General features: G+C 37.8%; 4 protein-coding genes, 1 long non-coding RNA gene, 1 other non-coding gene and 1 pseudogene across 9 annotated transcripts; 2 read left to right on the top strand and 5 right to left on the bottom strand.

Moving 5' to 3' along the window:
• Positions 1-13,269: 13,269 nt before the first annotated feature.
• On the bottom strand, positions 13,270-15,473 carry LOC115970030. Its single transcript, XR_004087105.1, has 3 exons — positions 15,453-15,473; positions 15,124-15,160; positions 13,270-13,384 (listed from the first exon to the last, which is right to left on the bottom strand). It is a non-coding gene; the product is annotated as an uncharacterized LOC115970030 (long non-coding RNA).
• Positions 15,474-30,119: 14,646 nt separating this feature from the next.
• Positions 30,120-31,702, top strand: LOC115969932. Its single transcript, XM_031089573.1, has 5 exons — positions 30,120-30,314; positions 30,400-30,576; positions 30,671-30,745; positions 30,837-30,977; positions 31,075-31,702. The coding sequence occupies exons 1-5, from the start codon at positions 30,312-30,314 to the stop codon at positions 31,453-31,455; spliced, it is 777 nt and encodes a 258-aa protein (XP_030945433.1). The 5' UTR covers positions 30,120-30,311; the 3' UTR covers positions 31,456-31,702.
• A 9,213-nt stretch (positions 31,703-40,915) lies between these two features.
• TRNAG-GCC lies at positions 40,916-40,986 on the top strand. The gene has a single exon. It is a non-coding gene; the product is annotated as a tRNA-Gly (tRNA).
• Positions 40,987-41,058: 72 nt separating this feature from the next.
• Positions 41,059-45,015, bottom strand: LOC115972371 (flavin-containing monooxygenase FMO GS-OX-like 4). 3 transcript variants are annotated; one of them, XM_031092642.1, is made up of 7 exons: positions 44,343-45,013; positions 44,169-44,239; positions 42,949-43,101; positions 42,748-42,830; positions 42,462-42,597; positions 42,188-42,361; positions 41,059-41,484 (listed from the first exon to the last, which is right to left on the bottom strand). In XM_031092642.1, exons 1-7 carry the CDS (start codon positions 44,935-44,937, stop codon positions 41,341-41,343), a joined length of 1,356 nt encoding a protein of 451 aa, XP_030948502.1. In that variant the 5' UTR covers positions 44,938-45,013; the 3' UTR covers positions 41,059-41,340. The 3 variants fall into 3 exon arrangements, with proteins under 3 accessions (XP_030948502.1, XP_030948501.1, XP_030948503.1); XM_031092641.1 differs by having other exon boundaries at positions 41,059-41,509; positions 44,343-45,009; XM_031092643.1 differs by lacking the exon at positions 41,059-41,484 and having other exon boundaries at positions 42,274-42,361; positions 42,442-42,597; positions 44,343-45,015.
• An 8,743-nt stretch (positions 45,016-53,758) lies between these two features.
• On the bottom strand, positions 53,759-98,867 carry LOC115970254 (annotated as a pseudogene).
• Positions 98,868-107,665: 8,798 nt separating this feature from the next.
• On the bottom strand, positions 107,666-115,545 carry LOC115972038 (flavin-containing monooxygenase FMO GS-OX-like 3). Its single transcript, XM_031092175.1, has 7 exons — positions 114,879-115,545; positions 114,262-114,332; positions 109,315-109,467; positions 108,907-108,989; positions 108,618-108,753; positions 108,343-108,516; positions 107,666-108,033 (listed from the first exon to the last, which is right to left on the bottom strand). Exons 1-7 carry the CDS (start codon positions 115,462-115,464, stop codon positions 107,821-107,823), a joined length of 1,416 nt encoding a protein of 471 aa, XP_030948035.1. The 5' UTR covers positions 115,465-115,545; the 3' UTR covers positions 107,666-107,820.
• A 1,872-nt stretch (positions 115,546-117,417) lies between these two features.
• On the bottom strand, positions 117,418-138,555 carry LOC115971997 (flavin-containing monooxygenase FMO GS-OX-like 4). 2 transcript variants are annotated; one of them, XM_031092129.1, is made up of 7 exons: positions 137,853-138,555; positions 137,382-137,452; positions 135,852-136,004; positions 135,455-135,537; positions 135,206-135,341; positions 134,925-135,098; positions 117,418-117,785 (listed from the first exon to the last, which is right to left on the bottom strand). In XM_031092129.1, the coding sequence occupies exons 1-7, from the start codon at positions 138,421-138,423 to the stop codon at positions 117,630-117,632; spliced, it is 1,344 nt and encodes a 447-aa protein (XP_030947989.1). In that variant the 5' UTR covers positions 138,424-138,555; the 3' UTR covers positions 117,418-117,629. The 2 variants fall into 2 exon arrangements, with proteins under 2 accessions (XP_030947989.1, XP_030947988.1); XM_031092128.1 differs by lacking the exon at positions 117,418-117,785 and adding an exon at positions 134,170-134,574 and having other exon boundaries at positions 137,853-138,553.
• Between the last annotated feature and the right edge of the window lie 5,624 nt (positions 138,556-144,179).

The raw sequence follows: 144,179 nt of genomic DNA, 5'->3' as shown, positions 1-144,179 counted from the left end.
TTAGCTGAACCCCTACTCCTCTAGGGTGATGATGACGCCCCCTACTCCTCCCTTCTTTTACACTGACGAACCATCAGTTTGTACCGTCCATCTTTCGACTTCTTGGGTGCATTGTCCTAATCTGGGATGGTGAACTTAGCAATGAAGTCCGTTAATGCCTGCGCTTTAATATTTGTCCTAGGGTGGTACTCAATGTCGAACTGGCTAAGCTCAATCGTCCACTGGACCATTCTCCCTGCCACCTCGGGCTTGCTCATAGACTTCTTGATGGGTTGGTCCGTCATTACCAAGATGGGGTTTGCCTGAAAATAAGGTTGCAATTTGCACGAGGCTACTATTAATGTAAATGCAATCTTCTTAATCCTTGGGTACTTGGCTTCTGCCCCTTGGAAAGCTTGATTGGCGTAGTAAACTAGGAGTTGTTTCCTGTCCTCTTCCCAAACCAAGGCTACGCTCATGGCTGTGGTTGATACTGCCAGGTACAAATATAGGTTTTCCCCCTCCTTGGATGGACTTAGGAGGGGTGGATTGCTCAGGTAGTGCTTGAGTTCTTGAAAAGCTACCTCACATTCGTCAATCCAAGTGAAAGCTATCTTCAATGTCTTGAAGAAGAGTAAGCATTTATCCGTCGCTTTAGAAATGAACCTGTTGAGTGCTACTATCCTTCATGTGAGCTTCTGGACTTCCTTGATAGTCTTAGGCGACGTCATGTCAAGTATGGCTCACACCTTCTCGAGGTTTGCTTCTATCCCTCTTTGGGACACCATGAACCTCAAGAACTTCCCCGTGGCCACTCTAAAGGCACACTTACTAGGGTTCAACTTCATCTGGTACTACCTGAGTGTGGCGAATGTCTCTCTGTGATCGTCCAAATGAGCAAGCTCTTTTTTACTCTTAACGAGCATGTCATCCACATATACTTCAATGTTCCTCCTGATCTGCTTGCTGAACATTTTATTCACTAACCTTTGGTTGGTTACTCCTGCATTTTTTAGTCCGAAGAGCATTACCTTATAGCAATAGAGCCCTTGGCTCGTGATGAAAGCAGTTTTCTCTTAGTCTTCTTCAGTCATCTTAATCTGATTGTACCCCAAGAATGCATCCAAGAATGTTAGTAGTTTATGCCCTGCTGTGAAATTCACTAATTGATCTATCCTTGGTAGAGGGAAATTGTCCTTTGGACAAGCTTTGTTTAGGTCTGTGAAGTACACGCACATTCTCTACTTTCCATTTACTTTTTTCACTAGGACGACATTGGCAAGCCAATCTAGGTAGTAGACTTCTTGAATAAAGCCTACTAATAACAGCTTGTTGACCTCATTTGTAATTTCTTGATTCTGTTCTGGAGCGAAGACTCGTCGTCTCTACTGGACGGGCTTCTTCTCAGGGTCCACGTTTAGCCTTTGTTGAATGACTTTTGGGGATTTTCCTGGCATCTCCTCGTGACTCCATGCAAAGACGTCTAGGTTCTCTTTAAGGAACTGGGCGAGCTTCTTCTTCATGTCTGCACTCATGGTTGTCCTTACCTTGGTGGTCTTCATTGGCTCCCCGTCTACCAACTCCACAGTTTCTAGGGCTTCCACATTCTCCTCTTCTTTTTTCTCGATCATCCACGTATGGTTTTCCTTGGCTACCAAAACTGCTTGGTAACATTCCCTAGCTAATACTTGGTCTCCTTTTACTTCACCTATACCATTTTCCGTTGGAAATTTTACCTTCAAGCAATAGGTGGACGTGGCTGCCTTCCAGCGGTTGAGTGTGGGCCTCCCAATGATCACATTGTATGAAGAGGGACAATCTACCACCAGGAAATCCAATTGACGAGTTAGTTGTCGTGGATAAGACCCTACTGTGACCGTTAACGTCACTATGCCTTTGGGATATACCTTGTCCCGCTGAAGCTGACGGGAGGGACTCAAAAGGGCGCAGTCTTCTTGGATCTAGCTCAACTGTTGAAAAGCAGAGAGGTAGATGATGTCCGTGGAGCTACCATTATGCACGAGGATTCTCCTGGTATTAAATCCTTCTATCGTGAGCATTATGACCAAGGGGTCATCATGAGGTTGCTTCACCCCCCTGGTGTCTTCTTCCAAGAAAAATGTGTCCATGTCCGTTCGTCTCTGCTTCATGGGGGGGATTTTGTGGACGTTGTTCAACTGCCTTTGATATGACTTCTTGAGGGATTTGAATGACCCCCCTTATGGATGGCCCACCTGTGATCGTCTTTATCTCCCCGATTACACTTGGCGTACGTTGGGGTGTGTGGTCCTCTTCCCTTGGTGAGCTTCGCATTTGTCCTTATCATCGTCCTTAGACCTACTGGGTTCTCCCTTCTTCACAAACCTCTGTTGTTTCCCTTTTTGTATAAGTTCCTTTATTTGCTCCTTCAGGTCTCTACAATCTTTTGTGTAATGGCCGCAATCCTTGTGGAAACGGCAGTACTTCTTCTTATCATGCACATTGGGTGATGAATGTAATGGCCTAGGCCATTTGAGGTAGTGCTCATCTTTAATCTACGTCAAAATTTTGTCAGCAGGCATAACTAATGGGGTGAATTTTACCGTCTGAGGAGCTTTTTTGTCTTTCCTTTCACCCCCATCATTAGTCTGACGATCTGAGCGCTCCCTTTTTCATCCTCTCCGATTGTCTTCTTTCCTTTCTTTTTCACTGGTTTTCTTTACGTCTTTTATTGCGACTAAGGCATCTTCAACGTTCATGTACTTTTGTGCCTTCAAGAGCATCTCTGCCATCATCTTTGGAGGATTTTTCGCGAGTGTGATCATCAACTCCCTAGATTTCAACCCGGCTTTAAAGGTTGTTAGCTGCACCTTGTCATCAGTTTCGTCTACCTCTAAAGTTTCTCGAGTGAAACGCTTCATGTACAACCTTAGGGTCTCATTTTCTCCTTGCCTGATGGTGAGTAAGTGGTCTGCTGGCCTCCTCGAACATGTATATAAAAATAGCTACCCACTAACATGTGTCTTTCATTTGTTAGTGGGGTAGTTATTTTTTACTGACATGTTTCATACTTATTGGATTTTGATACCGTTAACATGTTATCATTTGATACCAAATACCTTCTCATTTAGGGACCATTTCTATTTTTGAATTTTTTTTTATTAATTTTTTTACAAAGAGTAACATATAGAATCTGTAGATAACTTTTTTTTTTTTAATTTTTTATAATGATAAGAGAATAAAGCTCACGTACCTTTTTTTTTTATATATATAATGATAAGCTTCAAATTTCAAGGCTGAGATTTTTTTTTTTTTTTTTTTTTTTTTTTTGTGATGTCAATAAGCTCCTTGGTGTAATGATCACTTTATAAGTGATATCAAATGTCACATAAGTTTTTAAGGCCTTTCAAAGTTACAACCATTGGTGTGATGATCACTTTATAAGTATATATCTTGTGGGTGTAGAAGGGGGGGCAAGAGCCGGAGTTCAAGTTTTCAAAAGTGAGTTTCACACAAATATACACTTATATTAGGCTAGAATATAATTTCTATTTTGTATTAAAAAAAAGTTACAATTTTACACGTCATTATTGTAGTATATATTTTTAATTAAATTTAAATTATGTTATATATTTAAACCATCAATTAGAATCTTAGCACATCATATTTTCTTTGAATATTAGAATATATACTTCCATATATAAAGTATAAACACAATCTTAATAAATGTTGATGATGTGTAAGATCGTCAGTCCTTTTGGTTCGTCCAGATGGAGATGAATCCTCGTCACTATTCCTGCAAACCTTGGACAAAGTCTCTCCTAAGGTGGTCACTACTGTGATGCCTGCCACAATGTCTTCGATGCCAAAGTCAGTATATGGAAACTTGTTGAGACTAATAAGAAAGTTTTGAATATCAGAATATTTTAGGGTGAATCTATGTACCTTGTTTGTCTCTGATGAGTGTGTTTCTAGCCGTTGGGGCCTTAATTGTGGCTTTAGTGCTCTTCCTGTAACGCCTCAGGGCTTATTAACGCAGGTTTTGATGAGACTTCAACGGTCAAACAACTAATTGGTAACTGGCTGAGGCATTGAATCCCCTTATTAATGACTCGTCTGCCTTCGTCTGTGTTGTGCCAAGGAGGACGAGTATATTTGATGATGTCATCCAGGAAGGGAGAGTTCGTTGGTCCCATAAAATGTGTTATACACTTATACTAAATTATATAATTTCATATACAAACACAATAATAATAAATGTTTATTAATAACTATCATAACTATTCTATATAAAATAAAATTTTAAAAAAAAACTATCATAATTATCGAGTTTCATATTTAGAACCAAAAAAAAAAGGAAAAAAACAATTATATTATGTTAAATTTTTTCTTACATTGTACAGGACCAAGTTTTTTGTTTTTTCGAGATTTGGGATGTTGACCTTTTTTTTTTTTTAATTTTTTTAAAAGAGAGTTTCAACCTATGACGTTTGCTCTTGATGATAGCTCTTTATCATCAGACCAAGACACCAATAAGTTTTTTGTGTAGACTAGGATTGAGCCTCAGATGTCTTATTCAACCATTATAGACTTTATTAGTTGAGCTAACTGGAACTCACAATATTGACTTTTTTTTTTTTTTTTTTGGGAGAAGGGATATTGACTAATTTGGTATGATAGGAAGTAGAAAGAATTTTTTTTTAAATGATTTTTTTCTATGCTGAGTCTATCATTTTTAATCTTCCAAAATAAGAAGAAATGTAAAAGAAAATATACAAAATGTCTAACATATAGATGTATTTATTTTTTTATATAGAAAATGTCTTGCATTAATGATTTGATAATATTCTACTCTAATCTTTTAAAACAATTTAATACATATTGTGGGGCCCAATAATTTATGGGCTAGGCCCATTTACCTGTGGGGAATCCATAGGCCCAAGCCGAGGAGAGTTATGACCCAAGCCCGATAATATAAAACACAAAGATAGCCTTGGGATATAGTCGAGGACAGTTCAATCCTCGACAGACCCAAAGTCTCACCAGAAAGAGGGGCAAAAACGGTATAGGACTAAGCTTGAAAGAAAATCTAAAATATCCAGGGAAAGCTGCCCTTACTGCCATTCAATACTCTGTACCCGACAGAGCCGTATTCTTCGGCTTTTACAACCACCCCCAACGACTTTGGGTATGGGCTGATGGGACAAGTATCAGTCTTGGAAAGTTTGATCCTACACGTGGACGAAGGACAGTGAACGCAGGCTGGTATAAAAGGAAAAGTAAGTAATCTAGAGAAGAGGCTGGGAAAAATGGCCAAAAACCAGAGCCTCCCAGCCTACCTCCAGGAGAAAGACTTTAGGGGTGAAGAAAACTTAACCACGCATGAACATCACGAAAAACCCACCGCCTGGGGACCAAGGCTTAGCCTTTCAAACCCACGCTCTACAAATGATATTGTTTGGGCTTTTTTACGTGCGAACCCAGCACCGCTACGATTCGTTACGAATCGTGCCCTTACAATTGGCGCCGTCTGTGGGAAGGCTTGTGTGTTGGTATAGGCGGTAGGTTGAGAGAGTTCCTTCATCATTTCTAACAACTGGTTATAGAGTTTTAGTGTAAAGTTCCGCTAGGGGCTACGTTTCTTGACTAGGGGCTACGCCAGGTAGCGTTAGTCGCATGGATAACTCTAGGGGCTCGGTCGAGGAGCTAACTCCCCTAAAGCCAAGGTCCCACGCAATGAGAAAACTAGGTATTGGACAGAACCAAGGCATTGCATGGTCCTCAGACTCAAGCCTATGGGGAAACCAACTACTTAGATGAGGAAAACTAGGTTTTGGACAGAACCAAGGCATTGCATGGTCCTCGGACTCAAGCCTATGGGGAAACCAACTACTTGGATGAGGAAAACTAGATTTTGGACAGAACCAAGACATTGCATGGTCCTCGGACTCAAGCCTATGGGGAAACCAACTACTTGGATGAGGAAAACTAGGTTTTGGACAGAACCAAGGCATTGCATGGTCCTCGGACTCAAGCCTATGGGGAAACCAACTACTTGGATGAGAAAACTGAGTTTTGGACAGAACCAAGGCATTGCATGGTCCTCGGACTCAAGCCTATGGGGAAACCAACTACTTGGATGAGAAAACTGGTTTTGGACAGAACCAAGACATTGCATGGTCCTCGGACTCAAGCCTAGGGGGAAACCAACTACTTGGATGAGAAAAAGATTGAGTTTTGTAAGATTGGCTACTTAAATAACAATTCTAAGTTACTCAATCCTCGACTCAAAAGCTGTAAAAGGTTAATGCCAATAGGAGTGTTAAGAAGATGTTGAAACGCGTCACTATTCAGTAGCCTAGGGGGGCTGTTCTTTTTGTGGGTGATATGTCCTCGGATGGTTACTTCCTACACCGCATCGAGCATTGAGCTATCATCTCGGCTAGTTTTAGGGTAAGTATCGTTTTTCACAGGTCGGCATTGTTGTGCCAAACAACTCTATTAAGGTTATGGTGATATCTTTTTCTTAGCAAGCATTTTGGCCCTAAGTGTCATTGATTCAAATGCTATATTACTATGCCGAACAGCACTTGTAAATACATAATAGCGCCTTTCTCTTAGATAAGGGATTATGGCCCCAAGTATTGTACTCTAAGGTCAGCGGTATGGTGCCAGGCCGACTCAGTAGACCCATCACAATGTCCCTTCTTTTCCTGCCTAATGGAAGTTTCAGCCCTAAGTATCATTTGTTTGATTCAATATTATTAAGCCGGATTGTTTTTATAAGCACAGAGCAAGATCTTTCTATCAACTGGGACTTTGGTCCTAGATGTTGACCACAGTTTAAAAATAAAAAAAAAAAGTTTCACAAGATTGTATGTCTATTCATTGCGTTATCATTTCGGAAATATAGAGATAGAGTATGTGAAATAAAGTGATAACAATTTTCATTAATATAAAGATGTATTACAACGTACAAAGAGGGGTTTAAACAAGCCTATACAAAAGGTGGACTGCCAAAATAATAATAAAAAAAAAAAAAACAAAACAAAACAATACATTAAGTAAACAGTTAGGTCTCTTTTTAAACTCGTCTCCGAAGTCCTTCCAAACTCTACCTCAGTAGCGCCCATATTGAGAGAAGGACCTTCTTCAGAAGAAGATGGAGGAGATGAATGAAGAAGATGGAGGAGATGAATGAAAAGAAGGAGGAGAAGAAGAGAGAAGAGATGAAAAGAAAGAAAAAGGAGCAAAAGAGGGAGAAGGAAAAGTACCAGGATGGATCTGGTGGTGGAAAGAAGAAGAAAGAGAAGCAAAAGGAGACACCAGTGAACGAAGAGAGGAAGAAGCAGAGGCACTTGGTCCTTGCCTCAGTCTTGACTCCTAACACACTGGTGCCATGTTAGGTATGCTCATGAGAGAGCGGTTGGTACTGATGATAGGTGTCCTCGACTCAGTCACGCCAAAAGTTTGACGTGACGAGTCCCTGCTTCGGATTTTGGCTGAAAGGAAGATGAGATAGATTTTGAGTCTTCGCCATCCCTGCCCTGACCGAGCCATTACGGACTTTGTTGGAACGTGGTGTTTACGGGGGGGGGGTGGTTCCTTCATTACTCGTTGTTATGATGAACGTATTATGATTTAGTATACAACTAGTGGGTAAAATAAACGCTAAGGGAGGCTAAGAATTTCAGATCTCAGAAAGATAAAAAGGGTCTCTGTACGAGAGCGATAGCTTCCTACTTGTCTTCTTATAGGAAGGGGAGAACGGAAGGTATTAAATTCATCCAGGTTTCCAAAAGAATCCGTAAACAAAGATGAATCCATTCCGCTTCCCCACCTCATCAAACAAACCGTCGAATTTAAATAAGTCTCGTAAATAGAAGTCATTAAAGGAGCGTTTTGGATAACCAAACGGCGAGAACGCGTCAGGAGTAAAATCAAAAGAATGTCTCGTAGACCGGTACATTTCCTGGGCAGATGGGGAACCGCCAGTATTAATGAAAGGCCGAATTAAATGAGCCATAATGAAAGCTCGGTATTACCAAAACACCCCTTTCCAACCAAGAGGTCGGACATCAGGGTTTTGAGGGGCTATTATGGGGCCCAATAATTTATGGGCCAGGCCCATTTACCTGTGGGAAATCCATAGGCCCAAGCCGAGGAGAGTTATGGCCCAAGCCCGATAATATAAAACACAAAGATAGCCTTGGGATACAGCCGAGGACAGTTCAATCCTCGGCAGACTCAAAGTCCCACCAGAAAGAGGGGCAAAAACGGTATAGGACTAAGCTTGAAAGAAAATCTAAAATATCCAGGGAAAGCTGCCCTTACTGCCATTCAATACTCTATACCCAACAGAGTCGTATTCTTCGGCTTTTACAACCACCCCCAATGACTTTGGGTATGAGCTGATGGGACAAGTATCAGTCTTGGAAAGTTTGACCCTACACGTGGACGAAGGACAGTGAACGCAGGCTGGTATAAAAGGAAAAGTAAGTAATCTAGAGAAGAAGCTGGGAAAAATGGCCAAAAACCAGAGCCTCCCAACCCACCTCCAGGAGAAAGACTCTAGGGGTGAAGAAAACTTAACCACGCATGAACATCACGAAAAACCCACCGTCTGGGGATCAAGGCCTAGTCTTTCAAACCCACGCTCTACAAATGATATTGTTTGGGCCTTTTTACGTACGAACCCAGCACCGCTACGGTTCGTTACGAATCGTGCCCTTACACATATGATAATAAATATAAGATGCTTTGTTTTCTCTACATTTTTTTTTATCCCTTCTATCAAATACTCAATATTAATCTCTTCTTTCCTTTTTTATTTTCATTTTTTAATTCTCATGCATTTTCTTTCCTCTTATTAGTGCTCTTACTTTTTTTTTTTTTTTTTTTATCATCGTGTGTGTTCTAATATGTATTACTATTTACTTAAAAAAAAAAAATAGGGATGTTTATCCTACATTAGTTGTGTGTATCTAGGGTTTGCTGTTTATAACCCCAGTTTACAGCTACAAAAGTTAGGTTCTTTTGTAGTTGTATTCTGATAATGTAATATATTATAAATCCGGTTTAAAACATTAGTATTACTATTTTTGTATATATTCTAATATGTATTACTATTTACTAAAAAAAAAAAAAGGATATTTATCCCACATTGGTTGTGTGTGTTTAGTGTCCGTTGTTTATAACCCCAGTCTACAACTACAAAAATTAGGCATTTTTGTAGTTGTACTCTAATTATGTAATATAGTATATATCCGGTTTAAAAAACAAATGGCTTACCATTTTTTTTTTGCGAAGGAAAGAATGGCTTAATTTAAAAAAGCAAAAACCACATTTTCGTCCCTACATTTTCACGTAATTCTCACTTTGGTCCCTAACTTTTTTTTCCATTGCTTTTAGTCCCCATCCTGGAAAACGCATCTCGTTTTTGTCCTTGTTGTTACATTAGAGACGGAAATTGCACAAGTGGCAAACAGAAGTTGACGTGACCATTAAAATAATAATAAAAAAATGTTATTTGGCATTAAAAAATGCCACATCAGCATCTAAATTAAAAAAAATTTATTTATTAATTTTAACTAAATTAAAAAAATTAAAAATAGAATTAAAAACTAAAAATCATATGAATTGAGATCTAAGTGTGTCTTGAACAAGAACAACAAAAACACAAGATTTAAGAACACAAAATTAAAATCCAAAAATCACAAATGACTCTAAGAACACAAAATCAATATTCCAAGCTCAAAACAATCTTTCCCGAATTATTAACAGGGATCTAAGCATATAAAAACAACATATGAACCCCCAAACAACACATCCACCCATGATCAACCTCACCTCCACCCATGACTAGCCTCACTTCCACCATGGTCAACTCTACACATCAATTCTCAGGTTTGAATTTCCTGGGTTTTTTTTGGTTATTTTCCACCTCCACCAACTTTACCTCCATCGTCTCTACCTCCACCTTCAATAGCTCACTCATTGGCTTTACTTTTTTGCTGCGTGGGGTTACTGATTTTATAGTTTTAGTGCTACATGGGATTGTGGCTTACCAATCTCTATTTTAAGGCTAGGTTTGTGAATTTTTGTTGGGTGGCTGGGACATGGTGGTGGCTGGGATTGTGGGTTGTGATGGGTGGTTGGCCGGCTGTTTTTTCTTTTTTCCCTCTCTAACACGTGGATTTGTGTGGTCGGTGGAGTGGAGGTGGGTGGTTTTGTTCCGATCTGTTGGTGGTGTGGGGGGTCAGTGGAGTGGTGGTGGGTTGGGTTTTGCCAATTTGTTGGTGGTTGCTTGGATTTGCTAGGATGTGAGATTTGGAGGCTCAAATTTCATTTTATTGGGTTTGAATTTAATTTTTTGGGTTTTAAATTTGTTGGGTTTGTGTTATTGTTCAAATATATAATGTGTTCATGTTTAATTTATCAATTTTATATGGGTTTGTCAAGAATGTTGGTATGAATTCTAATTCTAGGTTTTGACTCTAAGGTTTTAATTTTTTGGGTTTTAAATTTTGTTTTCATGTTTAATTTCTTGCTCATGTTTAATTTGATGTGGGCTTATAGTTTAATTTTGTGTTTTTATTTTCTAGGTTTTTGATTTTTGGATTTTAATTTTGTGTTCTTAGATCTGGGTTTGTGTTCTTATTGTTCTTATTCAAGACACACTTAGATCTCAATTCATGTGATTTTTAGTTTTTAATTTTTTTATTTAGTTAAAATTAATAAATTAATTAAAATTTTAATTTAGGTGCTGACGGGGCATTTTTTAATGCCAAATAACATTTTTTATTATTATTTTAATGGCCACGTCAGCTTCCTTTTGCCACCTATGCAATTTCTGTCTCTGATATAACGGTATAGACAAAAATGAGACGCGTTTTTCAGAAGAGGGACTAAAATTGGTGGAAAAAAAAATTAAGGACCAAAGTAGAATCATGTGAAAATATAAAAACAAAAATGTGGTTTTCGCCATTTAAAAATTCAACAATAGAGAAATCAAATTGAGAATAAAGTAGGAGCTAGATGGAATGGACATAATAAAACAGCGGCCTCCACTCAACAACAATGTCAACAAATTCGACGTTTTATCTTACCCAAAAACGAAAATCCAGCGTTTTATGTTTCACGAAAATCCAAGTTTCAGTGCCCAAGTTGGCATTGTCTTCATGTTGTCTGTGAGGCAAGCTGGTCATTGACTTTGGGGGCAATCCCCAACGCCCCCTTTTTTTTTAATACTAATATATATTTTAACAATTTAGTTTAACAAAATTACATTTGACCATTTCTTAACGACATCATTGATCCTCATAAACATCTTAAAAAATTCATAGATTTAAAATTTAAAATAAAATTAACAAGCTCAAAAAAATGAAGTCCAATTAATCAATTTTATCCAAAACAAATAACTTGACTCATTAAAAAATTTTAAACAAAATAGTTTTGCTAGATGCACGTATCAAAAATGCATTATCGAGTTCCCTTTTCATAAATGATTGCATTGTAATTTATAAATAACTAGTCGCTAACCCGTGTGATGCACGGGAAAACTATTTTGTATAAAGATGAAACATTAAATTACTTAATGAAAAATAGAAATCAAACTTAAGTTTAAAATAAAATGAAGAATTAAATCTTAAGAATTAATCAATATTTCCAATAAATTGAAAAAAAAAAAAAAACTTTAAAAAGTGTTTTTTGGTAAGCCTGGCAGTAGAACAGGTTGATAACGAAAACAACAATAAATGAAATTTTCCAATAGTTAGAAGCACCAACAACGAACAGGCAAAAAAATTTCAAAATTTCAATTTCATACTCTAATTGAAAAGAATTATAAGAATTGTCGTAGCAGCATAATTATTTTGACTCTAATCATCTCTCTGCAATAAATTTTTCCACAATACAATTAAGGACCAAAATGGGTTATGTATGAACTCCATATCCTGTTCCAAACCCAAAGACTCATCTAAACTACAATTCAATCAAATATAGAATACAAAACAGACACAAGTACCCTCTAATATAATTATTTACATAAAAAGAATTGGGTCGAAAAAAAAAATCAGCACAATCTATTAAACAATAAAATTTCAATATAATCTTTGGAAAATATCTCTCCCATTGTCATCTTCATTGTTGTACATGATATGACATGGCTTCAAACTGTTGGCAGGAGGAGTCAGATGTTCCAAAAGAAACTCATTTGTTAACTATGGTAAAACTCATTCGATTGTGAACTATAGTAATTCTCATTGCATGTAGCAAGTACTGTCAACAAACCACAAATTTACTCTATCTTAGCAAATAGAAAAAGAGGCTAAAGCAAGGAAAAAAGAAGAATGATTCATGTAAAGCTTTACGTAGGCATTTGAATTGATGTAAGTGCTATATAATGTCTCAGTTGTAACCTTAATAGAGGACAACTCATTCAGCCCAGGAAAAAAATTTTCAAAATAAAAAGAGAGCAAAGAACGAAGCATTGAAAATATTAGTTTGAATACCAAGCCACTGCATTATTTGGCAGAAAATAAGAAAAAAGACTATTCAATGCATTGAATTAAATACCTTAGAAACAAAGTTCTACCAAGCACCTATCTAAATTTGAATGCTTGAAAGTTGAAAGTAACGTTGACAAACTGCGCTTTGACCATAAGGCTTTCATTATAAAAAAAATTTGAAAAGAACAACAATCCATCATTCCATTATTTCTATATCAATTGAAAATCTGGCAATTGAAATCAAATCTACTGATTAAGTACATTGGCTATTTAGCAGAACTGACATCTAAGAGTTTCTTCATCCTTTAATGACTTGGCAAAACATATTTTTTTCCGATCGTTGGGTACAAACAGAATATTTTTTGTATCATCATAACTTATGATTGATACATAACAAAAAGTAGTCAATAACCAGTATCTATTAAAACCAAGATGCACAAACCATAAAGTGGCTACAAACTAATGCAAGAGTAAGCAAGGCATTTTCTCAAACACATGGTGTGCACAAAATATTTCAATGCCTTAGTTATAAATGTTTGTTATTATAAAAATTAAAAATTAAAAACAGAAAACAATAGCATGATTGTGAAGAAAAGAATTACCAATAGCAAACCACCAAAAAGATACAATTGTTTAGTGTTTTAATAACTCATGTCTATATCCATTACTCATAGCTTTCTTTTCCCTGCAACCCATACCAACAATTTGCATTAAATAATCATAACAAAAAATCTTCTATCATTAGTAAAATTTTCTCATAATTTCTATCTTAAATAGCTCTACCTTTTCACTTTACTATTGCTGGGATTTGCAGACAGCTTCTAAACTATATAGATTTGGTCTTTCGCTGTGCATAACAGAAAGCAGAAAATAATCCGTGGGTTACTAAAGGAGGAAATTGGAAAAGAAGCTGGGGTCTACAACCAAACAAAGAATCAAATAAAACCCCTCAAAAATCAAGATGCTACTATTAAAGAAGATTCGGTCAAACTAAAATACAAAATAAATAGAGACTAAACATGAAACCAAAGCTTGAGATAACCTAGAAACTTTAATTAAATCCCCCAAAAAAAAAATAATAATAATAATAAAGGTCTCATGTTAATACAAATAGAGCATAAACTGAGAATTCTTACGGTGGAGGACATCAAATACCAAAACTACACAATTAAAAATTTGCTAAAAACCCCTTTTTAAGGGCGTTGAACCAAAGGCCAACCATTCAACCATAGCAACCCAAAAAACCAAAAGTAGATCAAATTGACAGAATTCCTCAATTTCACTCCCCCTTACGAATAACAGAACAGATAAGAGGGAAAACAAAACTTGAAAATTAAAGTGACATGATTAAGTTTAAAAGAACTAAAATTCACCTGCGATGAAAAAGGGATAAGTATAACAATGTAGAGTATGACAGAATTTTTAAAAGAAAAAATTCTTTAAATTTTAGTTCATACCCCTTTTAAATTTCAAAAGTGTTGTTTCCCTAACTGCCCAACACTATCATTACATCCCACAGGGAATTCCATTAAGTTAAAGACATATTTTTGCAATCCTTCCAAGAAAATCAAAGTGCTACCTATCAGCAGAACAATTAACAACAATAAGAACCCAAGTTGCAACCAACATAAATTTTAGGAAACTTGCATCAAATGCCAATAAGTGTATTATTCTAACAAAAAGTCACATATCCAAGTCCAAAAATTTATTATAGCTGTCAGTAGCAACCCAAAGATAAGAAAAGAGACACCTATTAAATTGGGCTATAAAAAAAACATTTGATGATTGCTACAAAAATCACGAGCTAAAGCTGAAAGTTCAATCCAAAAGTCCTAAACTTTAGGAAACTTGCATCAAATACCAATAAGTGTATTATTCTAACAAAAAGTCACATATCCAAGTCCAAAAATTTATTATAGCCGTCAGTAGCAACCCAAAGATAAGAAAAGAGACACCTATTAAATTGGGCTATAAAAAAAACATTTGATGATTGCTACAAAAATCATGTGCTAAAGCTGAAAGTTCAATCCAAAAGTCCTCCATAAAACAGGAATAGAGTATGGAAAAAACAAATAGATGAAGTCTGACTTATCTCTAATTCCAACAATACGGTAACAATGCCATACAAACATATTTTGCAGCAACTTTAAATGAGAATGAATTTCATTATTACAACATGGTAAGAAAAAAAAAGATTTCAATTTCATTGAGACATTCTGTCAAACACTTAGGGTGATGGGGAGGATTTTAACAAAACAGACATAAAATTTTTACCAAACCTTTAATTTTCATTGATTCTAATTTCTCTGGGTCATTTTGTCAAACACTTAGGGTTGGCTTATTTTCACAAAGGATACCGATTCTTACATCATTCTCTCAACCATTATACCAGCAAAAACATGAGAAATAGAGAATTACAGAGAGAAAAAGCAAGAAAGCTGGTGAATTTGTCAAACAAAATTGGATTTTGAATAACATATGGAAGACTTTGTATGTTTTGAATAAAAGGAAGATCGATTTGTTCCAGAAGACAATTTGCGATGTCGTTGGGTTCTTTGGATTATGCCCGTTTAGAGAGGAAAAGGGGTATGAACTAAAATTCCTAACTTGACAACAAACCATAATTGAAGAGAATATTAGAAAATGAAATTAATACCTTTGCTGTGATGAAATTAGAGTATTCCACTTCATCTCTGCAAAGAAACTGAATGATTTAAATCCAAAGAGATGAATTAAAAAAAAAAATATATATATATATATATATATATAAACGAAAACATTTAATCAATCGCATCAGAATCCTATTTTCTAAGCCCTAATTTCTGAATTTAAATCTAGAACCAAAGCCAACTGAAATTATAAATTTTGAAAACGAATAACAAAAAATCAAAGAAAGAATGGGAACCCATCGGTGGAGGAATTTTTTTTATCAGAGAAAGAGTAGGAACCCATCAGCAGCGGTGTTTATGGGTGGAGGAGAATTACCTTTTGAGAGGAAGTAGGCCACAGCCCGAAAATCAAAGAGAATGGTGAAGGACCCTCAAAATCAAATTGCTATCTCTGTCTCGGCGTTTCGCGGCTCTGTGTTTTTTTTTTTTGGATGCGGCGGTTTTGTTTTTTTGTAGAATAGAATTTGTCTGGGGTAGCAGAGCCACAGGTAGAAGAGGAGTGGGGGAATGACAGAGAGAGATACGTTTGCGTTTGAGGGAGAGAAATAGGTTTTATCGGGTTTGTTTTTGGAGAAATAGTTATTGGGTCAGAAAAAGGGTTTTACTTTTTTTTTTTTAATAATCTTTTTTTTTTTAAATAATGCTGATGTGGAAAAATGTGGGAGCTCTAAAAGCTTCGGTTATATATATATATATATATAGACTAGTCACGAAGCTGCGCGTTGTGCATGATAATTTTTTATTTTATTTTTTATGATAGTGTTATTATTTTGAATATTTACTACTTAAGTTGCATTATATATGTATGACCAATATATTATAGGATTCATGATGATAGGAGGTTTTGGTCTTGGAATTAGATGCAGAAAGTTCTGGCAATGATGCCTTAAGCTATAAATACTGGAATCCTAAATTACACCATACTATTTGAGTCTAGAATTTTAGTACCTAATATAAGGTAACAAATGAGCGTAAATAATGATTTATATCTTGCATATATACTTGCAAATTTGTTTATTACATAATGTTATTAAAAGCAGTCATTGGAGTACAAAGGATCAGGCTCTTAACCATAGCCCTTAGTTGCCATACTCAGCCTTGTAGTCATTCCAGAGTTAATCAACCGACTTCCTAAGTTAGTAAAATTTAATTCACTTCAAAATAGATAGATAGGATTTTATAAATTTCAAGTTAGAGTCATGCTAGGTAATAACTTTAGAGGACTGTAATTAAGTCCTTGTAAGTCTTTTTTTTTTTTTTTTTTTAAAGAAAAAGAAAAAAAGATCTATTATTTTGAAGATAGAGATTAGTATTATGAATAGGATGAGGAAATTTTATTGTATTCTTTTTTTGGGAACATAATTTCTACCAAACTCGGTTGGCTAATTTGTATGTTTCCAAGTCAATTGAGCACATTTTACATGTTATATGTAATTCTTCATTTCCATAAGGGTAAGGGCATTCACAATCCCAATGACCCACTCCATTTTTCTTGCATGCTTGGCTTTTTAGGATGCGAAATGTGTTTGTTCCAAAAGTTGTATGTTGAAGGATTTGTCGATAGTTTTGCAGCAATTGTTTTCCATCTAGTTGGTTTAGAATTGATAATAGTAGTTATATTTCCTCATCATTTGATTAGCATAACAACGCAATTGCCAGTCCATACTTTGCATTTTTGTCTCCTTCTATGTTTGCTTAAAGAATGATTTCTTTTCCCGCTTTAGTTTGATCTTGTACAAAATATTTGTGAGCTCCAACCCAAAATAGTGCTTGTTTGTTCCCAACCCTAAAGCATTGATGAATGAGTTTTTCGTCATTGTTTTGAAGGAATAAAGGATTTTGGAGCAGTCCAGCTAGATTGATGTGGTGAAAAACTTTTTTCTTTTTGGTTAGCCGATTGAATCGCTTGCAGCTGCTTTTTAAAAACGAAAACACATATTAAGAAACTAATGTGTTAAAAAAAAATCAACTGGTGACAAAACATGACAATAATCATATACAAAGTGTGGGGGCCAGTTAACTAGGAAGTATTGTTAAGGCAATATTAACTGGGCCTATAGCCCGATCCGAGGACGTTAGACCATCCGAGGAGGCCCAAATAAGATTGTGAGGAGAATAGAACAAAGAGAGGAGTAAAGGCAATATGAGATAGGCCCAATAAGCGTTCGAGGACAAAAGCCTTCTCGGCAACATTTGTCCGAGGTCGATATGAGTGCCATATCATCACGAACTTACTTCGGAGTTACATCACAACTAAGGGTTGGACATTGGACAAAGGGTAAGAAAAGAAAGTTAAACAAATATCTTCAAAAGTTACTACCTCTGCATTAAATACCTCTCAACCAACTCTCTGGCCGCATTAATGTGGAAGTGATGCCTGAACAGTGATCAAGCAGCCTTACAGCTACTGGTTGATGGTTCTGGGAGATGCTGGATGAGACAGGAAGGAGTTCCCCTAATCTGACCTACATGTGTGCGGTAAGGATGACACCAAGATTGTAATATATAACATGGGAAGATGTACTAAAAGAGGGGGATCAAAAAAAAAATCACGCAATTAAAGAATGAGACTACGAACTCTTGTGAAATCTTACGGCTCAACAAGACAGTTTAATATAAATTCCTGGGTTTACTCCAAGGAGAGATTTTCTCATCCTACTTGTATCCATCAGTCTTAAATTACCAAATTGAACTGTTTTTTCTTCCAAAATAGATCTAGTTCTTTCATCCACGCTTTACAAATTTATTATTTGGGCCACTTGGGCTAGAACTCAATCCTACTTTGGGGTCCAACCCAATTTTAGTCCCTACACTAAGGATTAACATGAACATTATTATCATTACAATTGCAATATTGGATTGATGAAGCTAAAAAAAAATTTCTTTCAAAAATATAACTGTAGGGATAAAGGCCCAAGATTGTATATTGGGCCTTGGGCTTTGGCCGAGGACATTGATTGGTTCGAGAAAGAATAAGTAGTAGTGAGGATGTTAAATTTAGAGTTCCATAAGTAACGTGCAAGTGGAAAGGTTGAGAAAGGTGGTCCAAGGAGGATTGTCTTCTCGGATAAGCCAAGCTAAGGTCAAATGTATATCATAATGTTCAAGGTGAATTTCTAGGAAGTTTCAGTGATAGGGACGTTCATCACAAACATACAAGAGGGATAGGAACTTAGAAATATCTAAGGGAAAGCTACTACCACTGCATTGAATACTTTGCAGCTAACTTTCTGGCTGCATTAATGTGGAAAAGACCCCTAAAACAGTCCTACCTTGGCTACCTCAACTCACAGAAGGCTTGAGATGGTGTCCGATGGGACAAGCACTCAAGTGGTGGTTTAAATGATTAACAAGTGTAGGGTCAAGATCATCAAAAGGGAACTATATAATGTAAGAAACCCTCCATGGAGAATCGATCAGAAATTTGGAGGAGAAAGCACTGTAGCAACTTGAACCATATTTGTAACTATTTCTAATCAATATATATTAGAACATACCTCCTTAGATTGTGCGGAGGACCAGTTTACTTTGAGAAATCTAGTCAATTTCTGTTTGATTATCCTTTAAACCCCATTCTAACCATTGCTCTATTCATTAGAACCTAATTTTCCAATCCATTCTCTACAAATTCATTGTATTGGGCTTGGATCCAATCATACCTTGGGCCTAAGATCCAAACGCGTCCTTACAATAACAATGACTCTAGAATTGTGCATGACTTCATAGTATAAAGTTAATAAAAAGAGAAAATATATGACTACAATATTTTGTACCACAATTTTGGACGTGGTAGATTGTGATTAGTAGAGAAAAAGTGGGGAGTTCATGTGAAAGTAACAAACATAAGATGTGAATTTAAATTTGTATACCTCATTTTGATGTTGCCCACAAATTTTGGCAATTGTCTTCCAACATTGGAAAATATTTCGAGCAATAATTCTGTTGGTAATTCATGTTGCATGCTCATTTTTGTGATTGTGAAGAGTGTATTTTTATGATATTTTTGGTGTGTATTTTTGAAGTTGCTTTGTTTTGTAATTTATAGTGTTTTGATTGTTGTATGGATGAGTGATTGCTTAATTTATTAGCAATTATTTTTTTTTTGTGTGAAGAGAAGCCTTTCATATACCCTTTCCTATAAATCTTAAATCTTATAGTTCTCTCTCTCTCTCTCTCTCTCTCTCTCTCTCTCTCTCTCTCTCTCTCTCTCTCTATATATATATATATATATATAAATTGTAAATTACGTTTGACTATTCAGTGTTCATTTGGTTTAATTTATCTTTTGTGGCATGTATATATATGTGTGTGTGTGTGTATACAATTTTTATTTGTTGTGTTTAACTAATAAATTTATAATTTTCTTAAGGTTAAACATTTCAACAATATTTTTCAATAAGAAAGGGATATATCAACAATTTCACTCATTCCACATGATAAAACGATTGATATTGAAAGATACAAGGAATAACTTGATGCAAAAGATTCATTGAAAATGAACATGACATTTTGGTGATAGGTTTAGGAACCAAAAGTATATTTCAATACTATTACTCACAAGCCTTAAAGAAATTGCTTGTGAGCATTCCTAGCAATTGCTTAATTAAGTTGTATTTTTGATCACATGATGCCAGGCATAGTCTTGCTAGGACATTAAGAAAACTCTTGTCCGTTACTTTTATTAATTAATGGTAAAATAACAGTTGTGGACATGTAACCTATTCAATAAATAGCCATATGTTTATATCGACAAACCTGTGCCATACAGCCACAAGCTTGCTTTTCAGTTGTTTAAAGCAGTGTAGAGAATGTAAGAAAACAGAAGTTCACCTGCAATATATTGATGACAGTCCAATCATTAAATATTGCAAGCATAAACCAAAAGAGAGCTGTCCAAAAACAAAAGCTGCATAAGTTGTATCAATATATAAATCAATTATTAATAAATTTGAAATAGCTGGAAAGTCTTTTATATCCATTTCAGTTACTAAAGAAAAATTTATTAACTTTGGTGATGATCATGGTAAAATAGATTGATATTCCCCTTTCAGATCTGTAGAAAGCATTGATATTCCCCTTTTGAAGAAGGGTAGAGGGAGGCCAAGAGAGCTAAGTTAGGTGCCATCATACAGTGTAATACCATAAACACATGATTCCTCAATTAAATTAAATCCTCAATTATATGTGCATTTTATTATATGGTAAATGTATCCTGTACTTCAACTAGTACAAATTTTATATGCTAGATAGCCTGGCATTGAACTAATTTTCTATGTTTATGATTAATCTGCTGCTATCTTATAGAAAGATTGTAGTATGAATAACATTTTAAATATATATATATATATATATTATATGCTATGGATACAATTTTTTATAATCTCAAGAATGTTTTATATGACAAGAGAGAACATTCAAAGCATTTGAATAGAACTTTAATCAATGTTTTTTGCTAGTGGGTGGCTTAAGATTCATAAATCACATACAAATTAAAAAAAAAACAAAAACTTTGAACAAATAGTCAGCTCTTGGGATAAGAAGAAAGAAGACTAAACATCACCAGGTCTCTAGTTTTCCCCTTCAAAATCATATACTTCCTTAGAACACCTTCCCTCTGGAACCCAGCCTTCTCTAGCACCCTTTGGGAGCTCACATTTTCTACATCTAGGAATGGCAACGGGTCGGGTTCAAGCCGGGTTTTCCATACCCGGACCCGACCCGCGGGTCTTAACCTGCAGCCTAAACCCGGCCCGTTTACTAAACGGATTTTTTTCCCGGGGCCCGGACCCGTCCTTGCCGGGCCCCACGGGCCCCGCTCAGCTAGGCCACTTCATGACCTAATCTTTAGCCCTTAATAGTGGCCCAATCCGTGGCCCAATCAATTAAAAAAAAATTTGTTTTCCTGAGAAAAAAGAATCAATGCGTATGCCTGCAACAAAATATTGGAGGCAAGATTCTGAATCATCAATGGACAATCAAAAGATTCAAAACAACCCGAAAAAGAATGAAATGGTTTCCTCATTATAGACTGTTCATTACTAACCAAAATGGAATGGAATAATGGGATTCTTTTGCAAAACATGTAACCCAAAAAATAGAAACTACCTAAAAACCAAAACAAATGGCAATCAACCAAAATGCTTTGAACAGAAGATCCTAAACCCAACAGCTAAACAATAAAATAAATAAACAAACAAAGCCGAGAAAAACGTTTCCTTGCAACCATCAGCAACCAAAAACTGCGGTGAGAACTCACATATTTTAATTAAAAAAAAATACAAACACAAATCCGAAGGTCCCCAAATACAAAATGGGTTTCACATATTTTAATAAAAAAAAAAAAATTTATGAGAGAGACCCACCAATGAAGCCAGTGATCAAAAACCACAAAATTGCGGTGAGAAGCTTCGATTTTCCCTTTCAAAATCACAAACCAAACAAAAATTTTAGATTTATGATTTTCCCTTTCATAATCACAAACACAAACTCACAAGATTGAGAATTTGAGACGAACTGAACCTAGAAAAAAAAAAGGAAAAAAAAAAAAGAAAAAAAAATGGAGAACGAGGTGGAGTGAGATCAGCGACGGTGAGGACGAAATGAAGCTGTGCCTGTTCTTGACTGCTTATGGGCTTGTGGCCGTGTGAGTGAGAGAATTGAGAGATGAAGAGGGAGAAGCGGCCGTGTGAGACAGTGAGTGAGAGAGCTAAGGCAGCTTGGGACGGCGGTGAGAGCTAGAGCGGCGGAGAGAGGTAGGGCAGTTGGGTCAACGGTAAGATTGGGAGTGAGTGAGATTGTGAGCTAAAGAAATGAGAGACGGAGGTGTGAGCTGAAGAGAAGAGAGGCGAGGGAGCTGAATGCTGAAATGAAATGAGGAATAGGAAATATTAGGGTTAACTATGTATATATATGAGGGTATTTTAGTAATTATATATATAACCGAGTTTCGGGTTTTTTAATAAAATTCGAACCCGACCCGGACCCGCTTCGGGTTTTTTTCTTTTAAACCCATACCCGACCCTATTCTTTATCAGGCCGGGTAAAATCCGACCCATTAAGGTCGAGTCAGACTGGGTATCCGCGGGTCGGATTTAAATTACCATCCCTATCTGCATCAACTATAGTTTCAAGCCTTTCCAAGTGTGGTTATTCAACAAAGATAGTATTAGCCACCTGCTTAACTGCTTTAGTTGCAATCCCTCTACGTCAGTACTTGGAGCCCAAAACATTGCCAAGTTCACCTTTACACTTATTATTGTCTGAATTTTTGGTCACTAAAATGGCACCAATGGGCTGACCATTAAGGCAAATTGCCCTGAACCATGGGTGAGGAATAACTTTGGTATTGATAAAGTTGATTGCATCTCTTTGTTAGTGTAAGGTTCCCATGTGCAAAAGTGGGTCCAATTGACATTAAGATCAGATTACACGGGAGTTTTCTGAAATCTAGTACGTTTTGTTTGGTAATCCTTAGCACGTATAGGCTAGATTCGGTATTGATATTATGGTCTTGTTAATGAGATGCTAGGCAATGTTACACACTGCAACTCTTAATTAACTTATCAGCAAGTAACATTTTTTATTTTATTTTATTTATTTTTTAACAAAACTAAAACATTCATAGATCCAAGATGGTATTTAACATCAAGAAAACTTCAAATTAAAAAACTTCCCAAACTGAAATATAAGAATTGTTACATCCCATAACACAGCCAACGAAAAATAAACTTCAATCGACATTGAGATCAGGTATTTGATACAGTTTGTTTAAATTTAAATACATACACAGAGAAGATCTGCTACAATATTTGGCATTGTAATAAACACACAAAAAATTGTTTCAGCTGTAACAATATTGCCTTATTTTGCTTAGACTACATGAACTAAATTGAGTCGCATCAAAACACTCAAGAGGTAGGAGGCAGTTACAAAATTTAAGAAGGGAATAAAACACTGCAGCTCTTAATTAACTTATCAGCAAGAAACATTTTTTTATTTTATTTTATTTATTTTTTAACAAAACTAAAACATTCATAGATCCAAGATGGTATTTAACATCAAGAAAACTTCAAATTAAAAAACTTCCCAAACTGAAATATAAGAATTGCTACATCCCATAACACAGCCAACGAAAAATAAACTCCAATCGACATTGAGATCAGGTATTTGATACAATTTGTTTAAATTTAAATACATACACAGAGGAGATCTGCTACAATATTTGGCATTGTAATAAACACACAAAAATTGTTTCAGCTGTAACAATATTGCCTTATTTTGCTTAGACTACACGAACTAAATTGAGTTGCATCAAAACACTCAAGAGGTAGCAGGCAGTTACAAAATTTAAGAAGGGAATAAAAAACATCAAGCAATCAAGCAAAAAGAATAGAGCAGAAAACATACCGGGATTTAGAGATACCTAAACTGAAGTATCTAGCTTCTGTCAGTATTTATATACTGTGAGGAAAGGAGTAAGGAAGACAAAGAGGCTACCGTTAGAAAGTGGGGAAGGGAAAGGAACAGGTGAGAAATAAAAAGGAAGGAAATCAAGAGGTTGTAACTGTGGGTTTCTAAGGGTTTTTAGTTTAGAAGGCTTGGGTTTGGGCTTTAAGTTAGAATTAAATTTAGAAGAAGTGGATTGATGGAATTAAATTTAAAAGAAACGGGCTTTATGGTGGTGGAGATAGGTTGGAAATAATTTTAGTTTTATTAGTATTTTAAAATTGAGAAAAACTATTTTAAAATTGTAGAATAAATTTAGAAAAAATGATGGAAATGACATTGCTGCTGATGTGATAAATATGAGCGTAACAGCATTAAATGCTGCACTTCAGCTTTTAGTAATATATAGATGATTTTGTGTTTTTGTTTTTGTTGACAGTTTATTAATACTAATTAAATTGATGTTTATTTTCATTATTATTATTATTATTTTTGTATATACTTTCCCCCTTAACAGCTTAACTTAAGTCCTTGCTTCGTCCCTAGAGACAAGGATTTTTTTTTTCAACTGAACAAAACGAGTAGAAAAAAACCTAATTTCCACAAATAGTCATCCGCTGAAAACTTTTATCTACGATGATCAAAATGAGTAACAAAGGGCCCATGTTGAGAATATCCTTCCTTAGCTAGAATGTTCGTGAAGTCCTTTGCTTTCCTGTGAAACGGCTGGTGTTGCAGCTTGAATGCCAAAAGCGACCTGTATGTTGTACACAAACTTGGTGTGGCACTTCACCCACTAGATAACCTTTGTGTTAAATAAATTTTTATTTGCCTTTAAAATTTTTTTATAAAAAATTAGTATTCCGAAAGTCGTAACCTTTGTTATTTGTGAGAAATAGCTTTTGGGTCATGAATTTAGGATTTGAATTTTGTGAAGTGTCTGTATTTTACATTTTTACTAGAGTAATCCTTCTTATTTTTAATATTTTACTAGTGTAATACTTCTTATTTCTTAACGAAAATTTTCTTCATTATTATAACTCATAGACATAGGTTTAAAGCCGAACTACATTAATTATCGAAATTCTTCTCTTATATGTGGTTTTATCTCTTTTTCTTTCTAATATTTTTTTTTTGTTCATATTGTTTGTTTGTGAGATCTTTCACAAGTATATAATAGCGTTAAGAAATCAATTTAATGTAGAAATGCTATTTTGAAGCTTCTTGTTACAACAAATTGGTGTTAAGCGTCAAGATACACTTTCTATACTTTGAGATTTGTTCTCTTTAGAGATTTTGTGTTTTGGTTCATGGATTTGAGTAACGGGGGAAGAGATGTATTGTGAATCCTCTACCAAAATTTTGCTATTGTCTTTAATACCAAATTTGAGGTAAAGAAATTTAATGGAACAAACAACTTCAACATGTGACAATGTAAATTTAAGAATGGACTATCCAACAAGAGTTAGATTTTGCTTTGAAAGACAAACCTAAAGAGATATTAGAGAAGTAATTGGAGAAGATCAATCAATAGGTGGCATTATCTGTTGGTGTTTGACCAAGAATTAAAAGTATTTTGTAATATAGGAAAAAAATTAACAAATGCTAAGGAGTTATGGCAAAAATTTAAGGACAACTACTTGACTAAAAGTTGGGAGAACCGGCTCCATTTGAAAAGGGGTGAGGGAGAGTGAATCTTTCGTTTCCAATACTATGAAGCCATTTCTATGTACGAATATTTGAAAGATTATAATCATGGTTTTAAAAATTCAACTAGCCAGTTCAACTAGGAATTGGACTATAATCTAGTCCGTCAAAACCTTAAAAACCATGAAATAATCCTATCAAAATAGGGAACCTGACCCTCTTTCAATTCTTTAACCGTTCTGATTTTTAAAGATTATAATAAAATATTAACTAATTTGAAAATTTTGGAAGTTGAGATTTATGATGTCAATAAAGCTTTCTTCTTTAATAAACTTTTTTTTTTGGTTAAATTTTTTCTTTAATAGACTTGTGGGGGTCAAAAACACCTAGCACACAAATAGTGATGATGATATTTGATCTACACAACTAATTTCTAAAAGATGGGAAGAAATCCACAATGGGAGGTTTAAGTAGTAAGTTAAAGATGAAAAATGACTAAATCAAGCTTTCATATATGAGGGAACAATGTTCCCAAGGTACATGGGAGAGATTCAAAGGTTAAAAACTTTGATTACAAACTCTCTAGTTTATCTTTCCCTCTCTTGTTCTTGCCTAGATTTTTTCTCTCTAATTTCCTGAACCCCTCAACCTGTTGCCCCCTTCCTCCTTTTATAGCCATCTTCCCCCCTCCCCTATTCCTCTAGTGGGATACACTACTGTCTTTTGATCATGAGGGAGGACTTTTGGGGGTACTTCTACTATTTAGGCCAGTCATTTAACATTGAATATGGCTGACATTAGGTAAGAGATCTTATTAATGCAGAAGTGATTGCTTCATTGGGTTTTGCATTTTCCTATCCATGTCCCTCGTTGCAAGCTTATAAGGTAGGAGATCATAACCGAGGAAGAGGGATGTTTCCTGAGATTTTCCAAGTACCTAGGGGAGGAGACGATTTACATCACCTCGGTTAAGAGCAGTAGGAGGAGCGGTTACCTTGGATCTTCATGATGGTGAGTACGGTTTACCTTTTGCGAAGAGAAAGCTATTCTTTCCATACCGGTAACTTGGGTCGGGCTCATTCCTTGGGTGTAACCCCTCACTCAGCATGAATCCCCAGACCATGTCCAAGTTCATCCCCCCACAAAACTCATTAGTCAAATACTTCAATTAATAATGACACTATTCTCCACAAATATCCAAAAAATACTTTATACGTTTTGTTTTGTTTTGTTTTTTTGTTTTTAATTTTGTTTTGTTTTGTTTTGTTTTGTCTTGTTTTTTTTTTTGTTTTTTTTTTGTATGGCACCCAAATCCCAAGACCAATGTAGGTCCTGGGCCAGGCCCAACGGAATACCCCTGTTGCCCTGGGCCCTTCTTGAAACTGCCTTAGCACAAAGACGAATTTTGGGCCTTGAATTCTAAGAGGTGTTCGGCTCAAGCTTCCCCGAACAGGCATATGAACCGTGTCCGGGAGAATAGGATATGCTCGGTAAACTGCATTGCCGAGCATAATCGATTAGGCTGGAACCAAGTTCCAAGGCTATAAATGCTGCTCCCCACTCTCACCTAAACACCCACTTAAATAAGATAATATTGGACCTTCTATTGCACTAGCGGTGGCTGTGATCATTTCTCCCCACTAATCTTAGCTATAAATAGCAGAAGTTTGGGAGAAGAAGGGGTTCAGAAAAACAGAGAGAAAACAGTCAAGTGAGAAAGTATAAACTGAGTGTTGCTTTGAGTCTCTCTGCCGAGAACGACCCAGAGTAGGAAATCCTCAAACCCACTACAAATAAATTGTGAGCCCAAGTGATTTAAGGCCCAGAAGTCTCATACTTGGTTCCTACAGTTTTGTTTTGTTTTGTTTTTTTTTTTTTTTAAGGCTTCTACAATATAAATTATAGAAATATTTCATTTCAAATTAATAGTGATACACTCATACCTTATGTTCATACAAGCTATTGACCCACTTAATGGATTAGCCATTTTGGGCTTATTTATTTCTTTAGAAACTTCCTATCTGATTCACTAAATTGTGTAACTCTAGCCCATTAGCATTATATCCAACAATTAATCTTATAACTCTCACTACATTAAAATAATAAATCTATTAATCATATTGATTTGGGTAATCAATTTTGTGCTTGAATTTATACTAGTTTTTGTTACAGAATATGAAGAGCCATTAACCTACTTAATATATTAGTCATTTGGACCTATTTATTTCTTTAGAAACTCCTTATCCGATCCACTAAATTGTGTAACTCCAGCCCATCAACATTATATCCAGCAATTAATCTTATAGCTACATCAAAATAATGGACTTATCAATCAGATTGATTTGGGTAATCAAATTTGTGAGGCACATTGAGCCTGTAAATAGACTCACATCCAAGTTACCATAATTACAAGCATTCTAATACACTAAAAAAAATAGAGAGATTCTTGTCAAAGAATGGTATTCTTTTTGGTGGAGCTTTAGGTTTCAACACATTGTGCAGAGGATATTATAGTCATATGACATTTGTTAGGTTGTTGTATCATGGGGGAGATAAAGAGTTTAGCCAATCAAGGGTTTGAATCTCTTTAAAGAAAGTGAGTCTTGTGCCTTAGTCTAAATTGTGTTGTTTATTTTTTCTCATATAAATAATATTCAAAAGTGTTTTATTCTTGTGTTATTTTCATTATTATCGTGTTTGTACGAACACTTAGGGCCCGTTTGGTAGAGGAGTTTGAGTAATATTATTTGTATTTTTTTTGAAATATGTGTGGATAAAAAAGTATGTGAAAATGTGTGTAATGTTATTTAAAAACTGAAAACATATGTTTAAGATGCTCTACTAAACGGATCCTTAGCAATGCAACCCAAGTTATTAAGGGCTTATATGGTGAGCAAAAAATATTCTTTACATATATACTTGCTCGTTGTGAAGTAGATGGCGAAGGATCTTCTTATTCTTCTTCTTTTGTACTCTTGCCATTTTTTAATATATCAATTCTACCTTCTTCAGTCCAAAAAAAAAAAAAAGTGTTGCCCCTGAAGTATATGCCCCAGGGCATGCTTTTCTCCAAACGTTTTCTTATGGAAATCCCCAACTTTCCTTATTTTACTATTGGGATTATGTAATCTGGCCCAAGCCATGGCCCAGGACCTTTTCTAATCGGAAGTGTAGGGTGATTTTAATGCATACCTTCCTGCCATGTTTGATACCACGGTAATGGAACGGTTATTAGGGTATAATAATTTTTTTTTACATGATTGCATCTTTATTATAATGGATAATTATTCTTTAAATTGAGGAATACTTATTCCTTAATACGTATAATAACATTTAAAACCACCATTGTACACTCTTGGAGCGACGATCACTTCATAAGTATAAGTGTTAATAGGGTGTAGGGGATAAAAACCGGAATTTAAGTATCCAAAAAGGAGTTTTATGCATATAAACACTTAGAATAAGTTAAAGTAGAATTTTAGATTTCTATCTTGTATAAAAAAAAAAAAAAAAAATCAATATGTTTCAAAAAAACACAAACATTCCATATGTATCATTCTTTTACATACTTTTCACACATAACAACTAAACTTATGAAAATGCATAATTATTTCATTACAAAATTTTTTATTTCTAATAATAAAAATTATTTCTTAATATACTTTTCATTCAATGTATCAAACATGACCTTAAAAGAAAAGTGAGTTAAGTTACGGATTTATGAGGTTATTCTAATGTTGAAGCATGATGTTACCATTAACCCTAACTACCGAGAGCCTTATCTCTATTTTGGTTGCCTATAACAAACATATTAAAATGGCCTTATTAAATAGTTTTCTAACTCCATCAATTGAAGATGTTGCCTTGATTGGTTTGCCTCCAAATGGCCTTATTAAATAGCTTTCTAATTGAATTCAATTTATTTTTATTTTTTTAAAAATAAAACTATTTGTGTTTTATTAATCAATATTAACCAAGAGTATGAATTCAATTGAAAAGCTTAATATGTTACACTTAAAATAATGCATCGAAAAGTTTTACTTTAGTTATTATCCCATCTCGTTCATCTTCTTCAGGACATGAATGACTGGTTTAAATTGGTATCACGTCGAGAAAAGAAAAAAAAAAATCATAGCTCCTACACTAAAATAATGTAATAATAAAAGATGCTAACCAAGCAGGGATTGGGCAAAATTTGCAAATAGTAGCTTTTTAGAAAAATTTTTGATACATAACATGCGAATGTAACATTTTAGTAAATTGAACTGTTTTTGGAACTCGAGTTTAACAAACTTGAGTCCCAATCCATTCCCTCTTAGACTCGAGTTCCATTTGTACAGAGTTTTCTAAACTCGAATTTCTTGTGAAAAATCTCACTTAAAAAAAAAAAAATTAACTTACTAAAATGTTCCATCCACATGTTTATTTTGCTAATATTTTTTCTAAAAGACGCTATTTTACAAATTTTTTTTTTTTTTGGGAAGAAGCTGCTGTTCTACAGATTTTGCCAAGCAGGATTACCAAAAGTCACCGAGAACCGAGAAAAAGTCACCGTAGTTTTGGGTCCTAGAGGGGTAGGGGCCCTTTAGACAGCCATTGGCATTTGGCAGTCTAGCACAGTATAATCACGTTAAAAATATAAGATACCACCATCCATGCTTTGTTCTGTGCACCTGTGCAGTGCATTAAAGATGGGTTCAGACTTTTCAAAAGTTGTAGGAAAGTAGGTTTTGATCCGAAACGGCGAAAAGATTTGATTTTGATGTTTCAAAAGCCTACACGTACTTGACTCTTAGAACAACTTGTTGAGCCTTTGTTCCCTCTGCTTTAAATGAGGCCCAACCTCTTCAATCTCCAGTATTGCTCTCACCTGCTAGTAATAGTAATTCCAATTGCTATTGCAGCTGACTGCTCTTTCTTTTCCTTAACTTGCACTCTTTCTTCTTGCACCACACCATCCTCTCTTTTTACTTTCCTTCTGTCACTCTCTCTCCTTAGAGTGACCTTTGGCTTTGAATTCCAGGCTTAATAATTACTGACATATACACCGAACCCCTTATTAATTCTCTGCTACTTCAAAGACATGGTGAGCTCACTATTTGAGTTTTGAACTTTCTTATCTCTTGTAGCAGAAGAATTACATGGACCAATTTTACTCTTTTGATTTTCAGGTTGGTGTAAGTTTAATTCCTCAGTGGCTTGAGATTCTTCTGCGAGACAAGTTCTTTAACCCGTGTATAATTCACGAGTTTGCAAAGAAGAATGAGAAGAACATCTTTTGCTTGGACTGTTCCATCAGCATCTGCCCCCATTGCGTGCCTTCTCACCGCTCTCATCGTCTCTTACAGGTCCATACTTAAACCAACACATAGATTCACCAATACTAAAAGTTGTAGGTACAAATTTGCACCACAAATTCATCATTTTCTTTTTTGGTCCCAGATAAGAAGATATGTTTATCATGATGTTATAAGGTTGAGTGATGCTCAAAAATTGATGAATTGTTCCCTTGTTCAAGTAAGTATGAACTTAAAAAATACCAAGTAGTTTTACTTTCTTATTTTCTTGCTGTGAAATTTTAGTTCTTTGGTTTTGTTTAATTGTTCAGCCATACACAACAAACAGTGCAAAAGTGGTATTTTTGAACCAAAGGCCAATGTCCCGCCCCTTTAGAGGCTCAGGCAACTTTTGCATTACATGCGACCGTAGCCTTCAAGATCCTTACTACTTCTGCTCTCTCTATTGCAAGGTTCCATTTTCCCACTCAAAATTTTCACCATTTTAACTCGATTTTACCATCTGGGTCATCCTTATTTTCACTATATATATATAAATATATGTTACAGGTTCATCATCAGCTAGTGACCGCTAACAGTAGTGGAAACTGTGAATTCTTACCAATATTACCAGCCAAAGCGAGAAGAGATCGGAGCCTTACAGTTTCGGAGAATGAAGAAGATGTTCAAATAACCCCTGACTCGGTCCTTGACTCGGGTGTTTCTCTCTCCGGGTCTAGAAGTACTGCAACTGCAAGTGGTTGTGGTGGTGCAGTGAGTTCCAAGACACTAGCTTGTACAGCCACCACTACTGAATTCGTGAAAAAGAAACGCAGCAGCTTAAACTTGGTGCCTCGAGTCTCGTTCCAGATGAAATGCTCGCCGACGGCGGAGGTTGCGGTGGCTTTGAACCGGAGAAAGGGAGTGCCTCACCGTTCCCCTATGAATTAATTGAATAATTTGAATGTGATGTCATATGGGACAATGGGCCAAGAAGGACGTTTGATATTCAGGTGGTGTACTGACTGTTTTTGCTGGTTTCTCTTTTGCTAGGGGAGAAGATTTTTTACTTGTAGAGTGATAATTGTCCTATCTATCTTTGGCTAGCTGCAGGCTAATGATTCCAATTCGCCGATTCCAATTCGCCAACATATTCATCGTTTTAAAGGCTGTATTTTAGTACATAAATGCTCTTTCAATGGACAAACCTAGAAAAAAGTATTTTGCTTTTCGTTTTTCTTCTATCCCTTCTGTATTTCTCCCTTTGTGGGAATTATCCGCAAAGAGGGAAGGTTTCTAATATACTGTCGAACGATAATTGAAGAAGTATATTTTAGATTATCAAAAAAAATTGAAGATATTTTAGGCGATTTTGGTAATGCTGGAGTCTTCGTTTGGCTTTTGGGCAGAAAAAAAAAAAAAAAGCTTAAATAAACCAAAGAGCAAAAGAGTAGTGACACATGCAAAAAATTAATTTTGGATTACCAAAAAGCTTCTTTATTTAATTTATATAATCACTTTAAGAATACATCATACCTTCTATTTTTAATTTTATATTATATCATATAATAATAGGATTCAAATCTTCTACATTTCTTATCATGATGAGTTTTTAAAATGTCAACATTTATTTTAAAATAAATGGTTAAGATGGTGACACATCATCAATTCATTTATATAATCTTAAATTAGTCTTTCAAAAATATTCCTATTTATCTTTAACACCTGTCAACTTCAACATTTCTTTTAAAATCTTTTAAAATAAATGGATAAGATGGTGACATATCATCAATTCACTTATATAATCTTAAATTAGCCTTTCAAAAATATTCCTATTTATCATAAACACCTTTCAACCTCTAGACTTATCTCTCTAAAAATTTTGAAAAAAATAATTCAAAAAAAATTATGGATTTATCTCTATTACTTCTTTTTTTAGAAAAATCATCAACCCAGAAACAATGATCATCTATATTATTATTGAAGGAATTTATCTTGTTTGGACTGGATTTTTTTTTTTTTTTTTTTTTGTTCCAAAATAAGCTTTACTCCACATTTTCACTTTTCCAGTATTTTGTTTATATTTGGTTTCCTTACTTTGTTATCATTATCCTTTCCATATCATTATTTTATTTTATCTTATTTTATTTTTTCTTTTTAAATATTTTCTTTTGTTTTATTTGATTAGTTTGATGAGTGTTTAATATTTTCTCTAATTAATGAGTCTTTTTTAAAGAGTGGGAATGATAAATATTTTTGTCTTCTTCTTCTTCTTTTTTTGGTTATCGGGTTTGACTAATTATTTTAGTGTATGTGTTGATTGTGTTCTAATGGTGCTCTCTCTTCCTCTTATTTTTTAGTTTTATTTTCTGTTATTTTTCTTACATTTAAGTCTTACTCTATTTTTTTTGTATTTTTTTAAGGGTGACATATCAACAATTTTATTAAATTGCATAGTAGTCACATTGGATGAATTTATATTTGAGAAATAGTGAAACACCCTCGCTTAGATTATGGTCACAATTCATGATATATATACATTAATACATTTTTTTATTGGACGAATCTAGAATTATACAATTCATAATAGTATTTTATCAATAAAGACCATTCCAAGTAAGAATGCAGCCATGAAAATTCTTTGGAACGACAAGCAATCCTTGATATTTCTCCTTAATTTTAATAAAGATTTTTTTATTAAAAAAAATTGGGTTTGAATTGACTCCTCCAATGCTTCTGTACCCTAGAGTTTACACGGGCACGACATATGTTTTAAAAAAATTGAATTAAATTTTTTTTTTGAGTTTACAATGTGAGAGTCTTTAGCATTTGAAATTGTTGTTATGGTTATGGATGTGTAATAACTAGCTACCTTTTAGGACTAAAGTGGTTGCCTTTTAGGATTTTAAAAAATTTGATAACTCTCATTTAAAAAAAAAAAAACATTTTTATTTTATTTTTCTTAAAATTAAATCAATGGTAACGTTGACAAGCCTTCTTAGTTTTTATTTATTTATTAAAGCATCCTAAACTTTAGTTATGAATGTGTACTAAGTGCCTATCTTTTAGGATTAAATAACTACCATTTTAAAAAATTGAATAAAAAAATATTATGAGTTTACAACGTGAGAGTCTTTAGCATTTGAAAATTTTGTTATGGATGTGCAATAACTAGCTACCTTTTAGGATTTAAAAAAAAAAATTGATAACTCTCATTTAAATAAAAAATGATAATTGTGACACTCTATTACTAGTATATCTTTTTATGTCATTTCAAAGTTTACAACACAAAAGGAATAATTTTCATTCATCAAACTTTTGGGCTTGGGTTAAAAAAAAAAATAGATGCACCAAAAAAATTACATTGCTTGATATTAAACTTACAGAATACTTTCTCAAAAAACTTACAAAATAGAAGGAGCTACCAGTCAATTTTGATCCAACCAAACAATTAAATAAATTGCTATGCAAATTAAATCAAACAAAAAATCATATGCACAACAAAAAATTCACAAATGCATACTAGCCTTTCAGGCGCGTGCACAAAGGCTCTTCTATTATTTTGGGAAAAAAATTAATAATTTTCATTTATTATAATTTGGGATTACTACATTTTTCAATCACAAAATACCTAGTGGTGTGATGAAAAATTTATTTCACCCATAAACCCATAATACTCATCACATCTTTAGATATTTTGTGATTGGAAAATGTAATAATCTCAAATTATAATAAAGTCATGCTAACGAGTGCCCTTAGGGCAATACTTAATTGCTTTTCTTTTCCCATAAAAATTTTCTTTAAATGGATTGTTAACCATTGTCCTAAGGGCATCCGTTAGTATTTTCCATTATAATATATGCAAATTATTAACTTTTTTCCAAAATTACTGAAGAACCTTTGAGTAAGAGCGTGCTTAGAGGCTAGTTACAACTTAAGCATTTATCTCCTCGTTTCTATCTTTAAAAACTAAATAACAAACCGATCATTTTTCATCAATGCTTTTTTTCAAGAATATAGCTTGCATATAGCATTGTTGGCGATAGCCGACAAGATCTTTAGTGTTGGTTCCAGTAAAAAGCATTCATTTCCAATTGAACAGAATTGCTCAAGCAATTTTATTATTCTCACTGTTTCATCCTTGGGAGGATTAACCATCCCAATGTTGAAGATAAGCTTTAGTATTAAGACTTGCTCTAACTTGGGAGTCCGCCTTGACCTCACTGGTTCATTTCTTATTAAATGTTAATATTAATATTTCATTTCTTGTAAATCATCAATTGAGGCAAGGATTGTTTTTGAGTTGGTGATTTTATGGAAAAATAAAATTTAAAAGAAGAAGTTGAATGGGGTTAATTAAACTGCTAACATCAACTTAATGTTACCGTACATTAAGTGTACTTTTGTATTTTGAGACTAATTTAGGGTTGTATTTATGAATTGATAACGTGGTAGCATTTTAACCATTTATTTTTTTTAAAAATGTTAAGATTTAAAGAACTTTACATTGTCGAGTATCCTAGGAAATTTAAATGATCTGAATCTATTAAAATAATCTTAATAAAAAAAAATTAAAATAATCTTACAAAACCCAAGTCACTGAGATGACCTATAAACCAAAAACACCACCATGGCAATGGCACCACCCAACCACCATTGTTACATAACCCACCACCACAAACCAAAATCTCAAATCGCAACATAAAACACAAACCCTACAACGACCCACTTGCTGAGATCCATAGCCACCTTGCTGCAACCTATAAACATTAAGACCCATGATGTAACCCAAAGATCCACTCAGCGACAGTCTTCTCAACCACCATGTCATAATCCACATACGTTGAGATCCACAGATCCACTCAGACCTCGTTTGTGTCACAGTTTTGGGCATGGAAGATTTGTTCATGTCACCGATGTTGTGTGCATGTGCGGGAGAGAAGAATATAAAATAGAAAAGACTAATATGCAAAAGTTATGGAGCATATGCAAAAATAAATGATACTATAGCAATATGTAAAAATTTGAATAGTGATAGATCGATAATCAAATGTGTTGTGGTTTTGTGAGTTTTTGATGAACAAGTTTCCTAAATTTGAACTTAGGGTTATTACTATTGTTATTTTTGGTTTGGGGGTGGGGGGTGGGGTACTAAGCTTATAAAATGAATTAGGGTCACTTGAATAACTAGATCTTTTGTAAAGTTGTGTTCAAATTTGTTCACTAGTTAAATGAACTACTAAATTTAAGCTTAATTTGAAAAACCCAAATTGAAGAAAGCAAAACTTAACTCACTAAGATTGTAAAATGAATCACCCTACTTGTGATGATGTTCAAATTTTGTTCATTATTCCCATCTCTTTCATCCCAAATTTTTGTTCGAGGGTTTGTGAAGTGGATGGATTTTGTCCCCCAACTATCAATTATGTTGGGTAAGAGCTGACATTTTGTGTAAAGGTTGCATATAATATTTCTCTAATATGAGTGGATTTTAGATTTATAGAATCTATCCCACGTGAAAGGAATATTACATATAATTGTTACAAGAAATAAGAATTACATTTCGAAGTTAATTATATAATTTTTGAGGTTTACTTGTGTCAAAAAAAGCATTCAATCACTCATAAACAACCAGCCATCAGCAATACTCAAGGGAAATACATATTCGAATTTTGATATAGGATAGCGAAATCAAAAGAATTTAATTGCATTGATCATTTAAAAACATAAAAAGCAACATGTTGACATGTATTAGCCCATCATTAGAGTAAGTAAACAATATATATAAATATACATATATATATATATATAGAAGTAAAGCTTAGAGAAAGTTCAATTAGAATTTGAAATTATAATTCAATTTTGCACTATATGTCTAAATTTATGTGGGGACTATATCATAATTATCCATTTAAGTGTTTTTAATCTTTGTGCGAAGTGAGTTAATGAGTGCAAAATACTAAGAATCTAATATTAATAAACTATAAAATTAAAAAAAAAAAAAAAACCAATCACATAACTCAATAAAAATCACTACATAACAAAGATCACCACATGTTCTATATTATTAAAAATTAGAAAAAAAAATGATCATAAGTAGTGGGGACTGGGTTTGAGCGCTCCTTCTATTGGACGAAAGGTCTCAAGCCCAACTAGCCCAATACAATTAATTTTTAGAGATTGGATTTAAGAACTAGGTCTTAGTCCGAACCACAATCACTAGACATAGTTAGGTGTGGGCTGAGTAACAAGGAAATGGGTTGAAGTATGGAATCTTGTCCTCGGGTGTTTTTTCCGAGGAACTCAATATTCTTCTTCTTCTTCTTCTTTCAGTATTAGGTTACAGGGGTTTTCAAGATCATGCAGACTGCCACAGCTTCCTCCTTTTTCTTTCTTCCTTATATTTTTCCGCGCGCCCCATTCTTGGAGGGTCTTTCACATTATATACTTCTTTTCAGTCGATCTTGGCCCTCCACCTGTTGATCATGCAGGTCACTACTCGAGTGTTTGTCCCATCAGCCACCTTCCCAAACCCTCTGTGAATTGCGGCAACCAAGACCACACTGTTCAGGGGTCATTTCCTCATTAATGTGGCTAGAACGTTAGTTGGGCGCATTCAATGCGGAGGTGACAGTTTCTCCTTAGATTGCTCCTGCATCATATGCTTATGGGTATCCTACTGTACTTATCCTTCTCCTGGGGGCGCTCTGGGAGGTTGCCTTTGCCGGTGTGCTGTTCTCTCCTCTTGGGATCTGGGATGCCGAGAGCAGGATCGTCCTCGGCAACGTTTCTAGGCCATTTGGGCTTTCTTTGTCCATCCTCGGCTATTTCTCCCTTCTCAGCACGGGCCTTGGGCCCAGTACAAAGTGGGCCGAGGTTGTCAAATTCCTTGGCCCCACAAGTAGTATTAAATTTAGGTAAGAATTTTAATAGTGACTAATTACCTTTACTTTAAAAAAAAATAATTTGACTAATCATTTATATTTTTATAAGAATTTGCAATTATAATCCAATTTTGTGCCATATGTCTAAATTTATGTGAGGACCACACTATAATTATCCACTTAAGTTTTTTAATCTTTGTGCCAAGTGAGTTAATGAGTACAAAATACTAAGAATATAATATTAATAAAATATAAAATTAAAAAAAAAAAAAAAAACTAATCACATACACTCAATAAAAATCACCGCACAACAAAGATCGTCACATGTTTTATCTTATTAAAAATTATAAAAAATAATAATCATAAGTAGTATTAAATTTAAGTAAGAATTTTAATATGTGACTAATTACATTTACTTAAAAAAAACATAATTTAACTAATTATTTATATTTTATGATAAAAATTGTGTTTAGTTTTAAATGTATCTATATGTATGCATGTGTTACATGCTATTTTTTTTTAATAAATAATTTGACTAATTTATATTTTTATAATAAAAATTATAATCCAATTTTGCATCTTGTGTCTAAATTTATGTGAGGACCACACCATAATTATCCACTTAAGTTTTTTAATCTTTGTGTTAAGTGAGTTAATGAGTGCAAAATACTGAGAATATAATATTAATGAACTATAATTTTTTTTTAAAAAACCAATCACATATACTCAATAAAAATTACCGCACAACAAAGATCACTACACGTTCTATATTATTAAAAATTAGAAAAAAAAATGATCATAAGTAGTATTAAATTTAGGTAAGAATTTTAATACGTAACTAATTATATTTACTTAAAAATAATAATTTGACTAATTATTTATATTTTTATGATAAAAAGTGTGTTTAATTTTAAATATATATATATGTATGCATGTGTTACATGCTATTTTCAAAAAAATAATTTGACTAATTATTTATATTTTTATAATAAAAATTAATTGAAATTATAATCCAATTTTGTATTATGTGTCTAAATTTATGTGGAGACCACACCATAATTATCCACTTAAGTTTTTTAATCTTTGTGCCACAAAAGTTAATGAGTACAAAATACTAAAAATCTAATATTAATGAACTATAAAAAAAAAAAAAAGTCAATCACATATACTCAATAAAAATTACCGCACAACAAAGATCACCACACCCACACGTTCTATCTTATTAAAAATTAGAAAAAAAAATCATAAATAGTATTAAATTTAGGTAAGAATTTTAATATGTGACTAATTACATTTGCTTTTTTAAAAAATAATTTGAATAATTATTTATATTTTTATGATAGAAATTGTGTTTAATTTTAAATGTATCTATATGTATGCATGTGTTACATGCTATTTTTTAAAAATAATTTGACTAATTATTTATATTTTTATAATAAAAATTATGTTTAATTTTAAATGAATCCATGCATTTGCATAGGTTACATGCTAGTTTTTACTTAATGAGAAAGTCTAAACAAAATCTCACAACATTTCTACATTATCTTTATATTGAGTTGTGGTGGGTCCTAGTAATATTTTTAAAAAACTTTTATTTCATTTTATTTTGACATATGATAGTTTGACCCCTCACTTATAAAAATATTGTGAAATTTTATTGTGGGATAGAAGAACTCTATATTGTGAGGGACCAAATTTGACTCTCTTTGCAAAAGAGGAATTCTACGCCTACTATATGGTCATCAGGCCGGGGCCCAGCCTATTAGCTTTTGTTGGGCCAGAGACCAAATCATAGGCTTCAGACTTACTTAGTAATCAACCCGGCCCACATCGACCATTCGAGCAGATATAAATAGATAGTGCCTTAGGGGAATCGCTTGCCAAGCACTATTCGGTGTGATGTATAAGTTTCAAGAGAATCATCAAAAGATCCCACTTAATCAGGAATCTTGAATAGAGGTGGAGATCACATGACAGAAGGGATGAAACATCATCATTGAGACTCTACTAGAGGTGCACTATAAAAGGGAAATGAAACGAGAAGAAATGGGGGACTTTTTATTTTCTGGGGAAAAAAGGGGGAGGGAGAGATACACGAGAGAACAGAGAGGAACGACCTAAAGGGGGATAGGGGGATTTAGCTCAGTATTACTTGGTCCTTCTCGGAAAACACATAAACGAGGCAAAGGATCATTGCGTAGGCCTTAGTACCTCCCCTTGCGTTGCTGGATTGGCTCTTGGGAACCTTCCCATTGTAGGAAATTCCTTACCCATCCTAACAAGTAAATCGGGAGCCTGACCCAAAATTATCGAGCATTTTGGGTTTGACTATTATACCTACAATATTTTCACCACAAATTTTAAGTGGTATGTTGTTATGGGTTATTGCTAGTGGACAAAAATGTAATTTTAATTGTAGGTTCAAATCAGAACCAATAACAATTTACGACCTACGATTTATTATGAAAATATTATAAACGTAACACTTCCCTCTGCAAAATCTGAAACCTTGACAAGGAAAAGAGTAAATTTTGATTATTATTATTTTTTCTTAGTAGTTTTTGAATTTTACATTTAAGTATTTAAAGGGATGTGAATTGGGAATTTGGGATCTTGGAGAGAGATGATAATTTTGGCAGGGTATATAGGTTGTCGTGTATATGCAGCAACAGTACAGGTGCGTCAAGCTAGGGGAAGCGGCGGAGAGGGACCAAAATAGGCCTAGTTTGTTGGAATTGGATGGGAAGCATGCATCAGCCATCAGCTTTGATTGGGAAATGGACCCTAACAAATCTAAATAAATCTGCACCCGCTTTTAAGGCACCTACATGAGATGAGATGAGAGTAAAAAACTCACTGAGAATTGAAAGCCGAAAGCTATCTTTTCTTATTTGTTTTCTTCCTCTTTTTCCTCCAAGTTGCAACGCGTAAAACAATATTTGATGCTTCCCCAGGATTGTACACCAACTGAGGCAAAGCACAGGCCTACGTATATTTCACTTGTCGCTATCAGAATCCAATTCACACCAGAGCCAAAAAAGGATTCATTTTTTTTTATTCGACTAATAAATCGTCAAGTGTTTAGGTGATTTGTTAAAGATTCGAGAATAACAAAACCTGACGAACATGTATTTTTTGATTATAGTTCCAATGGAGAACATCTATTTAAAGGTCTAGTTTACATACAAGAGTAAGCATGTAGATTCTAGTTCTACCATGCCTTTGCGCTTCAATTCAAAATAAAAGCCGATAGGTAGACAAATGCAATTAAAAACCCAATTAAAGAAAGAAACAACCGTACTATTGGATTTAGGAATGCAATTAAAGATTCTACTATGCCTTAGAGCCATTTAATTAAGTTTAGTTTTTTGCTTTTTTATTTTTTTGCAGTTCAGTTTGATTCACTTAAATAAACTATCGTACCATTGGATTTAGGAATCAAGAACAATAATCAGATCAAATTAATATAATCGAAGGTATTAAAGTACTACGTTTACATATATATCTGGCAAAGCAATAAACATAGGGCACCAGTGGTCTAGTGGTAGAATAGTACCCTGCCACGGTACAGACCCGGGTTCGATTCCCGGCTGGTGCAATAATTTTTTCATTTTTAGCTTGGGGTTCTGATCACCCCACACGGGTTACTCACCTTGCAAAGAATTGTAAATGTTTATAGGCACATGTTTTTTATACACTCAGAAATTTTAGCATTTTAAGCACTCTCAGTATTGGTTTGTTCAGTTACAATTGGAGGAAATAGATGAATGCACCACTCACAAATACCTGATCACAATCTTTCTCTCATTATTCTTTACTTACAGTATTATTCAGAAGAATCAATAAACAGAGGGATTGAATGGGACAGATTGGTTCCAGCATTTGATACAAGTAGTCTTGAAACTTCATTACTAAGAAGCACTCCTGTCACTAATTTTATGTGTGGTGTACTTCATGAAGTCCTCGCAAGCTTGCAAAACCAAGTGATGGTCTTCCCAATCATCACGATAAGACTCTGGTTGAGCACGTCTGTTCTTGCTACTGGTATTGTACATTTGCACTCTCCAATCTTCAATTGCAGGACATCCACACTGAGCTGCAAGCCAATTGTTGTACTCAAACTGCAAAATTAGATCCAATGTTTTTTCTGAATATAATGTAATATACAAAGCTAAAGGTAATGAGGTTTGATTGCCTTCACTGGCCAAATAAATTTATCATTGTCCAACTCAGCTGATCTTCTACTATTAATCAAGAAAAATTTTCCTAAACACATTATCTTGTAAAGGTCAGTATTCAGACTCCCTTATCTTCTTTCATTGTGCTGGTGTGGCATCATTTAACAACATTTATATTGAAATGGTCATTAGCCACCATACTTTACGCATGCAGAAATCCATGGACAGCCCTAGCATGAATTGACTTGCCACGTAGTCATTTTGCATCCATTATATGACCATAAGGGATTTTTTAAAACAATTTTTGAAAGTATAGGGACTAAAGTAAGACATTTTAAAGTATAATGATGATTTTGAAACAGATGCCAAAGGTTGATGACCAAATTTGCAATCTAACTATAAATTAACAATAATTCTAGAGACATAACTTTCTCACAATTTTTTTCATAATTGCTAAGGTGGCAAGTTAATAGTAGATAATAAAGTGATGTCAATATATGGTGGGCCATGTGAAAATCAATAACAACTTGCCACCTCAAAAAAGGTTGTGCTTGTATCATGACTTATAAATCAATAAATAAATCAAAATCCAACATATGGACCTGAGGAGGCCAAATTTACCTGACTACTACCCATGTTATGAGTATATCGCTTAGGCATGCCAGAAGCTTCAAGTGATGAGTAGAAAGCTTCAACATCTTCCATCATCTTCTCTTGTGTTGGAAGTGCAAATCGGTTAGACAAAACACCAGCTATCCACTTGCTCTGGAGTTCAAACATAGGGAAAGGAACAACCTGACACAAACAACATATAAAGATCTACTTCTGCCATTTGATAAGATTAAATTAAAGATCCAACCAAAATGAGGGCATACTATTATAAGTAGGGATAAACCTTCCATGGTAACCCAACAAATGAAAGGCATGGGGCCAGGGCTGGTGGGAAAACATGCTTGTACAGTGGCCCCACACGGTTGTCATCCACATTCACAATGCCATTTGTTTCAAGAAAAGGAAAATGATACTTGTACCTTAAGAAAGATAAACAACTTATTGTTATTATTATTTTCTGTATCGTGTTTGGTTCATTCATGAATTTTGCATTCAATAAGAAACTTTGTTTAAAGAAATTTTGGTCCTAAATCCAAGCTAAAGCCAAATTAATGGAGTATGCAGCATACCCTGTGCAGTGTAGAATGATGTCAGCATGGACAAAGCTCCCATCTTGGAAAAACACAGTTCCGTCTTTATGCACACTTTCTATCTGCATCAATCTGATTTAGATTAGAGCTTTATAGTAAACTTTTCATAGAATCAAGTCAATTACTTGATGGACTTCTCATGATAGCCAACAATTTCTCGCCAGGGGTAAGGACTATTACCATGGGATGAAGCCACATATTATCATAGCCAGACTGGTCGCCAGATTTTTCATCTTCAACACTTCTAGCTGCTACATGGACTTCTTTGGCAACTCCTGCTATGTCCCGAGAAATGTCAACAGCACTTGCTGAACTCCCTATCAAGACTACAACCTGCATGATGCAGGACATAAGTAAGGTACACTAATCACTTGGGTTGAGCGGGAGGTACAGGGACTTTATATAAATTGATGAGCAGTGACTTCATATAGTACTTAGTTACTACTGTTGCCAAGAGGAAATTTTTTTAGATCCCACATTTATTTTATATCATCCTTCTTCATCGTAATTTGTAATACATTCATGATCAGATGTATATTTAGTTAAATCACTCATATTTGTCTGCAGAAGCCCTAATTCAAATTCAAATGTATAACAATTCAGTAGAATATTCATTTTCTTAAAATAAAATACAAACCCTTTTTCTGTCGCAGCATTCCTGAAATGTTATGCCATCACACTAGTAAAGTTTTTACGTGGTTTCAACACATTTGTAGGTTTCTCCAAAAATCAAGTTAGTAAAGTTTTCTCTGTTAAGTGAATTCACAGAATTTCTATAGCTAAATGTCTTATGTACTTCAAATTTTAAGATGGGAATTACTCATGCGGTTATCGTCAGTCCAAACTCTGGTTTGTTGCAATATAGAACATCCCATTATACTTGGAATTTGGAGAGCTAAATAGAAGAGGCTTTTTCTTGTATAAAGATAAATCTAACTCTTGACAAAGTAACAATCTTGTTCCAATAATGTCTGTAAACTTAAAATAAGTCAAACAATTCAGTGATTGTTGGACAAAACTTAATTTTATATGGCACAGTGCCAAAGAAAATAACCAGGCAATTGCTGATTGAATTATGGTGTAAACATGAGATCTTCAATTTCAGTAACTATGAAGATGACATTGCAGATTAGTAATGTTCACATTTATGTCAAGTGGGAAATTGCTTTGCACTCATTTACTCATACAATGATCTCCCGGATAAAAGACCTGAGCTGTAACGTGAAAAGCTCGTCACTATTAAAGGTCCTATAGGCTATAGGCTATATAGCTCCTTCTTTTTTGGTTGGATAATCAAGAATGAGAGATTAGCATGGTCCCCACTCTCTCCATCGATTGTGTAAATCTAACTAATAATATGGAATATGCAATGCAAGCAAAATTTTATTCCAATTCCAAACCTGATCTCGAAAAGGCTCTGGAACACGATAATTGTGGCTATGCATTTGCTTCCCAGGCCACTCATTTATTCCTGCCACAAACACACAATAAATAAATATATAATCATATTTATTTACACACTAATACTGATTACTGAGTACTGACTAAACTCAATTTTTGATGTTACAAAGTACCGGCAATTTGAGCCACACGAGGCTCGGTGTAGTGGCCGTTGCATATTACAACGGCATCGAATATCTCCGTTTCATCTTTGCCTGACCTCTGTTTTGATTTTATTTTCCATTTCTCCTCCTCCTCCTCCACCAATCTCACGCGCACTACCTCCGTTTCGAACCTCACCAACTCATCAATCCTGAACTCGCGCGTGAAGTCCTGCAGATACCACAGAACCTCTTGGTGACCCGGGTACCGTCTCGGGTCTCTGTCCGGGTCGTCTTTGGCGACGAACGGGTAGCACCGGAAGCCCATGCACTCTCGGGGGAGGTTGGTGCGGAGGGACTTATAGAGGCTGGAGTGGATCTTGCTCCGGGCCGGGTCGAATCCAATCGGGTCGGATTCGATTTTCGGGGTGTAAACCCAGGTGCCGCCAACCTGGTCGCCTCGTTCGAAAACAACCACGCTGTGGCCTTCGCGGCGGAGCTCTATGGCAGTTACTAGGCCTGCGGCGCCGGCACCGATCACGGCCACGTGGCGAGATGTGAGTGGGTGGGGCGCAGGTGGCTGTGGTATGGGGAGGTGGCATTGCATTTGAATTGTTGTTGTTGGCATTTTGTTTGCCGATTTATTTATGGCAGTATGAATAAAAGAAAGAAAGAAGAGAGGTCGGTTTTGGAGTCGTTAATTTGTTTGGGAGAATATACGGTCGTCACGTGTATTATGTTACAGGCATGTAACTTGAGCAGGAAAAGAAAATTCACAATTCGCAACTGCTTTACCGACCGTCCATGTTCATTCTTTTTTTATTTTGCTAAAATACCTTTTTTTTTGTAGTAAATTTGGGCTTATTATTTTTAATTTATGATCAAATTGATAAATATCTTGATGTTGATTAGCGGGGAGAGAGGGAGTATAAGCAATTTACAGGAACAGATCTGGAAAATATTCTTAAATAAAATTTTAGATTTGAAATATTGTTTGATAGTCATAGATGATGTCTAAACTCTAAACATGCTTGATAAGGGTGTTCTTGTTTGTCTGGTTGCCAAGAAACCCCAAGAAAAGTTGGGGATTTTTTTTTATCTTTATTTTTTATAATAAATTCTCACCCTTTCAAATTTTTTTTTTTCTCCGGGAGATGGCTTTTTATTATTTATATATATATATATATATATATATATATATAGGGACTCAATTTGTAACGATCCCAAATTAGTATTGGGTTCGAACGTTAAAGGCCCAAACAATAAAATTTGTAGAGCGTGGATGTCAAAGAATTAAGTTAACTCTAAAAGAAAAACGATTAAACCTCACGTTTATAGATGGATTAGCACTGATATAACGATCAATTTCTCCTTGAAAAAAGTTCAGTTCTTTAGTTCATAAGGATTTCTTCTAAGTCCTGTTTGTTCAGAAGTTCCGATCCCCTTTTCTCAATGCCTCCTTCCGTGTTATATACAGCTATCTTGGTATTATCTTCACCACACACGTGTAGGTTGGGTTCGGGGGATCCCTTCCTGTCCCATCCAACACCTTCTAGAACCTCAAACCAGCAGCTGTAAGGCTGCCTCATCATTGTTCAGGTATCACCTCCACATTAATGCGGTCAGAGAGTTGGTTGAGAGGTAATTAATGCGGGGGCAGCTGTTGTTAAAGATCTTTGTTTACCTTTTCTTTCTTATTCTTAGTCCCATGTCCCACTTTTAGTGGTAACGTAGTTCCGAAGTGTGTTTGTAACAATGTGGCGTTCAGGTCGTCCTCGGACTCATATTGCCGAGAAGGATTTTGTCCTCGGACGAATACTGAACTTACCTCACGTGATATCTACTCTTCCTTTCGTTTGGTTACCCTTATAACCTGATATGGGCCTCCTTGGACAGTTTTACGTTCTCGGATGGGCCACAGGCCCAATTAACACGATTTTAATAATTTATGGATTGACCGGCCCCTACAATAACCTTTCAAAATCTTGCTTTTCGACTCCTCGGGAGAAAATATTGATTTTGATGTCATAAGCCCATTCCCGTTTACGTTTTGGGCATGCTTCTGATGCTTTAGCATCCCGAGCGTGGTAGCATTAAATTTTGGCAACGCCCCTGTCTTCCATGTTCAATGGTGAGATGTAAATCTAACGGGAAGGGGTCTATCTCGTTTCGCGAGCGGGAACTTTACCGCTTATAATTTCTGCATGACTATAAAGGCATTCTCAAATCCATTCTCTTTCTTACCTTCAGTGATTACACAACTCTGGAGCTCATACACTGAACCTGTCCTTCTCATTTTTCCTCGTTTTCCTGGCGTCTACAAATACTTAAATCTTGTCTGAGGTCCCTCTTTCAAACCTGTAAGTTTTCTCAAAACCTTTACCGCTTTCATCTTAAACTCGTTAATTTCTCTACTAAATTCTTTAGGAAAATGGGGAAAAAGGAGGGTAAGTTTTGATGTCTAGTTGAGTCCGAGGAAAGTATGAGAAATTTCCGCTCTAAGTATAGGATTCCCTCTACGGTGGGTATGAGGTATTCAGCCCAAGGGGAATGAGTCGACGCTAGACGAACAGGGGAAGTGGTTATTCCCATGATTGCCTTCATAGAAGGCGGGATGACCATCCCCATGGGTAAGATTACTAGGAGCTATCTTAGGTTCTTTAGGTTATTCCCAACTCAGTGTGCCTCGAATATGTTTAGGGTCTTGGGAAGTATAGAGGCTTTGAACGAGAGAATGGACCTAAACCTGACCCATCATGACGTGAATTGGGTGTACAATCTCCATTACTTAAAGGGGCAGGGGTACTATCTCAAGTCGAGATATCCCAAGGTGAGGCTAATTTAGTGCCTTCCCACCTCAAACAAGAACTTAAAGGAGGATTTCCTTATCTTCTTTGGGGAATGGTATGATGGTCTGCCATGCCCCGTGGAGGAAGGAATACCAGGTGGGAATGTGGTCATAGATTCATAACATTTGGTTTACATACATGTTTTTCCCCTTTTTTTTTTTGTTTTGTTTTTTTTGTTTTTGTTTTGAGTCTTAGTACTCCTATCCCTAATGACGCTTTATTTCAATTCATTGGTTTTGCAGATAGACGTTTCATGAAACCCAACCTTATGTTAGTCAATAAAGTAAGCTTGGATAAGGTATTGAAAGCCGAGATATACGTGAACGAAGCTGACGGCCAACTCCGGGCAGCACATTTAATCCTCGGCTACACTCCCCTCTCGTTTGCTTTCTAGGCGCCGAAGTGCGTGATAAAAGCCCGCGATCCTTGACTCTACCGTATCAGTGTTGCCTTCAAGGGGTTAATCGTTCCAGAAGGTATCCCATTTCCCTAAGATACATCCCGCACCGACCCCCTTTTTGTGGCCGCTGTCTCGGCAGGAGCCTTTTCATCCCAGCCTACCCTCAAAGAAGAGGAAGTAGAAGAGAAAGAGGAAGAGGAAGAAGAAGAGGAAGAAGTTGTAGAACTCTCAGACTCCTCGGACGACTTTGGGATTTTTAATCAACCTATACGCTCCGAAGAAGATCCTGAAGAGATGGGGATACAAAGGAAGCCCCAAAGAAGTTTGATGGAATTGATGGAGAGTCAGCCCGGGAAGAATGCGCTGGCAAAATCGACACAATCCCAGATTCCTTCTCTTCCCTCCAAGTCTCCTCCTCCTGTTCCTCACCAACCTTCTCATCATCCTTCCTAGCCAGTCAGAGCTGATGCTACCGAGTTAAAAAGGCGTAGAGAGCAGAAGGGGAAGGATGTGGTGGGTGCTAGCAAGTCTCGTTTGACCCGCGAGGAGGATGCCCAGTGAGCTGCAAAGTAGCAAAAGACTAGCCACCTTCCTCAGCGAGGCCAGGAGAGGTTTGACACTCAACTTCCTAAGCCTCAAGCCTGGCTACCAGCACCCATGCATGTTGGGGAGCTCCTACGAGATGATGCATCTATTAGGGACTTCAACGGTGGCATTGGGTGTCACGTAGCCTCGGCTATAGAGGAGGCCTTGTTGCTCCCCAGAGATATGGCCGAGATAAAGAATGCGAGGAAGAATGAACTCATTCTCAATAATAAGAGATACTTGGGCCTGGTAAAGTGCTAACTCTTTTCTTTTTCTTTTTGTGATCATTATTCACTGATGTGTACTTTTTACTGATTATAGTGTTAACCTCTTCCTTGCAGATTATCCAAAATACTTTCAAACTGGATGAGATGCTCAATATCTGCTCCAGTCAGTTAGATGATGAAAGGAAGAAACAGGCAATGGTTGTACAGACTTTGACACAATCCGAACAGGATTTGGCTGATGCGAGGAAAAAGCTACTTGTTGAGGAGCAAGCTCGCAAGAGCGTTGACTCGGCCTTGGAAGGCTACCAAAAGCAAGCCGAGGAACAGGGGAAGTGCATGCATGAGGCAAATGTGGAACTGAAGAAAGCTCAGGAGCAAATTGCAGCCCTTAAGAAGCACTTGGAGGAAACCCAAAAGCTGAGAGAGCAAGCAGACAAGTTCAGGGAGGAAACTGAGAAAGCAAAAACCGAGGCCGAACTGGCAATGAATGAAGCCGAGCAGAAAGGCTATGAGGTCGGTGTAGCTGAGACCGAGGAGACCTTGAGGGCCGAGGTGCCAATGATGTGCCGCATCTACTGTGCCCAAACTTGGGATGAGGCCCTTAACCGAGCTGGGGTTGAGGCTTCATCCGAGTTAAGGAGGCCAGAGAACGTATTCTACCTTGAAGCAATCCGCCCCTCAGCTCCTCCAACCAATCAAGCTGAAACCACTCCCTCAACCGTTAATCCCAATGAGGAGGTTTTGCCTCCAAGTCTTCCTCCTCTTGGCCAGCTAAAACCAACTAAAGAGAATATTGCCCCTTCAGTAGCCTTCTCGGACAAGATTGCAGCCGCTTCTGAGGCAGAGGTGGCCTCCCAAAGCTTTCAACAGGATTTGGCCTCCACAGTCTTGCCAACTGGGGGAGCTACTAAGGATAAAGAGGAAGTCACCACCTCAGAGGCAGACAAACCAGCCAGCCAAGCTCCAAAGATCCAAATTAAATTGAAAAAATAGGACTTGTTTTGTAATTTGATTAGAAATTTTGTAAGGATTCTTATGTTTACTTGCTTACCGCTATTGCTACTTTATGTTATTTTTGTACTTGTTCACTGTATTATTATAATTTGGATGGATTCATTTTGACTATCCTTGTTTTGCAAGGGGAAGTATTACTTAGAAATATCACAAATTGGCGATTAAAAATGGGTGATAAGCATTAATACTACGAGGTCTCAGGGAGACATTTTAGATACATACGTATTCTTTCTGATCAATTGAAACTTTATGGAAAATTCAAAAGTTGAATAAAGTTGGGTCTTCAGTACTTCAATTGTACATTAAATGATGTTCATAGATTCCTATTTATTACTTCAGTAGATGTTGTAGGGCATTAATTTCCACTAAGTTTGTGATCCGAGGATCTGACATAACTTAGTTTCTGTTTAAGATTTCAATAGATATCATAGGGCATTAATTTCCACTAAATTTGTGATCCGAGGACCTGACATAACTTAGTTTCTGTTTAATACTTCAATACATATCATAGGGTATTAATTTCCACTAAGTTATGTTAGGTCCTCGGATCACAAATTTAGTGGAAATTAATACCCTATGATATGTATTGAAGTATTAAACAGAAACTAAGTTATGTCAGATTAGAGGCTTGGTGGTACACTACTCCCTTTACTTCACAGCTTATAAGGCAGAAAGTGGGGGGGTTTTCCTTCGATGTGGGATGCTTAGGTTGTAAGCATGTCGAGGTCAGCCAAGGACGTTGCCAAACATGCCGAGGACGTTGCAAAGCATGCTGAGGACGACCGAGGACATTGCAAGCATGCCTAGGACGTTGCCAAACATGCCTAAGCATGCCTTAGGTACCCACAATAATATTTTATTATTATTAAAATTGTTGATGTGACCATAATAGAATTAAATATTTATTATTATTTTATAAGCTACATGTGTGTTATATATGCACACTATTTGACACATAGGTATTTTTCGTTAGTGAGTTAACAGTAAGGACTAAATTAATTGCAAGTTAAAAATAATAGAGACCAAATTGACTATTACCAAAATAAATTGAAGAGATTAAATTGATTATAACCCTAAAATATAAGGATCAAAATGACATTTTTTTTTTTCTTTTATAACTTCTAATTTTTTTCACTTTAATAATTTTTATTATAAAAAAACAACAACAACTTTTTGTATCATCCACTAAACTTTTTTTATTTGATGCCTTTAAAAGATGGGTGGAAGGATGCAAATAAATACTTAATAATGAATAAGCCTAATTGGGAGACCTAACAGATTATCTTATATTATATTTTATTATTATTAAAATTGCTGATGTGACCTTGAAAACAAATATAGAAATTTATAATTGTATACACTACTTCATGCGAGGGACCTAACAGATTATCTTTCTGATCTCTTTGTATAAAAAGATTGGCCTAGTGGAATTTGGTAGGTGAAATACTTGTCCTTATGTGTGCAAATTGAGTTGGCCATTTGGAAAATGTGAAAGTGTAAGTGTAATTACCAGTTTTCCCTCCCCTTAGTGCCTTTTTTTGTTTTTTGGGGGGGGGGGGGGGGGGGGGGGGACGTAAATAGGGATAAATTTATTGAGAGTAAATCAAGGGAGGACGTGGAGTAACATGCCCATTGGCATCAACAAGCCCAAAATGGGATAAAGTTGATAAGTTGGGGTCCCCAAGTCTTACAAATGGAGGCCCAACGAGCTAAATTATTGGCTAAACAATTGTTAGCACTAGGAAAAAGGAAGAAAGAATAATTAATAAAATTACAAAGAAGACTTTTATTCTGCGTCTACATTTGCATTTTACCTTTTTTTTTTTTTTTTTTTTTTTGGCACGCGTTTCAGGAGGTTCATGCATTGTTACGGCCATTGGTTATGAACAGTAGCCGCAACTTTTGACTACTATTCTTCTATGAACAGTGCATCTATGCACTGTTCACGGACCCACAAATCTCATTTTTCAGCAATTTTTTCATTAAAAATGGGTTCTACGATACTATTCATACATTTAAAAATTATTTTACTACAGTGTTTTCAGTTTTCAATTTCAGCAAAATAAGTTCTATCCAAACGGACCTAATATCTGAAACTAGATAATCCCAGCCAAGACGAAGTTCTGGGTCATAAATTATGCTCAAGGTCCAAATTCATTGGGTCTTGAGCTTTATTCATTAACCCATGTCTTTTGAGTACAAAATTGGGTGACAAGTACAATTAAAATTTTCAAAAATATCCAATTTAATTTTATTTATACCCAAAAAGACTATACATCCTAAAATTATAGTTCAAGCTAATTTTTATTCAAATATTTGGTTCCTTTCACATAAATTTATAAATGTTTGATCCAAGTCTTTGGTTCCTTTCACAAAATTATAGTTCAAGCTAATATTTCATTTCAATAGCACCGACTAAATCAAATAAATTTTTAATATATATTTTCCATATGGAAGAAATTCTTGTTTTTCCCCCTCTAAATCAATGTAGCTAAGTAATTAAATAAAAATTTGTAAGGAAAGACAAAAGAAATATATTCAATAGATTAAAATAAAATATACTTTAATAAAATAAAACAAGCCAAGAAAAATGTTACTTACTAAACGTCAACGATGTCTACTAAAAAACTCTTAAAACTCCTCAAGAAAATTCCAGTAAGACCTAAACTCCATCATAATTAATTCAATTACTTAGAAGATGTCCAAAAAACAATACTAAAATAAGTTATCCTAGGATATAACTATTTTAAATCAATAGATCTATGGCACAAAGTAATTTCTAAGGTCCTTACCTAAAGAATCTCAAGAATTATCAAGCCTTCTTTCTTTGAAAATTTAAAAAACACCATTCAAGTGTAGTTTTGGACATATGATTTTTTTAATAAGTCATGTAACTTATTTAAATATTATACATAAATAGTCTTATAAATTGCAACGTATAGCGAGTTGGAGGAGATCCCTCTAAACTAATTTGAAAATAAACTTTTTTCTTTAATAAAAAACATCTAAAAAAATTTAATTAAAAACTCCAATCCCCTTCTTATTTTAAAAAATAATTTTTTTTAAAACAACAATAACAACACCGTCCCCTCCCCTTCCCCTCTATCCAATCACAATTTAGAGATGAAGAATCACATTCATCGTACGAATATGTAAAGTAAGATGCACTACAGAATTTTTTTTTCAAGATTCTTTTTGTGAAGCTTTAAAACAAGGCACCAGCGATCTAGTGGTAAAATAGTAGCCTACCAGTTTGCCAAGGTACAAACCAAGGGTTCGAAAGGACACCTGGTCTGATCATCCACATTAATATTCCACAGGCAAATACGGACATGGGTAACTCATGCAGCAATGCATGAATTGCACTAGTGAGTGGCCTACATAAAATGCATGGTTTTAAAATACTTAGAAGTTTGAGCATTTATAAGCAATCTCTGTTGGATATAATACAACAATTTACTTTTGTGATAAAGCAAAAGGAACAATACACAGATTTAACAATAAGCAATAACACAGATAGATGTGAAAAACAAATACAATTAATAAATACTAAATATATATAAATAGAAATCTGCAAATAATTAAAGACTCATAGATCAAATGCGTGAAAGAATGAACAATTGAGATCAAGTCTTGTGTTTGACACAATCTCTTTAAAGCAGATTTCGCCCCTCACACTTTCATTGTGGTGCTTTGAGACTTGTGAACGTCTGCCTCCCAGGATAAAATGATCTTCAACACGAAAACGAAGCACACAAGGTCGTGCTCTGCGAACTACTCAATGCCTCTTTCTCTCTCTTTGACACAAAATGAATAAACAAAAATCTCACTGGGAGTGTTTTCTCTGAAAAGTTCTTTTTCATGAATGAGGAACAATGAAACTATACGTAACTTAAAACTGAAACATTGTTTCAGAGATAACTGTTGTATATAGACTTATTGACCCAAAATAAAATAATAATAAAAAATTATTATTAATTGGATAAGTGAGCCTAGTCTACACATGCTTAAAGCCCAACCCAAACTCATATTCTCTATCATTTTCTATTTCCAATATGAGACTCAAGGATTTTCACTACTTATAATAACATCTTCAATTGAATATAGAAAATATCAATTTCTTATTCACTCTATACTATTTTTCCAACCATCTCAATCTTGGTTTATTACTTTATATGCAGTTTCAATTGAGGGAATGGTAGAATACTCAATTCACAAATACCTTGTCACGATCTTTCTCATTTTATTCTTCATTTACAGTTATTCAGAAGAAATGAATAATTAGAGGAATGCAAGAGGGCACAATGGTTGTTCCAGCAAGTCATATATCCAAGGGAAGTCTTGAAACTTGATTACTAAGAAGCACACCTGTCACTAATAAGCTTGAAAAATCAAGTGATGATCGTCTCATTCATCACGGTAAGAGTCACGTCGAACACGTCTGTTCTCGCGATTGGCATAGAATATTTGCACTCTCCAATCTTCACTTGTAGGACATCCACACTGAGCCGCAAGCCAATCGTTGTAATGGAACTGCAAAATGACATCCAAAGTATTTTCTGAACATAACCAAATTAATATTAAGGTATAAGAACTAGAGGAATGAAATTTGATTGCCATCACTAGCCGAATTAACTTCTCCTTGTCCAATTCAGCAAGTCTTCTAATATTAATCAAGGAGAAATTTCCTAAATGCACATTATTTGGTGCAAGTCAGCATAAAGAGCCATTTATAACTTTTTTTAGAGATAGTAACAATATACTACTAACCTCGTAGCATGAGCATTTTACTTTTTAGGCCTTAAATATTTTGTACGTGAAAATGCATGTGTCAAACCCTCATGGTCTTTCTTTATGCAAGTGCAGCATCCTTGACACTTACATTGACAATAGGTCATTTTACACCCTATATATTTGATGCTGGCCCAAAGGGTAAATAAAAAAATCAAAATCCACCATATGGTCATATGGCAACGTGTGTACAAAAAGTCCATTAATCACCAAAAGAAGGATGTCGCTCTCGCTCTCAAGGGAAGAACAGGAAGAGTTAGCTAGGAGCAAGAAAAAAGTTAAGGATGTAAAATATGCAGGTTTTAGTGAAGGAAATGAGTCGGGCTTCTCGGCACCGGTCAAAGGTCTTGGTCCTTGGAACCAGAGTATGTCTTTTAAAGACAAACTTGTTGGTGAGATTCCAGGTGCGTATATTCAAGCCTTCAACTTTGAGGATCTAATAGAGGATGATGTTGAGTCGGATGAGGAGATAGAAACGCTTAGGCAGGGGCTGGTCGCTGTCAGGTTCTCAAAGGAGGAAAAACAACAAATTCGGGACCCATGGGCTAGAGCTTTAATAGTCAAGGTGTATGGGAAATCTATGGGCTTTCATTTTCATCAAAGTAAGCTGCTCTCTTTGTGGAAACCAGCGGGTAGGATGGATTGTGTGAATATGGGCAATGGATTTTTTCTTGTGAGGTTGTCCTTAAAGGAAGACTTTGAAAACATCCTGAAGAAAGGTCCATGGTTCATTGGTGGACATTTTTTGTCTCTCCGGCCATGGGAACCAGATTTTAGGCCTTCGTCGGCAAACGTCTCCTCAGTTGCAGTTTGGGTAAGGCTAAATGAGCTTCCTATAGAGTATTATAATGCTGAGGCATTACATCGGATTGGCAATGCCATTGGCAAGGTCCTTCGAGTTGATACCTTCACTGCATCTGAGACTAGAGGTAGGTTTGCTAGATTGTGCATTCAAATAGATATTGAGCAACCATTGGTTACGACCATTCTTCTTGGGAAAGTTGAACAACCTGTTTCGTATGAGGGAATACAGAAGTTATGCTTTGGATGTGGGAGATTGGGTCACCAACGTGAAGCTTGCCCATATACTGTCTGGCACAGTTCACCGATGAGGGAAGCGGGGACGGGGATGGAAGAAAAGGGAAACGAGCATGCACACAATGAGCGTGAGCAGAGCAGGACAATTGTGGAGGTGGGGCCCGAGGGGGTTCAGAAGGATGCGACAAATGTTGTTCAAGATTGTACATATGGGTCGTGGATGGTAGTAGCACGGAAAAAGAATGGGGCGAGAACGTATAGAAGTGATGGGGATCATGTGGGACAGACAAAGACACAAGGCTTGAATAGTAACGGTAAGCATGTAGTGGATGCCAGGGAAAAGTTTATGCTGGGAAGGGAGGAGAATTCTATTGGGCAAAGCAGAGAGTCCAAAAGGAAAATCCCAACTTTTAGAGGAATAGAGAAAGGCCAGATTCAAAATGCCATTCAAGGTATTCGTAACAAGCCCGTGGGACGGGCCCAGCCCCCTTCAAACCAAAATCCAAGCCTGCATGAAGTTGTTAAGGCTGATAATGGGCCTAACTCAGTTCACACTTCTGTTAAGCCCACACGGCCTGCTTCAGTGAAGGGTAAAAGAGCTTTAGCCCGTCTGAAGGAGGCAAAAGCTCAGTGGAAGGGCGCCGATGTAAATGGGAAAGCACATAGTTCCTCCTCAGTGCCGACACGGTTCCGCCTTGTGCAAGATGTGAACTCTCAAAAGACGAGCGGTGGTGAGCTGAGCGGTGGTGAGCTAAGTCCGAGAGAGGCCTCCAATTTCCGATTTGGTGAATCTAAGTGGGCAGAGGGGATTTATCAGTTTGAGGGGCACAGCCGTGGTGAGCCTGGAGAGCTTTTAAGCTGTGATCTGAGCCAAGCAAGTTCTCAACATAGGGGTTTTCAGCATCATTACGAAGAGAGCATGGTTATGCAGGGGTCCGGTGACGGCGAAGGGTGCAAAGGTAAGCCGGTTACTGTTCTTGGACCCATTTTGGAGGATTGTGAAGAACCCATGGTGGGTAGTCCTAGTGGTTGCGCTGCCATCAACGGAGGAGGTGAAGATTGGGTGGGGAATCAAATGGATTTTGATGGAGATGGTGGAGCAAATGCCGTCTGTTGATTACTGCCTCTTCCTAAGTTGTATTTTTATGATGAATATCTTAGTGTGGAATTGTAGAGGAGCTTTGAAGCCCTCTTTTCAGAATCATGTTAGAGAGCTGGCTCAAAATCATGACCCAGCAATTCTTGTTGTAATGGAAACCAAAGTTGGAGGTGATAGAGCAAGGGAAATAACTGACAATCTTCCCTTTGATGGAGCTATTCACACGGAGACTATCGGGTATGCCGGTGGCTTATGGGTCCTGTGGAATGCAGATAAGGTGGAAATCACTTCCTTAGCTAACACTGAGCAGGAGATCCACATTGTGGTTAAGGTATGTTCTTTGAATTCTAGTTGGCTTTTTTCTGTTGTGTATGCTAGTCCTAGGAGTGCTGAAAGGCAGATTTTATGGAAAAATCTCATGAGTGTTGCAGAACTCCATAATATGCCTTGGGTGATAGCAGGGGATTTTAATGAGCCTCTTGTGGGGGAGGATAAATTTGGGGGGAGAGCTGTTGGTGTTAGAAGATCTCTTTTGTTCAAAGAATGCCTAGATAAATGTAACATGATAGATATTGGCTTTTCTGGTCCTCGATTCACCTGGACTAATAGAAGAGAAGTGCAAGCTCTAATTCAAGAAAGAATAGATAGGTTTTTTGTAAATCCTAGCTGGTGTGTTTTGTTTCCTGAAGCGAAAGTGGTTCATCTTACAAGATGTCATTCGGACCATTGCCCTGTATTGCTGGAGATGCAGCCAAGGACTATGAATAGAAGAGTTAGGCCTTTTAAGTTTCAGTCTTGCTGGCTTTCTGATGCATCCTTTCCAAAGGCTGTTACTCAAGCTTGGAGGCACTGTAACAGGCTTGTTGATGCCATTGAAATTTTTACTAAGGAGGCAAAGGTGTGGAACAAGACTCAATTTGGTAATATTTTCTCTCGAAAAAAGAATATAATGGCTAGACTTAATGGTATTCAGCGTTCTATTGCTAGTAGGCCTTCTTCTTTTTTATGTAATCTGGAAAATGAGCTGTTGAAGGAGTTGGATAGTGTGATCAGCCAGGAGGAGGAGCTATGGGCTTTAAAATCCCGGGTAAATTGGATGATTCAGGGAGATAGAAATACCTCATTTTATCATGTTTCTACTCTGGTCAGGAGGAAAAGAAACCAAATTATGGCCATCAAAGACACGTGTGGGGATTGGATTATTGAGGAAAGCGAGGTCAAGGAGTACATTAGAAATGGGTTTGCTGATGTTTTTTCGACTTCATTAACTAGTGCCTCTGCCACCTACAATTTAGATTACCAATGGCAGCCAAGACTTTCAGAGGAAGAGAAGCAAAGTATTAGTGGGGGGGTCACGGATGAGGAAATTAAGGCAGCCTTATGGTCGTTAAAGCCTTTTAAAGCCCCGGGCCCAGATGGGCTTCATGCAGGTTTCTTCCAGAGATTTTGGCTTGTGGTGGGAAGTTCGGTGATGGAGGAAATAAAGCGGATTTTTATGGAAAAAAAAGTCTCGGAGTATCTTAATACCACTTATCTTGCTTTAATTCCGAAGATTCAAGGGCCGGAGACTTTGGGTAATTATAGGCCAATAAGTTTGTGCAATACTGTGCATAAAGTATTGACAAAGATTATTGTGGCTAGATTAAGACCGTTTTTGGGTAAGTTGATTTCTCCCCTCCAAACGGCGTTTGTTCCAGGAAGGAAGGGTATGGATAATGTGATCATCGCTCAGGAAATTATTCATTCTTTAAGCAAAAAGAAGGGGAATACTGGGTACATGGCCATAAAAATAGATTTGGAAAAAGCCTATGATAAGCTTGAGTGGAGTTTTGTTAGAGAAATGCTTGTTAGAGCAAACCTTCCATCTGATCTTAGGGACATCATCATGAGCTGTGTTTCTACCGTGTCTACCTCTATTTTATTCAATGGAGAAGCGCTTGAGCCTATTTACCTCTCTAGGGGGATAAGGCAGGGAGATCCCTTGTCTCCGTACTTGTTCATATTGTGCATGGATTTCCTTGGGCAACTAATAGAAGAGAAGTGTAACGTTAAGAAGTGGCAACCAGTCAAGGCTTCACAAAGTGGTCCGGCTTTCTCCCATCTGTTTTTTGCGGATGACCTTTTGCTGTTTGCTAAAGCAGACTACATTAATTGTTCAGCAATTAGAGATGTGCTTGATGATTTTTGTAGTGTCTCAGGGCAAACTGTTAGTGAAGCTAAGTCGAGAGTTTATTTTTCTCCAAATGTGGATAGAGACACGAGGGAATCATTATGTGATATCCTTGGATTTGCATCTACACCTTTGCTTGGTAGATATTTGGGGTTTCCTTTGAAACAACCTGGCTCGTCTTCTCAGGATTTCAACTTTGTTCTTGATAGAGTAAAGTAGAAGCTTTCGGGGTGGAAAGCAAGCATGCTATCCTTGGCTGGTCGTCAAGTTCTTATTCAAGCTTCATCGGCAACTATTCTAGCTTATGTAATGCAGTGTTCCTACCTTCCTGGCAGAATTTTGGATGGGATAGACAGAGTAAACCGTAACTTCTTTTGGGGGTCTTCGGACTCTTTAAAGAAAATTCACTGGATTGGTTGGCAAAAAGTTACTAAAACGAAGGAAGAAGGGGGTCTTGGCTTGCAAGCGGCTAAAGGAAGAAATCTTGCGCTTCTTGGGAAACTCAATTGGAGGTTTCACACCGAAGGAGATGCGCCTCGGGTGCAAGTCTTAAGCAAGAAGTACTGTTCGGGAAGAAGATTGAGTGCTGCAAACCCTAACAACCTTCCTTGTTCCTCGGTTTGGGCAGCAATGAAGAAAGGTATGGGTACTTTTGAGAAGGGCAGTAGGTGGACAGTTGGAAGAGACAGCAAGTTGAATTTGTGGTATAGTAGTTGGTTGAGCAAGGGCCCCCTCCGAAGTCTTATTCAAGGGCTGTTTCCTCAGGAGGTTAATAAGTTGGTAGTTAAAGATTTCTTGAAAGACACGGGCTGGGATTGGGAGGGACTTTCTTTTGAGCTTCCTTTGGATATCAAAATGTTGATTCAAACTACTCCTATTGCGATTACAAGCAGAGGTTGTGATAAAATTGCATGGGCTGACTCCGCTCAAGGTAATTTTAACTTGAAGAGTGCCTACAGGATTGCAATGGGGGCATGAAGAGAGCCCAAAATTCAGTGCTAGCTGGATATGGAAAGCAAACACCCTTCCAAGAGTTAAAACTTTTCTTTGGATGTGTGCTCACAATAGTATTGGGGTTAGGAGTTGCCTGATGAGGAGAGGTGTATGTGAAGAAGCTGTATGTCCTATTTGTCAAGAAGCAGAGGAATCAATTTTACATGCCCTTCGAGATTGTCCTTGGGTTGAAGCGGTATGGAATCATTTGGGTAGAGTAGAAGTTGACCACGAGTTTTGGAGAAGTGAGTTGCTAGTTTAGCTTAGCAGAAATGGGAATCATAGAAGCACATTAGCCACCATGAATCCACCGTGGAATACCTTGTTCTCTTTCACTGTTTGGAATATTTGGAAGAGCAGGAACAACTTCATTTTTCAAAGGAAGAGACTAAACCAGCAGCTTCATGTTGAAATCCTGAATCAAACATTTGAATTCATTCATTGTATAGCCTCACCTAGATTGATGATTCGTAGATGTGTTAAAAGGATTAAATGGGAAAAACCTCCTGTTGGGTGGATGAAACTCAATACAGATGGGTCGGTGTGTGGTAGTTTGGGAGTGGCTGGCTGTGGGGGAGTAATAAGAGATGATTGTGGGAATTGGCTTTCGGGATTCACCAGGAAGATTGGAATTACTAATAGTTTTTGTGCTGAGTTGTGGGGCCTAAGGGAGGGTCTTATTATGTGTTGCAATCTTAACATAGCTTATCTTATTGTTGAACTTGACGCTAAAGCTGTTATAGAGGCCTTCAAGAATGACCAGTATGTGAACAATATTATTTCTCCTATATTGGATGACTGCAAGTTACTCAGCTCCCGCTTCACCCGGATAAAATTTAATCATTGCTTTCGTGAAGGGAACCGTGTTGCAGACACTTTAGCTAAGATGAGCTTTAACCAAGAAGTAGATTGTATGGTTTTTAATAGTCCACCTGTGGATGTTTTGAATGTTTTTGAGGATGACTTTTATGGAGTCTGTTTGAACAGGTCTTGTCCTGCCCCTCTTGTAATCCTTTAGTTTGTTTAATGAAATCGTCTTTCATCAAAAAAAAAAAAAAAAAAAAAAACGTGTGTACAAAACCATAATGATGCAAGGCTGGACGATTTTTTTTAATTTTTAAAATGGTAAATTTAGGAGTGAACACCTATATATGCTTGCTTAGAGCAACACCAAGTAAGAGAAAACAAAACCTCTAAGAGTCAATACTGAGGGTTGGCCGGAGTCCAATGCTAGACAGTCGAAAAAATTTAAAGAGATTTTCTTCATCAATCAAACTGTAGTTTATGTCCTAGTACAATATTGAGTATATAAAGTACCTAGGGCTAAATCCTAATTCTATTAACATAAGAAAACCTTTGGTTCTAATTCTAATTGACCGAGGAATCCTAATTTCAAATGACTTAAGAAATCCCAATTAGAGAACTACATTAAATACCTTGACTCTAGGAAATTAAATAAAAAGAAGTAATAAATCTAACTTCTAATATCTAAAATAAAACACAATTGATCAATAAAAAATCAATCAACTCCAAAATTAATAAAACTAAATTAAAATAAATACTTTGCGATTCATCAAGTAGGCCCTCGACTAGGCCAAATTTACCCGTGTCGTCTCCATGTTAAGAGTGTATTGCTTAGACACATCCTCCATTATCTTCTCTTGCGATGGAAGCTCAATTCGGCTAGACAAAACACCGGCTATCCACTTGCTTTGGAGTTCTAACATGGGGAAAGGAATCGCCTGGCACCAATCACATATAAAGATCTACTTCCACAATTATGATTAAACTAAAGATCAAACAAAAATAAGGGCATCTTATAATAAGTAGGGATAAACCTTTGATGGTAACCCAACAAAAGAAAGGCATGGGGCCAAGGCTGGTGGGAAAATATGCTTGTACAATGGCTCCACACGGTTGTCATCCACAGTCACAATGCCATTGGTTTCAAGAAAAGGAAAATGATACTTGTACCTTAAAAAAAGGTAAACAGCTTTTCATTATTATTATTTTCGGTATCATGTTTGGTTCATTCTTAAATTTTATATTCAATAAGAAACTTCGTGTAAAGACACTTCTGGTTCTAATGAGTATGCAACATACTCTGTGCAGTGTAGAATGATGTCACCAAGGACAGAGCTCCCATCTGGGAAAATCACAGTACCATCTTCACACACGCTTTCTATCTGCATCAATTTGATTTATATTTGAATTCTAAATTAGCCTTTCCACATAATCAAGTCAATTATTTGATGGACTTCTCATTCTCATGGTAGCCACCAAATTCTGACCAGGGGTAAGGGCTATTACCATAGGATGAAGCCACATATTATCATAGCCGGGCTGCTTTCCATATTCTTCATCTTCAACAGATCTAGCAGCAATATGGACTTCTTTGGCAACACCCACTATGTCCCGAGAAATGTCTTTAGCACTTGCTGAATTCCCTATCAAGACTACAACCTGCATGAAGATGAAAATAGATTAAGGTAAACTAATTACTTGGGTTGCGAGGAAGGTAAGGGGGATTAAAAGAAATATATGAACTGTAAGTTGTTTACGGGAACTTAGTAGCAAGTCAATAAAAAAAAAAAAGGCTTCTCTAATGCCATGCAAATGTGTTATTCAAGGCATTTTTTGGTAAAATGTAATGCTGTCACGATTGATGAGACAACCTTATGTGACTATCCTTCATAAAGTCAAAAATAGCATACTCAACAAATCAAGACCTATACATAATATGTGCGAGTGTGTGTACTACACACACAAAAATATGGATTGAAATGAATATGATAAGCAAACCTAGTCAGAATTTTCTCTAATTCTCCTAGTCAGATTGGATGCCTTCAGAATTTGAGGTCCGAGTTCCACAAACATCTTAAAAAAAAGATTTAACTATCAGATTTTTTCTATTCTAAGTGATTTCAACACATTTTTAGGTTTCTCCAAATATCAAATTAGTAAAGTTAGCACTGTTAAGTGAATTAACAAAAGTTTTATAGCTAAATGTCTTATGTACTTAAAATATTAAGATGGGAATTACTTCATGCGGTTATTTTCAGTCCGAAATCTGGCTGGCTGCTATATAGAACATCCCATTATACATGGAATGTGGACAGCTAAATATGGGAAGCCTTTTCTTGTAAAAGGAATAAATAGATACAAGCTCCTCACTTTATATGCTAACAGATGATATGCCACTAGTGGAGACTGGAGAGGATAATAGGTGAATCAGATAACATGTGTCATGGTCACTGTAGATCAGCAAAGATTTATGGTCCCTTTGGAACAAATTCGAATAGGATTGTAATCTGGAACGTGAAGTCTCATCCTAATCTAGTTCTTGAAGCAACAATCAATTTCACCTAAAGTAGACAAACTTAAAAAATTCGACGAGTAAGTTTGCAAGGAACAACGAGTATAATAGGACACCGATTTTAGCTTGATGGGGTACGTCCTCCATATTCTTTTGGAGAAAACTTAGTTTTTTATGGCACTGTGCCAAAGACAATAACCAGACAATTGCTGGTTGAATAATCTAAATTAATGACGGGGACCACTTGAGGACTTCAGCTTATAACTTGGGCTAATCCTCAATTTCAGTAACGAAATGGAGAATTTTAGACGATTAGTGAAAATGAATCATTCTTCATGTCCAGAAAAACAAGAAGAATGAGTTTACCACCATGGTCCAAGTCAACTAATCATTCACCTCTTGTTCTTCCTAATAAATAATAGCTACTCAGTTGTAGATTTGCAGGGGTAATTCTTACATGCTCTGAGAATAATGTTCTCTCCTTTCACATGAGGTGTGGGTTTCATGGTGGGACCCATGCGTGGGGCCCACCCCTCATTTGAGAGGAGGGAGCATTGCTCCCAGAGCACCTAAGTTTTTTCCGACTTGCAGTAGCACATTCTTTTTACTTGCATTTGTCATGAATTGTGAAAACGTTACCCCAAAATTGATTAATTACAATTTGACTTGCTTATACAAAATGTTCACAAAAGGCTCACCTGAAAAATACACGAAATTTGGTCGATTAAATAAGTTAAAAAAGAAGAAGAAGAAAGAACCAGATGCAACCAAAAGCAAGCATTCACTCATACAATGATCTCCTGTTTGAAGACCTAAGCTGAAACTTCTAAAGCTCAAGTCAACCATTCAAGGTCCTAGCTAGAGAATATAAATATTATCTTCTTAAAAATTTTAAAAAGGAGAATAAAAGTGAGTTTTGGCCCCAAATGAAGGGAGAACAAGTTATTCTAATCGATGAACTCCGTTTCATGAAGCATGGTCCCACCGATCGTGTGATCTCTTGAGGTTAATGTAAATGTATATATATTATCTGATTCTACTCATGCGTTGCAATCAATATCTTTTCCAAATCATTTAGCAAACAAAAACTATGATATCAAAGTAATACCCCCTATCATTGTTGTATATATAGGTATATACAAGGATAGGTTGTAATAATGTTATTTGATTTTAGAGAATATTGTTTCATAAAGTGAAAATTCAGATTTGGAATTTTCTAAGTGAAAATTCTGAATTAAGCATTTTCGATCGGTTGAAGCTTTGGCTTGATCGATCGAAATGGTAAAGAAAAAATCTTGGAGCTTCTGCCTGGTTCGATCGCTAGTCGATTCCTGTTCGATCAATCAAAAAGAGCATTCAATCGATCGAAAGAACTTCTCGATTGATCGAAACTCAAAAGCTAAATTTTCTATAGAATTTTTCTAGTGGCTATTTGAAAAGGTTGAAGAGGTTTCAAGTCTTGTGAACGGTTTTATGAAACATTTTAACTCTCTATACGTGCTTTTTGATGAAATATAACCCTATGGATATAAATAAAGACTTATGTTCACTTGAAAAATAGTAAGTTCGAGAGAAACACTAGAAATCCTGTGGTTATTCTCCATAATTGTTATCTGTAGAACCCAACATCTTGGTTGTATCCTGGGGACAAATTTGCAATAACCCTTTAGCAACAATAGTGTGGGCAGCAAATATTATCTAGGGAAAACGATATCGTGCCTCCAAGTTATCTATTTTTTATTTGTCTTTTATGTTAACCTTGTTCTTCCATTATTATTTTGTATAATATCCCCAACAATCTTAGACAATATTTCCTACAATTGAAGGAACAAGTGATGTTTTAGCGTTGAAGATATTGAATCATGAGTTGGTGAAATTGGATTGCTTTGATGGAACCAATTTCTCTAGATGGAAAGACAAGATGAAATTCCTACTTACCGCACTCAAACTCTTCTATGTCTTGGACTTGACTTTGATGCCTTTTCCTACTACGAATGATGAAGATACTGATGAGATAAAGGCGTAAAGAAAGAAACGGGAGGAAGACGAACTGATTTGCAAAGGGCATATTCTCAATACTCTTTCAGATCATCTCTATGATCTCTACACATCACTGAAGTCACCGAAGGAGATTTGGAATGCTTTGGAGGCAAAGTACAAAACTAAGAAAATAGGTACGAATAAGTTTATTATTCAAAAGTATTTTGATTATAAAATGCTTGATAATATCTCAGTTTTGGATCAAGTGCATGAATTACAGATTTTGGTCAATAAACTCCGTGATTTATCAATCAATATTCCTGAATCATTCCAAGTGGGTGCAATCATTGTGAAACTCCCACCAAGTTGGAATAATTTCAGGAAGAAGCTTCTGCATATGTTGGAAGATCTCACTTTAGAACAATTTGGATAACATCTTCGAATTGAAGAGGAAAGTTGGGTTAGAGATGTGACTAACACTAATTTTAAAGTGAATGTGAACAATGTGAGCAATGTTCAAAGTGAGAGTTCGAGTAAAACCAATAAACTCCGTGATTTGTCAATCAATATTCCTGAATCATTCCAAGTGGGTGCAATCATTGTGAAACTCCCACCAAGTTGGAATAATTTCAGGAAGAAGCTTCTGCATATGTTGGAAGATCTCACTTTAGAACAATTCGGATAACATCTTCGAATTGAAGAGGAAAGTTGGGTTAGAGATGTGACTAACACTAATTTTAAAGTGAATGTGAACAATGTGAGCAATGTTCAAAGTGAGAGTTCGAGTAAAACCAATAAGCACTTGAAAGTGAACAAAAGTGGGAGTGGTTTCAAGAAGAACAACTCCAATAATCCCAACAAGGACAAGAAGAACCGGGCATGTTTCCATTGTGGAAATAAAGGCCATTACATTCGCGAATGTAAACTCTTAAGGAACAAGAAAAAGGATGAAGAAGGCAATACCATTGAAACGAATGTCGTTGAGGACATTGTTGCTATGGTGAGTGGCATACATATTGATATGATCACTGAAGTTCATATGGCTGTGATTGCAAATCCTTTTGATTGGTGGCTTGATTCAGGTGCAACAGTGCATGTGTGCAACAACAAAGAGAAATTCAGGACTTATGATGAGTCTTCCATAGAACAACAAGTGCTGATGGGCAACCACAATAAAGCAAAGGTTCTTGGAAAGGGCACTGTTGATGTGAAAATGAGTTTCGGCAAGATGCTGATCTTGACCAATTTTTATCATATACCTGATATCAAAAAGAATCTTGTGTCTGCAAATTTGTTATGTAAGAGTGGTGTAAAAGCTATATGTGAATTGAACAAGTTAATCTTGTCCAAGAATGGGATATTTGTAGGAAAATGATATATTACTGATGGCACGCACAAACTAAGTATTATTAATAAATAAGTTTTTGATTGTACTTATTTTGTTGATTCTTCATATTTGTGGCATTCTAGATTAGGACATTTAAATTTTAAATACTTGAAGTTTATGTCAAAGCATGGTATGATTTCATATAAGCATGATGATGAAAAGAAATGTGAAATTTGTATTTAAGCAGAGATGACAAAGAAACCTTTTTCTAAGTCGGATAGAAATTTTATTATGCTTGAACTTGTACATTCTAATGTATGTGAATTGAATGGTGTATTAATTAGAGGAGGTAAAAGATACTTTGTTGGTTTTTTAGACCCCTTAAACAATTGATTAAACTTACGTAATTAGCCAAGTTGTTACTTAGTCCAATTAAACAAGTCTAGGTTATCACAATCAAACAATCATATCATGCATAGCAGCGGAAAATAAATAAGACAATGATATGATCACCCAGGAAAATCAAACCGGTAAAAAACCTGGAGAGGATTTAACCTAGCTATCCTCAAGGTAAAAAACAAATCCACTAGAAAGAATCGAAGTTCATACAAAAGGACTTACAAGCATCCCCGCTTGACTTCCTAATGCTACCAACCAGTAGAACTTACTGACACGACCACGTGCAAGCTCTGAATCCACGGACTCCTTCTTTCTTTGGCCTTTGCAAAACACAAACACCCCCGTTTGTGACTTTGAGATCCCACTCAAAGGTTTAGCAACACAAACTCTCCTGTTTGTGACTCCAAGACCATCCTTGAAGGTTTAGATCATCAACACCTTTGATGACAAGAGAAGGTAGCAACTTCTACAATACCAGATCTTGAGATTCTCCAAGGAATAGCACCGGTAGAAAACATAAGAGAGCTTTTTAGGAACAAAACTCTAAATACAAAAGAGGCACACTCTTTTCTCTCTGAAAAGCCACATAAAAACGTGCTTAGGGTTTCCTTTATATATTGGGAGAAGTAGATTAGAAACCCTAATCCTAAATGGGCTTGGATTGCTGTTTGGGCTTAATTAAAATTCTGCAGATACGACTTTCGATCGGTCGAGCCTGTTGTTTGATCGGTCGAGCCAGACAGATTATGAAATCTTCTTCCTGCAGCTTGTATGTTCTTGAATCTTGACTTGAATCACGACTTGAATCACATTGAGTATTGTCTAATAAAACCTATAGACTCCAAGATCTATATCTAGACAAGTTTGTGTTCACAATTTGCCAATTGTTCTAAACATTTAGAATCTAACAAACTCCCCCTTTGGCAATTCGTGACAAAACTTTCATACAAAATGAAATGCTCAAATACAAGAACAACCCAATACAATAAAATGCCCAATTACATCACAAATCCCAATCTAAGACTCCTAACCTAGAAGTTGCAAGAAGAGGTAGAAGGTCTTGATCAGAATGCACCTGTCTTTCCTGAAACACTCAACAAACACATCACCGCATGTGTGGAAAGAAAGACATATATACAATAATATGAAACAGAATATAAAAAACAACAGTAAATTCTAACTCTCCCCCTAAGTTAGATACATCAAAAAGTTTTTATATTCTCCCCCTAAACAAAACAAACAGGTCATCTATGTCTCCCCCTTTTTGTCACGTATTGACAAAGACTACTTAATCAGACGGTAGACAGAAAACATACGCAACAGAGTAAGAGAAAATAGAGACAACTTCCCCTAAGAAGAGCAACAACTCCCCCTAAGAACCACAAAGGTTAAAAAAAATTCTCCCCCTATAAAAATAGGAAAAACAAAACAAGTTTTGGGAAAAACAGTTTTGGGGAAAAATAAAGGGGTTGGGGATAAATAAAAAGACACAAACCAAGTTTTTGTAAAAAAAAACTAAGTTGAGGATACACATGAAGAAAAAATATTCTCTCTTTCAATAAAATGCAAACATGGCACTATGTGACCCATAAACAGTTGCATGAGTAGAGAAAATATTTGCACATTGATTATCCATCATATCTCTTAAAAAAAAAATTTTCTACAGCTCACACATAAAAAAGACATATACTAGAAAGTACATAACTCAAAAATTAATCAATCGATTTTTTAAATCAAGTTGAGTACCCAATTTAGCAAAGTGTATGCATGTTATGTGTGAAAACAATGAGAGATATGACTGCAAAACTGCAAGATGGATACAAAAACAATCAATGCATTACATGTGAATCCTAAACATAAATGATGCATGGAAAAATCAACTTTTTGAAAAACAGAACAATTTAATGTAGAAACTCCTCAAAGCACAATATTTTATGAATGAAATGCATGAGTATGAGATTAAAAGTTTTTCAAAAACACTTGAATGCAACCCAGATCTTCCAAAAACAAGTTTTTCAATCAATTTGTCCTCAAAGTGCAAACATTAAAGACATTTTGCATCAAAATCCAGGAACTTTAATCTTGGATGGCCACAACTAGATCACATACAATATAATGTACCAAGTTTAACAAAGATTAACTTGTGTAGTGTGTGCAACTAGCAAAATCTTGAGATACATGTGAGGTGATATGTAAATAGAAATCAATCACAATGTCTACAAAATTCATCACATAGAATTTCAAAGAGACTATCACCAAAAGAGTTACATCATATAACTCTCACATCTCCTAGAAAATAAGCTTGCAATCATGTAAGTTTCTTGATTTTATACCTCATAATATACACACAAATTTTAATTATGTGATTTGGCATCAAGCCTAATAGTACACACCAATTTTAAGTATTAAGCAATTAAACCAAGGCTACACCTTATGTTTTTTTTGTGCATGTGCTATACTTTCTCGAGCACAAAATCTTACGATATGCACTAAGGTGTTCATGATTGGCTAGTGAATAGTGGTGAGATGGTTATTTATGCCTTTCTCTAGAGGTTCAAGTCCGACAGTCAAAGACATGTGACTTCAAGATCAAGACAAAGTGATCAAAAACTATAAACATCTCCCACACAACATGCACTACAAAGCTTCAACTAGTAAAGTGCAATAAGTAAGCTCATCAAAGCTAGACAAGGTATATAAACTTGTTATATAAAGATAATATGGTCAATCCTTGATTATAAATCCAAGATGTGAAATACAAAACACAAAAATCTTTTTGGTTTTAAAAAAAATTTATGACAAAAAACAAAAAACACACATTATGCTAAATGAACAATGCAAATGCAATGCATGACAGTGCTTAACTAAGTTATAGAGGGTACACAAACAAGAAATATCAATTTCTTAATTAACTCATGAGTACATGTACAAATTAGTACATACTTACACAAAATCAGAAATAGTTTAGCACTTATTTAACATATACTATTCAAGTTTCTCCACAATGTCAAGCATGTTCTAAATCAAGAGAGAGATATCATAATTCATGTAATCCTCAAAAAGAAAAACTAGACACAAAATAAAATATTTTTGTCTTATTGAAAATTTTTCAATGTTTTTAGATTTTTTTTTATAAGAAAAACTAACCAAAAAAAACACGACAAAAAAAAGAAACAAAACATGTCCACAATTAATTGAAAGAATTAAATTAGGGACAAGTTAGCAACACTCACCTTGGAGAATCTTTTCTCACCCATCTAGCACGAGTCTTCGGCTTTGTAGGTGAAAATCCATGTGAAGCAGAGTGTATTTGAGGGATTATACCAATTTTCTGAGACAGATTGAAATCCTGCAAATTCCTTTCACAAGCCAACAAGCTTAAATTTTTCAAAATAATATGAAACAATTTATATGGACTTATGGCAGGAGAAATATCATCACATATCCTAGATTGAAACACAGAATGCTTAAATTTCAGTTTATGACAATTAGGATGAATGTGACCGGAGACACCACAAAAGTGACAAATAGGAACAAATTTAGGAACATCAGTATTCCTAACAACAAATCTAGTCTTAGATTTTGGTTTTTGCCTCAACAAAGAACAATTTGGTCTAATATGACCAACAACACCACAAAGGTGACAAGTAGGCACAAAAACAGATTATTATGCTCTCTAACAGTAGGTTTAGACATAGGTTTAGAAACATCAGCGTCAACATCAGAACTTTTACCTTTGTCTAACCTAGCAAAATAAGCCTTTTCTTTATTATTCCTCTTAAAAGGAGGGATATAAACTTTCTCAGTTTTAGGCTTAAGAGAAACAGAAACACTTCTGTTATCAACAATAGGCTTGGTACTAGTCAAATTTTCAATTTTGGTCCTAGATTCAACTAACTCTTGTTCCAAGCTTTTCATCTTCTCATCTTGAGAGGAAATTTGATTTTTCAAAAATTCATTCTTTTTATTAGATTCATCTAATCTAACAACCAATTCCTCTTTTTCAAGATTAGCCAATTTTAACTCTTCCTTGAATTTCTTAGCAATTTTCATAGATTTCAATAATTCCTTATGAAGAGTTTTACAAGCATCAATAAAATCAACAGAAGCATAAGCAGACACATGATCAGAAAGACACTTTAAATTATCCATGACAACAGGGGTCAAGGATTAGCTCTTAGATCAAAAGATCTAAAACAAAAGAGCAACTCGCTCTGATACCACTTGTTGGTTTTTTAGACCCCTTAAACAATTGATTAAACCTAGGTAATTAGCCAAGTTGTTAGTTAGTCCAATTAAACATGTCTAAGTTATCACAATCAAACAATCATATCATGCATAGCAGCGGAAAATAAATAAGACAATGATATGATCACCCAGGAAAACCAAACCGGTAAAAAACCTGGGGAGGATTTAATCTAGCTATCCTCAAGGTAAAAAACAAATCCACTAGAAAGAATCGAAGTTCATACAAAAGGACTTACAAGCACCCCCGCTTGACTTCCTAATGCTACCAACCAGTAGAACTTACTGACACGACCACGTGCAAGCTCCGAATCCACGGACTCATTCTTTCTTTGGCCTTTGCAAAACACAAACACCCCCGTTTGTGATTTTGAGATCCCACTCAAAGGTTTAGCAACACAAACTCTCCTGTTTGTGACTCCAAGACCACCCTTGAAGGTTTAGATCATCAACACCTTTAATGACAAGAGAAGGTAGCAACTTCTACAATACCAGATCTTGAGATTCTTCAAGGAATAGCACCAGTAGAAAACATAAGAGAGCTTTTTAGGAACAAAACTCTAAATACAAAAGAGGCACACTCTTTTCTCTCTGAAAAGCCACATAAAAACGTGCTTAGGGTTTCCTTTATATACTGGGAGAAGTAGATTAGAAACCCTAATCCTAAATGGGCTTGGACTGCTGTTTGGGCTTAATTAAAATTCTGCAGATACGACTTTCGATCGGTCGAGCCTGTTGTTCGATCGGTCGAGCCAGACAGATTATGAAATCTTCTTCCTGTAGCTTGTATGTTCTTTAATCTTGACTTGAATCACGACTTGAATCACATTGAGCATTGTCTAATAAAACCTATAGACTCCAAGATCTATATCTAGACAAGTTTGTGTTCAGGATTTGCCAATTGTTCTAAACATTTAGAACCTAACATACTTCATTACATTCATTGATGATTTCTCTATATTTACATATGTGTATTTAATGAGAAATAAAGATGAATCTTTTGACATGTTCAAACGTTATAAAAATGAAGTTGAAAATCAAAAGGATAGGAAAATAAAGATCTTAAGAAGTGATAGAGGTGGTGAATATTTTCCTAATGATTTTTCTATGTTTTGTGAGGAACATGGTATAATACACCAAAGTTCAGCCCCTTATACAGCCCAACAAAATGGTTTGGCTAAAAGGAAAAATAGAACTCTTGTAGATATAGTAAATGCCATGATCTTAAGTGTAGAGCTCCCATTTAATTTATGGGGAGAGGCATTGCTTACAGTATGTCATGTGCACAATAGAGTACCTTCCAAGAAGATTAAAGTATCTCTATATGAGTTATGGAATGGAAGGAAACCAAACATTGATTATATCAAAGTGTGGGGGTGTTTAGCTTTTTATAGAGTTGTTGATCCAAAAAGAACAAAGTTAGGGCCAAGAGCTATGAAAAGTGTGTTTGTAGGTTATGTTGAAAATTCAAAATCATATAGATTATTAGACTTAAGCTCTAATATGGTGGTAGAATCAAGAGATGTTGAGTTTATTGAGGATAAATTTAGTAAAGATTCCATTGATGCTTTGATACCTACTCAAACACAACAATGTGACTCTAATCCTAATACTACTTTGGGTGTTACTAAGAGGATTGAAAGTGGTTCACCAAGTGAACAAAAAAAGAGTCAAAGAATAAGAAAAGTAAAGGACTTTGGTCTAGACTTCATTTCTTATCAAGATCAATTGTTTCTTGTTAAAGGAAATAAACAAGTGGTCCTAAATAAAATACCTATTGTGTTTAATACAGAGGATGATCCTAAATCATATGAGGAAGCTATGGCTTCTAGAGATTCAGCTTTCTGGAAAAAAGCTGTGAATGATGATATGGACTCAATATTATCCAATAATACTTGGGTCCTAGTGGATTTACCTACTGGTTCAAAACCAATTGGTTGTAAATGGGCATTTAAAAGAAAATATAATACTAATGGATCAATACAAACCTTTAAAGTAAGGTTAGTGGCAAAAGGCTTTAAACAAAGGGAAGGAGTAGACTATTTTGATACCTATGTACTGGTGGCTAGGATCACGTCTATTCGTGTGTTGTTAACTCTTGCATCCATATACAAGTTGATTGTATATCAAATGGATGCTAAGACAGCTTTCCTAAATGGTAATCTTGATGAGGAAGTTTACATGGAACAACTTGAGGGTTTTGGATTTCCTAGAAATGAAGAGAAAGTTTGCAAGTTAGTCAAGTCTTTGTATGGCTTGAAACATGCTCTAAAATAATGGCGTGAAAAGTTTGACTTAGCAATTTTGTCAGATGGCTTTGTGCACAATAGTTTCGACAAATGTATGTATTCCAAATTCACAAAGGATTATGGAGTCATTGTATGTCTTTATGTGGATGATATGTTCATTTGGTACAAATATGAAAGATGTATATGAAACTAAAAAGTATTTATCTTCTATGTTTCAAATGAAAGATTTAAACGAAGTAGATATTATTTTGGGAATCAAAATTAAAAGACATAGTGAAAGATTTTCATTGTGTCAATCTCATTATGTTGAGAAAGTGCTTTAAAGATTTGAACATCTTAATATAAAGGAAGCAAAAACATCTTTCGATCGGAGCATAAAGTTGGATGAAAATATTGGAAGAGTAATTGCACAGCTCGAGTATGCTAGTGCTATTGGTAGCATGATGTATGCTATGCATTGTACAAGATCAGACATATCATTTTCAGTGGGCAAACATTCTAGATTTACAAGTAATCCAAGTGTGGATCATTGGAAAGTAATTGGTGGAATTCTTGGTTATTTAAAGAAAACCATAAGTTTGTGAGTCTTTTATTCCGAATTTTTAGCTGTGTTTGAAGGTTATTCAGATGCTAGTTGGATTACTAGTGTGAGTGATAACAAATCCATGTCTGGTTGGATATTTACTCTTGGTGGGGGGTGCCATCTTTTGGGCATCAAAGAAACAAACATGTATTTCTCACTCTACCATGGAATCAAAATTTATATCCTTGGCGGCAGTAGGCAAGGAAGCGAAATGGCTAATAAATATGTTGTTAGACATAGAGTTGTGGCCACAACCAATACCAGCCATTTCGATGTACTGCGATAGTGAAACCACCTTGGGCAGAGCATAGAGTAAAATGTATAATGGTAAGTCTAGACATATAGGTCTAAGACATGATTACATAAGAAAATTAATAGAATCTGGTACCATTTCAATTGTTTATGTAAGGTCAAAAAGTAATTTGGTAGACCCTTTAACCAAAGCAGTGTCTGGTGATATGGTTGGGGTAACATCCATTGTAATGGGACTAAAACCCTTCTTTTAAGAGAGTCACCAATAGTGGGAACCCAACCTCAAATTGATTTTTTTTTATAAAGAGGTTTGAAGGGTAACAACAAGCTATTGATATGTGGTTAGTAAGAGCACTAATTTTGCGTCTCATTCAGGCTAGATTAGTGCAAACTGTTACAATGAAATTGAGGATGAGTTTTACACTCTTAATGAAGTTCATAAAGTATAAATGTCTATGTAACAGGGACATTTCAGCTTTGTGAACATAGAAGTGGTGCCACTTCTAGCAAGAGTAAAGGGTTTTCTCTTGTAAATGTTTACTAAACCAGGAAGAGCATAAGACCATAATAGTGCTAACAATAATGGATTTCTAAATATGTTGTGGATGTTCACATGTGTGTGTTGTTTCCGATTTTAACACATAAGAGTTTTGGTTTAAGAACCAAGTCACCATTAACTCTGTTGATTTCTTGAGCAATTACACTAAGGGGAGGTTTAAGTTGAAAGACACCTTCCATTATGCATGATAGAATATCAATCAAGTGAGACATATATTATTACAACCTAGCGGTGGATTGTTGTATATATAGGTATATACAAGGATAGGTTGTAATAATGTTGTTTGAGTTTAGATAATATTGTTTCATAAAGTGAAAATTCAGATTTTGGAATTTTCTAAGTGAAAATTTTGAATTAAGCATTTTCGATCGGTTGAAACTTTGGCTTGATCAATTGAAATTGTAAAGAAAAAATCTTAGAGCTTTTGCTTGGTTTGATCGCTAGTCGATTCTTGTTTGACTGATCGAAAAGAGCATTCGATCAATCGAATCTTGATTGATTGAAACTCGAAAACTGAATTTTCTGCAGAATTTTTCTGATGACTGTTCAGAAAGGTTGAAGAGGTTTCAAGCCTTGTGAACAGTTTTATGAAACATTTTAACTTTCTATACGTGCCTTTTGATGAAACATAACCCTATGGGTATAAATAGAGGCTTATGTTCACTTGAAAAATAGTAAGTTAGAGAGAAACACAAGAAATCCTGTGGTTTTTCTTTGGAATTGCTATCTATAAAACCCAACATCTTGGTTGTATCCTGGGGATAAATTTATGAAAACCCTTTTGCAACAATAGTGTGGGGGGCAAATATTGTCTAAGGAAAACGATATTATGCCTTCAAGTTATCTATTTTCTATTTGTCTTTTGTGTTGTATGGGGCAAGGCCCCAAGCCCAATGGGCCTTGGGCCCTGGCCTTGTGGTACGAACCATAACCCCGACCCCTTTTACAGGGCAGGGCCCCAGCCTTGTGGCATAATACCCGAACCTCTTCTCGGTGGACCTGTGACCTTGACTTAGGCACACCTTGAGGCCCAATTTGAACCCGAAAATTGAAATGAGACCATTCTGTCTTGAAAATCAAAAGCGAGTCCTTCTCGATCAACTCTAACTTGGTCGGGAGTGTTATTGCTCGGAGGTATAAGGTCTCAACGACCCGATATTGCCTTAGGGAGTATCACTGCCAAACAACTTTTTGGAGGCAGGAACCAGTTCTAATGCCATTACCACTATTCCCAACAAAACATCCACTTAGGACTGATGGAATTAGACCCCCATTCACACGAGTGAAATCAGGAAGTAATCATAACACCTCCACTTATCTCAAGCTATATATAGGAGAATAGAGTAAGGAGTGGGGGTTGGCAATTCTGGAGAGAACAAAGAGAAAAGAGCAGTTATATTAAGAGAAAAGGGAGCAACTCTGTGAGGAAAAAGAGGAGAATTTGCAGAACAAGAGTATGTGCAACTGGGTCTTCAAGCATAGGACTACCTATAATAGGAAACCCAAAGCCATAATATAAATAAATTGTGAACCCAAGTATAGGTAAAGCCCATTAACCTTATATTGGGTGCGTATAATTGGCACCATCTGTGGGGATCTCCTACGTAGCTATGGTTTTACTAAGACTCACGCAGGGAAAATGTCTGAAGGGCGGTCAGGGAGTTATGTTGAAAGCGGTTCTGGGAGATCTTCTCGGGGATCTACTTTGCGAGAAAGAAGGCAAAAGAGGCGTGAAGATAGGGAACATGAGCAGGAGGAAGAGCATTCCGGCCTTGGAGAAGGGTCGTATCAAACTCACCAGACAATATCAGGGGCTTCCAGGCGTGGGAGCTTTGATGAGAAGGACGAGGAACTTGAACGCTTTTGTAGGTTGGTAAGAGATTTAAAGTTGGAAGCAAGAGGTAGGTGTCGAAGGAGGGATCGCGAAGAGCGTGCAGAAGGGTTAGCTAGTGTAGGTGGACACGACGGAGAAGGGTCTCATCAATCTAGTTCCCATCGACATTGGGATCGGTCATAGGAATATGCAGATCGGGACTCGATTTCCCTGGAAAGGCGATGACCCCAAAATGCCACCATGGACGCCATGAGTCGCGCATTACGAAGAGCTGCTCGGTCGCCGTTTTCAGGGGACATTGAACAAGCTCCTATGCCGAGCAGATTCACCCGGCCTCCATTTAACTCTTATGATGGGAAAACGGATCCAATAGAGCATGTAAGCCATTATATCTAGATGATGTTGTTACACACTCATAATGACATGCTGATGTGTAAAGTATTCCCTTCGAGTCTTGTGCCAATCGCTTTGAGGTGGTTTAATGGATTGAGGAAAGGCTCGATTTATAGCTTTGTCGAGCTAATCCAAGAGTTTAGTGTTCGGTTTATGACCTGCAGTCAGTGGACGCACTACTATCTATGAAAATGGGGGCCGGAGAAACCTTCCACGGCTACACTAGCTAGTACTGGGAGTTGTACAATGAGATCAGCGGGGGCAATGAAAGAATCGCAGCGAGTACTTTTCAATTGGGATTGCCCGAAGCCTCCGAATTGCTAGAGTCATTGACAAGGAGGCCACTCGAGGATATGAAGCAGTTGATGAGGCGTATTAAAGAGTATAAAAGATTGGAGGATGACCAGCAGCAAAACAAAGGCAAGGCTTCGATTATAAGTCAGCCACGGCAAGGGAGCTTTTAGTTAAGGCCTTGGAAGGATTTAAGGATTCAGGAACCAAGCACTTAGGTGGGGGAAGTGAACGTGACATACAAGGAGCTGGTACACAGGATTGTAGATCGAATCAAGAATGAGCCATACTTTTGGTGGCCAAATAAGATAGGGGGTGACCCGTCAAGGAGAAATGAAAACCTGTACTGTACTTATCATAGAGATAAGGGGCATACCACTGAGTAATGTAGGGTGTTGAAAGACCATTTAGAGTAGCTAGTAAAAGGGGGTATTTGAAAGAGTTTGTGGTGGACTCAAGGAATCAGGATGTTGGGCAAGGAACTCAACCTTGGGAGAATCCTTTCCCACCCCCATTGGGAGTGATAGAGGTCATTCACACAGCTTTAAGGGGTACCCTGATGTCTGAGAAGAGAGGGGTACTAACCGTGGTGTCGGCAGAAGGTTGCCCGGATGAGCAACCTTCGATAAGAAGTTGAAGCTCACCCGGGAGCCCATTGCCTTCAATGATGATAACCTAGAAGGAATGATCCAGCCATACGATGATGTCTTAGTGGTCATAGCCCGGATAAATGGCTTTATAGTGAAGAGGGTATTTATAGATCAGGGGAGTGGTGCTGAAGTGATGTATCCCGACTTATTTAGGGGGCTTGGCTTGAAGAGTGAGGACCTTTCTAAGTACGATAAACCCTTGGTGGGATTTGATGGTCAAATAGTGATCCTAGAGGGGCAGATTTCACTTCCTGTAAATATGGAAGGTAAGGAAGTAATTGTGGCATTTATAGTGGTCGCTTCGTTTTCTTCATATACGACAATCCTTGGAAGGCCATGGATTCATGCAATGGGGGTAGTCCCATCCACTCTCTATGTGAAGGTCAAGTTTCGCATCGAGTAAGGTATTGCTGTAGTAAGCGGAAACCAACAAGTGGCCAAGTAGTGTTTGGTGGTCGCCGTTAATCCGGAGATCAAGCAAAAGGAACCAGCCAAGGAAGTACCCTTATAGCAACTATAGGAACCCCAGAAGGGAATGAGGGCAAGCTGTGCCGAGGGCTTGATAAGAGTAAGGATACTACTGGATGATAACAGAAGTTTCCAGATAGGAGCAAGTATGAGGGACGTGGATAGGGTAGAGCTATTGTTATTTTTTGTATAGAACGTCGATGTATTTGCTTGGAGCCCATACGAGGTGCCCGGGGTAGACCCCAAGTTCATAGTTAACAAGCTTAATGTGGACCCATCATTCCCTTCTAAGAAGCAAAAACTAAGGAGGTCGGCTAAGGAGCATGTCGAAGCCGTTAGGCAAGAGGTCAAGAGGTTGAAGGAGGCAGGGCCAATAAAGGAGGTTTTCTTTCCGAAGTGGCTAGCAAATATCGTTGTAGTAAAAAAGAAGAACGGCAAATGGAGGGTGTGTATTGATTTTACTGATTTGAATCGGGTATGCCCAAATGACCCATTCCCTATGCCAAAGATTGATCAGTTGGTGGATGCCATGTATGGGCACTCAAGGATGAGCTTTCTGGACGTTTTCCGGGGTTATCATCAAATTGCCCCGGCCGCCGAGGATCAAGAGAAAATGGCGTTCATATCCTCCGATGCCAATTACCATTATATCGCGGTGCTGTTTGGGCTAAAGAATGCTGGAGCCATTTATCAACGGATGATGACGAGGATGTTTAGAGATAAGATTGGGTACACGGTTGAGGTGTAAATTGACGATATGGTGGTTAAAAGCAAACGGGAGGTACAACATATTGACGATCTTAAAGAGGTGTTCGAAGTGCTCTAACAACACAAGCTGCGCCTTAATGCCGACAAGTGTGCTTTTGGAGTAGGGGCTGGCAAGTTCTTGGGATATTTGATCACTAACTGAGGAATAGAAGTCAACCCTAATCAGATTAAAGTTGTGAAGCACCTCAAGCCGCCGAGTAATCCAAAGGAATTCCAAGTACTGACCGGCATGTTAGTTGCTCTTAACCAGTTTATTTTCAAGTTTGCCGATTGGTGCCATCCGTTTTATCAGCTTTTGAAAAAATGGAAGGGATTTCAGTGGAGCAAGGAGTGTGGAAAGGCCTTTTAGGACCTGAAGGCGTATTTAGTACAGGCACCTATGTTGACAGCCCCGGAACCCAGTGAAGACTTGTTTATGTATCTCTCGGTGTTTGAGTATGCCGTGAGTGTCGTGTTGCTGAGGGATCAAGGTGTATAACAGCCAATATACTATGTCAACAAAACCGTAGTCGACGCCGAGACAAAATATTTGCCTCTGAAGAAGTTGGTATTAGCACTAGTTCATGCTACTAGGAAGCTGCCTTATTATTTTCAAGCTCATACTGTCTATGTATTGAACAAGAATCCTTAACAGTCGTTGTTGAAGAGATTTGATTTCACTAGTAAAATAGCCAAGTGGGGAACTCGGCTAAGCTCTTTTGACATTAGTTACAGACCTAGAAGCTCGGTGAAGGGTCAGGTTCTCGTCGATTTTGCTGCAGAGTTTTCCCTGAGAGGAGAGATGGAGATAGTTTGCCATGTAAAAGTCCCCTCGTGGAAGGTTTTTATGGACAACGTGTCCAGCGTAGTAGGAGCTAGGGTTGGAATTGTAATCATCACCCCAGAAGGAATAAAATTGGAGCATTCTTTCAGCCTAGGCTTTAGAGCCTCAAACAACGAAGCTGAGTATGAAGCCCTGCTGGCCGGATTAAGAGTTGCTTCGGACCTAGGTGCTATGGAGGTAGAGATCTATTTTGATTCTCGATTGTTGGTTAATCAAGTGTAGGGAAACTTTGAGGTCAAGGATCCTCGGATGGTGGAATACTTATGGTTGGTAAAGAAGACTATGGATCGCTTTCTAAATGTGAGAGTGGTTGAAGTGGCCGGGGGACAGAATTGACATGCTGACTCTTTGGCCAGATTAGCGTTATCATTGACCGAGGAGGTACCTCGACTAATCAAAGTGGAGTTGGTAGCAGAACTTAGTATTAATGTAGAGGTAGGTGTTTCACTAATAACAACGACTAAATCATGTTGGATGGATCCGATCATTGACTTTTTAGCAAAGGATCAAGTGCCAGCTGATGAAAAAGAGGCAGAAAAGGTGCGCTGGGTAGCTACTTAGTATTGGCTGTTAGTTGATCGTAAGCTGTACTGAAGGTCTTTTGAGGGGCCTTACCTACAATGTTTGCACCCTAGCAAAATTGGAGAACTCCTGGTTGAACTTCATGAAGGGGTGTGCGGCAGTCACGTGGGGGGACGATCGTTAGCTCACCGAGCAATGACTTAGGGATTTTGGTGGCCACAAATGCAAAAGGACGCCATTGAGTATGCACGAAAGTGTGAGCAATGCTAGAAGCACGCCCTGATGATCCACCAGCCGACAGGGAGCCTAAATCTTATCAGTAACCCGTGGCCTTTTGCGTAGTGGGGGCTAAATATTGTTGGTCCATTCCCTCGGGCTACAGAAATCGAAGGTTTGTTTTAGTGGACGTAGACTACTTCACCAAGTTGGTGGAGGCAGAGGCATTGGCAAACATCCGGGATGTGGACGTTAAGAAGTTTGTATGGAGAAACATAGTAACGAGGTTTGGGGTACCAGAGTCTCTAGTGTCAGATGATGGATTGAAGTTTGACAGTAAAGCTTTCTGTGAATTTTGTAGCAGCCTCGGCATCAGGAACAGGTATTCTACCTCGCCATATTTGCAAAGTAATGGCCAAGCTGAGGCCACCAACAAGGCTATTGTGAATGTGTTGAAGAAAAGATTAGAGGGTGCTAAGGGTAGGTGGGTAGAGGCGTTGCCTAATGTTCTGTGGGCATATTGGACAACTCTGAGGAGATCCACAGGAGAGACTCCGTTTTCTCTTATGTATGGAGCATAAGCAGTCATACCAGCTGAGATAAATTTATGCAGTGCCCGGGTTTCAGGATTCACCCCTACCAAGAATGCAGGATTAATGGTGAAACAGTTGAACCTGTTGGAGGAACGTCAGGAATTAGTGACCATACAGTTGGCAGAATATCAGCAAAAACTTGCACGGAGATACAACAGGGACGTGAGGAGAAGTGAGTTTAGTGTAGGAGATTTGGTACTTCGAAAGGTAGTAGGGAACACATGAGATGTCAATGCAGAAAAGTTAGCGTCCACCTAGGAAGGACCTTATAGAGTTACCGCCATTGCTAGCGCGGGAGCATACTATTTGGAAGACTTGGACAAAAGACTACTTCCTCAGCCATGGAATGCTCCTAATTTAAAGAAGTTTTACCACTGATTATCAGTGTGCGGGGGTATGGGTTGAGTATGATGTTATATGTGTATGCTATTAAGTAATACAAAGGCGATATTTATCCATCCAGGTGTACTTATGCTTACGGTTCTGTCATTGTTAATTTATTAACCTCGATCAACGAACGCGAAGAGAACTAAGTCTATTTCCTCTAAGAATGGAAAACTGCTCCTGGTTCAATTCTAATCACTGAGCTGGTGGAAACCTTATATCAAACTATTCTAAGGGCTGAAACCTTCTTTTGGTTCGATCCTAATCACCAAGTAGGTGGAAACCTTACATCAAACTGTTTTAAGGGCTGAAACCTGCTCCCGGTTCGATCCTAATCACTGAGCAGGTGAAAACCTTACATTAAACTGTTTTAAGAGTTGAAACCTGCTCCCAGTTTGATCTTAATCACCTAGCAGGTGGAAGCCTTATATCAAACTATTCTAAGGGCTGAAACTTGCTTCCGGTTCGATCCTAATCACTAAATAGGTGGAAACCTTGTATCAAACTATTCTAAGGGCCGAAACTTGCTCCCGGTTCGATCCTAATCACTGAGTACGTGGAAACCTTGTATCAAACTGTTCTAAGGGCCAAAACCTGCTCCTGGTTCGATCCTAATCACCGAGTAGGTGGAACTCTTATGTCAAATTATTCTAAGGTCAAAAACCTGTTCCTCGGGCAGATGGAAACCTTATAGTAAATTTACCTAGCGATAAAAATCCTGTTCTTGGTTAGGCCCAGTAACTTAGTAGATGGGAACCTATCATCTAGTTTCCTCAAGAACAGAAGCCGGGCATTCATTTTTAACACAGGCATGCGTCAAATTCAACCTTTAGTGCCGGGTGGGCGTGAGCTTAGTGCTAATTTTTTCTAGATACGGCAAACCTTTTTCAGTTCGGCCCCGGTCACTATATAGATATAGATATAGCCAATCTATTCGAAGACAAGCGAGAGTGGTCTTTATCACCGGTCAGAGGTAAGCCTTTATTATGCTACCCGGTCAAAAAAAATAAAAATAATAATAAGGTGTAGTAGGAAAAAATAACTTAGTAACAATGTGATGATCATTTATAAATGTAGCTAAAGTAATTGTTTGGTCACTAATTAAATAAAGCAAATAGAAATAAAAGTTAAACTATTGTTCTATCATCACAACCTAGTAACTATGGGCAAACCAAACAAATGAAAAAAAAAAAAAATCAAACACAAGTAAAAAAAAAAAAAAAAAACTACAAAGGCAGGTTAAAAATTTGAGTATTAGGCTAAAGGATCAGTGGGCGGGAGTTGGACTGTGTCTTCGGCTTGCCGTTCTAGTGCATCCTTGATTGGCTGATCGATAGGAGGCGGCTGGGCTTGGACATCCTCGGTGGCGTTGAGGTTGCTGGTGACCTCGAGATCAACCATCTCCATGTGGGTGTCAATCGCGTGCACCAGCTCCCTCATATTGGGGGTGTCCTCCTTGTCAGCAGGACCAGATTGACTCTGAACGTGGGGAGAAGGAGCCGGGTATGGAATTTACTTAGGGTTCTTCAGTGGGGAATCTTCTGCCACTCCCATTGCTTGCAGGGCTGCTAGCCACCCTTCTCTAAAGCCATGATGCCGGGCTTGATGGACAATGGGCTCTGTGTAGTTTTCGGCATCCGCGAAGCCTTCATTGTACCACTTTTCCTCATAGGCTTCAAGGGTTGCTTTTAGGTTTACGATCTCGTCAGCTTGGGCCAAGTTTAGGCTTTCTACCTCCGCCAATTTTAGCTCCGTGCCCACCCCCCCAGCTTAACCTTTATCTCAGTTAACCTTTTCTCCACCACCAACGGGCTTTTTCGACATACTGAGCCTTTTTTTCGATAGCCTCAGCAGCTTTGCCTTTCTTCTTTGTCGTGGCTACCGCAACGTCCTTTAGAGCCTTTTCCCGTTTGGCATCCTTAGCAGTCTCCTTTAACCTCTCTTCGATAACATAGGTCAGCTGCGCGGCCTGGTAACACAACAGTGACAAGTATGAAGGTAAAGATAATACACATGCATTAAAACAAATGAAAAAAGATGGGATAGAAAGTTACCGCTATGGTGTGCCACTGCAGCCGCTTAGCCAACGATTCTTCAGTCCTGCTCGAGAAGAAGTGAACATCCTCTAGCAATAAGAGGCCTTACACCAAGCTGTGGGCAACTTGGCCCCCTTCACCCTACACCCATGTTCTTTCATTGGCAAACATCGGTAGGGGCTCATTACCGAGTTTGAAGGTGGTTTGCCAGCTTGCCTTAGGCTGAGTGGAAGATGCCACGTTGGTCCCGACCTGGGCAGTGGGTCGGGGACCACCAGTCGGCTCCCGGATTATGATCCTGCCGGATACCCGGGGAGGGGTCCTCAAGAGAGCATCACTTAGGACCCTAGGTGGTTGGTCGACAGTGTGTTGCCTTTTTCTGGTTGGGTCGGTAGGAGGAAGGGGAGTTGGATCCCTGCCTTGGGGCTGTTGAGGTTGAGCTGTAAGGCGGGTATCGGGCAAAAACCGGTCAAGGGTCATTATACGCTTGGTCACCATCTTGTCACCTTGACCGACCTCCGCTTCCGAAGAATTAACCGACTCGGCTGTTGCTGGCTCGGCTACTTGAACCAGGGCTTCGCGCTCTTCAATAGGTATGTGGACTCTGCGATTTTGGGATACGAGATCAACTGAGGTATCCTTTATCGGTGCAAGAGAATCTGCGATAGTATACTGGGGGCCGAGATCTTGGGCTTTACCAACGGTTAACTAAGGAGGAAGGAGATTGGCCTGACGTATGTCTATGTATGATTGCAGCGGGCTATCCACCAGCAAAGCTTGCCTAAAGGGTTGCCAAGTAGTGTAGACGGGAGTGCAGTCGAGTATGAGGTGCGACGCTTAGAGTTGCCTGTCTAAATTCACGAATATTTCGGACTGGAGCACAAAGTTCAAATCCCTCACGTGCACTACTTTAATGTCCGGCCTAAACCTTTTGCCATTTGCAATAAAATAATACAATAAGTGGTTAGTGCCTGTTTAAGCAAAACAATCACAAGGAAAACACGAGTAAAAGAATAAAGGTGCTCGGTACTGACTAACTTTACACAGCGATAGTGGGCAGGGGAGCTAGTTGGCAAGCCAGTTACCGCTCACCCTAACGTATTCCCCCGCTGAGTTTGTGTCAGAATCGGGTAGGCATGAAATAAGCCATACTCGTACATCCCTAGCCTTTAAGTAATGGTTAGATTTGAGATTACCATAGAAACTGTACATAAAGTTTATATCGTGGTGTTTTAACTGTAACCCGTATATCTGATTTAACCTGTTGACATAACTTACGACCTGGTAAAAATTGGGGAGAAGTTAATCAAGACATAAACCATAAAACCTAAGAGTACTAAGTAAAAGAGGGTTCACGGAAAACCTAACCCCTCCCTCTAGGATAGCCATCAAAGGGAAAAACACTGTGTCAGACCTAGAATGTCGATAGAGAGCAATGTCGCCCTCGTGAAAATAAGCCACATCCACATACCCAAGGATGTTGAAAACCTCTTTAAAGTTAACTAAAGATGCCTCAGTAGACAGAAGATGAGAAAATCCCATTCTTAAACTCTAAAGCGAAGGAAAAAATTGAAAGAGGAAGAAGAAGTAGAGAAACTTACTGTGGGCTCTAGGAATGGGTGATCTTGATTGAAGGATTTATGCATGGGAGAAGAATGCTTGGCAGAGAGAAATTTTGAAGACTAGGGAAGTAAAGAGTGATCTAAAGGAGGAACAAGGACTATTTATAGGATGAGAGAATTTAATGGAGCGGAAAGGTGGGAAAACCCTTCTAAATTCTTTTTGTAATCCCCATATGTGCAACCTCGGTTTGCGAACTGTCAGGTTATGATGGCGGTTAATCCTGACAGCCTGGCGTAATGCCCTTTTTAGAGTGTATTAATGACCATCCTATCCGTTCAATAATTGACACCTGAGCTTCTCGAGGGGTCTCTGGCGCTTGTCATCCTTGATTCATTCCTGGTAGCTGGACACGAATCAAGGGGGGGCTATTGTACGAGGCAAGGCCTTAAGCCCAGTGGGCCTTGGGCCCTGGCCTTATGGTACAGACTATAACCCCAACCCCTTGTATGGGGTAGGGCCTTAGGCCCATTAGGACTTGGGCCCTAACCTTGTGGCATAATACCCGACCTTCTTCCTGGTGGACCTGTGACCTTGACCCGAGCACACCGTGAGGCCCAATTTGAACCTAAAAACCGAAATGAGACCATTCTGTCTTGAACGTCAAGAGTCCTTCCCGATCAACTCTAACTTGGTTGAGAGTGTTATTGCTCGGAGGAATAAGGTCTTAGCGACTCGGTAATGCCTTGGGGAGTATCACTGTCGAATAGCCTTTTGGAGGTAGGAACTAGTTCCAATACCATTACCATTGTTCCCAACAGAACATCCACTTAGGATTGATGGAATTGGATCCCCATTCACACGAGTGAGATCAGGAAGTACTCATAACACCTCCACTTATCTCAAACTATAAATAGGAGAATAAAGTGAAGAGTGGGGGTTGGCAATTCTGCAGAGAATGGAGAGAAAAGAGCAACTATATCAAGAGAAAAAGGAGCAGCTCTGTGAGGAAAAAGAGGAGGATTTGCAAAATAAGAGTGTGTGCAACTGGGTCTCCGAGCATAGAACTACTCATAGTAGGAAACTCAAAGCCCACAATATAAATAGATTGTAAGCCCAAGTATAGGTAGAGCCCGTTAACCTTATATTGGGTGCGCACATATGTTAACCTTGTTCTTCCATTATTACTTTGTATAATATCCCCAACAACCATAACACAAAATCGAATGTTTGTATATATACAAAAATAAAGAATAAGCAGATAGAAACCTGACACGTACTTGATCTTGGAAAGGTTTAGGAACACGATAATTGTGGCTATGCATTTGCTTCCCAGGCCACTCATTTATTCCGGGCAAACAAAAGAAAAAAGTCAAAATTTAATTTTGGTCTTTAGACTTAGACGGCTAGACTAAAAATGAATTTTTTTTTTCTTTTCCTAGTAGTTAGAGGTGAGAGAATTTGAACCATTCAATCTTTGTTGGAGATTCTAAAGAGTGCTAACAAGTTAAATTATAAGACTTTTGATAAAGAGCCATTTTTTATTTTTTATTAAAGCAACAAAGAGTGATTTTAATATTTTGAAAAATTATTAAAAAATATTTTAGAACACAATAATTTTATCCTATTTGTATAAACTAATAATTTTTCCAAAGTTAAAATAATGTTTTTATTTGCTAAAAACATAAAAAAAATGATCAATTTTAGTCTATACAAAACTTAAAAAGGATTGCTTTGAATCCTTATAAAATAATGATGTTAATTAGTTATATTATCTCGTCTCTTCTAATAGATTAAATACTTATTGTACGGCATCGAGATCCCAAGACCCATATGGGCCCTGGGCTCGGGCCCAATGGAACGGCCCCATCGCCCTAAACCCTTCTTGAAACTGCCTTCATAAAGAACGAGTTTTGGGCCTCGGATCCTGAGCTGTGCTCGGCATAAAACTTCCCAAACAATCATATAAACCTTGTCCCGGCAGGTCATGGGATGCTCGGGGAACATCATTACCGAGCAAATTCGCCTGAGCTGGAACCAAGTTTCAAGGCCATAATTGTTACATCCCACTTTCACCTAAACACCTACTTAAAACAGATAATATTGGACCTTCAATTGCACTAGCGATGTCAGTAATCATGATCTCCCCACTAACCTAAGCTATAAATAGCAGAAGTTGGGGAAGATGATGGGGTTCAGAAAAAAAAGAGGGAGAATAGTCGTTTAGAGAGTGGAGGAACATTACTTTGAGTCTCTGTGCCAATAACGACCCAAAGTAGGAAATCTTGAAACCCACTTTACAAAAAAATTGTGAGCCCAAGTGGGGTTGAGCCCAGCAGTCTCGTTTCAGGCTTGCACAATTGGCGCCCACCGTGGGGCCCTCCTACAAAGCTGTGGTTCGATTGAGACTTAAGTAAAGAAGATGTCCGAGGGACGTTCGGGAGGGTGTGCCCAGAGTGGTTCCGTGGGATCTTCTTGGGGGTCCACATGGTGGGAAAGAAGACAGAAAGGGCGCGAGGATAGGGAGCGCCTGCAAGGAGAGGCAGAGTCTGGCCTGGGAGAAGGGTCAGATCAGACCCGCCGAACGGTGTCGGGTGTCTCGGGACAAAGGCAGTATGATGACAGAGACCGAGAGCTGGAGCGGTTGTGCAGACTGGTGATGGATCTAGAACTGGAAGCAAGGGGTCAACCCCAAGAAAGGGACCGCCACCACCGGCAAAGGAGAAATGATAGCACGGGAATTCGGGGCGAAGAGGGCTTTAGCCAATCCGGTACATGAAGATTCCAAAACCGATCAGCCTCTCAAGAATCGCACCAGTGTAGGAATCACTCACACTCCCGAGAGACACGTCATTGCCGGAACCGTTCACGTTCGCATGGATACGAGGACTGAGGGTCTGATTCGCCAGAGGAACGGCGACCCCACAATGCTGCCATGGATGCCATGAGCCGAGCCTTACGAAGGGCTGCTCAGTCACCATTCTCAGATGAAATTGAACGGGCCCCTATGCCGAGTAGATTTACAAGACCGCCATTCAATTCCTACGACGGGAAGACGGACCCTGTAGAGCACGTCAGTCATTATAGCCACATGATGTCCTTGCATGCACACAATGATGCCTTGATGTGTAAGGTATTACCCTCCAGTCTCGGCTCCACGGCCCTGAGATGGTTTAACGGGTTACGAAAAGGCTCCATTCGTAGCTTTGCCAAGCTAATTCAAGAGTTCGGCAGTAGATTCGTGACATGCAGCCGAATGCTGCAGCCGGTGGATGCGCTACTTTCTATAAAGATGAGGGTCGGTGAAACCCTTCGAAGTTACGCCAGCCGGTACTGGGAACTCTACAACGAGATCGGTGGAGGGAATGAGAAGATAGCGGCAAGCACCTTCAGGATGGGGCTCCCCGAAGATTCTGAATTACAGGAGCCGTTGACGAAAAGACCTCCCGAGGATATGAGGCAGCTTATGAGGCGCATTGAGGAGTATAAACGCCTGGAAGATGATCGGCTACAAAATAAGGGGAAAGCCCCGTTACTCGGGAGATCTCGGCAGGGCGTTATCCCAGCAAGACTGAAAAAAGATTTCAGGATGCAAGAACTAGAGGCGTAAATTGAGGGAGTTAATGTGGCGCAAATTAAGAACGAATCATTCTTCAAGTGGCCAAACAAAATGGGGGGTGACCCATCTCGGAGGAACCAAAACTTGTATTGCACATACCATAGGGACAAAGGGCATACCACCGAGCAGTGTCGGGTACTGAAAGATCATCTCGGGTAGTTAGTAAAAGCAGGGTATCTGAAAGAGTTTGTAGTGGACTCCGTTGACCAAGATTCCGGCCAGGGTGTTAAGCAGAGAAGGAATCCCCTCCCACCACCGCTGGGAGTGATCGAAGTCATCCACGCTGCCCCGAGAGGTACGGCAGCAGTTAAAGGGGTACTGATAGTGGCTTGCATAGAAGGAGAATCACCCGAGAAGAGGATGAAAGTTGGTCGGCTAACCATCTCTTTTGGCGAAGAAGACTTACAAGGGATGATTCAACCTCATGATGATGCGTTGGTAGTAACATCTCGGATAAGCGGGTTCTTGGTAAAAGGAGTGATGATAGACCAAGGAAGCGAAGCCAACGTGATGTACCCGGACTTGTTCGAAGGGCTCGGATTGAAGAGTCAGGATTTGGTGAAGTATGACACGCCATTGGTCTCGTTTAACGGAAGGGTCGTGGTTCCCGAAGGGCAAATTTCTCTCTCGGTGGACATGGAAGGCAAGGAAGTAATATTGACCTTCATAGTAGTCCGGTCATTCTCACCGTACACTGCAATCTTGGGAAGGCCGTGGATCCACGCAATGAAAGCCGTTCCGTCCACCCTGCACGTGAAAGTGAAATTTTCCACCGAGTATGGAGTCACTGTGGTGCGAGGGAACCAACAAGTGGCTTGGCAGTGTCTGGTCGCCGCAGTCAGGTGGAAGAACGAACAGCTCGGACAAGCGGAAGAGACCGAAAAAGAGCCTTTATAGCAATCATAGAAGCCCCGAGGGGAAACGGGGGCGGACGTTGTCGAGGATGTTTTGAAGGTCAGAATTTTTCCGGACGAAGACAGGTATTTCCAAATAGGCACGAGCATTAACAACCAAGAAAAGGCAGAAATGTTGTTGTTTCTTTTACAGAACGTGGATGTTTTTGTTTGGAGTTCGTACGAAGTGCCCGGCGTAGATCCCGAGTTCATTGTCCACAAGCTTAACGTGGACCCATCATTCCCCCCGAAAAAGCAAAAATCGAGGAGATCATCGAAGGAGCATGCTGACGTGGTGAACTTGGAAGTCCAGAGGCTGAAGGAAGTAAGGGCGATAACGGAAATATTCTTCCCGAGGTGGTTGGCGAATACGGTGGTGGTGAAGAAAAAGAATGGTAAATGAAGAGTTTGTATGGATTTCACAGACTTGAATAGGGCATGCCCGAAGGATCCGTTCTCAATGCCCAAGATTGACCAACTAGTAGATGCCACATATGGGCACCCGAGGATGAGCTTCTTGGATGCTTTCCAGGGGTACCACCAGATTGCATTGGCACCCGAGGACCGAGAAAAGACAGCATTTATTTCCCCGAGTGCTAACTATCACTATGAAGTCATGCCGTTTGGGTTGAAGAACGCCGGTGCCACATACCAGCGGATGATGACTAGGATGTTCCGAGAGAAAATTGGGTGCACGGTGGAAGTATATATTGACGACATGGTGGTAAAGAGAAAAAAGGAGTTGCAACACACGAAGACCTCCGGGGAGTATTTGAGATACTCTGGCAGCACAAGTTGCGCTTGAACGCCGAGAAGTGTACTTTCGATGTGGGGGCTGGCAAGTTCTTGGGTTATCTGATTTCTACTCGGGGGATAGAAGCCAATCCCGACCAAATAAACGCCATGAATCACCTCATATCGCCGAGCAATCTGAAGGAAGTATAGGTGCTAACCGGGATGTTAGCCACCCTAAACCGATTCATCTCCAAATTCGCGGATCGCTGCAGACCGTTTTATCAGCTTTTAAAGAAGTGGAAGGGGTTTCATTGGGACAAGGAATGCAACAAGGCCTTTCGAGAACTGAAGGAGTATTTGGCAAAAGTACCCATGTTAACAACCCCGGAGTCCGGGAAGGATTTGTTTATGTACCTCTCAGTGTCTGACCATGCCGTGAGTGCTGTGTTACTAAGGGACTAAGGAGTACAGCAGCTAGTGTATTACATAAGCAAAACCTTAGTAGATGTCGAGATGAGATACCCGCCCCTTGAGAAGCTAGTTTTGGCACTAATGCACGCCACGAGGAAGTTGCCGCATTACTTTCAGGCTCATACGGTATTCGTCCTTACCGAGTATCCCCTGCAGTCGTTGCTAAAGAGATCGGACTTCACGGGCTGAATAGCCAAATGGGGAACTCGTTTGGGTTTGTTCGACATAAGGTACCGACCGTGAAGCTCGGTAAAGGGACAGGTTCTTGCTGACTTCATTGCAGAATTCACCCCCAAGAGCGACGGGAAGATAATATGTAATGCGGAGCGTTGTCCGTGGAAAGTGTTTGTAGATGGCACTTCGAAGGCAATGGGGGCCAGAGCTGGTATTGTCATAATCACCCCGGAGGGCATACGATTAGAACACTCCTTCAGATTAGGATTCAAAGCCTCAAACAACGAAGCCGAGTACGAGGCCTTCCTGGCCGGGTTGAGGGCCATATTGCGTTTAGGCGCGAAAGATGTTGAGATTTATTCGGACTCTCGACTGGTCGTTCATCAAATCATAGGAAGCTTCGAAGCTCGGAACTCTCAAATGAAAGCCTATTTGAGTGTAGCTAAGCAGATCATTGGCCGGTTCGGGACGGTGAAGGCAGCCCTGGTAGGTCGGGCATAAAACAGACATGCCGAATCACTGGCCACGTTGGCTTTATCCTTTACCGAGAATATACCTCGACTGGTCAAGGTAGAGCTTATAAGTGAGCCAAGCATTGAGGTGAAAAGTGATGACAACCTGGCTGGGGTTGAAGTTGCCATGATGTCAGTGGCAAATCCGTGTTGGATGAACTCGATCATAGACTTCATCGCCAAGGAGAAAGTTTCGGACGATGAAAAAGAGGCCAAAAAGATTCGTCGGGTGGATTCCCGGTACTGGCTGTCGGCAGATCGCAAGTTGTACCAGAGGTCTTTCATAGGCCCTTACCTTTTATGTCTGCATCCTGAGAAGGTGAACGAACTTCTGACCGAGCTATATGAAGGAGTGTGTGGTGGCCATGTCGGGGGACGATCTCTAGCGCACAGGGCCATGACCCAGGGGTTTTGGTGGCCACAGATGCAGAAGGATGCCGCGGAATACGTCAGGAGATGTGAACAATGCCAAAAGCACGCCCCTCTGATTCACCAGCTAGCAGGTCGTCTAAACCCCGTCAGCAGCCCTTGGCCGTTCGCACAATGGGGGCTAGACATCCTCGGCCCTTTTCCCCGAGTAATAGGTAACTGCCGTTTTTTATTGGTGGCTGTGGATTACTTCACGAAGTGGGTGGAAGCCGAGGCCTTAGCCAACATTCGGGATATCGACGTGAAAAAGTTTGTGTGGAAAAACATAGTCACAAGGTTTGGGGTACCGAACTCACTAGTATCAGACAACGGGCTACAGTTCGATAGCAAAGCTTTCTGGGCCTTCTGCAGCGATCTCGGCATTAAGAACAAGTACTCAACCCCGGCATACCCTCAAAGTAACGGCCAGGCTGAGGCAGTGAACAAGACGATTTTGAACGGGTTGAAGAGGAGGCTGGACGGGGCAAAGGGGAGATGGGTTGAAGAGCTGCCTAACGTTTTATGGGCTTACCGTATGACTCGTAGAAGATCCATGGGTGAGACCCCTTTCTCTTTGACATATGGGGCGGAGGCCGTAATACCGACCGAGGTGAGCTTGTGCAGTGCATGGGTCGCAGGATTTGACCTTGCCCAGAACGCCGACTTGATGATAGAGCGCTTGGACTGGTTAGAAGAATGCCAGGAGGCCGCAACCATACGGCTCGCAGAGTATCAACAGAAACTATCCCAGAGATATAACCAAGATGTAAAGGGGAGGGAATTCAGCGCCGGGGAACTGGTTCTAAGGAGGGTCGTGGGAAACATGAGAGACATATCTTCCGGGAAGCTTGCTCAAACATGGGAAGAGCCGTACAGAATTACCACCATCGCTGGCGCGGGGGCTTACTACCTGGAAGATCTTGATGAGAGGCCGCTCCCTCGGCCATGGAACGCTCATAATCTAAAGAAGTTCTACTCGTGACCATCCATATAGTAAATATAAGTCAAAACTTTGTACTTCGCTAAAGTCAAGATAATGATGAAGTTACTTGTCTAAGTTGTTTTTGAACCCGTCATTGCACATTAAGAGAATTGCATGTTTTGTACGTAAAAAAAAAAAAAAAAAATTCTAAGGACAGAAGCCTCGTCCTTGATTCGATCAAAATCACCGAGCAGGTGGAAACCTTATCGTTACAAAAAAATTCTAAGGACAGAAGCCTCGTCCTCGGTTCGATCTAAATCACCGAGCAGGCGGAAACCTTATCGTTACAAAAAAAAAAAAAAAAAAAAAAAAAAATTCTAAGGGCAGAAGCCTCGTCCTCGGTTCGATCAAAATCACCGAGCAGGCGGAAACCTTACACTAAGGCATGATTTAACCGAATGGGCAACTCTCGGCCTGACTTACTATAGTATAAGAAACCACTAACATAATCTAAGCAAACACACAAATAAATAGAGTCATTCAACGAGTAGAAAGCAAAGTTAAAAAGCAGAATTATTATCTCGTTGCCAAAACTCGGCATCGTTTTACGGGTCATCCCCGTGAAATAAGGAAATTATTTGTTCACCATAACCCGGTGACGTAGGCAAAAATACCAGTGAGGAAATAAACTAAAAATGCTATAAAAGTAAGTAGAAGCGTGAAAAAATTGGACTGTAGATAATCAGCTGGAGGGCTGTGTTGGATCTGTCACTTCTTGTTGGTTGGTCAAGGGGTAGTGCGGGTCTTCACCAAGAAGATCCTGTACAGTTGGGATGCTGGTGGCCTCCATCTCATCTGGCTCGGCATGGGCATCGATCTGTTCGACTAGCTCCCTCATGCTTGCCGTCTCTTCCTCCTCAGCGGCAACCGGTGGATCCTGCACTACAGTAACGGAGCTCGGGAAGGGAATTTGGCCGGGGTCTCTCAGAGGAGAATCCTCGGGAACTCCCAGGGCTTGAAGAGCGGCAAACCACCCGGCCTCAAAACCTAGCTTCTGGGCCTGGGCCACTACCGGTTCCGCAGATTGCTTGGCATCAACGAATCCCTCGTTGTACCACTTATGCTCGCAGCCCTCCAGGGCTACCCTCAGGTCGGTTAGCTCCTTGGCTTGAGAGGTGTTGAGGCTAACGGCTTCACCTAGTTTCACTTCCGTTTCGTTCAGCTTAGCCAAGAGTTCAGTACACCTCTTCTCCGCCAGCGCTTTATTTTTCTTCGCGGTAGCGGCCCTCTTCTCGGCGGATTCAGCTGCCTTTAGTTTTTCCTTTGTTGTTTTGGCAACTGACTCTCGTGCCCCTTTCTCACGGTCGACCTCCTCAACAAGATCCCATGCACGGCTAGCCAGTATGTGAGCCAGTTGAGCAGCCTGGCAATCATAAAAGTTAGTACGGAAGTAGAAGTAAATGTATGGAAAGGAATAGACAATTGAGGAGTTACCGCAATAGCATGCCACTCTAACCGGCGCCCCACGGACTCCTCAGACCCCTCCTCGAAGGCATGCACGTCGTCGGGAAGAAGAAGACCCTCGACCAGGGTCTGGGCAATACGGCCACCCTCGCTTTTCTCCCACATCCGCACACAGGCGGTCGAAGGCAAAGGCTTGCCGTCCAACAAAAACTTGGGCTTCCACACTGCAACAGCTTGGGAGGAGGACGCAACCCCCGGACCGACCTGGGTCTGCGGCTCGCGGATAACGATCCCCCTTGTTGGCTGGGGAGGAGTCTGGACGGTAGCATCTCCCGGACCCGTGGATGGTTGATTGGCGACCTTCTGTTTCTTACGGGCTCGTCCAGCTTAAGAAGAGGGTGGAGGGTGAGGCATTTGGCTTCGACCCTGAGAAGGTGGGGGCTGGTTGGGTTGCCGTGCACCGGGCACGAAGCGATCAATAGTCATAACCTTCCTTGACACCATGTTTTCGTCGGGTTGGGTATCTTCAGCCGACAAGGCAGTCGCTTCAATCGCTGGTTGCTCGGACTCCGCAGCTGGGTTCTCGGGCTGCGCTTGCTCTTGAACAGGGTCCTCTTGTTGAATTGCCTCGTGAGCTAACTCTCTAAGACACCGAGACACACGTTCCGCGGACTCGTCCCACAAAGGAGCTAACTCGTTCGAGCAAGTGTAGCGCCTTCCGAACTCCCTCGCCTCCCCAGTTGTGAGCTTCGGTGGCAAAAAGTTCGCGAACCGAACGTCAATATATGATAGCAGGGGACTATCAACTAATTATGCCTGCTTAAAGGTCTGCCAGGTAGAGTAAACTGTCTTTACTCCAAGGATCAGGTGCGAGGCCCGAAGCTGTCCGTCCCAGTGCACGAATATCTTGGAACGAAGGATGAAGTTCAGGTCTTTCACGTGGACGGTTTTGATGTATGGAACGAACACTTTGCCGTTTGCAAAAGAACAAGTGTTATATCAATATCCGATGATGAAGATCTACTTCAATAAAGAGGAAAGAAAAGGAAAAAAGGGGGGAAAAACAGTTAGATCAAGGGATTGGTACGAACCCACTTCATGCCGTGAAAGAGGGCAAGGGACATCCCCGGCAAACCAGTTGCCACGCACCTGAACAAACTCCCCGGCGAAGTTCCTATTCGAATCAGGTAGGCATGATATTAGCCGTACCCGATTATCTTTTGTTTTTAGGTAATAATTGGTAGCTTTGTTCCTACAGAGGCTATACATATGGTTAATATCATGGTAATTTAACTGTAAATCAAAGGTGTGGTTCAACCTACTGACGCAGCTAACTACCTGGTAAAAGTTGGGGGGAAGTTGGTCGGGACACAATCCGTAGTACCTAAGTGTATCTGCTAAAAGGGGATCCACGGGGAATCTAACCCCACCCTCTAGAATTGACATTAAAGGAAAAAAGGGTGTGCCTAGTCCTCGGTGGAGAGCGATTTCACTCTCGTGGCAGTAAGCCACTTCCACGTCATCGGGAATATTAAACTTGCACCTAAAAGTGGCCAAGGCAGCCGGGGCCTCCAAGAGATAAGAGTAGCCCATCGGTGACGCTAAATGCTATGAAAGGGAACTTGAAGAAATAAGCCGAAGGAATAGGAAGGGGAAGAGAACTTACTTTGGGTTCTAAGGGAGAAAAGAACTCTGGGCAGGTGAGTAAGCGCACAAAGAATTGGTCGGCAGAGAGTAAGCTCGAAAGATCAGAGGTGGAAAAAAAGTGAAAGAATGTTATGAGGAAGGCTATTTATAGGATCAGAAAAGGGGCAAAGGAACGTTCAATCAAGCAATAAATGGGCACGATTCACGAATGACCCTGCGGATGCCAAGGATAACCGACACGCGCGTCGCTTCGGTTCGCTAACCGTCAGGCAATAATGACAACTGAACCTGACGTCGCGGAACAACGCATCTTTTGAAATGAGCATTAATGAGAAACCATAACCGCATGAATCCCAGGCCATAGGACTTTCGAGACCAAAAGGCTCGGCTGGCTCCTTGATTCTTCCCGGCAATCGGGTATGAATCAAGGGGGGGCTAATGTACGGCACCGAGATCCCAAGACCCATATAGGCCCTGGGCTCGGGCCCAATGGAACGGCCCCATCGCCCTAAGCCCTTCTTGAAATTGCCTTCATAAAGAACGAGTTTTGGGCCTCGGATCCTGAGCTGTGCTCGGCATAAAACTTCCCAAACAATCATATAAACCTTGTCCAGGCAGGTCATGGGATGCTCGGGGAACATCATTACCGAGCAAATTCGCCTGAGCTGGAACCAAGTTTCAAGGCCATAATTGTTACATCCCACTCTCACCTAAACACCTACTTAAAACAAATAATATTGGACCTTTAATTGCACTAGCGATGTCAGTAATCATGATCTCCCCACTAACCTAAGCTATAAATAGCAGAAGTTGGGGAAGATGATGGGGTTCAGAAAAAAAAGAGGGAGAATAGTCGTTTAGAGAGTGGAGGAACATTACTTTGAGTCTCTGTGCCGATAACGACCCAAAGTAGGAAATCTTGAAACCCACTTTACAAAAAAATTGTGAGCCCAAGTGGGGTTGAGCCCAGCAGTCTCGTTTTAGGCTTGCACACTTATATAAATTTTTTCTTTCTTGGCGAAGCAGTTCAGTTACAACTATATTTTAAACTTAGTAACTAGTACCGAATCATGTGTGTAATTGTGTGTGTCTATTGTAAGGACTAGATTTGAGTCCCTAGCCTAGACGATGGATGGACCTAGGCACAAAAAGCCCAAAACAATGAATTTGTAGAGAGTAGGTTGAAAAACTAGGTTAAATTGAGCTAGACAACAAATAACGTGAGCTAAATTGACAAGAACGTGTAAGTAGATTGAATTAATCCAAAGAAAATTGTCCTCAGCACAGTCCGAGGAAGTCAAATCCTATATATTTCTCACAAATTTTATTACAAAGTTGGTTCCTGATTGCTATAGTATTTCTCTCGTGATTTCTCGATCTCCTCTCCATGAAGGGTCTTTTCTATTATATAGTTCTCCTTAGACAATCTTGCCCCTTCACTTGCTGGTCATCCAAGCCACCACTTGAGTGCTTATCCCATCGGACACCCTCTCAGTCCCTCTTTGTGTTGGGGTAGCTAATGCAACACTGTTTAGGGGTCTTCTCCACATTAATGCAGTCAAAAAGTTAGTTGCAAAGCATTCAATGCGATGGTAGTAACTTTTTCCTTAAATATTTTAGGACTCCTCCCTGTCCTGTATTCCCGTAGTGCTTATTTGTATCAACATAATGTTCTTGGGATATTCCCCTGGACAGCAGAACAACTCTACGGACCACGACCTTGGTTAGCCGAGGAGGCATTAGTCCTCAGCCCAATCCCTTGGGCAATTATGATCAAAACTAACTTCTTCATTTACTAACATAGGCTCCCTTGACAATGTCTACCCTCGGACGATTTCTAGTCCTCAGCTTGGGCCTTAGACCCGTTATATATATAGATAATGAGTTCCTGGGCCCCATACCCCTACATCTATATATATTTATCAAAATTCACATTCAATTAAAAAATATTGATTGGTGTGACATTACTTAAAGTTATACCAGGTGTAACTTAAACCCAACCCTAAATATAAATTAATCATCAATTTTAGAAAAAATTTCCCACTTTGATAATTTTTTCAATTTTCCATAAAAAATTTCTTACAATACTTGACTAATATATGCCTTTAAGATCAAATTTATAAAACCCATATATATAAGCCAAAAAAATGCACACGACTGGTTTAGTGGCTTTGTGTTCTCTCCTGAGATAGGAGCTCTCTCTCTCTCGTGCTTACGAGTGCTCTCCTTCCCTTAGGGATCCAAAGGGCCTGTCTTTTCCTTTCTTTTTTCCATTGAATGATGGCGGATGATGTGCTTAATAGCTTTGAGAACATGAAGTTAACAATGGAGGAAGAGGAAGTCATAGCAATCTTGGTTGAGACACGAAAGGAAGAAATTGAGAGTTGTGCTCAAAGTCTGATCGACAAATTTCTTACTTGCAAGTCCTTTAATAAAAGAGCATCTCACAACACGCTGAGGAAGACATGGGGAATAGAGGAAGAGGTGTAGATAATCGAAATACACACGACTGAGCAGTGAGCACCGCGCTTACTTTTATACCAGGAAGAAATACCAAGAATATCGATGACACGAGGCTTGGTGTAGTGTCTGTTACATACAACAGCGGTGTCAAATATCTCATCCAATTCGAAACCCTTTTCATTATCATATTTGCCTCTCTTTCTTGATTTTATTTTCCATTTCTCTTTTTCCAATCTGACGTGCACTACCTCTATTTCAAACCTCACCGACTCACCAAACGGGTAACCCGGGAACCGTCTTGGGTCTCTACCCTGGTCTTCTTTTGGGGACAAACGGGTAGTCCCTGAAGCCTATGCACTCTCGCGGGAGGTTAGTGTAGAGGAATTGGTAGAGACTGGAGTGAACCGAGGTCTGGGTCAGGCCGAAGTCGACCATAGGGTTGTAGACCCAGGTGCCTCCAACTTGGTCTCCTCGCTCAAACACTACGACGCTATGGCCTTCGCAGCGAAGTTCTCGAGCCGCTGCAAGCCCCACAGCACCCACGCCATTCACAGACACGTGTTGAGTTGTGAATGGATGGGGAGCAATCATTGCTCTTTCATTATTATTGTTGTTATTGTTATTGCAATTTTGCATGATTGTAGAACGATCTCGCATAGATGGGAATAGTCTGCATTGGAGATAGAGTGACATTGATCTACTGTTTTTTTTTTTTTTAATGAATGATGGATTTGCAACTGTTTACTTCTTTTGGAGAATATATAGGCCGTGATGAGCAGTAATATGTTAATCAGAAAGGTTTAAGGTACACGGCACAATTAGTAGCAAGTTAGAAGTCCCCATGTTTTAGCCACAAATAAAAATTGAGAGTTAGAAGTTTAGGGTGCTAGCAATGTTCATTCATTTAAATGCTTATCAATACTCAATAGTATGCGACCTCAATAGGTTGAATAAAATTAAAAATGTGAAAACATCATATTAAATATTGACAAGGGAAAGTTATTAAGCAACATTAATTGGTCTTTTCTTTTTGGCGAAAGTGTACTTTTGGTCCTTACATTTTGGGTCGATTCTCGATTTGGATGATTTCACTTCTAGGTCAGTCACTGATTTCAGAAAATCGTTTTTATTTTGGTCCATGCCGTCAACCCAGTAACAGAAAAATCTGAAGTGGCAAATGGAGTGCATAAGTGGCATATTAAATGCAGACACAACCAAAAAATAATAATAAAGAATACGACGTCAGCAGCCATGTTAGCATCTAATTTATAATAAAAAAAATCACTTTTAACAAAGTTAAAAAACATAAAAACAAAATTTATAACATAAAAACACATCAATTCAAATTTGAATAAAAATAAACTAGAACATGAACACAGATCACAAGAACACAAGAACATGAACCCATATCATAAGAACACAAGAACACAAACCCAAATAACAAGAACAGTACTCAGAATTTCTATTCCAAAATTTTTATACATTCTTCCACCAAAAGTCAATTATAAATTAAATAAAAAATGGTGTTGTGTTCTGTAAAGTTGTGATTTACAAATATGTATTTTGTTGGCTTTTATTCCGTGCCAAATTTGATTGTAATTTTATTTAATCTTTTGTACCCTGTATCTGTTGTGGGAATTTATTGTAAGGGTTATGTGATAGTGAGAGAGAGTGTGAAGACTCAAGCTATTGAAGTAAGGAAGGTTTCACGAGTATCTCACGACTAAGCATCCCGCGAAAAGATGCATGTGCCCTGCACATGACTGGAATGTGAAGAGTCTGTACAGATGGAGACAGCTATGTCTCGCGAGTATCTCGCGGGTAAGGCCTTCTTGCTAGACACCCGCGAGACATTTTGTTCTTCCAGTCTGTACTGTCTGATACACACTTTCTGTACTCTCATTATATATACCCATATTACCCACAAATGTGAAAGAGAGATTCTAAGAGAAAACCCTAGCAAAAACACTTGAGAGTTAGAAATTGATATACCAACAATTCTCTACACATTTGTTTGTGGAATTTCCTCATCTCCTACCTCTCCATTTCCATACCATTGAGAGGTCAATAGCCCAAACACTTATCACACCATTTGAGAGTGTCCAGTGAGGTTTGGTGCTGTTGGGAAACATTGGAAGAAGCCAAGGATGGTAGATGCAACATGAAGCTTGTTGCGGGATCTGGAGAGCTAGACAAGACACGGTTCCGAGAAGACTTGTTGGAGTAGGAGATTGGAGGGTCTCTTGCTTACCCATGTATCCCAATTGATTGTCTAGTGGATCGATTACCACTTGGAGGGCGGCAGAGAGGTTTTTTGCCGAGTTCTTTGGTTTCCTCTTCGATAACACGTCTCGGTGTTATTTGTGTTTGCATCTCTCTTCCGTACTCTTGTTCATTTCGTTTTACTGCTGTGTTGCTTTAAATATGAATTAGAGTAGCTCTCTTGCTTGTTTGCTTGCATTTACACTATTCCGCACTTAGTATTAAGTTAGTGTAAAATCAATCAAGCCGTAATTTGAATTAGGGGTCTAAACAAGCTTTTGTGTTCTCACACATTTCGAGCTTTCATGTTCTTCCACAAAAATCAAAACCTAAACCATCAAACCCAATGACCACCACCACAATCTGCCACACTAACCCATATCCACTAGCACTAAACTCGAATGACCTCCAGCACCACCATTACCAGATTCATCACCACCAAACCCTACAATCAAATTTCAACCATAACTCAAACATATTTTGAACCATTAAACAAGCCAAACCCCCCACACCATCACGGATCAAAGAAAGAGGCACCGAGTGGGTGAGTCCAAGAAAAGAAGAGATGGAGAGAGAGATAAAGGAGATTACCTTGATGGTGACTGGTGGTGATGAATGGCAAGGAAGGAAACCATAGCCACTACTACCGATCTGAGTTTCACAAAACACACAAGGGGTGAAGCTGTGTTGCCCATCATTTTCTTTGATTCGTGTTGCCCACCAAGCACTGAAGCCTCCATGATCAAAACCCCAAAGAGGGATAAGCAAATCCACTCCCGTTGGTCGACGAGGGAGAAGTCGAACCACCACCGGCTACATCTCAGCCTCTCTCTCTCTAAATCAGATCATTTTTTTATTATTATTTTGGTCCCAAATCACTCTCTCTCTCTCTCTCTCTCTAAACCCATATCATCCTCTCTTTCTCTCTCACTCTCTCAACTCAGATATATCTCTATGAACATAATAAAAAATCATACTCCAAAAATAGTTTTAAAGTTTTTTTTTTTTAAGAATCAAAACTTGTGACCACTTTTTACCACAATTTTAGATTTAAGATTAAAAAAATTAAATTTAATTAAATTAAAAAAATAGATGTAGGGACACGATTTTTACGACCCAAGGATTATGTTGGGCTCGTGTGTAAAGAGCCCGAACAATATGATTTGTAGAGAGTGGGTTTGGAAAGGCTAGACCTTGGTCGTGGGGTAACGGTTTAGTCAGGATTTTCATGGAAGCCCATTCGAGGGAGGATTTGTCCTGTATGTCTAAGCCCTACGCGGACGTAGTGTGAAGATCTATCTCCTCGGAATTAGTCCGAGGAGCGTCTCGTCCTCGCCGTCGTCCATTTTTATGAGCGCATCTTCCCCCTTTTTTCTGGTTCCCGGGAAGACCCCCCTCTCTCAATGCCATAAGCTTCCCTTTTATACTAATATTTCCTTCCCATCCTTCACCTACGTGTCCGTTTCTCCTTGTTTGGGGTGGTTACTCGTCTTGTCAATCCTCACATCAGAGTGGTTGGGAAAAGCTGGACAGCAAAATATCGGTATGGGTTTGTCAGGCGATGGGCTCCACATTAAGGCGTTGGCAGCCTTCTCCCTTGTGCTTATCTTGTACTGAATTTGTCCTTTTCTTCAGGCCTCTCCGCAAGATGTTGGGCGCAAAGTCATCCTCGGCCACATCCCTGGACCTTCGAGGAGCTTTCATTGCGCGTTTTTAGCAGTAAGGCTCCTCGGCCTGAGCTTGGGCTTCTTATACTAAGTGGGCTGGGACCTTAGATTTCGGGCCCCACAATAGAAATTCAGAAATTTGTTTTTAATTCAGCGTTTGTTATTTTAATATTATTAAATTATTTATTTTAATTAGATTCATGTTTATTTTTATTTTTTTTAATTTCCTGAGTTGGCTTTTTTTTATTAATATAAATGTTGATGTGGCATTTTAATTGCTAACATGGCATTAAAAAATGCCAAATAAATTTTTTTAAATATTATTTTATTAGCCACATCAGCATTTATTGTGCACATAGTGTATTCTGTTTGCCACCTTAGATTTTTCTATTACTGGGTTGACGGTAAGGACTAAAATAAAAATGATTTTCTGAAATCAGAGATTGATCTAGAAGTGAAATCAATTTAGGGACCAAATCGAGAATTGACTCAAAATATAAGGATCAAATGTGCATTTTCACCTTTCTTTTTCCCACTCTTCTTATAACTTTTGTTTGTGTTACTAGATTTAGTATTCATTGTCTGGCATTGACATCTAGTTGGCATAAACGATATTACTATAAAAATAAAGTCAAAATAGCATTATTTTGTGAACAATAATACTACATATACAACCTTTTATATGAGGTAATGATTGAGTTTGTTGGTGATATCATTTTATTATTTACTCTTAATAACACGTCACTATACGTTGTCAAAAAAATTGTGCCTAAAAAGTTCTATTTTAGGTGCAAACTCAAAAAAAAAAAAAAAAAAAAAAAAAAAAAAAAAAAAATATCACAATTGTTGTGCATTATGTATGAAAAATGAAAGATACGACTTGAGAGGCTTACTCCAAGACCATTTCCAAAAGAGTATCTTGCTACATGTGCTACTTCCACTCTTTCTGGAGTAGGCGTGTAAACATCTTGAATCAAGTATTGAGTCGAGTCTACTCCTAAAGTTCAGTATATATTTCTTCATTTAATTTTAATTTTAATACGGGTTGAATTCAAGCTTATCATTAAACTAAATTATGTGTTTATGCCTAATTTATTTTATTTTCTAATGAACTTGAATTTTTTCACAAGATACTTAAGTAATTTATCCTTTCACCTTATATAATAAATATCATGACTAACAAATTTTACCCTTAACAAATCTAAACTATTAACAAAAAATTATAATTATATTCTATTTGAAATGATCAAATATATGGATTTTTGTTATTTGAACTTGATGGGACTGACAAACTTAACCTCCCTGAACGATCCCATCGAGACCAACGAGGACATCCTCTGAGACGAACTAACCACATGTTCATATCACTGACAAAAGTAACGAAGCCATTCAATGCAGCCAATAATGTCCTGAGCAGTTACAGGACCAGCTGTACAGACTGTTAAATGCCTCATTAAGGCACACATTATTGAGCATGAGGCGTTACCAAGAGAGACATTAAAGCCACATTAACAACCACAACAACTAGGGGTTGTGGAAACATATATAAAGCCCTCACAGCACCAATACAAGGTACATAGACACACCTAGAAGCACTACTAGTTATTTTGATACCTTATTATTTCCTAAAAGCTTTCTTATACTGACTTTGACATCAGAGATGTTGTGTAGGCACCACACTGGTGACCACCTTAAGGGAGCTGTCTTACCATTTTCACGGTGACACAGACGAGGACTCAGCTTCATCTAGATGCACTTACAACGACTGACGAATCTGCACTTCATCAGAACTTAATAAATTATATTCATCAACATAATTTTTACAAAAAACAAAATCCAATATCAAGTCTATATAAACATATCATATTATATACACTTAAAATCAAGCAATATATCATGAGTTTGATCACAGAGACATTATTATGTTTGAGTTTGATTCATTTAATAGTCGAGCATAAACAATGACTTACGTCTAGTTCATTTGCTATATAAAAGAAGACAAATCATTTTTTATTTTTTATTTTTTATTTTAAGCTACACCCAAACTAGTCATAAATAGTTTGGTTTATTTATAGCCTTACACTGGTGTATTTTATTTATTTATATTTTTCCTTTCATTCTCCTTTTTGTACTCATTTAAATAAGACATAAGTCCATGAGGCTCAATTTAGTGTAAATTCCATCCAAAATTAGTAGCACACATTAACCATTCATTTTGGGAAATTTTTTTATGGAAAATTGAAAAAGTTGTCAAAACAGTTAATTACTTTTTCGTTTTTTCATAAAAAAGTTTCCTAAAATGATTTACTAATGTATGTCCTAAGGGCACATGTTAGTAAATTCCAAAAAAAAAAAAAAAAAACCAATTAAGCTGTGAACTACTCAACAAATATATACTGACAACAAATCTGCCTTTGTCAAGTTCACTTGCCTCGCCATCTCAAATCACCGTGCAAACACCAAAATTTGACTACTTTTAGGAGCCGATTTACATGACAATAGAAAAAAAAGGCAACCTAAAACACTTCCCTACGTGCTCTTATGCACCAATGACAGTACTCCCACGTGCCACTCTTAGACATCATTCGCTCCACCATGCTCCACCAGACACTTTGCCAATTTGGCGACCAAAACCAATCGGTGATCGAATCCCCAAAAATTAGTCATCAAAATCCTTTATATACGCCAGAAGAAGATACCCACGCACCACCAACTAAGCCACGAGAAATTATATGGTCCTTATGATGAACTACGTCACTCGTACCATTCCATGAAATGACTTACATCTGTTTAAAATTGCTGAGTCAGCGTATGATTAAAAAGAAAAAGTTAAACTGACTCAGCAATTTTAAATAAGTGAAGATTTTTTAATGGAATGATGGACCAAATCATTCCTAAGCCACACACCTTGTGTTGGTCAGAATTCCAATCGGGCACTACCATACTTACAATGCACCCTATGCATAAATAAAAATTTTGCCACATCATTGAACTATTGACTTTCTATGATCATTAGCCTGCCCTCTAACATTGAATATGATTGTTGACCAAGTTGACCTTTCCCAAGTAGCCTATCTTGCTTCATTTTTTTGAATAGATTCCGATTTCAAAGTTCGTTTTCTCATATAATCTCCTAAACCCCTCATATTGGTTCATTTGGGTCTCGTATATGCGAAATTTGCCAACCCACTAACAAATTCATTCCACATTGTGCCTAATCTATTATTCATCAAATCTGTTCATCACTTTCAAGGCATCTTAATGAGCTTATACTCCAAACTCAATGCACCATCAAGTTTCTATATACCTTGAATTTTGGGGAGAGTTTTAAGGATATTAATTTATTTTGTTTATTATATAATGACCCAAGATGCTCAATTTATTGTAAAGCCCATCCAGGGCTAACCCTAGACCCTACAACTCCTATATATACCTATTAGGGTAATTGTAATTTAAAGCATAAGAATATCAAAGATGTAGTCGTCTAAGGAGTCCCACCGTAGAAATAGGTTATTACTTGAACCTTGTAATTTCTTATGTCCCCCTTCTCTCTTCAATTTTCATCTACAATATTTTCTATTTAAATTTAATTTCAAGAGTAAGAAAGTACGTTATGGTTTATTTGAGCCCCCCAAAAAAAAAAAAAGGTTTTTGATACTTTTATTAAATTACTAAAAAATTAATGTATGTTTAAAGAACTAGGTTACCAGCGCAATCTAGTTGGTTTTAATTGTCGATGCACAAAATGCCTTGCCACTAACCATAGATTTGGGTGATTTTGTTTTTGATGATCCCATTTTCTTGAATTAAATTTTTTTGTTTTTGTTTTTGTTTTGTTTTTCTTGACTATGGGTCCATTTGAATTGAGTTTATTGTTGCTGAAACTGAAAACTGAAAACTGAAAACACTGTAGCAAAATAATTTTTAAATGTATAAATAGTACCGTGAGACTCATTTTTAATATTTTTTAATACGTGAACAGTGTCAGCATAGTGCGTGAACAGTGCATACACTGTTCATAATAGTAAAATTTGTCTCCCAAAGTCAACAAATGCGGCCAAAAAAAAAAAAAAAAGGAGAAAACATGCTTTGGAGAAAACGCAGACGTGAGACGTAGAGCCCAAACGCCCCTATGAGTGTTACTAGGTTATTAACTTGAATTTGTTTGTTACTATTTTGTTGTTGCTATAGTACATATTATGTTTGGTGTGTTTACCGTGGTAGATCATGACAAATGAATTAATGGTCATAATGAGTGATCATACCATAATATGGTGCACTCTCATATATGTAATAATTCCACTTGGTGAATAGTGTTGTTTCACATACGCATTTATTAGTAAGAAAAGTGACTTTTAGATAAGGTTATATAGTTCTTGGTTAAAGATATATTTATCCACTAACAAATTAATATGCCCTTGTCAAGGGGTATTAATTAGTAGTCTATCAATACTATAAGTTTCATTGCATTTGGATATGATTAATCTCTTTGCAGGACATAGTTCATTGCGTCTGGATGATCAACACTTGACAATGGAATCAAAGTAAGGTTCTAACATAATATGTTTACAAGAATTGTGCTAACCATGGTCATGTGTTGGTGGTGGTCTTGAATCACTTCTAACATGATTAAGAAGTGATTATATTGAAGACGATGATGATGTTACGGTGTTGGGGTAACCGTGTAGGTAGTAATGGAATGGGTAAACACCTCTTCAAGGCAAGAAAGGTGACGCCAAACTGAGTACTCGACCAAGTGGCATGGTGACTCCCATGCAAGACATTACTTGCACCATGGCATTCCTGGGAAACAAGTTTGTTGCAATGGAATGCATGAATTCAAGAACGGAGCTAGGACTTGGAGTTAAAGGAGTAAAAGTATAAACAATATTTTTTTGAAACTCCAAATAAGCATTAATTTAGAAAGTTGCGTGTTGTCAGATGCGTATGAGTGTCCACTTAAACTAGTTAGAAATTTAGAATTGGCTTAGGAATTTTATATTTTATTTTATTTTTTGTTTGTCTTGCGTGGGTTTGTTTTGGGTATTGTTTGGACTTAAGTTTGCTATTGGTAAATTTTGTTGTTGGGCTTGTTAAATTTATTTTAGATTTTAGATCAATAAAAACTTTTATAGCCTTTAAAAAGATTAATAATATAGTTGAGAGGGCCAAAGTGCAAATTTATTGAAACAAATGGCATATATATATATATATATATATATATGGGTGTGTATGTGTGTGTGTGAATCAACTTGAAATATATATGCAAAAGATTCATGCATGGCTTATATCCCAGACTTTGTTCACGAACATGTTATTATGGCAGAGTTTGGCCTATTTAATGATCAATCTTAAACCTAAGCTTACACTTGACTTCTTTGCTAAATAAATAAACACAAACAAAGAAAACAAATATATATATATAAATATATATATATATATATATAAACATGATTTTTATTAAATTACTAAAAAAATTTAAGTATGTTTAAAGTAATCCCATTATTCAATTTCAATTCAAAGGAACATGTTTTCATTATTCTTAACTTACATTACAACTCCGAACAATGACTAAACCAAGGGAATAGAAAACAACAATAGAAGGCTGACTGGGGTTCTAGCAAGTGCGATATAGTGGAAAAGGGTGTCTTGAAACTTGATTACTGAGAGACGTATCTGTCACTAACTTGATTTGGGGTGAACTTGATGAAACCCTTTTGAGCTTGCAAAACCAAATGTTGATCTTCCCATTCATCGCGGTAAGACCGAGGTTGGGTGAGTCTGCGCTTGAAAGTGTCATAACACATTTGCTTTCTCCATTCTTCAAATGCAGGACATCCACATTGACCTGCAAGCCATGTATTGTACCCTGCCTAGAAAATAACATCCCAAATAAGATTTCTCCTCTAACTTAGCTGCTCTTTTACTAATAATCAAGGAAGATTTTACTAGGTGCAAGTCAGTATTGAGACACCCTTATGGTGTGCAGATTGCTTTTACGAGGTGCAAGTCAGTATTGAGACACCCTTATGGTCTGTAGATTGCTAGTTTGGGATAATTTAACAATGTTTATATTGAAAATGGGTCATACACCACCATACTTAATGCGGGCATGAAAAAAAATTAAATAAGGAAAAATGAAAATCCGCCACATTGTAGGCTTTTGACTTGACCAAAAATACCTGGATATTAGCCACACGATGAGTATATCGCTTCGGCGTGCCAGAAGCTTCAAGTGATGTGTAGAAGGTTTCAACATCTTCAATCATCTCCTCTTGTGAAGGAAGCGTGAATCGATTAGATAAAACACCAGCTATCCACTTGCTTTGTAATTCAAATATGGGGAAAGGAATAGTCTAGCACCAACAAAATACAAAAATTTACTTCCACCATGTAATAAGATTAGATTAAAGATCCAACCATCAACAAGGGCACACTAAATTAAGTAGGGATAAACCTGATATGTTAACCCAACAAAGGAAAGCCAAGGGGCCAAGGTTGGTGGAAAAACATGCTTGTACAATGGCCCCACACGGTTGTCATCCACAGTCACGACACCATTGGTTTCAAGAAAAGGAAAATGATACTTGTACCTTAAAAAAGATAAACCACTTTTAATTACCATATATTTAATGTTTCATTTTTGGTTCATTCAGGAATTTTGCACTCAATATGAAACTTTGTGTAAAGGCAATTTGGGTCGTAAATCAAAGCTAAGGCAAAATTTATTGGGGTATGCAGCATACCCTGTACAATGTAGAATGATGTCAGCAATGACAAAACTCCCATCTTGAAAATATACATAACAATCTTCATTGACACCTTCTATCTGCAATGGTTGAATTATGGTTAGTACATAGTACCTCAAATTAGCCTTTCCCGGAGTCACAGAAACATACCTCTCATCCCTTTTTGTTAGTCTTCTATTACATTTCTAAATGCCCCAAACAAAATCCTTTTTTAGAAAATATACATATACTTTCTTAACATACCCTTTACTTATTTTTATATGAAAGAAGATTGTGAAATAATGTTCCCCTAATAAGTAGGAATATCTAAATAAATAAATAAAAATTTAAAAAGTTGGAGGAAGTACTTGTTGACTTCTTCTAATAGCCACTCAGTTTCACCGTGGGTGAGGACTGAGGACTTACCATAGGATGAAGCCACATATTATCATAGGCAAGTTGCTTTCCAAATACACCATCTAGGACCGTTCTAGCTGCAATGTGGACTTCTTTGGCCACTGTCGCTACTTCCTGAGAAATATCAAATGCACTTTCTGAACTCCCTATCACAACTACAACCTGTAGAAAGCAAGAATGGATAAGGCAGGCTAATCACTTGTGTGGGGAAAGAATTGAAACCGAGAATATAATGAGCTGTAAGTGGTAGGTCCTAATTACTGAACATTGTTTACATACATGACCTCAGTCCCGACTCATTGCCAAAAAACATGACTGGTCTGCTAAATTTTAGCTCAGTATAGCACTATGCAGATTAGTTATAAAAGTAATATTTAGTTACCTAGAAAAAAAAGGCATGCCATATTCAGGGGCAATGTTAAATTTTCAGACTGTGTCTACCTTAACCAGTTTCAACACATTTCCTAATAAGCTAATATCAGATGAATAGAATTTGTTTCGTTAAGTAAACTAATGGAATTTTAAGATACTTAAATGTCTAGTCTAGAAGGAGAGAATTATTTAATATGGTAAGATTCAATAAAAGAATTTGGCTGGCGGCAATACTAAACTTCCCATCATGCTTTGCAGAGTTAAATATGGAGCAACAAAATTTATTGAATGGAGTTTTTTCAGGCAAAATATATGATACAATAGATACAAGGTCCTATGATAGCAGAAGATATTCCCCTAGTAGGGAGTTAAGGAAATATAGGTGATTGGCTTTGATCAGATAAAAGGTCTCATGTTCAATTCAGTCTAAAAAAGTATTATAGTGCCTCCTGAACAAGCAAAACAGGATTATAAATGTACAGCGCGCCTCGTCCTTATCGAGTTCTTGACGAAGTAACAATTTTGTTCACCAAGTTAATTTATTCAAAAACCTAAGATAAGATTACTTGTATCTGTGCAGAAACATGTATATAAAAAATATATATATTTTAAGTGAGTTTTCATATTACTACTGTAAGGGCACGGTTTGATCCCTAAGCTCAAATGGTGAAAGGATTTAGGCCCAAAGAGCCCAATACAATGAATTTGTAGAAAAAGGGTTAGAAAATTAGGCTCTAATGAGTTGGACAACAATTATAGTGGGTCCAGATAACAAGAAAACAAAGATAAACTGGTTTTATCCAAAGAAAATTGTCCTCAGCTCAATCCGAGGAGGTTAGTTCTTGTATATATTTCTTTTGAACTTGATTACAAGTCCAGTTCTTATTGCTACAGTGTTTTCCTCTCAATTTTCCGATCCTCTCCCTGTAATGAGATTTCTCTCCTTTATATTGCCATCCCTTCCTCTATCTCAACCCTCCACGTATAGATCAAATGGCTAGCTTTTATCCTTGTCCCATCAGCACTTTCCTGAAACTCTTAGTGACAGCTATAAGGTTGAACATCACTATTCAGGTATCATTTCCACATTAATGCGGTCAGAGAGTTAGCTATAGAGCATTTAATGCGATGTTAGCAATTTTTCCTTAGATATTTCTTACCTTCTCCTTCGTCTAACTCCTTCCTGATGCTCGTCCTTTCCATTAAAACTGCCTTGAATGTTGCCGTTGATGTCACGTCAGCCCTTCTGACCTATGCTCTGTTATGCCGAGGATTCATTTGTCCTTGGACCACCTTCTAGAACCCTTACGGCCAACCACCTTCCTCCATTCACTAGCCTGTACCTCTATATCAATGTTCCCTTGTCCTCGGACAACTACGTGTTCTAAGACAAGGCCTAAGGCCCAATATACATTTCTGGGCCTATCCTCTCTACAACTACTATAATCATCATATTTTATAATTATAAAAAGGATTCGGTTAATATATACCCTCAGGACATACATTAATCATCCATTTTGGATAATTTTTTTATGAGAAATTAAAAAGGCTATTAAAACAGTTAATCACTTTTTCATTTTTTTATAAAAATTTCCTAAAATGGTTTATTAATATATGCTTTAGTATTAGTGATGCTAAAAAACTATATTGCTATTTTTAGCACTATCAATACTTAAAAGCACGCTACAATGTTGGAGACAAAGCTAAAATTTTTAGCTTTGGAGCTATAGTAAATTGTTATCAATACCAGTTACTGTAGCTCAAAGCCAAAAAAAAAAACTACATTTTATTTGGCACTTTCTTCATTCATTGTCTTCTTCGTTTCTCTCTCTTCATTCTCTGTCTTCTCTTTTCTTTTCCTCTGACTCAAAGTATCAGCACTCTCTCTTCAAGAACTAGTCTTTGAGGACAAGGTTGGCTTGGACAACGGCCAGGGACAACAACTTGGATGGTAGGTATCAGTGGACGGCCAAGGATGACAATCAGGGACGACGGCTTTGAGGATGAGGTTTTATTTTTTTATTTTATTTTTTATTTTTATTAAATCAGAGTTGTGGTGGTGGCGGCAAGTGGTAGTTTGTTGATGTGAGTGGGTTGTTGAGGTGGGTTTGTGGTGGTGGTGGTAGTTTTTTATTTTTATTTTTTTAAAATTAGAGTTGTGGTGGTGGCGGCAGGTGGTGGTTTGTTGATGTGGGTGGGTTTGTGGTGGTGGTGGTTGATGAGCTAGAAAATTCCCGTCGTCCAGGGAACACACTGAACTGTTAGAGATATGTTAGACATATTAACCCAATGTAATAGGTCCAAACTCACTCCTACTTGTACTAATAATCTAGGTTTAATCGTCTATATATACTCATGTTATGGTTCATTGTAACACAAAATATACAGACTATTCAATCTTTCTCTCACTTTATATTCTTAACATGGTATCAGAGCTAAACTTCATTCTTGACAGCAAAGAAGTTTCCCATGTGCACAACACAGATCCATCATAGTGTCACTGCTTGCCTATAGATTTGGACTCCACGGTTTCACACAGCTCCCACAGAACCACCGTTGCTGTCTCGTTGTCATGTCTCTAATCTCTCAAGCATGTCGTGCCTTCCCTTTCAGATCTGTGCAAATTTAGCTTTCGATTGACAAAACCAACCACACAAACGTACTCCTCGGCCTCCCATGAGTAAAACCCAAAAATCTAGTGACCTATCAACTCCGCACATGCCGCCACGCGCTTCCATAGTTTTCACCAAAAATCACATGTGCCGCTTTAGATTCATCCTGCTCAAATCGCCTTACAGTCACAAGCACTACCCTGTTGGCCTTGATGTATGCTGATTTGCATGTGGAAGAAATCTGGCGGTCATCCGTTAATTCACGTGCCTCCACGCGCCGGCAAATTTCTAGCCTTGCCTCCACATGCCCATAGACACCTCATGCACCATACACGCACTAGAAAACTCACTAACATCAAGACTGATGTCATCTTGCCACGTCATTAGACATGCAAGCATAGCCACGTCAGCCTTAATCCATGTCACTGACATGTCATCATACGATGTCAGCGGCTTTGCAGCCCAATCCGTGACTCAACCCAAACCATATAGACCGTTGACCATGTTGACTGTTGACTTCGACTTATTGCATTGACCTTTGACCAAAAGTCAAAAATTTCAAAATGGCCTATCTTGCTCAGTTTTTCGCTTAGATTCTGATTTTTGACTTCGTTCTTCATTTGAAGCTCCAAAATCAGTCAATTGCACATTCTTTATCATGGTTTCTTCAAAGGCATTCTTCAAGGCATCTCCAAGGAATCTTTTCATACTTATCCAATCTCAAGCCTTCATCGAGCGTCCGCCTTGAGTTTGAGGGAGGGTGTTAGAGAAATGTTAGACATATTAGCACAATGTAATAGGCCCAAACTCACTCCTACTTGTACTGATAGTCTAGGTTTAGTTGCTTATATATATTCATGTTATGGTTCATTATAACACAGAATATACAGACCAAAGCTCCATAAATGGGCATTTATGGAGGATCCGTAATGTAAAGACAGTCTTAAAAGTGGTTACCGTTGGGAGGATCTTCTCTCAATTGAATCACTAGAAGTGTTACAACAGGAGCATTCAAGCCACCATGAAAGCCTCAACAGTTAGAAAGGCAGACCCCTATATAAGCCACACCAGACCTCAATCAAAGGTAAGATAGAAATCACTATTCATAACGCAATGAATCCATTAATATTCTCTTCTAGCTACTGACCTTGTGGCACCATGCCGACGACCTATCCGAGAGAAACATTTTCCTTTGTCTTGGTGCAGGGCTTCAAATCATCTTGGTAAACCCATCTGGACAAGCTCATCAATTGATGAATTTGGCTTTATTAGCGGTTGTTTTTGTCTTTTATTTTTTAGTTTTTTATTTTTTTTTAAATCAAAGTTGATGTGGGTGGGTTGTTGGTGGTGGCAGTGGGTGGTGGGTGGCTGTGACAGAAGGAAGAGAGAGAGAGAGAGAGAGAGAGAGAGAGAGAGAAGGATGAAGAATAAAAAAAGATTATTTAAATGTAGTAGTTGCTAAAATAGAATGTGGAGTGAGTTGTGAAATTGTAAGTTAAAATAGATAATGTAACATTTTTAGGTACTAAAAAGCTAAAAGTTTACATCCATTGATATGTATGCTTTAAAGGAACACGCTAATAAAACCTTTATAAAAATATAGAAAAAATTATATTTTATTTAACTTCCCTATGATAGAACTAATTAAACTCAAGATATATTTAAAGGTCTTTTCCAGATCGACCATGTAGGCAATAGAAACCTAAAACCTCAGAGTAGACAATAGGATTATAGGAACAATATATAAACACTAGTAGTGGTGTATTGACTGTATTTTATTTAAAACATAAAGGTCATATTTTAAAGGAAAAATCTATCGTGCGCCATGAGAATGAGATGCCATCTCTATTTTAATATAGCAAATTGGAATCAGTTTCACGTTAGATTTTAATAAATCTTTTGGTTTTAAATTTCAACTGCAAAAGCTGATATTAACTTTTTTGACCCTCAGATTCAGATATTTGGTACATACTTGGTCTTGAAAAGGCTCAGGAACACGATAACTGTGGCAATGTATTTGTTTCCCACGCCACTCATTTATTCCTGAAGGTGAATAAAAAAAAAAAAAAACTTACTCATATTATATACCATACAGTCATTTTATAATAAGATTAAGAAAATAATAATTTATATATATATATATATATATATTTTTAAAATTAATACTGTAATAAAATATTTTATACAATAAAATTTAGTTGCAAAAACAGTATTTTATCTAAAAAAAAAAATCCATACCAGAGGGTATAATATCAGATAGTATAAGTTTACAATCTTCTGTAATTATTTCTCTAATTTCAATTTTTTTTTTTTTTTTGAGAAACACACACATATATGGGAAAGAGGATGAGATAAGGGAATACACTTACACGCCATACCAAAACTGCATGCAATAGTTAGTGTCGCGGAACAAGTGATAAACTCCTTTTCAATATCACACCTTATTGACATGGGATAACTCGAAAACACTGAGTCTAATTTCATTTTATTAACATGATTAAACTCATTTTTATGCTATAATATTACGACGAACGTGTTTTACCAACTGAAATTGTGACTTAAAACTAAAAGTAGTGGCCGAAGAATTACCGGGAATACAGGCGACTCGAGGGTGCGTATAGTGGCCGATGCATACAACAACAGCGTCGAATATCTCCTCCTCTTCAACCACCGTTTCATTTTCGTATTCCCCTCTCAGTCTTAGTCTCAGTCTCTGTTTTGATTTTATTTTCCATTTCCATTTGAAGCCTTCTTCCTCTGCTACTAATCTCACGTGTACCACCTCTGTTTCAAACCTAATCAACTCACCAATCCCGAACTCGCGTGTGAAGTCTTGGAGATACATCATAACCTCGCGGTGACCCGGGTACCGTCTCGGATCTCTGTCCGGGTCGTCTTTGGCAAGGAACGGGTAGTCCATGAAGCCCATGGACTCTCGGGGGAGGTTGGTGCGGAGGGAGTGGTAGAGGCTGGAGTGGACCGTGGTCCGAGTCAGTTCAGGGTCGGAGTCGGCCTTCGGAGTGTAGACCCAGGCGCCACCAACCTGATCGCCTCGCTCGAAGACAACCACGGTGTGGCCCTCGCGGCGGAGCTCACGAGCAGTGACAAGACCGGAGGCTCCGGCGCCAATCACTGCCACGTGACGTGATATGATTGGCTCGGGCGTGGCTGACATTGGTACTTGGTGAGAGAAGAAGAATTCGAAGAAGAAGGGATGTAAATGAAGTCAACGAAAGCTACAATTGAACAGTTAAAGACCCAATGAAAGGAAAGGAACAAGAGTTGGTCGCGTGGCACGAAATGTTCGGGAAAGCAAAACATCGTGGACTTATTTATTTTTATTTTAGGAAACGTGGACTATATTTAAAACAAGTATTCTTTTATTTTTAATATGAAATTTTAAAGGGTTTTACCCGTATATTTAGTAAACTATTTTTTAAAATTTTTTAATGAAAATACTAATTAACATTTTTTCAATAGTTTTTTTTTTTTTTAATAATTTTTTTTAAATGAATGATTAAGCATATGCATCAACTAGACTCAATTTTAAAACATGTTTTGGGGATAAAACAGAGATGCAACAATCTAAAAGAGCAAGACGGGTACTAGCCAACACCAAATGAGTCAATTAGCTCCATTTAAAACAAGTTTTTCCTTCTCCCTTGTGTGTGTGTTTGTTTCTCACAAAAAAAAAAAAAAAAAAAATTAAAAACAAAAACAAGTTACATATGTTGTTTAAACTCTAAAAATATTGGAGTTTGTCATTAAAAAAATAAATTAAACATTAGAGTGGTATCATTGTAATGTCCGTTTTTTATGTTATTGAAATTTCATCCTTTTCATAAAAAATAAAAACTCTAGAATATTAGTTATCATTGTTTTTCTTGTCCATTTCAAGTCTTGTTTGTTCCGTCATTTTATAGTTGAGATTTTATTGTCTAGATTTTTTTTTTTTTTTTTTTTTGATAAAAATATGCAAATCCATTTATAGCATTCACATAAGTTTATGCAAAAATTATTCTCTATTTTAGAATAAGAAAATTTTTATTTTTTTCCTATTATAGCTTACTATTTTTCAAAATATCCACATAGGATTATCTATTACATACTCTATTTCATTAAAATAACATTTTTTCCTTAATTTTTTTAATCATTTTTTCTTTCCACACATAATAACCATTACCCACTCTCTTTTCTCACCCTCGAGAAATACAAAAGAAAAACAAATCATATTGTATAAGCTAAAGTGACATACATTTCCACAAGCATTAAAACAAAATCATATTTCGCATAAACAGTTCATAATCTGATATATGGGCAATTTTTGGACTTCAATGACTATATTTTGGGTTTTATGCTATTTTAGATGAGCGGGTGCAAATCCTCTTCTTTTAGATGCTTTCATGATTGGACTTCCGTTTTCTAAAATTGGTGGTGACATATTTGTAAATAACAAGACTTATGTTTCGAAATTCATCCCTCTTAGGTTTTCTATTTTTTGTTAGTCTCCTTCTCCCTTTCTCTCTGTCTCCCTTCTTTAATTCTCTCTCTTGGAGGATGATGGTTGTGTGTGAATGAGTATCAATGCTCTGTCTATAGGTCTCGTGATGAACTCAATCAATTATGGTTGCTAATTTGATTTAGTGACTTTGACAAGGCGAATTTTATGTGCTCTCAATGGCAGCTAGCATAGTCAAATGATTCCAATCGTTGCATAAATATAGAATATTATAAATACCTAAATCGAACCTTATAGTTAAGAACTTGTTTACAAACATATATTATGCTCCTATAATGTTTTGCCTGTTCAGTAGTCAAGCCTAAATATAAGCTTGTGTTTGACTTGTTTGCTAAATAAATGAATACAAAGAAATTTTTTCTTAGCTCAGTTCAAATCTTTTATGAGTTGTTCAATTTATTTACAACCTTATGCTCCTATAATTTTTGTTTTCTTTCTCCTTTTTAGTGCTTGTTAATATAAGACACGACTTTTCATCTCGAATTGAATTGTACTGTTGGTAGGTGTAAATGAAACAACGTCAGAGTTTTTCTAAGAAAAAAAATACATTGGTTTAAAGTACTAAAAAATTTAAGTATGTCTAATGCTATCTCATTATTCAATTTCATTTCAAAGAATAGATTCACATTATTCTTAACGTACATTACTACTCACATTACGACTCAGAAAAGTGACTAAACCAAGGGGAATAGAAGCCAACGATAGAAGGGTGATTTGGGTTGTGGCATGTGAGATACAATGGAAAATGGTGAGTCTTGAAACTTGATTGAGGAAAGACACATCTATTACTAACTTGATTTGAGGTGTGCTTAATGAAATCCTCATAAGCTTCCAAACACAAGCAGAGCTTCACATTCATTGCGGTAAGAGTCAAGATAAGGTAGTTTGCTCTTGGTAGTGATATAAAACATTTGCATTCTCCAATCTTCAAACGCAGGACATCCACACCAACCCGCAAGCCAATTATTGTACTCTACCTACAAAACAACATCAAAAATTGTAATACCAGGAAAAAAAAAATTAAAAATGAAAAGGAAGGGTATTTAAGTAAATTTCTGTGGGGTCAATTTTATAATTAATATTACTGAGGGAGATTTTAGAAAACTAAGTTGAAACCCTAGCCGTATATACTCTAATTAGGTTAGAGTATAACGATAGATATTTTTTAAGGAGGACTTTTAAGTTTATTCAAGTAGAGAAAGATTGATGACACACTTGAAGAGTCTAAGAAATCTCATATTTTGTCCAATCTATATTTTATATAAAATTATAATATTTTCTAAGAAATCTCATATTTTGTCAAATCTATATCTTATATAAAATTATAATATTTTTATGTGGGTATTTTTGGCCATAAAACTATCTAAATATCTCGTGAGTTTTATGCTGTAAACGAAGAAGGATTTAGATTTATATCTTTGCTATTATGGACGCTAAGAGCATCCACATCAATCCATGGATAGTCTTGCAAAATACATAAAGCAGCCATTTTTACACATTTTGGCCAAAAAAACACCCACTGAATTGTGCAAAATATACACTCGGCTGTGTAAATGAACAATAACTGTGTATATATACACGGTTACTGTTCACCGTGTAAACGATTTTATTTTATTTTATTTTCTCTCTCCTCTATCAAACTACTTCTCTTCCCCAACCATTACAACAACCAAGCGCGTCAGAATCAACTGAAAATTAACCCAAACACATCTACTGAAAATTAACCAAAATCAACCCAATATCAACTGAAAATTAACCCAAAATCAACAGAAAATTAACTTAAAATCAATTGAAAATTAACCCAAACACATCTACACAGACAAATCTACATAGAGATACACTTGCTCAAAAAAAAAAAAAATGCAGAGATACACAACAACACCCACACATAAACAAACCCAAACAGACAAACAACAAAGAGAGATCGGTGCTTATCGGAACGATCGGTGCTTGACTGGAACAATCGGAGCTCGTGGGTCTTGCTTGATCGGAGCTCGTGGGTATGGGTCTTGCCTGATCGGCGCTTGTGGATCAGAGCTGTGGAGATCAGTGCTTGCCTGACCGGAGCTGTGGATCAGTGCTTGTGACCAAGATGGTGTGGATTAGACCAAGAGGGAGAGTTGATTCAGAAATGGGTATAGAGATGGAGATCGGTGGATTAGAGAGGTGTTGTGGTCCTTGTGATGGCTATGGTGTTGATGGAGTTCTTGCTCTAGTGCTTCTGGGTTTTGACCGTGAGAGAAAGAAGAAGAAGGAAGAGGAAGAAAAGAAAGAGGAAACGACAGAGATAAGGAAAAAGAAAGAAAGAAGAAAGAAAATGAGGTATTGGAAAAAGAAACGGGTAAGTAAAATAATATTAAAAAAAGAATATAAAAATATTATTTATATAAAATATATTGTATAATAGATGAACTGATGTGAGTGTTTTATAAAAATAGATGTGTAAAATAGAAAAAGTAGCTTTTTCCGTGTAAAATAGATAATAAATTTACACGAGTTGGTGTGGATGCTCTAAGTAGCTGTTCCTATCTCAAAAATCTAATCTTTTCTAAGACTTCTATTCCCTTAACTGCGATAGAAACTGCAGATTTTTGTGTTGTGTTAAGATCTGTTTTGGTAGGTGTGAAGTTTCTGCACAATTTTTCTTTAAAGAATAGTGACTTAAGTACTAGACTTGATGATATACAGAAGCCTAGTAGTCTAGGCATGCTTTGAGGTCTGACATAAACTCACATGCTTTTGAAAAAAAGGGAAAAGAAAAAGAATGGTGTGATGGATTCGTAAATGTCCTGGTGCTTTGATTTTTGTATGATATAGTACTTAGTTTGTCCTTTCTCAGAAGAACTAATGGTGGCAAAAAAACACACACACACACACGTATAGACCCTATATGGTTGTAAGTATAGCGTGTTCCACAGGTTTTATTCCTAGGGAACTATTTGTGGCAGAAAGTAAAGAAACAAAAATATTATGACCATGTGAGTTTGGTGTAAGAAACAGGGGATTGTTGTTAGGCTTAGCTAGGAGACAGAATTTATATGGATAAATTAATGATAGTTCTGAAATATATAAGATGATATTTTTAGCAGTTTTTCTTCTAGTTGGGTACCATTATAAGTTTTTTTTATTTAAATTATTTGATTATTGAGTAAATGGTATTTATAAAATTGTTTTAGCTGATATCTAAGGATTTTAGAAGAAGTGGTTGGGAGAAGTTCTTTGTGGTGAGCTAGCTGATATAAGTAACCTTATTCTAATTGAGTTTTATTTTGCTTATATTAATGTATTTTTAACTACTGAAAATTGTTTATAATTGTTAGAATTTTTATTTCTATTGTATTACTGATTTCAAGTAAAGAATTATTATAAATATATTTTAATACTGAGTATATAATTTTTTATATACATACTTCAATAAGATATATTTTTGTTAGAAACTATGATTTCATATATATAATTATGGACAATCTGACTATGAATTGATTTTGATATCCAGCCAATGGGGGTTATTCATTGGTACTCTGATGCCTAGTCATGGGGATATAGCGTGACCATAGTCATAAGATTGTTAAGAATATGAATTATGTTTGAATATTTGAACTATTTTGAGTCCTTAAACTACATATGTGATTTTGGAAATGTTTGAGTATTTGAACTATTTTGAGTCACTAAAACTGCTTATGTGTTTTTGGAACCTATTGTAAGTTATAGCTTTTGATATATGAAAAACTGGCTATTTTCTAAACCATGATATATTTGTAAGATTAAAGTATGTGATCTATGTGCAACTTATTATATTAAGACTATGAGATTTCTTCAGCTATTTTGAAAACACATAGTAGTATATTATAACTTTTGAAAACATATATTACATCTTTTACTTTACAGATCTATTGCTTGATAGAGCTTATTAGGACTTTGGTTACTTATTAAGTTGTCAACTCACCCCCTTTTTCCCCTCCAATTTCAGATTGTGAAGAATAGCAAGTTTTGAGAGTTCTGATGTTGTGTTGTGAGCAGGGAAAGAAGTTTAGTAATTTTGGAATTAGATGGCTATGTAATAGTCTTATATCTTTTGGCCAATTTCCTTTATTTAGGCTATTCTTATTCTCATTCTCTTATTATAAATTTGTCACTCTCTCCCATTTTATGCATATTTTTTTTCCCACACAAAAAGGTTACCTCTCTCTCTCTCTCTCTCTCTCTCAATTTTTTATTATTATTTTGTTTGATTTTTTATGAGGTTTGTACTCCCATTGTAGACCATATTTGGGGAAAAATCATATTATAATATGTCCATAATTTGTGTTGTTGTCAGGTTTTAGTTTATTTGGAAAACAACAGAATAGTCTGGACAATATAATGAAGAACAATTAGTGCAATTGAAGAAGATGGTCATTGTGTAGTTTCATTTCACTGTTTGTAAATATTTTGTTTAACAAATTAGCACCAAATTGTTATATCTTTATTAGATGATGTTTTTAGATGCTTGAGTAATTGTTTTAAGCATTTACGAATATTTTGTTTTGTTTATCTTTCTTATCTCATTAGTGTATTCTTTGACGTTTTTAAGATATTTATTTATTTATTCAATTTTCACATGTTGGATTAGATGTTAGATTAGATTATGACAGTATTAACACAATACTTCTTCTTTTTTCAAAAAAAATTTCTCTACTTTTTTCCCCTTTGTACTCTTAGTTTTTAATTTTTTTTATTAAGAAAAAAGAGTTACAGTCATTTTCTATAAAGCTATAACCAACACTTTTGTTGGGGAATAGCGACATATTTATATTGTGTTACTTCAAAACCTTATTAAAATTTTTGAGTCTAATTATAAATTAGATATTTGGCTTGATCACATCACATTTGAAATGTTTTGGAGAATATTTTGAGCAATAATTTTGTAGGTAATTCATGTTGTATGCTCATTTTGTGATTGTGTAGAGAATAGTTGTATGATGTTTTTGGTTTGTAATTTTGAAGTTGTAAGGACACGATTCATAACGAACCGTAACAGTGTTAAGTTCATACGTAAAAAGGCCCAAACAATATCATTTATAGAGCGTGGGTTTGAAAGGCTAGGCCTTAGTCACCAAACGGTGGGTTTTTCGTGGTGTTCATACATGATTAAGTCGTTTTCGCCCTAGGAGTCTTTCTCCTGGAGGCGGGCTGGGAGGCTTTGGTTTTTGGCCATTTTTCCCAGCCAGCTTTCTGGATTGCTCCTTTTCCTTTTATACTCGCATGTGTTCCTTATCCTTCGTCCATGTGTAGGATTGACTTTTCTCAGGCTGATACTTGTCCCATCAGCCCATACCCAGAGTGGTTGGGGGTGGTTGTAAAAGCTGAAGAGTATGACTCTGTCAGATGCAGAGTATTGAATGGCAGTAAGTGCAGCTTTCCCTTTGTCCTTGGTCGTTAAACTATCCAGGGTGTCCTTCCCTATTGACATAGATATTTTTATATTTTTTCCAGACTATTTCTGTTCCCTTTTTGTCCTTCCTTCTAGGGGAACCTCGGACATGCCGAGGACTGAATCGTCCTCGGCTGTATCCCAAGGCCATTTCGTACTCGTATTACCGAGCCTAGGCTATAACCTTCCTCGGCTCGGGCTTTAGGCCCCAATGAATAAATGGGCCAGGGCTACAAACTATTGGGTCAGGGCCGCAAACTATTGGGCCCCACAATAGTCCCTCAAAATCCTGCTGTCTGACCTCTTGGTTGGAGAGGAGGATTTTGGTAACGCCAAGCCTTTATTATGGCTCGTTTAACTTTGTCTTTCATTAATGCTGGTGTCTGTTCATCTTCCTAGGAAACATATCGGACTACGAGACATTTCTATGAATTCATTCACAATGCGTCCCTGCCGTTTGATTATCCGAAACGCGCCTTTAATGACTTCCATTTACGAGACTATTTAAATTCGACGGTTTGTTGACGATGTGGGGAAGTGGAACGGGTACATTCTCGTTTACAGATTTTCTTGGAAACCTGGACAGATTAAATACCCTCCGTTTTGCCCTTCATATAAGAAGAAAAGCAGGAGGCTCTTTCTTTTGGACAGAGACCCTTTTCATCCTTCTGAAATCTGAAACCCTTAGCCTCCTCAAGAGTTTACTTTATCCGCTAGTTGCATCTTAACTTGTGATACATTCGAGGTAGGAGTAAGTAATGAAGGAACCATACCCTTTCCAGAAAAACCATGTTCTTGCGAAACTCAAAATGGCTCGGTCAAGGTAGGGATGGTAGAGACTCAAGATCTTTCTTACCCTCCTTTTAGCCAAAATCCGAAGCAGGGGCTCGTCGCGTCAAACTTTTGGCGCGACTGAGCTGGGGTCACCCATTATCAGTACCAGCCGCTCTCTTACGAGCATATCTAACATGGCACCAGCGTGTTAGGAGTCAGGACTGACGCATGGACAAAATATCCCTACTTCTTCCTCTCTTCCTTCACTGGTGCCTCCTTTTACCTCTCTTTCTTCTTCTTTCCACCGCCAGATCCATCCTGGCGCTTTTCCTTCTTCCTCTTCTTCTCCTCTTTCTTTCTCTTCTTCTCCTCCTTCTTTCTCTTTATCTCCTCCTTCTTCTTCTGAAGAAGGTCCTTCTCTCAATATGGGTGCTACTGGGGCAGAGTTTGGAAGGACTTCGGAGACGAGTTTAAAAAGACATCTGACTGTTTATTTGTCATATTGCTGTTGTTGTTGTTGTTGTTTTTTTTTTTTTTTTTTTTTTTTTTTTTATATTGTTTTTGTAATCCACCTTCTGTATAGGCTGGTTTAAGCCCTTCTTTGTACGTTATAATACCTCTTTATATTAATAAAAGTCGTTATTGCTTTGTTTCACATGTTCTATCTCTTTATTTCTGAAATGGTTACACCGTGAATAGACATACCATCTTGTGAATTCTTTTTATTTTTACACTTTGACTGACGTCTAGGACCGAAATCCCAGTTAATAAAAAGGTCTTACTTTGTGTTTATTGAACTATCCGACTTAATAATACTGAATCGAACAAATGATACTTAGGGTTGAAACCCATATTAAGAAGAAAAAGACAAGATATTATGATGAGCTTATTGGGGCGGTCTGGCACAATACCGCCGACCTAAGGGCGTAATACTTAGGACCGAAATCCCTTATCAAGGAAAAAGGCACTATTATGAACTTAGGGGTGCTGTTCGGCACAGTAATACCGACTTGAACAAATGATACTTAGGGTCAAAACTCTTGCTAAGGAAAAGATATTATCATAAATTTAATAGAGTTGTCTGGCACAATAATGTCGACCTGAGAAAACAAAACTTACCCCAAAATAGCCGATATGACAACTGAATGCTCGGTGCGGTGTAGGAGGTAATCATCCGAAGACATATAACCCAAAAATGAACAGCCCCTCCAGGCTGCTGAGCAATAGGGTTTCACCATCTTCCTAACAACTTTCATAGCCTTAACCTTTTTCTAGTATTTGAGCTGAGGATTGAGCAACTAGAAATTTTTATTTAAGTAGCTGACCTTTCCATAGGTTTGAGTCCGAGGACCATGCAATACCTTGGTTCTGTCCAAAACTTCATTTTGATAAGTAGTTGGTTTCCCCATAGGTTTGAGTCCGAGGACCATGCAATACCTTGGTTCTGTCCAAAACTTGATTTTGATAAGTAGTTAGTTTTCCCATAGGTTTGAGTCCGAGGACCATGCAATACCTTGATTCTGTCCAAAACTTCATTTTGATAAGTAGTTGGTTTCCCCATAGGTTTGAGTCCGAGGACCATGCAATACCTTGGTTCTGTCCAAAACTTGATTTTGATAAGTAGTTGGTTTCCCCATAGGTTTGAGTCCGAGGACCATGCAATACCTTGGTTCTGTCCAAAACTTCATTTTGATAAGTAGTTGGTTTCCCCATAGGTTTGAGTCCGAGAACCATGCAATACCTTGGTTCTGTCCAAAACTTCATTTTGATAAGTAGTTGGTTTCCCTATAGGTTTGAGTCTGAGGACCATGCAATACCTTGGTTCTGTCCAAAATTTCATTTTGATAAGTAGTTGGTTTCCCCATAGGTTTGAGTTCGAGGACCATGCAATACCTTGGTTCTGTCCAAAACTTCATTTTGATAAGTAGTTGGTTTCCCCATAGGTTTGAGTCCGAGGACCATGCAATACCTTGGTTCTGTCTAAAACTTCATTTTGATAAGTAGTTGGTTTCCCCATAGGTTTGAGTCCGAGGACTATGCAATACCTTGGTTCTGTCCAAAACTTCATTTTGATAAGTAGTTGGTTTTCCCATAGGTTTGAGTCCGAGAATCATGCAATACCTTGGTTCTGTCCAAAACTTCATTTTGATAAGTAGTTAGGGGAATTAGCCCCTCGGATATGACATGAGACTTTGGTTTTAGGGTATTAGCTCCTCGGCCGAGCCCTTAGAACCATCGGTGCGGCTGACGCTACAAAGCGTAGCCCCTAGTAAAGAAATATAGCCTCTAGTGGAATTTTACGTTAGAACACTATAATCGGTTGTTAGAAATGACAAGGGAACTGTCTCGATCTACCGCCCATGCCAACACACAAGCCTTCCCCACAGACGGCGCCAATTGTAAGGACACGATTCGTAACGAACCGTAACAGTGTTGGATTCATACGTAAAAAGGCCCAAACAATATCATTTATAGAGCGTGGGTTTGAAAGGATAGGTCTTGGTCACCAAACGGTGGGTTTTTTGTGGTGTTCATACATGATTAAGTCGTTTTCGCCCTAGGAGTCTTTCTCCTGGAGGCGGGCTGGGAGGCTCTGGTTTTTGGCCATTTTTCCCAGCCAGCTTTCTAGATTGCTCATTTTCCTTTTATACTCGCATGTGTTCCTTATCCTTCGTCCACGTGTAGGATCGACTTTTCCCAGACTGATACTTGTCCCATCAGCCCATACCCAGAGTGGTTGAGGGTGGTTGTAAAAGCTGAAGAGTATGGCTCTGTCATATGCAGAGTATTGAATGGCAGTAAGTGCAGCTTTCCCTTTGTCCTTGGTCGTTAAACTATCCAGGGTGTCCTTCCCTATTGACATAGATATTTTTAGATTTTTTCTAGACTATTTCTGTTCTGTTTTTGTCATTCCTTCCAGGGGGACCTCGGACATGCCGAGGACTGAATCGTCCTCGGCTGTATCCCAAGGCCATTTCGTACTCGTATTATCGAGCCTGGGCTATAACCTTCCTCAGCTCGGGCTTTAGGCTCCAATGAATAAATGGGCCAGGGCTACAAACTATTGGGCCAGGGCCGCAAACTATTGGGCCCCACAGAAGTTGTTTAGGATTGTAATTTATAGTGTTTTGTTTGTTTTATGGATTAGTGATTGTTTTAAGTTATTAGCAATTATTTTTCATTGTTTATTTACTAAATAGAAGCCTTTCATATACCCTCTACTATAAAACTGAAATCTTATAGTATTGAATATATATTTCAATTGTAACTGATGTTTAATAAGCTGCCAAAAGCCCCAAATTGTTACAGATACAAATATATAAGTACATAAATATATCTTCATGTTTATGAGTTTGAATGGATGTTTACGTAGCTTCTTTATCATTTAGTCTTAAGTTATTAGCAATTTTTTTTCGTTGTTGTTTTTGTGAATAGAAGCCTTTCATATACCCTTCACTATAAAGGCCAAATCTTATAGTATTAAATATATTTTATCATTGTAACTTACGTTTAATGTCCTACCTCATAAAGTGTATCATTATTGAGATGTCTTAATTTGAATTGATTTGTTCTGCATAATTCTTATTCACCAACCTAGCAATGCTTTAATCAATATTATAGTGTTTTCATTAGCCACCATGCATTTCATGTATCTAAATGGTCAGCAAATGAGGTGGGCACCAAATAAATTAATATGGACATTTGAAAAAGTTTTTTTTAAAACAAAAAAAAAAAAAAATTTCCAAATTTTATATACTTTTTAATGATACACAAAATTTTATAATTAATTTTTATTAAAAAATAGTATTTTTTCTACTTTTTGAATTCCAAAGAAAAATTGTATTGTTTTCATTTTGGTATGAAAAAAAATTATATATATTGCATTTGTGCTTGTCTCTATAATAATTGAAAATATATTATCTATACTATTATTTAAGGGGTTTCCCCTGTTTGGACCATTTTTTTTCCCAAAATACCCCTTTAGCCTATATTTAAGTAGGGGAAAAACTTGGTAAAAATGCTTCTTTAACTCCCACTAAAACATTGCCTACAAAATATGACCACTCTCCTAATGGTTTTCAAATTGCTTTATCCATTTATAAAAAAAATATTAAAATTAAAACAAACACACATTTCTTTGTAAAAATACATATGCCATACTATTTTATAAAATTAAAAAAAAAAATCTGCCGTTTTAAATATCCCCATTATCATTAAGCTTTTTTTTTTTTTTTTTTGGAGGAGCATTATCATTAAGCAGTTATGATCACGTTGCTTTATTTATTTATTGTTAAACATATATTTCAAGTTTTTAAGTTATCATTCAAATTATAAACTCCTCAATTTTAGCTAAAACTTTTTCTTTTCTCTCACTCTCTCACGTTTTTTTTTTTTTCTCCACGTTTAAAAAAAATATATAATAGCTTCTTCTTTTTAATTAGAGAAAATAATGATAAAGATAATTAGTCAAAAAAAATTGTTCCAAAATACCCTTACAACCGACATTTAAGTAGAAACAAAACTTGGTAAAAATACTTCTTTAACTCCCATGTAAAACACTATTTCAAAATAGGACCAAACTCTCACAAGTCACACCCTCAAATTTTATCTGCTTAGGAAGTTTAAATAATAGGGTGAGATAAGTAAATTTTATTTTGATACTTTACTTCCCCTTATTAAACACTCTATTGCCGCCAACCTCTTGAGATTTCCTCCAAATGAAATTTCCAATTTAGATCTCCAACCTTTTTGTTTTCCTTCCAACCTTCACCTCCCACTTCAGTTTTACACATCATGTTCAGTTTTTATGGTTTTATTACATCCACATTTTTTTCAACCAAATTACATATTTTAAAAGGTTCTCGGTGTCAAAATGGCCATTGAATTTCATGATGATCCCTTTTCAAAAATTGTATATATGTTATAAAATGAAAACTGTCCGTGAAGGTTTAAAAGTTTTAACAAGGAAATTTTCATATCATGTGCTCAATTTTTTAAAAATGTTTGCATAATATTTTGTCTAAATTTTTGCAGGTTTTACATGTTTCCTTCCAAGTTATGGCAAAAAGTTCAAGATGAACAATTAGAAGTTACTTTTCCAACCGTTAGTAAAAGTTTTGATAAGGAAATTTTCATATCATGTGCTCAATTTTTATAATTGTTTGCATAATATTTTGTCTTAATTTTGCAGGTTTTACATGTTTCCTTCCAAGTTATGGTGAAAAGTTCAGAATGAACAATTGGAAGTCACTTTTCCAACCGTTAGTAAAAGTTTTAATGAGGAAATTTTCATATCATGTGCTCAATTTTTTTCAATTGTTTGCATAATATTTTGTTTTAATTTTTGCAGGTTTTACATGTTTCCTTCCAAGTTATGGTGAAAAGTTCAGAATGAACAATTGGAAGTCTTAAGGTATTCGGGGGTACCCAGTTTCTCTAGCTGTTAGGGTTTAGGGTTTTCCTCTTTTCCTAGCCGCCTGTAGAATTTTGTCCCTAGCATAGTCTAGGTTTTGTCTCCCTTCAATCCCCGTTGAGGTTGATAGGACGGACTGTTCATGCTCTGTTTTCGAGGACTATTTTTTTCTGGTGCTCTGTTTTCATGGAGTACTTTTTTCTGGCTTGGTGTTTCAGTTCTATGGCAGGTTTGGATGAGATGTGGGCTCGTTTTTCTCTATCAGAGGAGGAAGAGCGTGGTGCAGAAGTATCACGACAAGAGGATGTAATTATACACAGGTTGGCAGGCAAATTCCTCACCAAACAGGTCTTGAACGTTGATGCAGTAGCTCGCACGTTCAAACCACTGTGGAAACCTATTGGAGAACTCAAGATTCGTGATGTGGGGGATAACATTCTCTTTTTTGAATTTGAAGACAGCCTTGATCTCCAGAGAGTCCTTGAGCTTGAGCCCTGATCTTACGATAAAAATCTAGTGGTTTTCCAACGAGTAGTAGATGCCGAATCGGCCCCTCTGCTAGATTACTCTCGCAACACCTTTTGGATGCAAATCAATAACGTCCCAGCACACCTTGCTACTCAGGAAACAGGTGAATCAATTGGAAAAACACTAGGTTAGGTGGTGCAAGTGGCTGATCCTGAAGACAACGGCTCACTTTGGTGCTCTCAATGGTAGCATAATTCAATTGATTTCAATCGTCAATGCATAACAAGCCTTATCATTGCGGAGCTAGGATTTCAGTTTAGGAGAGTAAGATTAAAAAATAATCATAAAAAAGAACCTATATTATCAATCAATATTAATAATAAAATTATAAACATCAATAATTGTCATACAAAATCTATTAAAATTTAAACAATTATAAAATAAATTTGGGGGGAATGAACTCAATTCCGGGCCGAGGCTGAAAGGGCTTGAAAGATCATACTTGAAAGGATGGGCTAGACCCATCCCTATGAGTAATAAATGGAAATATCCCTAGACGATTCCCCCGAAGTTCTAGGTATGCCACCAACATTGAAACTCTTGTCCGAGGTCATAAACATGGGTGACCCTATAGTAGGCAAAGGAAGGATCCCGAGGAACCAGTCCCTCTTTTAGTCGAGATGCCACTCTCACCTGATATACCTCGGGAAACTCCCTAAAGGGATAAAGATTACAGAGATTGTCACCTCCGCATTAATGAGAGGTTCTCTACCTAATTTCTTTCGAATTAAATATGTATAAGAAACCTGAACAATACAGACACCTGCCCCCCCAAAAGTCCTATTTCAGGATAAGGGGGGGAACCAATAGAAGAGGGGCAAGTATCCAAAAAAATCTAGCTAGGAGCAAGCCCGTTAGAGAGATAAGGGAAGATAAAATGCCTATAAATGGGGAGGAGGTTGCAACAAAGAGATGGACCGAAAAATTAATTGTGCAAGTCATTTACTTAGACCGTATATTAAATTTCTATTTGTGGGTTGAGTTTCTGATGCCCACATAATTAAACAATTGTAAAACATTCCTTACTATCAATCATCAAAGTAAGAGATTACTCTATATAAATAAAGTTTAGACATTTAATTTGATTCCTCAAAATAAATTGAGAAAATAAATTTTAACTTTTCTTTCTCTATTCTTCTAATTATTTAAAATTTGGATTTATGATAAAACTCAAATTTTGAAACTATGAAAATGCAAGAAATGAATGAGAAATAAATAATGGACACTTTTTGCTTTAGTGCCATACAAGTATTATAAGAGTTGGATTTGAGTTCCTGGCCCAAAAAATGGATGGACTCAGGCCCAACAAGCCCAAAACAATGAATTTGTAGAGAGTGCGTTAAAAAACTGGGCTAAAATGAGTTGGACAACAAATAAAGTAGGCTCAAATGACAAGAACAGGAAGATATATTGATTTAAAGTAAATAAAATCGTCATCGGTACAGTCCGAGGAGATTAGTTCTTATATGTTTATCACAAGTTTGATTACAGCTTTGGTTCCTAATTGCTACCATGTTTCTCTCTTTTTCTAGATCCCCTCTCCATGAAGGGTCTCTTCCATTATATAGTTCTCTTTATACGATCTTGGCCCTCTACTTGTTAATCATCCAAGTCACTACTTGAGTGCTTGTCCCATTAGACACCCTCTCAGACCCTTTGTGTGTTGGGGTAGCCAATGCAACACTGTTTAGGGGTCTTCTCCACATTTAATACAGCCAAAAAGTTAGTTGCAGAACATTCAATGCGGTGGTTGCAGCTTTCTCCTTAGATATTTTAGGATTCCTCCCTATCTTGTGTTCTTGTAATGCTTATCCATATCAACAGAATTTTCCTGGAGTGCTCCCCCAGACGGCAAATTAACTCTTCTGACCTCGGCTTTGGTTAGCTGAAGAGGCATTCATCCTTGGCCCGCCCTCTTGGGCCTTTATGACCAAAATTAACTTCTTCATTTACTAACATGGACTCCCTTGACAATGTTTACTTCTTCTCGGATGACTTTACGTCCTCGGATTGGGCCTCAGGCCCAATGTATACATAGATAATGAGCTCCTGGGCCTAATATCCCTACAATTATTATTGTGGCGGTCAAAAAGTAGGATAGGTCAATAATGAGTCAAAACTTGCTACTTTTGCTCACACAATTAATTTGAAGAGATGGGATGCTTAATCAACCTAGAATACCCTTAATTAGAAGGAAAGAATTAATTGGAGTTGATGGAATTAGCTTTAAATGTAAATATGCGAGTATGGATGAGAAATAGACTCAAAGGGCTTGTATTGAGCTCCTTGGGTTTAGTCCGAGGTAGTTGTTATAATTGGTTTCAAGTTCTTAAAAGTGAATCCCCCCCCCCCCCTCTCTAGGGCCTTCCTTGCCTTATATAATCATCTAAGTTGGATCTTAGCCTTGCATTTGGAGGGTCAGGGTTCAATCCCCTTGATACTTGTCCCATTAGGGCCTTACTAGAAGGCTTCTACATTAGGCTATGAGTTGTGCTGACACTGTTTAGGGGTCATTTCCTCATAAATACAGCTAGTTAAGTAGATTATGAGCATTGAATGCGGAAGTGATAGGTGTTTTATCTGTCTTCTTCCCTTCCTAGTTTGATGACAAACTTTCCTTTTCATTCTTAATTTATGCCTGAAGGCCCTTAGCATTGGTTCCCAGCCCCTCGAGGACATGTTGGTATCCTCCGGTCCTCGGGCGTTATAGTCTCCCTGCACCTGCAGAAGGTTGCTCATATCTTCTCGAGGGTTTACTGTCAATGCCTTTTAAGGTTCGTACTCTTGGCATTGTCCTTGGCCCATGTACCCATGTCCTCGGATTCTTGTCCTCCCACAATTATTATTATTATTTTGTGTAAAATTTGAGTTCCACATGCTTAACTTGAAACGAAAGGAAAGAAGTTTAGATAAGTAAAAAAATAAAATAAAATAATAATAATAATAAAAGAAAGGAAAAAGAAAAAGAATATTGGTCAAAAGTGTATATAGGTTTGGTAGCATTTATTTTGTGTTAGGCTCATTGTATAACTTGGGAGAAGTTGTTTGAGTAACACCACAAAATCTCACAATATTTTTACAATAAATTGAGATATGAGTAAATCATCAATCAAAATAAAATAAAATATATTTATTTTGAGATCCATCCTAACTAATATCAAGAGTATTGTGAAAATATTGTAAGATTTTGTTGCATCTCTAGACTTTCTCAGATAAAGATGTGTATTTTATTTATTTTTTATTTCATTTTAGGGTATGGTTTGTTTGTTTGTTTATACTTCATAGTAGAAATGTTTCTTTTCTATTCTAACTTTAGGAGCAAACTCAGCTTTATAGAAATATATGAAGGGCTTTTGTGGGAGGAGTCAAGGGGGGTAGGTGCCCCTACTCACCCCCCCTTTCGCTCTACCCTTGCTTACCACCACCTACAGCAGATTGAGTGATTTGCTTTCATTTTAGTCATTTTAGTTTCCTCTCCCCCCCCCCCCCCCCCTCCTAATAAATTTTCAACTATGTGTGTTACTCTGATTCTCAACTTAAATTTGCTTGTTACCTTTTTTTAGGTTGCTATTTGTTGGGTGCATTCGCAGTTGTAGGGCATATATAGTCATGACGGGTGATCACATCGTAATATGATACACCCTCATGTATGCAATAACCTCAATTGGTGGACAATGTTGCTTCACATACCTTGTATTCAGTAAAGAAAGAGTGAATTTTGGGTAATGATATGACTCTTGGTTAAAGATATATTTGTTCACTAACATGTACGTCATTGACAAGGGGTATTAATTTGTCTACCACTACTATAAGTTTCATTGCATTTGGATACAATCAATCTCTCTGTTTTTCTAGTAAATTATGCCTATGATCACCACTCTAGCGAGACATCCATCAACAAAAAGTAACAATGCAAGGTTCTAATGCATTATATTTTACAATGCAGAATCTACTATATGGATTGCGATTTAGAACTAGAGTGGTGACACATCATCGATGGCTTCTATTGTCGATACAAAGAGGATGTAATTACGTTATGCAGTGGTGAACCATTGTCTTAATGGCTACACCATTCCAGATTGAGAAAGAAGAAGAAATTAGCCGAGCAAAACAGGTTTTTTTGACAAAAAATGTGGCTAATGGTGACACCCACGAATAGATCAAATTGTGACGTTGTGGCATTATGCAGAGGTGCAGTACAAATAGGCATGACACAGGTTTGGACTACAGAGGAGAAAGAAAATGTGCAAAACTAAAGCACAGTTTTTCATTCAAAGTGGGCTAGATTTCTAAAACGCTATGTCATTCTTTGAGGATCATACTACTTCACTTTTAATGACTTGCAATTTCATTACTCAATGCTTAAAATGAAAAAACAGCGATGTCATTTAGGTGCACCATCTCGACCTGGATGCAGCCCGATAAGTCACATATTGGGATCAAACCAAATCTACTTGAGCGATTTTGGGTCAAATAGATATAATATGACCTGATTTGAGCTCGACTTGACCTTATTTTAGTAAATTGGGCCAAATTGCTCATTTTAAATCTGAGTTGAGCAGTTCAAACGCCATTTTGAATCTTACTAAGTGGGGAACATTTTTATAAGCCTTCCAAGTTGTATTTTCACTTTTAGGGCCACTACAAAAATTCTTGAAATTGGAATGTCCTTCAGTCCATACGATTTAGGATATTGTATATAAGTTTTATTCTTTTTCAAAACTACATTAATAATTCATAACAATTATAGTTGAAATTATATTATTTGATTTAATTATGTAGCATGATTTTTATTGATTATATATATATAGAAACATATAATATTATAAATTTCTAAATTCAACTTTATAGTCAAGAACTTGTTTACAAACACAATATTATGCTTCTTTCTCCAAAAAAAAAAAAAAAAAAAAAAAAAAAAAAAATCTTAAGTGTTGCCTGTTTAATAGTCAAGCTTAAACATAAGCTTGTGTTTGACTTGTTTACTAAATAAACGAACACAAAGAAGAATTTTTCTGAGGTGAGTTTAAATTTTTTATGAATAGTTTAATTTATTTACAACCTTACGCTCCTATAATTTTTTTTTTCTTTCTCCTTATTTGTCCTTGTTCATAAAAGACATGAGTTCTCACCTTGCATTGAATTGTATTGGAATTGTACTGGTAGATGTATATGAAACAACGTCAGGGCTTTTCTAATAAAAAAAATACATGGTGTTAAAGTACAAAAAAAATTATGTTTAATGCTACATCTCATTATTTAATTCATTTCAAAGGAATAGATTCACATTATTCTTAATGTACATTACTACTTAGAACAATGACTAACCAAGAGGAATAGAAGCCAACAATAGAAAGGCGGCTAGGGTTTTGGCATGTGAGATACAATGAAAAATGGTGAGTCTTGAAACTTGATTAAGGAAAGACACATTTCTGATCTATCACTAGCTAACTTGTTCTGAGGTGTGCTTAATGAAATCCTCATAAGCTTGCAAAACCAAGTGCTGAGCTTCCCATTCTTCGCGGTAAGATTCAAGATGAGCTAGTTTGCTCTTGATAGTGACCAAAAACATTTGCATTCTCCAATCTTCAAATGCAGGACATCTACACTGACTCGCAAGCCAATTATTGTACTCTACCTGAACAACAACATCCAAAATATTTTCTCACCATGACCAAATTAATATTAAGTAAGAAATCAGAACTAGAAGAATGAAGTCTAATTGCCTTCACTAGCCAAAAAATAGCTTACCTCTACCTTAGCTGGTCTTTTACTATTAATCAAGTCAGTTTTACCAGACACATACTTTCTATTGCTAGGCACCAGTGAGGCACCCTTATGGTGTTTTATTATGCCAGTTTGGAATAATTTAGCAACATTTATATGGAAAATAGGTCATTAGCCACCATACCTAATGTTAGCATGAAAGTTAAATAAGGAAAAATGAAAATCTGTCATGTTGTAGGCTCCTGAATTGACCAAAATTACCAGATTATCACCCAAACAATGAGTGTATCGCTTTGGAGTGCCAAAAGTTTCAAGTGATGAGTAGAAGGCTTCAACATCTCCCATCATCTCCTCTTGTGATGGAAGCGTGAATCGATTAGACAAAACACCACCTATCCACTTGCTTTGTAATTCAAACATGGGAAAAGGAATGGCCTGGCATCAACCAAATACAAAAACATAACGTCCACCATTATATAAAATTAAATTAAAGCTCCAACCATAAACGAGGTCAAGCTATATATTTTTAGGTAGGGATATACCTTCCAAGGTAATCCAACAAAGGAGAGCCGTGGAGCCAAGGCTGGTGGAAACATATGCTTGTATAGTGGCCCAACACGATTGTCATCCGCAGTCACAATGCCATTGGTTTCAAGAAAAGGAAAATGATACTTGTACCTTGAAAAAATAAATAAATGACTTTTAATTACCATTCACTATTTCATTTTTGGTTCAGTTTTGGACCAAAATTAAAGCCAAAGCCAGATTATTGGAGTATATATGCAGCATACCCTGTACAGTGTAGAATGATGTCAGCAATGACAATGCTCCCATCTAGAAAATTTACAGAACCATCTTCACATACATCTTTTATCTGCATCATTTAAATTAAGGTTAGTATTTTCAATTAGCCTTTCTTGTAATCAGTGATTCAGCATTACCTTATTATTAGTCCCTAGTCTTCTAATTCAACTTGGGATGTCTTAAAGCATGATCCTTTTTTAAAAGTGAACGGAAACTTTCCCAACATACTCTTTATTTATATATAGTATTTCTTTTTTATATATGCTAGACATTTCATCAAACAAATTGAAGATTTTCTAAATAGAACCCAAAAAGAAGAAAGAAAGAAGAATTACTTGATTGACACATCCTGATAGCCACTCAATTGCATTGTGGGTGACTTACCATAGGATGAAGCCACATATTATCATAGGCAGGCTGTTTTCCAAACGTTCCATCTATGACCGTCCGAGCTGCAATGTGGATTTCTTTGGCAACTCCAGCTACTTCCCAAGAAATATCGAATGCACTAACTGAATTCCCAATCAAAACTACAACCTGTTGAAAGCAGGAAATGGATAAGGTAGGCTAAGCTAATCACTTGTGCGGGGAAAGAATTGAAACCGAAAAATTATATAATGATCAGTTAGTTGTAGCCTTGTAGATACATGATTGGTCGGGTAAGATTTGTTATTCAAAGCATATTAGACTTTATTTACCCTAAGTAGTTTCTACACATTGTTAAATTTCTCCTAATATCAGAGGAATATAAGAGAACATGTTTTGTTAAGTGGACTACTAGAATTGAAAGTTTCAAACAAAATTAGGCACTTCATGTGGCATGCTGCAAAACAGTCTCTCCCAACCAAGCAAAACTTGTTCAAACGGAATGTCCTTGATGAAACTCAGTGTAGTCATTATGAGGAACACTTGATAGATTGTTTACATACCTTATGGTTATGTGACCAGGCTCAATAATTAGTGTGGTGGTTAGAAACTAGCTTCCTCAATTTATTTTAGAAGAAGTTTAGATCGTTTGTTGATTTGGTTAGAACAGACTGTACAGTGTTCGAACAAGCTCCTCGTCTCACAGTGGCATTATTTTTCTAAGATCACCTGGATCCTTTGACAAAGACGCAATAGGATCAGAGAAAAACAACCAAAATGGGCTTTATAGAAGTGGCATCGAAAGCAAAGGAACTCCTCATTGAATTCCTTGATGTGCAGTGGAAATTAATTAATTAGAGATGTCCAGCCGAAGTGTCGAGTCAAATGGAACCCTCCAAGTGAAGGAATGTAAAAGGCAAATTTTGATTGAGTGATTTTCTCTGAGTTCTCCCTATCTGGTATTGGTGTAGTGATTCGAGATTATTGGGGGAATATAATAGTAGCCCTTCGCCAAAAAATCATGTTACCTCACCCAGTTGATTTGGTAATAGCTAACTGGACAGTAAGTTTTGCTCGAGAACTTTACATTTTCTAGGTAGAGTTCGAAGAAGATAGTTAAAGAGTTATCACAGCAGTCAACAACCAGATGCCTTCAAAAACTATGTTTGGTCATGTAATTGAAGAGATTTGGCCTTTGTCAGGTGCTTTTCATAAGTGTAGTTTTGGACGTGTAAAGAGGGAGGGCAACTAGCTTGCTAATTCCTTTTCTAAAAGAACCGTTCTTAATCCATGGGTAGAAGATCTACCTTCTGAGCTGAATGTTGTACTCCTAGTTGATTTAGTTTATTTATAAAATATTTTTTTAACGGTTCATTAAAAAAAAAAAAAGGTGAAATAATGGAAATATTTCTCAAAGTAGAAGAAGTCAACTAATGGAATTCAAATGGGAATCAATTTACAACTGCAGTATAATTATTATTTTTTGAAATCATCCGGTAAGCTTAACTTACTATTCACATTCAAAAGGGAAGAAAATGTGGCACATACTTGATCTCGAAAAGGTTCTGGATCACGATAATTGTGGCTATGCATTTGCTTCCCAGACCACTCATTTATTCCTGCCACAAAATACTAATAAAAAAAAAAAAAACGACCAAATATTCTCAAAACTTATTTTATCCTTCAATATAGCTCATTAAAATGATATTTTTTGATGAACAGCTCATTAAAATGATATATACTATACTAACAAATAATATAAAATATTCAATTTCTCTCTCTTCTCTCTTTCGTCTCTACTTTTTTTTTTTTTTTTTTTTTTTTTTTTGGTTTATGATAACCAACTGTTCATAGTTAGAAAAAAAAAAAAAAAGTAAAAACCCACCCGGCATGTGGGTGGGTTTTGGCTTCTTGATTGCTAAAATGGGAGGTTCTTACACCACAGTGTTCTAAGCACACTCAAAATTAGAAAAAATAGTTTCTAAAAAAGAAAAAGAAAGGAGCAGTTAGGAAAAATACCAGGAATATAGGCGACACGAGGCTCGGTGAAATGGCCATTGCATACAACAACAGCGTCAAATATCTCATCCAATTCCAAACCCATTTCTTTGCCTGACCTCTGTTTTGATTTTATTTTCCATTTCTCCTCCTCCTCCACCAATCTCACGCGCACTACCTCCGTTTCAAACCTCACCAACTCATCAATCCTGAACTCGCGCGTGAAGTCTTGCAGATACATCAGAACCTCTCGGTGACCCGGGAACCGTCTCGGGTCTCTATCCGGGTCGTCTTTGGGGACGAAAGGGTAGTCCCTGAAGCCCATGGCCTCTCGGGGGATGTTGGTGCGGAGGGAGTCGTAGAGGCTGGAGTGGACCGTGGTCCGAGTCGGTTCGAGTCCAATCGGGTCGGATTCGACATTCAGGGTGTAGACCCAGGTGCCGCCAACCTGGTCGCCTCGCTCGAAGACCACCACGCTGTGGCCCTCGCGGCGGAGCTCTCGAGCAGTTACTAGGCCTGCGGCGCCGGCGCCGATAACTGCTACGTGGCGTGATACGATTGGCTGGGGTGCGTGTCCTGGGCTTCGAAGCATGGAGGGAAAACCTGCGAGCGACGCACAGGAGATTTTGATCTGTGATGAAATTAATGTTACGTTACATATTCATTCAGTTTAATCCATGGGAAATCATTTGTCTTCGACTTTATCTTTTTGATAGACAAGTATTGTCATGTCAAAGGAATTTTTTTTTTTTTTTTATTTTTTTATTTTTAAAGGAAGTCTTAATATATGGTGTTTACCTCACAATGATAGTTACTTATTAGGGCTGTCCACGGGTCGGTCCGGGTCGGGTTTGTGCCCAACCCGGAACCGACCCGATCATTTCGGGTTTTCCATTTTTAGACCCGTCGCCGACCGTGAACGGAGTCGGTTCGGGTGGTCGGATTTTCGCCGGGTTCAGATCGGTCCTCGATCGGTTTCGGGTTGTGTGAATATCTGCCGAATTTTGCCAAAAGTCGCCGGATATGGCGAGACCTGATCGGACCTTGACGAGATCTCGGCGGATCTCAAAGAGATCAAGCCGATCTCGGCGAGATTTGGCCGGATCTCGATGAGATCTCGGCATATCTCTAAGAGATCAGGCCGAATCTCGACGAGATCTCGCCTAAGCCTTCGAGGTCGGACAGAAAATGGACGATTTTCCTTCGAGTTCAGGCTGGATCTCAACAGATCGGACAGAAAAGGTGCGATTTTCCGGTCAGATACGGTCGGGTCGGTTAAATATCGGTTTCTCAGCCTCAAACCCGCCAACCGACCCGCCGTTTTCGGGTTCAGGGAGTAGAGACCCGCCGCCGACCGTCACCGGCGTCGGGTCGGCCGGTTATCAGGCCGGATCGGACGGTTGGGACGGGTGGGTCGGGTTCCGGATCTGGATGGACAGCCCTATTACTTATTATTGGACTTGAACACCCATTAATTTTTTTTTTTATATATATTAGAATTTAATATCAGATTTGTTATTCAATTATCAAAAGCATTACTAATTAGATTTTACCAATTAAGTTAACTGGAACTTGTCGTGAGAATTAGGTGAAATAATCAGTTAACACAAGGTTAAAGAAGAGAGAGAAGAGAATATGACACAAGAAATTTACGTGATTCGGCAATATACCTATGTTCACGGGAGGCGACAGAATAAATTTTCATTATAACTGTGAAGATTACAACAATGACTTAAAGACACTCTCACACAAACCCAAACCCCAAATACACCCTTAGTTCTCTCACAAATAAATAGAGTACACCCTATTGTATTTAGACAAAATTGAAAGGCTTTTAGAATAATTTCCCAAAAATTGAAGAGACCAATTTGATACCTGTAGGCTCCAAAGACAGGCTTGTTGGGCCAAACCACTATTTGGGCTCACAATTAATTTATCTGGTGGGCCTGGATATCCTATCTTGGGTTGTCCTAGGCTAAAAGACCCAATGAGATCACTTTTCTCTCTTTCTCAATGTTATCTTCTCTCTATCTCGCTCACTCTTTTCTTTCCTCAGAATTGCATCCCCCAACTATTCATTCATTTCTCCAATTTATAGCCTTTGTTAATGGGATGATCATCATTATGTTCTCCCTTAGTGCAAAGAAAGGTCCAGTGCGATGAACTTAAGTGGATTTTTTAGGTATGAGTGGTTTTGGAAATGGTTCCCACTTCAGTTAATGTGTTCGGCAGCGGAGTTTCCTAAGGTTCTGCCGAGCACTTGAATGGCGATGTGACCGGGCAATGTGACCGAGCATGTGTATAGTGCCCGGAAATGGTTTCCCGAGCATCCTGTAAGCGGGGCGTACATAGTCCACCTTTTAAGTGTCCAGACAACGCTCAGTTCACATTGGTAGTTATTCATGGGTTTGGGCCGGGGTTTTTGTTGATGTGAAGGTTGGACCTTTGGCCCATATCATTGATTCATGGTCCAAGGCCTAATATGAAATTGGGCGTTAGGTGCCATACAATAGCCCCCCCTTGATTCGTCCTCGGCCCCTGGGAACGAATCAAGGAGTCAGAGAGGCAGTGTTTTGCCCGAGAAGTCCAACGGATGTGCTTGGGTGGTTACAGCGGTCCATAAATGCACTCCTCAAAAGACGCGTCGCTTCAGACCCTGCAGCTCTGCCGTCATTATCACCTGGCAGTTCACAAACCGAGGCGTGCATGTGGATTGCTCTGGGCATCTCTAAGGTCACTCCCTTTTTACTTCATCATTGCTAATTAATGTCACTTATTGCACACCAATTGATGCTTTCCTTGGCTCCTATAAATAACTCATCTTAATCCATTTTCTCACTTTTCACTCTCTGTTACTCCGAAACTTCTCTCTGTCGAGCATTCTCCTGCGCTCCAGTCCACTAACCCAAAATCCTCATCTCTCTTAGAGCCAGAAGTAAGTCTTCTTCCCCTTTCCTTTGTTTTTATTTCCTTACCCCGAGCCCTTTTTTATTTCTAGTCATAGGATGGGTTTTGCTTACCTCTTGAACGCCGGAGCTCCCTTAGCCGCCTTTAGGCAAGCCTTTAGCGTCCCTGATGATGTGGAGTTGGCTTATTGTCACGAAAATGAAATCGCCCTCCACAGAGAGGCAAGCACGGCCTTTTTCCCGCTAATGTCCGTCCTAGAAGGCAGGGTCAGGTTTCCCATAGACCCACTTCTACTTAACACCCTTAAATACTACGGATTGAGTGCCGACCAACTTCCCCCCAACTTTTACCGGGTAGTGAGTTGTGTGGGTAGGCTGAACCAAATGTTCGGCTTGCAATTAGACCACCACGACGTAAACCACATGTACAACCTTTATGGAAAGAAGAAATCAAACTACTACTTAAAGACTAGAGATAACAAAGTACGGCTGATTTCTTGTTTACCGGACTCTAATAGGAATTCCTCTGGGGAATATATCTGGGTGCGCGGCAATTGGTTTGCCGGTAACATCCCTCCCCCTTTGTCATGGCGCGAAGTTGCTTCGTCCTAACCTTCAATTCCTCATGTTTCCTTAATTTGTAAATACTTTATTTACTCTAACCTTGATTTGTTTTCTTTTTGCTGCAGACGGTTCAGTGTTTACTCAGGATATCAGAATAGTTCACGTCCGGGACCTGAATTTTGTGCTAAGGTCCGAGATCTTCGTGCACCGGGACAGGAAACTCCGTGCTTCTCACCTCATTCTCGGCGTGGACCCGGTGTACTCCACTTGGCAACCTTTCAGCCAAGCCCTCATTGTAGATAGCCCACTTCTTTCTTATATAGATGTTCGGCACGCGAACTTCCTCCCCCCCAGCATTACTGTAGGCGAAGCCCGAGACCTCGGCTCGCGGTATACCTGTTCAGATGAACTCGCGCCTATATGGGACGAATCAGCCGAAGCAGCATCCAGACACCTCTAGGAACGTGCACACGAGGTCGTTCAGCGTGAAGCCGTACCAGTCGAACCCGCGAACCCAGTTCAAGTAGCCGCGCAAGAAGCCGCGGAGTCTAGTAACTCTTCCTGGACACATTCTACTCCTAAAGACATGGTGACCAAAAGGACTTTGACTGTCAGCCGTTTCATCCCTGGGGCAAGCCAAGTCGTTCAGAAGCAGCCTCTACCTCAAAGGCGCGTCCTGGCTCCTCCCGCTCATCCTCCGCCTCCCCCTGCTTCTGGGCGGCAACGTAAGAGGCAAAGGCTTACCGATCAATCCTCCATTGGCCTAGGAGAAGGTCAAACTCCCCTTCAACCTTCTCGGGGTATCACCATCTGGGAGCTGCCGACCCAGGTTAGAACAAATGTGGCCTCAGCCTCCAGACCGGCGTAGCCGTGGCAACCAACATACGAGCTAGACGGCATGCCCCTCCCAGCTAACGCAAGCGTCCGGGCATGGGAGAAGGGGGAAGGGGGCCGTGTTGCCCAAAGCTTGGTCCACGGTCTCCTCCTGCTCGAGGATGTGAACGCATTTGCTGATGAGACCGATGAGTCTATGGGGAGAAGACTCTAATGGCACACCACCGTGGTAAGTCCTCTTCCTCTGCACTCTTATTATTATCATTTTCCTTCTGTGTACATCCTTATATTTTTTGTGTTCGTTATAACTTCAAGTTGCCGTGCATGAATAACATTGTCTTTAACAGGCCACCCAGCTAGCCCATATACTGAATGAGAGGGTGAAAGATCTTACCGAGGAGGTTGGTCGAGAGAAAACCAGTAAGGAAGAGGTTGTGAAAGCGGCTAAGGAGAAAACAAAAATTGCCGAATCTGTCGAGAAGAGGGCTGTTGCTGCGGAGAAATCCCGAGCTTCGGCAGAGAAGAAATCGGCGGAGCTGGTGACGCGGCAGAATGAAATGGAAGTGAAGCTGGCCGAAACAGCAAGCTTGAACTCCACTCTGTCCAAAGAGGTTGCTGATTTGCGGGCGGCCCTTAAAGCTTGTGAGAATAAGTGGTATGATGAGGGGTTTGCCAACGCCAAGAAGAGTGTGGAGCCGGTGGTAATGCAAGCTCGGTAGCTGTCTTTCTGGGAGGGCTAGATGGCTGCTCTAGCCTTAGGGGCGCCCGAGGACTCCCCTCTTAGGGACCCTGGTCAGATCCCCGTTCCAGTCTTTGTCCCTGCCGCTCAGAACCCAGTCGGTCCAAACGAAGAGGAGGAGATGGACAGCTTGAGGGAGCTGGTGGAGCAGATTGATGCCCACGTGGAGATGATCAGGGCGGAAGTAACCAGCAACCTTCCCACTGAAGGCCCTCAAGGTGAAGATGTCCATTCCCAACCTCCCGTACCCGAGCACCACTCCGCCAAGATGACCTCTGAGACATAGCCCGTGGATCTTTCTTCCTAATTGCCGAACCTGCTTTACTTTTCTTCTATTCGCTTTCATTCTTACAGTTTTTATTTAATTTCGAGTTGGTTTGCCCATGTCACCGGGCTATGGCGCCTAGACAATTATTTCCTAGTTTTAAACAGTTTGCTTGGTTTCTGAATTTGAATCTTAATATCACCGGTTTTGGTGATGACAAAATTGATTTATCACGCTTGATTTCAAATTTGTGTTATTTGCCGATCAATTGTGATAATGCATGTATATTTTCTCCTTCTTGTGTATGTTTCAAAGTTTCCACAAATGTATGCGCAGCTTTCCCTAGTTGGTTGATAGAGGTTGAACCGAGAAGCAGGTTTCTATCCTTAGAAATATTTTAGTAAGGTTTCCACCTGCTCGGTGATAGGAATCGAACCGAGAAGCAGACTTCTATCCTTAGACATGTTTTAGTAAGGTTTCCACCTGCTAGGTGAAAGGAATCGAACCGAGAAGCAGACTTCTGTCCTTAGAAATATTTAGTAAGGTTTCCACCTGCTCGGTGATAGGAATCGAACCGAGAAGCAGGCTTCTGTCCTTAAACATGTTTTTGAGCTGCTTGAATTTCCTTAGCTTTCCCCTTGTCCATCAACTGGACATAGTGAACAAAAAGAATTTGCCCGGCAAGAACGAACTAGCTGTATCTTTATCATATGAGTTAGTACAATTTACATTTTTTCATGCATGGACGGTCAATGATAAAACTTCTTAAGATTATAAGCATTCCAAGGTCGGGGCAATGGTACTTCGTTCATGTCTTCAAGATAATATGCCCTCATGCTTGCAATAGCTGTAACTCTGTACGGTCTTTCCCAAGTTTGGGCTAGCTTCCCGGCATTTGTATCTTGCATGCTTCTTACTGCCTTTCTTAGTACCAGGTCTCCGGCGTTGAATTCTCTCACTCTTACACCTTGGTTGTAGCGCCAGACAAGCTTTTGTTGATACTCTGCTAGCCTTATGGTTGCTGCTTCTTGATATTCTTC

This window comes from Quercus lobata, chromosome 12, assembly GCF_001633185.2.
Source record: "Quercus lobata isolate SW786 chromosome 12, ValleyOak3.0 Primary Assembly, whole genome shotgun sequence".
In the NCBI taxonomy this organism is placed as follows: Eukaryota; Viridiplantae; Streptophyta; class Magnoliopsida; order Fagales; family Fagaceae; genus Quercus; species Quercus lobata.
The sequence above is the reverse complement of the archived record's forward strand: the minus strand, read 5'-3'. Positions and strand labels throughout refer to the sequence as shown.

Coding starts and splice junctions, on each gene's coding strand:
- LOC115969932 (XM_031089573.1), top strand. Junction 30,577..30,670: donor GCTCTCATCGTCTCTTACAG/GTCCATACTTAA, acceptor TTTTGGTCCCAG/ATAAGAAGATATGTTTATCA. Junction 30,746..30,836: donor TGAATTGTTCCCTTGTTCAA/GTAAGTATGAAC, acceptor TTAATTGTTCAG/CCATACACAACAAACAGTGC.
- LOC115972371 (XM_031092641.1), bottom strand. CDS start 44,937: ATGCCAACAACAACAATTCAAATGCAATGCCACCTCCCCATACCACAG. Junction 44,240..44,342: donor TCGTGTGGCTCAAATTGCCG/GTACTTTGTAAC, acceptor TGTTTGTGGCAG/GAATAAATGAGTGGCCTGGG. Junction 41,510..42,187: donor ATAACATGGGTAGTAGTCAG/GTAAATTTGGCC, acceptor CTAATTTTGCAG/TTTGAGTACAACAATTGGCT.
- LOC115972038 (XM_031092175.1), bottom strand. CDS start 115,464: ATGTCAGCCACGCCCGAGCCAATCATATCACGTCACGTGGCAGTGATT. Junction 108,754..108,906: donor ATCATTCTACATTGTACAGG/GTATGCTGCATA, acceptor ATCTTTTTTAAG/GTACAAGTATCATTTTCCTT. Junction 108,034..108,342: donor ATCGTGTGGCTAATATCCAG/GTATTTTTGGTC, acceptor GTTATTTTCTAG/GCAGGGTACAATACATGGCT.
- LOC115971997 (XM_031092128.1), bottom strand. CDS start 138,423: ATGCTTCGAAGCCCAGGACACGCACCCCAGCCAATCGTATCACGCCAC. Junction 135,342..135,454: donor ATCATTCTACACTGTACAGG/GTATGCTGCATA, acceptor TATTTTTTCAAG/GTACAAGTATCATTTTCCTT. Junction 134,575..134,924: donor ATTGTTTGGGTGATAATCTG/GTAATTTTGGTC, acceptor GTTGTTGTTCAG/GTAGAGTACAATAATTGGCT.